Raw genomic sequence first — 144,179 nt, 5'->3', positions numbered from 1 at the left:
AGGTTGCTTAATTTGCAATCAGTAGCAGTTTAAGCATTCAGTGAGTTCTTACTGTATTTGAAATTCTTTGCAAAACCCTTATGAATGCACAGATTTTCAAAATTGCTTAACTAATTTTAAATAGATGTAATTTACTTTGCAATCTTCCTTTGGAAACATCATGCCCTCACTCTCTCTCAGACTTACCATATAATATTTTTCAATAGAAAAGTGTACTCAGGGTTTATGATGCTATCTGTAAACTTCAGCATAACTATTTATATCCAAAAATTATCTCTGTAGATGCAGTTTTTGTTATTAAATTATGAATTTGCCCATCAAAATACTTTAGAATTCTACAATATGTACAATATAGGACCTCCAGTGATATTAAAGTCTCTAGAAAAAAAAAATTCCCACATGTGAATTTTTACTTATTTTACTTTTCAGAATAAGTATAAATTGTGCAATACTTTAGGAAAGCTGGGGTTATGGGAAAAAAATACCCTATACACAAGTAGACCTTGAGATTTAAAAAAGTACTAAAAGGAAACATTTATGAACCATTGTTACACGAAAGAGAATTTAGGTAATGTGTATATAATAAGATAATTACTAGAAGGAATTAAACAAGTATAACATTTTTTTCCAATTTCATAATATTCACAGTTAAATGAGAGGCAATATTTGCTATTTTATCACTTAGAGAAGTAAAATTAATTGTGCATTATACCAGGCACACCACAATTAATACTAATTATTAATAAATAAGAATAGAAAACTGTATTTGGTGATGGAATTTTAAAGCATGATTTGCCTGAATTCACTATAGTTAAAAAATAATTAGGATATTAGAAAGATGTAAATCTAAACTTGACTTCCTGATACTTTTGAAGCTTCGGCAAATCATATTTTTACTATGTTAATTTTATCACAAAACAAGTTAGATATATTTATTTTTCTCATACATCAATGTTTTCCAGATTTACCTACATGCTTATCATTTATATTGCTAATGATTCCAATAAATGTTTCCTTATTAGCAAGTTCTGATTTCACCACTTATAGTATGCTATATGATATACTTATAAATTCAGTATTAGTCTCTTTTATTTTATAAGCTACTCTTTATTATGATTTTTTTACATCCCTCCTTGGATCTAGCAGGTTAAAGACAATCAAGGACTGCTGTTTTTCCTATATTCTGGAATTATCTTGGCACACTCTATATATTTATGATCATAAGAAATTAATTTTACAAGCCGTTGTTATATGTGAAGACAATTTAGAAAAATGTGTAAAAAATAATTAATAGTTCTATTTTGAAACATTCTCAAACTTATAAAATAGTAGCAAATATAGCACAAAGATTTTTTTCTGAACTGTTTGAGAGTGTCATTTATCTAATACTATCATGAAAAGTTACCAGTACATATTTAGTACAAAAAGATTATTCTACTACTTGATCTTAATACAATCATCAAATTCCGCAATAAAATTTTATACACAACTACTGTCTAATATTCAAACCCCATTACACTTTTCGAGTAATGTCCTTTTTATCCAAAGAATTCAGTTCAGAGTCTTCTGTTGCATTTAATTTTGAAATCACTTTAGTTACCTCAAACTACAAACAAGTCTTTAGTTAGTTATTCCCTAAGTTTGACCAGTAGGGATATTCAGTCTTTATCTTTTGACATGTTTGTGTCTTTGAACAGTATTTTGCTATCTGGCAAAAGAGGATCATTGTACACTTTTATTTGCCTGTATCCTGTATCAGCCATTCTCCAATCTTGGTATGTTTTAGAAGAGGATGGTATTTGGAAGCCAAAATTTGAATATTCAATATGCTATTGCTATTGCTGCTGCTTCTAGCTCTCTCAGTGAGTTAGAAAATTTCTATCTAGTTACATTTCCATCTATAGTTATGCTTCTATTTATCTATCTATCTGTCTAGCTATCATCTTTCTATCTATCTATCTATCTATCTATCTATCTATCTATCTATCTATCTATCTAATCTATCAATCGTCTATCATCAAAAATTTTGAGTGCACATAAATATATCCAAATCTAATCCAACACCATAGAATCCATTTTGGTTTTTTCCTTTCCATATTCATAATTACCTTCCCTAATTAAGTGACCAACTGACTCCAATCATATTTAATGCATCTATTTGTTTGTTTAATAAATATTCCTCTGTATCTCCACTCCCTATGTGGATGCTGTCCTCACACCAGTCAGGCTCCAATATGCTGTGTTGTATCCTCCCCACACTCCTAATGTAGGTATCCTTTCTATGCCAGTCAGCTTTAGATTACTACTTCATCTGTCCCCACTTATTTACTTTATTACTGAAGATGAACGAGTTGAAGGGAACAGGTATATAGAATACAGAAGGGAAAAAGCACCAATGTAATTTTGAATATTTCCCTTTCTCCATTCTCATTATCAGCACCTATGCCAATCCGTTTGTAATATAATTGCTCTTGCTCCCTCTATCAATAATGACTCAGCCACATATCCATGTTTACTATCTTGTTGTCCATGTTATGTTCTCTGCGGTTTATCTGTGTTTTGCTGCATATAATATACTCTTTATTAATGTACTGGATTTCTGATTTCAAATATTTAACATATATATGGTACGACTTTGTAATTATGAGGTAGAATTGTAGTTTCTTGTTTCTCATAACTTCCATTTACAATGGATTATTTCTTCATGTATTTTTGTGTGATCTTTAATGTTGCATCTATGACACTTGCACTTTATCTGTGGGAATTTGTTGAAAATTTTACTGCATTTCTCCAGAAAGTATTTATAGTTGCTTCTGATACATCCTTCATGACCATAGAAATCTAGGACAGTCATTACTTTTATCTTTGCTTGTGAATGTTTATGTGGACACAAATGTTATAAATATCAGTTCTAATGCTGTGTGATACTCAGCTCGTGGTTAGGAATTATTAGGACAGAATCTTCGTATTTTATCTCCCTCTATCAAATGTTCCTTCTTATTGAGTTTAGTTTGTTCATTGATGGTACTGTCTTTTAGGAGACCAAGATTTGTTTGGAAAGCCGCTGCTTCACCATTTCACAGTGGAGTCCTTAAATTATCTCTTATGCAAGACCCGTTACAAACTAAATTCTGGGCTTGTTTCTTTGGCAGAAGTTTCTACACCATACACTACTTCAGGGCTGACATTCCTTGTCAGGATTACCAATTTTATTTTATTTATAGCATTCTAATATTTCTCTTACATTTTCACTAACACACTGTCATGTTTTTGTTTTGTGTTCTAAATTTTATCTAGAATTTTGGTTGATTTCTTCTGGATAATTCCTGAAGAGTTCTTCCCAACTAGTTTCTCTAGTCACTCTGTCACACTGCCAGAACCAGAAATAATAGATTAGAAATTTAATTAATCTTGAAATAATTTAATAAATAGAATGTATACATATACATATATATACACATATATATGTATATATATGTGTATATATATATATATACATATATATATATCTTATGATGGAAATTAACACATATTTTGTAAGATTAATAATATAGCATCTTTTTGTTTCACCATCTTTTGTTTCCAATCAAAATAAATAATTATTTTAAGAAATAAAAGCAAGGTTGTCTTCCTCTATATCATTTTTCAAAATAAATCTAAAGGATTAAATGACTCCTGAATCTTAACAAAAAAAACATAGCTTACATTTTTTAAAGAACATATTATTTTAATCAATTAAATTTTCATGCCATAATTTAGGAATTTAATATTTTGCTTTTGTATATTTTTTATAGGATGCAAAATATCTTCTTTAGGCTAAAATTCCATAGAAATAGCTCCATAACTAGAATGAACAGTTGGAAAAATAATGTTAATTTTTGTTCATACAATTTTGAATTTTCAGAGGCTAAGAAAATCATACATTTTTGAGCTTGGAAATGAGCCAATTTTTCTTTAACTCTTTTCTTGACAAAAATTTTACTTTGATGATGTGCTGGTGTTTTCTAAAATGTATTATTAATAACTACTTAGAAATATGTACTTGAGCAAAGTATAGATCCTATTTTTTTACTAAGTGACTGCAAATCACTGTAGATTTACGCTTAAGAGACAGATAATAAGGAAGTAAAATACTTTAATTTTTTGTTGTTGTTGTTCCAGAAATGATTTCCTGTATATGTTAGTTTATTGCTAAGTAACATAGCAGCTGTGTTTTTTAGCAACTTAGGTCAGTGACTGTTTAAATCAGCTGATAAGTGAATTGTGCTAATGGAGTCAGAGAATAGTTTTAAATTCTCAATTGGGTCAATTAACATTCCTTGACCCAAGGTCACTAATGGCATCCCTGCATCAGTCCATTTGAATTTCTTATTATTGGCAAGAAGAAAAAACAACAACAAAAAAAAACTGTTTTACACAATTCAAAGCATTTTCACTATATTAATTTACTTTATTTTTATCACATCTCTAAATATAGATGATATACCATCTCACAAGTGAAATAATGGGATTTGGGTAAAACATTTTATGACTTACTTTAAGATAGTGCCAGAATGAAGAGTAGTAATGCATTTTTTAAAAAAGAATAGGGAGAAAGAGAGAAAGAGAGCGAGAGCGAGAGCGAGAGCGAGAGAGCGAGAGAGAGAGAAAGAACCAAATTCACATCATAATTTGTGAGTTGGTTGAGTTGGGATTGAAATCCAGTAAGTCAGAACCTAGATACTACACTAATAATTTAGATTCTTCACTCTTAACTGCAGAAATGCACATCCTCCTATACTTTCTGTAGTTTAAGAGCTATACACTATTAATGCATGCATGTAAATCCAAATTAAACTGTTTTATTTTCACCAAGTTTTATTGTCTTATAAAACTCAGGAACTCGTGTTGATGAATTTAATAAAATTCTTTTATTTTTCCTCAAACACTAAGGATTAGGACGCAAAAGAATGACCTTCATGTCTATAACATTTTATTCCATGCATGGAAATTATCAAATCCTTATTTTAACTTTTACCTACATAGTGTTTTTGTACAGTGCATCAGGGTACGTTGACTTATAAGTCACATATCTATAATCTATGGGAAAGAGAGTTTATTAAAGGTTCTATCAGTGAATTGTGAACTTGGGGAATGGACTCTGAGCCCCAAGGATTAAAGGTCATTTGAAAACTCGCAGAGCTTGAAATTGACAACTATAACACTCTAAACAATTAGAAAGTACCAAGGTAACCTGTGTGCTCCTCTGTATAATATGAAAAATTAATTATTTTATAGACTGTAACAACCATAAGTGATAGAATTTATTTATAACATATTCACAGGATGCTTGTGTCATGGAAACCATAAAGTCACATAATGTATTTTAATTATTTAATTATGTTTTATAGAATAATACTCTAGAATCAAAAGTTACTTTCAGTGTTCAGTCTGAATATCTGCATCTATGCCACAACTCAGCAAACTGCAAAATTAGACAATAAAAAAAATGAGATATTTTTATGGAAGATATTACTTGTGAAAACATTAACTTTGAATGGTCAAACAATCCTTTAAAAATACAGTTATAAACTTTACATATGATATATATTTATACATCCAAAAAATATATATTTTTACAAGATAAAATTAATTGTTTTTGTTTATCTAAATGGATGACATGGATTTTCTCTTAAGAACAGCAAAGATTTATGTAACCCTTCCTGTGAAAAAAGTCATATGACAATGTTATGTGTTCTCTTACATTCTAAATGAAGATTGCAAGTTTGCATCCTATAATTCTGTGTAGGGACTAAAATACCTGTTTTAAAGAAACATTAATCATAGGAATTATTACTGATTTACCCAAATATCAAAGATTAAATTTCTTAGGAAAGCCTTCACAATAAGTTGAATTGATCTAAAAGCAACCTTTATCAAATTCATATATGTTAACTATTTTAGATACAATTTTATATTTCTAATTACCCATGAGGTGATTTTATGAATAAGGTTGGACATAAAATTAATTCTCACCCACAATAAGTGGGTGGTAAAGAGTATCTGGTAATTTGGCTATGAATATTGCAATATCATTTTCCCCTGCTAATTTTCTCTTCCTTGTGGTTGATATAAATAATACATTAACAGTGGATTAGACTCTCTTGTAAAAGACACTTCATTTATCTTAATCATCGTGCTTCCTTTTTTAATCTATATGCCCTTGCCTAGATCCCCTCCTGACCCTCTCCTTCAATGACAAATTCTATTCCCCATACACTTTGTGCCATGTCTTCACTATTTTCAGCCCTTACTGAGTAAGCTCACTCTTTGTACTGCTGATACAAAGTATTACAAGTAATGGATACAATAAATTGTATCTTAGGTTAGACAGATAGAACCAAATGCTTTTGGATTTTCCAGAATCGTTTCAGAAATTAACACTCCTCTGCCACTACTGCAGATAAATAGTGCTTCAGCTATTGTCAAATTAATCAAATGATTTCTGCCTACACAAGGTCTGACAAGATGCCCTCAATAAATGCTTTCTAGGAAGGAAATTCACTGTCTTTTGTTGTGTGTTTGTTTTATTTCTTACCAGCTAATTAACTCTTATCTTCTGTTTCTTCTCAACTTAAACATACTAATTAATATTAGTTCTTTAGTCAATACTAAAGGCTAATGTGATCATTAGCCTTTCCCCAGAATGTGGCCCTGGAAATATCCAATAATATCTAGCGTATTACTATGCACAAAATTATATGATAATATATATGACTGAACTGACTTTTAGAGTACATAGAAAAATTTTAAAAATCTTGTGTGTACATATAAATGTTCATGTACATATATATTAGAACATAAAAATTTCAGAAGCTACCTGTTTTTCATTAAATTCATTCCATGCTTTTAAATAATTACTGAATCCAACACTACGAGTATGTTTCATGAAATTTCTTAGGTACCTTGTGCTGTTTACATATATATTAATAACTTCTCAATTGTAAATTAAATTAGTTACCAATTGCTGAAACCTCTTTGCAAATCTAAGAACTTAAAATAAATATAACTAACTTATTAATTCACCCCTGAAGCACTGCTAAATAAAGTAATCAAAATTATACATCACATTCTGTCAGTTCAGCAGAACCCAAGAGAGTCCTTTCTAGTTTTTACTGTTACAAGTGTAACCAAATTGCTAGCATATCATACTTCAAAATATTTTTTTGAAATCATATTAAGAGTTTCAATTACTTAATTAGTATGTTATATTACAGGTTTTATCCTAAAGGGACAAATTTTGAAGGGGAGCAATCATAACTGTTGTGGGCATTTCTCAAGCTAATTAGGCAAAGTGCTTCATGGTGAATATTATTTTCATTGGCGTATGTATTCAGATTGTTTAGGAGGAAGATGGTACACATTTAGTGTAAGCCTCTATTCAGCTGTTGAAAGAGTAAAGGCTTAGCTTTTCAATGCTCTTGCTGCATTAAATGATAATTTGGTCACACACACACACACACACACAGAAAAGTAGACAGAGATACATAATAAAATAAAAATTGGCTTTGGGAAGACAACAAAGCAATGGCAAAAGTTGGGACAAATCATTTTGTATGGAAAGAAAAGGGGAAAATGTGATCACTTAGTATAACAGTTGTATTCCTTATGGTTGAGAAAGATGAGTTTTAAACATATTTTAGTGTTATACCCAAAATAATGCAGCAATTGTTAACCTTGGAATCAATTCTGTCCTTCTGAATTAGTCCAATCCCCCTTCAAGTAATCAGTATGGAAAAGATGGATGGCTAAGGTCATTCCTTGCATGAATTTAAAATCTCAAATATAGGATGTACATTCATAAAACTTCCTAATAAAAGCTGTTTTAAAAATATGTCATTTTCCAATCATAAAAAAGATTGCAAGAGAAAAAAAGACCCAGACAGATCCACACATGCTAGTGTTTCAAAATTTCCTATCCTTAACAATCTTAATCTTATCTGGGTCCTCATATTTGTAGCCCTCCTCTTTTGATGTAATTCACCTTGCCCTTTAATATCACCCAAGTTTTAGATAAATGAGGAGTTAGGGGAAGAGAGGAAAGGAAACTTAAATCCACCTTTAAAAATATGATAATCCATCTACCTCTTAGCTATGAGAGCTTAAACAAAACCTTAGCTTCATCCGTTAAACATTGAAGAATCTACTCTATACTCTCTGTCATTGCATAAGTGACAAAATTAATAATGTCTGATAAAAATGTGGGTCCTAATGCCTATGTTAACTCTAAGTCAACAGTTTTTTCTTAATGTTACCCTTTCTACATGTTTCAAATATGAGATCAGACTCTAGAGTGGTGGCCAGTATGTACCACTGCCTACATTTTGAAAGACAAAGACTACGTGACTAACGAGGATCAACTGTATATATCTATATTTATATAGATATATGTATAGAGTAGTCTATATGTCTAGAAAGAGAGGGAGACAGAGACAGAGAGAGAGAAAGAGATTCCAGATATGCAAATTCACCTACTCACTAAAATTTTGTTGTAAATCAGTACTTCCACTGCTCTTGAGATCATTTGCAGACATACCCAGAGCAGCAGGAAAAAAAATAAAATAAAATGTGTCATCTCAGGATGTTCTTAAATGTCCATTCAGGAAAAGCTCTGCCTGCTTACTTGCCGTTGAATAAGTGATAAAATTAATAATGTCTGATGACCAGGGGATGGAAAAGGTAGGAGGTACTGCTGTGTCATGCAAGAAGCTCTCTGGCTTTCAGGCCAGTTGGTTGGGGTTGAATTTCAGCTATGACACAATTAAGGGTGCAGCCTTAGGGAAGTCACTCAACACTTCTGGACTGTTTTCTCTTTTTAAATATAAAGAAAATAGAATCAGCCAGATGAGTTATTTTGAGATTTAATATTGTAATTTATGTGGCATTTAAGAGGTATGATCAAAAGATATGGTGAATGTTGAAAAAAAATACAGTAAGAGACACATTGCCATTAATCCCCCTCAAAACACACCCCCTCCCTTTGAACACATTTATCCCACTTGCCACTTTCTGAAGCAGTTCTGGAAGTCGTCTTTTGTAAATGTCTTTATTTCATTCTCCATCATGACAACGCTCCATGTCACACATTGCTTCTGATACCTTAAAAACATCACGGTGTGCCCTTATCCATCTCATTCATCGAATCTGGCACTGTGTGACTTCTGCCTCTTCCTCAAGTCAAAATGACCATAAAAGGTAAACATTGTGAATCCAGTCAGGACATCGAGGCAGCCACAACAGTGCAACTAAAGACACTCATGAGAGAGGACATCCAGAACTGCTTCAGAAAGTGGCAAGAACGACAGGATAAGTGTGTTCGAAGTGAGGGGGAGTAGTTTGTGGGGGATTAATGGAAATGTGTCTTTAACTGTATTAATTGTTTTAATTTAAAGATTCATTATATTTTATCATACCTCATACATGTGTGTATGTATATACATATGTAGTACATATATACATATGTGTATATATATAATGAGTAATACAGATACTTTATATGTATATATTTCATAAAATATATAAAAATATCATAGAAACTGCCACTTACCAGATCCTCACTATGTGTGACAAAATATACATACAGTTTATATTATTGTAAAAATGTGCAAGCTATGAGTTATTTTTATAGTGATTTGTGAGGGTAAGACTGTTATTTCAAAGACATTGAATACTTTGACCAAGATGTCTTCCAATTAGTTTGAAGAGTTTCTGTTCATTAAACTGCAAAGGTCATAATTTTCCAATAAACTTTTGGACTTGGCTAATTCACTGACTTGCTCTATGGAGCAAGTAATTGGAAAGACCAAGCTTTAAACTCAAATATTTCATTATGGATTTAGTATTTCACATAGTCAAGAGTTTAAGTAAGAGTAATTTTTTTTTTCCATATTTAAACAGGATTGATTTGGTAGATGGCTACATCTATACATATGAGTGTCCCCAAATGTAACTCCTAAGTTTTATACATATATATACATATATACATATATACATATACATATATATATATATATATATATATATATATATATATATAACTCACTGTGTGTAATTTACGTGTGTGTGTGTGTGTATGTATGTGCAGTGTTCTAATAGCATCAAACTATATTTCTTTTTAAAACTTGTTTATCATTGCATAGGAAAACCTCCCTGGAGAAAATGAATGTGAGCTCTGTGTGTGGGTAGATAAAGCAGGCAAAATAAAAATCAATGTTGTCTACTCCTGAAATCTGTCTCAATTTCAACTTCCATTTGCTGGCAGAATGAAGGATGTCACTAAGCTTGAGTATCCATTCATTCCCTCTATCAGATTGGATTAACTTGTGCAGTGTAAAGTAGCTACATATTCTACTGTTTCTGAATTTATAATCGACTAATTACAAAACTAAGAGAGTGCTAAGTGATATGATCTGTCTGATACAATTTCTGGGCATCAGAAGTCTTTTAGTAACATAGACAATCATGAAAAGTGGATATGTCTTGTCATGTTTTTTGAGTATTGGAAAAATCACACAAACTTTACCAAAGGTATACACAAAGTTAAATAACTTATTAAAGTTTAAATGAGGTAAAATAATTAGCCAGTTGTTTGTTTATTTTTTAATGGACTTTCATTTTCGGAGCTGTTTTAGGTTTATAGTAAAATTGAGCTGTGAATGTGCAGAAATATCCCACATAAACTTTGCCCCCACACGTGCACAATCTCCTCCACTATGGGCATCTTACACTACAGTGGTACCTAAATTAACACATCATTATCCTTGAAGGCCCATAGTTTACATTAGGGTTCAGTCTTGGTGTTTTATATTTTCTGGGTTTTGACAGATGTATAATGACATGTATCCACTCATCATTGTAGGATCACTGCCCTAAAAATGCTGTATTTATTCATCCCTCACTCTCCCTAACCCCTGGAAACCACTGATCTTTTTACTGTCTCTATAGTTTTGCCTTTTCCAGAATGTCATATAGTTGGAATTATATAGTATGTTTTTTCATGTCTTGATAGCTCATTTCTTTTTAGTGTTGAATAATATTCCATTGCTTGAATGTATCACATTTTACTTATCCATTCACGTTTGAAGGACATCTCTGTTGAGTCCAAGCTGATGGCAATTATGAGTAAAGCTTCTGTGAACATCCATGTGCAATTCTGTGTATACATATGTTTTCAGTTCATTTGGGTAAAATATTAAGGAGTGTGATTGCTGGATGATATGATAAGAATATGTTTAGTTTTGGGAGAAATCAACAAATTGTGTTCCAAAGTGGATGTACTGTTTTCCAGCTAGCAATGAATGAAAATTTCTGTTGCTTCATTTCCCAATCAATATTTGGTGTCATTAGTGGTTTGAAATTTGACCATTCTAATAGGTAGATAGTGGGAATCATTGTTATTTTAATTTGTAATCCCCTAATGACATATGATATTGAGTATCCTTTCATATGTTTATTTACCATCTACATGTATATCTCCTTTGGTGAGGTGTCTGTTAAGATCTTTTGTCCACTTTTTAATGGGGTTGTTCATTTATATATTGTTGAATTTTAAGACTTCTTTGCATGTTTTGGATAATAGTCTTTTATCAGACAGGTCTTTTACAAATGTTTTTTTTCAGTCTGTGATATGATTGTATGCCAAAAAATTGTGATTTAATACAAAATTTTTAGAACCATAAAAAGGTAAGTGATGAAACCAAGTCCTTGGGGAATGGGCAACAGATACAGGTTCATATGTAGGTAGGGAGATGGAAAAGCAAAGACAAGGTAAAATGATACACTTTGAAATGAGAAATGAAAAGGATAGGGAGAGAAATAGCTTTATATTTTTTTTTAGAATCTATTACTTGAAAAATGTTTCTTCTTGAATGCAGAATGACTTATAAGTATGTAAAAGAATTGCAATATATAAAAATAGTTAAGTTAAATATCTTGCCAGCTGGTGTATGTCAGATTTGAAACTCAGGTCTTTCTTGTACTACATTACACTGGCTCTAATATATAATAAGTCACTATGAATGAGTTTATGTGTATGTCTATATGAACATATGTACACAAATATATGGCATATGTATAAAATATATTTGTACATACATTCATCCTCCAACTCTTTGATTCAACATTTATCTCACCTTCATTTTGGCATTATCCTTAAAAAATTTTTACAAATTCATATTTAGTTATTACTAAACAATTTAGAACCTATTTTCCATTAATTGATTATGTCTGATGATAAATGCAACCTCAGTATGGCATATGTTAAAAGTGTAATAAAATACATTGTCTTTAAATGTAGGAAGTGATTAGGATATGCAGAATTTATAAATGTCATAATGAAAACGGATTACTTTGAATACTGTTTAAATAGCAGGTGGAATTAATCAAATTTTACATCCCTTTTAATTTTCTGAGTCATCCCTTTGAAAGCTAATAGGTCATTAAAATGTGTATACTTTTGAGGTATAGTAATATGCATTATGTAATTATACTATATAGAAGGAGTACTGTGATATAGCAAGAAAGCTATTATACAACATGATGTGGAACCTGCCTAAGAAAATCCAAAAATAAGCCTTCGTTAGTCTAAAATTTAAAACTAACAAACAAAAAAAGACCACTGATGATATTAAGCTATAATAAAGTTCAGAATATGTTCCTTTATTAATCACTGTACATTGAATACAGTAGACCAAATCAAATGCATAATATAGCTGTTATATGCCCAATTATTCCTCAATAGAATAGGCTAATCCTAATAGGCTAAATAATTAATCCTCAATAGAATAGATACTCCCAAAGAGTAGTGAGAAGTGACAGCTGGACTAGGAGATTGTTTCTCTGAGACTGATTCCCTATCAATCAAGAGATATTTCATAACATTTAAAATATGAGAATCAGTAAATCACAGAACTTCAAGAATAGGTGTTGAACAGTGAATATTACTTACTTTTTAAGTTAAGATTTTAAGTATTAATTTTATTAAATTTATTGGGATGACTTTGGTTAGTAAAATAATATAGGTTTCAAGTGTACAATTCTGTAATACATCACCTATGTATTGTATAGATGGACCCAAAGTCCATTCTCTTTCCACTTCCATATATTTGACCCTCTTTACTGTCTTTTACCAACCTCCGCTTTCCCTCTGGTAACCATTAAACTATTGTCTATGTCTATGAATTTTGTTTGTTTGTCTTGTTTTTTGTTGCTTTCAGTTTTACATTCCACATATGAATGAAATCATAGTTCTCGACATTTCTGACATATTTTGCTTAGCATGATAATCTCAAGATCCATCCATGCTGTCACAAATGGCAGTATTTCATCTTTTCTTATGATCAAGTAATAGTTGTGTATATGTACTATTGGGTATATGTACCACTACTTCTTTATTCAATCATCTATCAAAGGACACTTTGGTTGTTTCCATGTCTTGGCCACCGTGAATAATGCTGCAATGAACAGAGGGGTACATATATCTTGACAAATTTTTCAGATTTCACATTTTTGGGGTAGATACCCAGAAGAGGAATTGCTGGGTCACATGGTAATTCTGTTCTTAATTTTTTGAGGAACCTCCATTCTTTTTCCATTATACTTGTACTAGTTTACATTCCCACTAGCAGTTTCCTTTTTGAGGTTTCCTTTTTCTCCATAGCCTCTCCAATACTTGTTATTATTTGTCTGGTTGATAATAGCCATTCTAATAGGTGTTAGGTGGTATCTCATGCACAGAGTTCACATACCCAAAGATGCACTTGAACTCTACCAGTACTTTTTTTTTTTTAATTAGTTTCAGGTGTACAAAACAATGTAATAGTTTCTACTAATACTTTTTCGTTTTAATAATTGTTTCATTTTTCAATTAGAGTTGGCAGGCGATATTATATTAGTTTCAGGTGTATAACATTGTGATTAGACATTTATGTGACTTATGAAGTGATCACCCCAATAAGTCTAGTAACCATCTGACAGCATACATAGTTATTACAATATTGTTGACTATATTCCTTATGCTATACTTTACATCCCCATGACTATTTTGTAACTACCAATGTATACTTCTTAATCCCTTCTCCTTTTTTCACCCAATCCCCGCAACCCCCCTCCAGCCTGGTAGCCATCAAAATGTTCTCTTTATCTATGAGTTTGTTTCTATTTTGTTTGTTTATTTTATTCTTTAGATTCCACACATAAGTGAAATCATATGGTATTTGTCTTTGTCTGACTTAACTCCACTCAGCACAATACCCTCTAGGTCCATCCATATTGTCGCAGATGGCAAGATTTCATTCTTTTCATGGCTGAGTAATATTTTGTTGTATATATGTACCACCACTTATTTATCCATTCATCCATTGATGGACACCCAGGTTGCCTCCACGTCTTGGCTAACAATGCTGCAATTAACATATGGATGCACATGTCCCTTGAAAGCAGTGTTTGGGTTTCTTCCAAGAAATACTAAGAAGTGTGATTACTGGGTCCTTCTTTGCCTCTTGTTATAGCCTTTGTTTTAAAGTCTATATTGTCTTGTTTGAGTATTGCTACAGTACCTTTTTTTGTTTGTCTCCATTTTCATAAAATGCTTTTTTCCATCTCTTTACTTTCAGTCTGTATGTGTCTTTTAATCTGAAGTAAGTCTCGCAGGCAGCATATGTAAGGGTCTTGTTTTCTTATCCATTCAGCTACCCAGTGTCTTTTGATTGGATCATTTAATCCATTTACATTTAAATCTATTAATACTTTTGATTGCTTGCTACTTTTTATATTAAATTAATATTTCTCAAACAAATATCAATCACATATTTGCTATTTCTTTATGCCATCAGTATCACTATTTACTTATATGTTTAATTGGTTTACTTTTTAATTTTAAATATTTTTAATGTGTGATCTTATTTCATTTTTGAAGTTTAAAGCTAGTGTTTCTGACAAAAAAAAATAGACATATTCCTAAAACTAAATATGACGAAATCAAAATGCTATCCTTTTTATCCAGGTAGAATACGTTTCCTGTGAACATCCGATCCTGTGGCTGCTGTAATTGTGTTTAAAAAAAGATATGGTATAAGAAAATTGCAAGTAACAGACTGACACCATACTTTCTCCCCAATTTTTCTAAGAGATTTGAAAGAGAATAAACAGAAATAAATTTCTGATAATGTGACAGTGTTAACAAATGTCACCTCTGTTACAACTCTCACATTTTGGAATCACCAATATCATGTAATGTGTGTATATCATATTATATAGATGACTTTAATTTTTATAATTACTGTTCCTTTTTATATATTTTGAGTTCTGTAATTACCAATTATTATATGTATCATTAGAAAAAATAGAAATACTCCCACCTCAAAGAGGTGGGAGCATAACTTTCATCCCTTAAATGTGGGCTACACATGTACAACATGAAAAGTGGAAACATATTACCTTTAATTGGAGAAACCTGCAACAAACTACCTCATCAAGGTGATCAACATCAAAAGTGATGTCATGTTAATAATATGTACTCTTAATATGATTGGATGAACATTACACTTCCTCTTCACGGTCTACCTTCTTCCCCAAATCACTCCAATCTAATCATAACAAAAACACTAGATGAATCCAAACTGAGGAGACATTCTGCAAAATACTTATTTCTACTCCTGATCACCAGAAATACTTAAAAACTGTCAGGATCACCAAAAACAAAGACACTATGAGAAACTCCCATGGTAACAGAAATCTAGACAGATGTGACAACTAGATGTAATGCTGTATCCTAGGTGGGATCCTGGAATGGAAAAAGAATATTATGTAAAAACTAAGTAAATCTGAAGAAAATATGCTTTAGTTAATAATATTAAGTCAATATCAGTTCATTAATTTTAACAAGTGTACCATAGTAATAGTAAGTGATGGTTAATTTCATATGTCAACTTGACTGGGTCAAATGGTGCTGATTCAACATCATTTCTGGGTATGTCTATGAGGATGATTCTGGAGGAGATAAGTCTTTGAATTGGTAGACTGAGTCAGGCTGGCCTTCCTCTCTAATGTGAGTGGGTATGAGCTAATCTGTTGAGGGCCTAAATAGAACAAAAAGGTAGAGTAAAAGAGAATTTGCTCTTTCAAGCTGACTACTTGAACTACTATATTAGTCTTCTCCTGCATTCCAACTAGGACTTCTAGACTATCTGTCCAGAAGTTCTCAGTCTTGATACCTGGACTACAACTGTACCACTGGGTCTCCAGCTTGTAAATAGCACATCTTAGGAATTCTTAGCTTCCATAATTGTGTGAACCAATTCCTATGATAAATATTGATAGGCAGATAGATAGATAGATCTATATATTGCTGTCTCCTATCAGTTCTCTTTCTCTGAAGAACCCTGACTAAAATATTAATGTAAGATGTTAACAATAGGAAAAACTGATTGAAGAACATATAGGAACAATTTATGCCATCTTCATAAATTTTCTGTAAATTGAAAATTATTATAATACAAAAAGATTATTTTTAAAAAGGATTTACAAATAAAAAATAAAATAAAACTATATAAATTGAAGAAAGTGAACATCACATCTGCTTCTTGGTTTCTTTGAATAGGAATGTAGGATGATATCACTTCTCTGCATATGAAATGACTTTTGTGGTTTATTAAAAGAATGCTACGCACAATAGGAAAACCATAAAGCATCATTTACATGTTAGATGTTATATGAGGAATCTGTTATGGTATGTGGGAAAATCAGGGATGATAGACTCAGATAAAAATTAGGATTTAAATTACAACTCTCCTATGAATTCTTGGACCAACTTCTTTTCTCTCTCAACTTCATTTTTTCCAGCTTGTACAATGGGGCTGATTCCATCTTTCTCAGGGATGATATGTGGAAGATATTGAACACAAAATACATGTTCAGTAAATGTTACCCCGAGTCTTTATTTTGTGATAGGCCAACACAACATATGAAGTCCCAAGATAATTTAGTTAGTAATCTATAAGAATCCTTTACTCAGTATCCGATCATTTTCTAAAAGTTCTCAGTACACAGCTGTTTGAATACTGCAGATTTTCGGTATCTCTTGAATTAATGTATGAATGCATTGATATGATTTGGGGATGCTAAAGACATGCAGAAGTTGTCCTTGTTTTCCTTTTTTTTTCTTTTTGGATCTTCTATTTTTATAACTATGCAGTAACTTAAGTGGAAGTAATATATGGACCTATAGCAGTCAGCGTATATAGATTATAACAAAGATAACTCAGAATTCCTCTAGAAACATGCTGTAGTGCCCCCCTGTTTTTTAAGTTCTTACTATTTTGATTCTGGTTCTCATACTAACACTTTATATTAGCAAATGTTGAAAAAAATTAAAAACTACAATGTTACCCAGTATAAAGTAGTGGTTTCGACTTGATGTTTAATTTTAGATTCAGGTTATTAAAATTGTTCCTTAGTAAATGAATCTCTTTGTCACCATATTCCACATTTAATTAACATTTAACTAACCTAGCAAAACTATTTGTTCATTTGTATCACCCCATTGATATTCTCCCACATGGCTGCACTTAAAATTCTACACAATGTGTCCATTTGAACAATAATTACAATTTGAGATCCATTGAACATCTTTCCTGAAATTTCAAACCAACTGCCCACTCAAACTGGAAGTAAAATGAAATTTGGTGAAATTAAAAAGAAATATCTCTAAATCACTTATAGAGCTTTATTTTCTGTAACATTCATAGACACTGGGTCATAAAATGTATACAGCATTTAGAATTCATACACTATAAAATTGGGTAATACAAATTATAAATAATTATATATATATATATAAATTAAAGAATATTATATATGTATTGTGTATATATTATATGTATATGATATTATTTTAATCCTCAAGTCGAAATCCCTTTCAAGCCCTAGCTTTGTTGTCTGCTGGGAAGTTTACATTCTTAAATATCATCTCTACTTTGATTTGACTGGGGGAGAGTGCACAGCAAAATAACAGCTGTGGGCCCCTTTCGGGTTATCTTTTCAGTGACACCAAATGTTTTTGCACTTATTAGTAGTAAAAAGATGAACCTCATTCATCTGTGTTCCTTTCTTCATGAAACTCAATTCCATCATAGCCTCACAATTAATTTGATCATACTCAATCTTATTTCTGGATGACACTAAATTATTAAATTTCAAAACCATAAGTTCTTCACCATAAGATATTTGATTAACCATGATGTTTATACTGCATATCTATGTTGCATTTTATTCCATAGGAATTCCATATTCTTTCAGCATTTTCTTTGATTTTTGTCTTCCAAATATTTTGACTACTCCAAAGATTGTGTGTGTGTGTACACACACACAATATAGCAATATAATGGATGATATATATATATATATATATATATATATACACACACATATATATATGTATATATATATATACATATATATCTATAAATATCTATATCTATATCCCATATGTATATATATATATATATATATATATATATATGTGTGTGTGTGTGTGTGTGTATGTATGTGTGTATATATACACACACATATATATGTGTGTGTATATCACACACTCACACACACACACATATATATGAGAGATATATGTGTCTCATCCATTATATTGCTATTTCAGTACAATTGAACTATTTTTTAAATAAATTTTTCTATTCCTCTTATTTGTCTTCTCTGTGGACTTGGTCAAACTCATCTTTCCCAGTACAGATCTATTGTACTTAGTTTACTGTTCTCAATTTGGTATTGATCTAGGATAAAATTTCTTCAATGTGATGATGAGAAACCATGATCTACATTTCCCAAAATCCATTTCCTTATGTTTCTGTTTTGATTCTATCAATGAAAACTGCTTTTTGAGATCTGGAAATCTAATGCAAAGGAGAAATTATTATGTCAATATTCATCCTAGGTAGTTGCTGGGAGACACATGAGCATACATGAAATATATATGTTCTTGTTAAATTTCTGCTTATTTTATTCTTTGCTATATAATTCAATAATCTTGTTTTATGACACTTTGGAAAATAACTTTATAGAATCTTTCTACAATTTATTTGGCTGTTTTCTCTGATTTTATATGAACAATAATATCATTTAGTAAGAAACCCAACCTTTTCATTTTCTCCTTTTTTCGATATCTTCTACTGGTGCTATTCATTGTTTTATTAAGATATGCTCTACCAACATTTCCTGAATGTCTCCTATAGTTCCAGAGAGAGAGAGAGAGAGAGAGAGGAATTATATTAAAAAAAATAATTCAATACTCAAATATATGATAGTAGGAAGTGAGATATAATGAGTGGTTTTCCGGACATGCGTGGGGTTTCCGTGGGGTGGGAAGTGGAGGGTGCCTGTGAGTGACAGTGATTATCCCTGGTGTAGAGTAGTATTTTATCACTTTCATAGCACTGAATTGCTGGTGTGTGATAGTAAAAAGAAGGCTGAATTTTAGATCAGGTTAATAATATTTTTAAATTCTCTACAGTCAATGCACTTCCTTATGATTTGCACCCATGGTGAATAGTCCTCGGCCCATCTTGTTATACCATTGGATAGGATATATAAATCTATCAGATCTGTATGTTATAATGACGTGAACCAGTAATGAAAATAGAGTAGAAAATTAATTGGAGATTCTGTTCATAGGGCCAAAGAGGACTTCACAGAGAAACTGATAATTCAAGGCTTTGTGAATAGCAATTAGGTGATTACAAATGCTCGTGTTGCTTTCTCAAGAAGGAAGCAGTATTTTCTCATTAGAAGTAAGTCAATCCATATATATTTTTTTCCAACTTATATGTGCTCAATACACTGAAATATATAGTCATAGCTGTCTCTCCCATTTATTCATGGATACATGCTTGGAGCTTCAAAGCAACTTTAAATAAAACACAAAAGTAACGAATTAACAAAAACCTATGGGGTGATTACTCACCACTCCAAAATGGAAGAACTCATAATTTCATACATTAATACTTTAAAAGACAGTACAGTTGGGTTTACTCAAGCTAGTCTTCCACTTATTTCCCTTTTGCTCTTTTTTTTTCTGTAACTATGCCATACAACTCATATTTTTGATACTGTTATTTGCGGTCATAATAGTACTTGTATTAAAGACACAATGGAAGCTTTATCACTATAGATTTAAAAAAAAATGGTTCTTTAAGTCAATTTGCTAAAGTGTGAACCTATCTCCAAGGTAAATAGAGTAATTTTCCATTTAATTTGGCATTTTCTGGAAGATTTACTCCAAAATTGAAAGCTTTTCCAATTAAATTTGGTTGTGTTTATGTCCCACATTTTCATATGAGATTGGTTTCCTCCTGTGGAGCTGAGTTTTAAAGCTACTTGAACTAAATTACAGATCCAGGCCAACACCTATGCTAAGCACATTGTAGTCCTCTCAGGATTCTCTCCATTCAGTATTCTGATTCTCACGTAAGTAGATTAATTCACATCATGCCTTCACACTTAGAAAATGGTAATATGAAAGGATCTCAATGTAGTAGAATATGAAAAAACATTTCTTAAAGGGTTTAATCCATTTCAGGATATAGAAAATATACACATCACAGAGGAGACTAGCTATAATATATTCTGACAATATTAAAACATCTGTTCTTTTTTGTCAGGATTTTATTCAGTTTTTCTTTTGTTTTAATTTGGCATAATTATTTTGTCTGTTGAAAGTATAAACATTGAATATTTTCGTGAATTCAAAAAATTTTACTTCATCGAAGGCTTACTACTACTTTCAAATTAAGCATTTGTACTCACAGTGTTTTTCTATTTCTGATATTACAAGACACAGTAAATCATAGATTGAGAAGATAAGTGTATTTTCTTCTCCCAGATATTAAATAAGTTTTACAAAGAATTAATTTTATCTTGTTCTTCTATTTGTTGGTTTACTAGGCCACAAAAAGACAGGATTCTAAGAATTATTAAGAAGATGACTGTTTTTAAATTAATATAAGTAAAGTGACTAAACATACATAAAATATGATATCTGTGTAAAATTGGATATAATTATTTTTACATAATTGAAAATGATATGAACAGAATTCATACTATATGAAGTATTAAAATAAAAAAGTGGAACATGTTCAGTATTGGTAAAAGTTTGTGAAATATTTTTTTTAAACTACTGGTGTAAATATAAATTGGTATGATCATCTAAACAGCATTTTTTTCTTTTAGCTATATTTTGTTAGCTTTTTAAATAGTTGCCTCCTTTATCCTATAATGCTAGTTTTTGGAAATTATACTAATCACAGGTGCATAAAGACATTTATTGTCTTCACCAAATCATTATTTATAATAGTGAAATACTGGAAACAATTTATGTAAGTTAAAGGGAGTATTTTGCAAACTATTTTAGTCCAAAGAACAATATACAGTAGTTAAAATTAATCTGTAAAATACTTAAAATGTATAATAACATGGAAAGTGTTCATGGCATTTTGTTAAATGAAAGTAAACATGCAAAATGCATATATGAATATGCATTTATATGCATTGTATACATATAGGGGAAAAGACAAAAAGCAAGTTACATATATATGTATATGTATAATGTGTATATGTGTGTGTGTCTATATATATATATATATATATATATATATAGACACACACACATACACATTCACTACTGCTATATATTCAGGTTATTGTGAGGTTTAGGTAAAATAATTGATATAAAAAGAATAGATATATACATATATAGTGTTCCTTTTACACTACTTTCTTAATGTAATTCATCTTTCACTTGTTTTTCTTTCATTAGAAAATTCATCACAAACAATTGCCCATCACAAGCAATTAGGGCAAAACAATTACCAAATTAAAGATGAAATAATATATATAAATAACAGTATTTCAATCCCTCATTGTTCAAAATACAAGAACCCATCACTTTGGGATTTATATTTCTTAAACTATATCTTTCCACTTTGTGAACTTTACAATACTATCCCATGTTCCAAAATGAAGGTAGAAAACCACTTGGAATATGGTTTAAAATTCCTCTAACCCTGTGTGTGTGTGTGTGTGTGTGTGTGTGTGTGTGTGTGTGTGTGTGTGTTTCCACACATGCGCACTCATGCATGTGTTTATGTGTGTGCATATGTGTTTATGCATGCGTGTATCTGTATGATCTGTATGGTGGGGTGTTATTTGTGTGTGAATCCAAGTTTTATTAGAAAAAGAAGAAATAGCATTGCTCATACAAGTTATGGGACCCTCAATTAAGTATAATTTGCCATGAAATGTTATATATTCAGCACATACTTTTTACTGAAAAGACTTGACTTTGTAATGCTCCTTTGCTTCTTAATTCTGCTAGCAAATACAATACACTGCTTCACTTTAAAACTGAATTGTTTGCAAATTCCTGAAATTTTAAATCAGCTCTATTTTGTTAGATTACAGCACCACTGTCTAATAGAAAGTTCAATTGAGCCACACTTACATTTAAGATGTATAGTATTCACTAAAAAATGAAAAATGTTGTCATTTCAACATATAGTCAACCTAAAAATTATTAATGAGACATTATACATTATTTTTTTATCAGTCTTCAAATTCTGGCATGTATTGTCACAATATGTCTCACTTTAAATACTGTATTTTCAAAGTTATGGTAAAATGTAGTCCTAGCAAAATAATAAAAATGTTTAACCACAAAAAAAATAGTTTACTCTGCTTTAGTTTATAGTTTAAATTTAATTTCATTAAAATAATTCAAATTCAAAATTTAAGTACTTATTTCAGTTAGCCATGCATCGAGTTCTTAATAGCCATATGTAGCAACCCTATTTGACACTGTTGCTGTGAAAATTAGAGCAGTATTAAGCTCATAGACCAAAAAATATAAAGACATCTACCAGCTTTAAACTTTTTCAAGAAATTACTTGAAATATCCCAGTGGCTTTGATTAAAATGTCATTATTCAGCATAAAACAAAGCAGTAACATTTGGTTTCAAATTAAGTATCTGTTTTTTTTTTTCTTTTACAAACAGAGGGTGCCCAAAAAAATGTATACACATTTAAGAAAGGAAAAAACTGTGTTAAAATTGAAATACAATGAATGATGCTGGCGTTCGTTTGATTAACGCTATGTTTTGAGGGAACGTCATAGTACACATTGCTACCATAATTCAACTTCAAAAAGTAATGCATAGATAACATCTCTTAAAATGTGTACATTTTTTGGCACCACCAGTATTTTCCTCATCATATGTTTGCAGTGAGACATATATTGTTAGTCAGATATTTTTCGCCATTTATTTTCTTATGCTAATGTTTAGATGAAGTTTTGAAGCTAAAATCTATATTCTAACCAGGAAGCCTCAAACCAATTAGCTAACTGCCCTACTTAAGGAAATTCACTTAGTTCCTACAGCTGAAACCACAATTGAAATAATATTAGGAGAAAATGAAGCAGAGAGACATAGTTTATATGACCATACCTAAACCACATAGTTTTTCTAATGATTTCTAATGAGAATTCATAACAGCAGGAATATACATGATTAGGCTAAATAGGAATAGTACCCAGTGTGTTATGAATACATTACTGGAAGTATTACCTAAACTTGTTTAAATTCTAAGATTTTAGTTTTATATCAAAATTGTATTCACTGTGCATTATGTGAAAGGAAACACTGTAAATCTGGCATTTCATTATATGCAAGACAATACACTGTTTGGTGACATGCTACAAGGTGTAAGTATAAAGTGAATATGAAGGTCAAGGCAAATACCAAACATCCAAGTCTATTTCATTATCAAGAGTGGTTCTGCACAGTGTTTACTAGGTAATTTTTTCATTCTGAGTTTATCTTTCCTATAATCACACGCTCTGATATTATTCCTTCCACAATGGTATAGTCTTAATGTCATTGATCACAACATTTTAAAACATACATTCATCTACTTTTGTCCTATGGTATTATTAGGGGTTAAATTCTATTCCCCTCAAAAGCATGTCGGAATCCTAACCTCGAGTACCTCAGAATGTGAACTGATTTGGGAATAGGGTCATTGCAGGTGTAATTAGTTATAATGAGGTCATACAGAAGTAGGATTCATCCTTAATCCAGTATAACTGGTGTCCTTGAAAGAAAAGACACAGAGATAGAGACAAGAAGGAAAGACCGATATGTGAAGACAAAAGCAGAGATTGAGTTATGCAGTCATCAGCCAAGTTAATACCTGGTATCACATTAGAAGCTGAAGAGGCAAAAAAAGGATTATCTCCTACGTAGTGGCTCTGCTGGGAGTCCTGCCAAAACCTTGATTTCAAATTCCCAGGACTATGAGGGAATAAATTTAAGCCATTTAGTTTGTGGTTCATTGTTATGCAGGTAATGAAATTAACAATAAAATTTTTCTGGAAATTTTCATCTCCAATTAAAAAAAAATAATTCACTTCATTATTGTTGTACTAATTTCATAAGTTTCTAGTGACCACCAAGTATGTCACATACAGAACAGGCAAAGTTCATTAATTCATGTTCCCTACCTTACATCTAGTAAGTTGCTGAATAAAAAATCAAGTTTTATAATCAAATAGCCAAATATTGCACTCATACTCCTTAGGGGAAGATATTTTCACAATGTAAGTGTTTAAACCTAGGTAACTAGTTTTCTTTTACAACAAAGTTCACAACAATCAAATAAAGATCTTAATTACAACACATGCAAATTTAAAGTGTAAGAATTGATTTACATGTGTTCTTCATAGTTGTTTTTGTAGAACAAATCAATAAAACTTGAAAATCTTAAAATTATAAGATTTGGAAAGAGCTTTGAAAATGTAGGGAGTTGGGAGACATGAACTGCCCTTTCTTTTTTTATTTTATTTAACCATCAAAATATGATAACTACTGACAAACTAGAACTCAAGTCTCTACATCCACATGCAGAGCTCTGTCCAAAAGATGGCAACTCTGTTGTCAAATATCTTAATCAAATCTATCTTCAGTTTCAAGATATCCCAGAGAAATTAAATCTAATATGTTATATTGATATAGTCTTAGTATTATTTCATTCTTAAAGCAAAGTATATATCAAATAATTAATGATTAAAGTCTCCTTCATCAAAAATTCACATCAAGTTTTAGGCTGGCTCCATTTTGTCCACCTTTTAAGGCCCTGTTGAAAGAACATATCATTAGAAACATGGCAACAGAGATGTTGTAATAGCTCTTTACTAATAAGAAATTAGTGGCAAAAGCTTTTTTTAAAATTTACTAATTCTTCTATCATTTCTTTCATGAAATTATAAGGTGAGAACTGTTAAATGCTACCAAAATATTCAGTTGTATGTGATTGCTTCGTTAAACAATAACCACATTTAAATTCTAAGACCAAAGTTTATACTTCATCATGAAGGAAAATATGACTCTACAATTTCAGATAGTTACTAGAGGAAAATAATCGTAATCTTTTTGTCATAAAGATCTGCCCTGTTGGATTGTCTATGCTGGAAATCTTAGCTATGCTATTAATTCACTTCTTCAGAACATGACTGGTGTAAAAAAATAGTGCACTTAAAGTTTATTGTTACAAATACATCTGTTGACAAATACATTTAAAATGCATTTTGAATTAATATCTATTTTTATTGGGTGAAGGTCTGTCCTCTGGATATCTAACTTTAACAGCCTCAGGGGCCAACATTTTTTGAGAACGAACCTGGGATTTAGACAGACATGATATTTCCACTCCACAGTCATTCAAACTTAGTGCCTTCCCAAACCAACTTGGTCTGATTTGTTCAAAATTGTTTAGTCAAAAATGCTTGTTGCTAAAGTATTGTCTGTGTCTATGAGTTTCTGTTGTCACAAATGGTTACCAGAGGGTAAGGGGGGTGGGGGGTGGGAGATGAGGGTAAGGGGGATCAAATATATGGTGATGGAAGGAGAACTGACTCTGGGTGATGAATACACAATGGGATTTATAGATGATGTAATACAGAATTGTACACCTGAAATCTATGTAATTTTACTAACAATTGTCACCCCAATAAATTTAAAAAATAAATTAAAAAAAAAGAAAAGAAAAAGCTTGTTGCCAATAATAATCGTCTTCCAGCCATATCTATGTAGTTCTTCCAACCAACAATTTGTAAAATTTATAGAGATTTTAAAAGTAGGAGACCTCTCTTTTCAGTCCCTAATTATGTCTAATCAAACATTTTGTATTCTAAAGATCATGTGTTAAGAATGATTATATTTATACTGCTCCTGTGATTTCACTATCCCAGCAGAGAGAATCAAAATCAGAAGCCCTAGAATACAGAATCTTTAGAAGACAAGCTCAGCATTTTGAAAGATAATGTAATAGGCTTCTTCTGTGGACTACTGATAAATTGTTTTTCAAAGAATCCAATTAGTTAATAATCTCTGATGAGCAATACAGCAATAATAAACCTTTTTTTTTTTTTTTTAAATTCTATAGTTTATGATAGTCTCAGTAAGGAAATTGAACATACTTTCCACGTTGTCAAGTCCTCTGTAAGCCATTAAAATGTATACATTTATTATGTCCTTAAGACAATTCTGTAGCGGTTTCCCAAGAGAGTCTTCCAAAAGGAAAACAATTGCTTTGATCTGAGTGTTTCATGTGTAAGGTTTTGATTCAGTTAATAAGGATTTAATGAAAAAATAATACATGATTTTGTGGCAGTGCATTCTATGTAGCACTCCCCCTCAATCCCTTATGCAGCAACTGTGAGAACTTCCTGCAGCTGCAGAAATTTCTGTTGGTGTAGTTATATATATTTGAGGATATCTCAAAAGAAAGTTGCTGTTCTATAGAATCCAAGGAATAATTCTTTATAATAAAGCTATGGCAAATTTTAAAAGCTTAAAGGAAACTATGGAAGTAAAGATATTAATAAGTTTTTTAGAATTTTTGGACTCACTATTTTGTGGGAATAAGCATTTGCAGTAAACATGGTGCTTATTATGTATTTCTTTCACAATGAAAGCAAATGTTCTTAAAGCTTTTAACTCTTAGCCAGAGAAGAAAGTACATTATAGAAGTGCTAAAGGCCTTAAAAAAAACAGTTGCGTAAACAACATATGTAATTATTCTGTAGGAAAATGCTGCTTAATTAAAATATAGAGTCATTCTATTAGCATATGCACCTGCTATTCATATGGTTCATTTATTTCTAAAATAACTTAATTTCTGAAACAGGTTTTCTCTCCATTTTGTTTCCTTAGGAAACATCACTTTGAATTTCTACTTTAGATTTGTCTATTTTGGCTCCAATTATTACATATACTGGGGGCGCCAAAAAATGTATACACATGACTTGTATTCATCTTGTTATCAGTATATATTGAGTATTACAATTTTAATAATTTTAATGCAGTTTTTTCCTTTCTTAAAATGTGTATATGTGTTTTTGGCACCTTCTGTATATGTATGTGTATGTGTATATACAGAGTGTGCCAAAAATATATTTATACATTTTAAGAAAGGAAAAAAACTGTATTAAAATTACACTGATGGTAACTACTTTGAGCACCTCTTTTAATTGTAGAAGTCAAACGTAACTTGTATTCATCTTATGTTATCGGTATATATTGCGCATTACAATGTTAATACAGTGTTTCCATTTCTTGAAATGTGTATACATTTTCTGGCACCCTCTGTATTTTGAGAAGAGAAATCTGCCACTTGGCAGCATCAATAAGAGGCCCTGACAGCAAAGTCCTTGAGGTGCTTGCATACAGCTTCATAAACCAAATATCGTTTGAGGGGAAGCAGGAAACAAGGGACAGAAAGCTTCTCTTTTCAGCCCCGATGAGGGTCACTGGATCAATCTCAGCAAACGAAGCAAAAATACTTCAAAAATCATCACATGTAAAGCACCTCCCTCAAAATTATCTGCTGAGCTTGAATACATGACAGAAATTGACCCCCAGGTACCACAGAACACAGTTACTAGCTAATGTAAATTTCTGCTTATCAAATTTTTGAACAACTTGAAAACTTACCAAGTCTATTTGTATAGATTTTGAACTTTTTTCATCAGAAAATAATAGAATCAGTATGAAAACCCATCTTAAAAAAGTAGAAAGTGTGTTACTTCTCTAGGCAAAATCAGGACAATTATAATGCTTAGCCAGTACTCTCACGACAAACAGCACTGTGCATATTTATCCAGCCTGCTTTCAGCTTAAAATAAATAAAAGAGATGGAAAAAAATAAAAAAAAAATAAAACAAGTTTATAACAACTCCTTTACTCTTTTAGCACAATTTTCACTCAAATTCAGAAAAATGTGAATCATTCATAAGCTCATCCGTGTTACCCATTTCAGTTAATAACACCTCATTAGGGTTGCTGCTCTTTGGGAACTGAAAATTACTAATAATAATCTCCTGGACCCTTGGTCCTTTCACTTTTCTCAAATATGTAAATTATCACCCTTTTTTAAGACCCACATATGAAGGTCTATGTCATGTTTATTTTAATACACTACATTTATGAAAATATTCTAAAAATTCTCGAATTTCTCACATTGGCATTTTTCAAATTGAGTAATCATGAGCATTATTTCCAGATCCTCCCTTTTACAGTTGCAAGCATTTATTAGAACATTTCCTGTGCTTGAAACTGTGCGAGTAACCTAACAATCAGTATTTCATTAATCCTCACAATGAGGTATTAGGGGTTTCTGCTATTCATTTACAAATGAGGAAACAGTTTTAGGGAGTTTCGTTAGTTATGCTAAGGTTACAGAGCAGGAATGTGACGAAACTGGGAATTTAGGCCAATCCAGGAAATCTGACATCAGGGCTCATATAATAAAATTGACACTGCTGTATCTCTCACTAGTTGTTGTCAGATGGTAATGATGTTAAACATAGGATTATTTTTGACTGACTGGTCCAAACACGGATAGCATAATATTGGATTACGAAAACTTAACCTGTTCCCTTATAAAAAATAAATAATATTTACATTGGTGATGAAGAGGGGTGATTTCTACATAGTGTATTCCAATAGTTCTCCAAGTGCTGTGCACAGACCAATATCATCAGCGTCATATGCAAACTTCTTATAATAGAAATGAAAATCCTTGAGTCCCACCCTGGAACTAATATTGAATCAGAAATTCTGGGGAAACTCTTTCAATACAATATATGCCTTATATGATAGTTCCAGTTGATAAAGAAGATCCTCTAACTTTGATGGGGCTCCCCAACTCCTCTGTGCCCCATTCTGAGTCCATTATGTACTTCACCTTGTTATCAGACATGCTAACCTACATTGTAACTGCCCACTTACTTGATGGAGTTCCCTAATTAGAAACTGTGATTCTTGAAGGCAGTCAGTAGTTTTTGAATACAATGTTTCTCAATTACCTTTGCTTATTGTCTAGCACATAGCAGTCCCTCTACAAATACCTGTTCAGGAAAGAATGTAAAATGTATCACTCATTCCATTATGAAACACACTCAGATAGATAGATAGATAGATAGATAGATAGATAGATAGATAGATAGATAGATAGATAGATAAATTAATGAAGGTTAATGGCTGGTTGCAGGTTTAAAACAGAATCAAAGTGTTTGTTTTTGTTGTTGATTTTTTAAAAAAATCTACTGGCATGAGTGATCTTATTGATGCATCTAAACATCTGATATCATTAGCCCTGACATGTTAACTAGTTGTTTTTATGGTTGTCTCCCATCACTACTTCCCACGTCAGTGATCTATTTACTCACCAAAATCAAGTGATTTCCCCAAAATAAGTCTATTATGAATTTGTATAAGATGGTTTTTCCAGAAGATAACTTCAAATGTCATTGAACTTATTTAAAGATAGCTTTTCATCAGAAACCTTTGGTTATAGTCTTAGTGTACAACCAAATGGACCTAATGAGGCAAGGAGAATCAGGCTTTCAAATATAATCATAGTCCTAGCTTATCTCCTAAAATAAGGTTGCACTTCATATATTGCAGACAGGTATTTTTTTATATTAGATGTAGTGTACTGTCAGTCATTCTTCTGGTTTACAGTTGTTATGTTTTTCGCCTTTGGTCATGTAGATGGCTCTATATGTGATAAAGCAGCTCTATGCTTGGCTCTGTCTCCTTCCCTGTGGTGGAATGTATCACGTCCTTCGGCAGCATTTCCCTTCCAGGCAGACTGTTCAAGTACTCCTATCTGTATATGAATGCTTCGTGGTAATTTCCTCTTTTTCCTCTAAAGCTAAGTCCTGTTGCTTCCTCGACCTAGTTTTATACATTTAAGAGGTGGCACAGATTTTCCTGCCAAGTGAGAGAGGGCAGGAAAAGGTAACAAAGTTCCCATACTTTTTCTAGCCATGAACTAGTGATATTTATTTTCTTCTAAAACACAATGTATGATTACTACAGCACTTCTTCTAAGGCCTACTTTCTTCTTTACAAAAACAAAACAAAACAAAACAACAACAACAACAACTATAAATTGAAGTGTATAGGCACTTTCAAGTAAGTAACAATAAAAAAATAATGTATTGACCTTAAAGTCTGTGGTTTCTGAATTCTAATCTCTAAATTATCTAGATTGTAGTGTTTGTGAGGTAGTGCATGTAAAGACTTCACATGTAAAGGCTTCACACCTAATTTATACCAGTTCCATAGTTTAGCATAGCATGTGCTGTTGAATAGCACTAAGAGTACCTTGTCTGGATGTAAATACACAGATAGATAGATGATAGACAGACAGACAGACAGACAGACAGACAGATAGATAGATAGATAGATAGATAGATAGATTATAGAAAGGGACTCTACAAAGCAGTTTTTATAATTCAGCTCTTCTATCACAATATGCTCCATTAGCTATACAACCCCTTCAGGAAGAGATATAGGCATTATAAACTTTTTTTGTTTTGTTTTTTGTTTGTTTGTTTTTTGTACAGGATGGATGCTAGAGAAATTCTGTTCCTCAGAAATAGTAATTATAAACAATTTTTTTTTAAAATTAGACAAACCAAAAAATAGTACACTATGGAATAACTTTGTTTTGTTTTGCTTTCAATCAGGGAGCATAGATTGCCACCTCATTCAGTCAATGAGTCTTTCTAAACAGTGTTAATATAAAAATTATTATAGAGTTTGATTTATTTAAAGCTTTGTTCCCACAAAAATCAATGCTCAAATCCTGACAATTTTGAGGAAATTTTAGTATCAAATGAGCACTCTCTTCCTCCATTTGCAAAACACCTTTGATTTATAGAAAAATAAAATGTGAAAGTTTATAAATCAAATGTTTCATGATCATTTCTACAATAGAAAGGTCTTCTTGTGACCTCCAGAATTAAATATCACAAATCTAAAATAACTAAATAACTGTCAGGCCAAAATAAATTTGTTTTCTCTTTTTTCTTTTTTACAGTAGGGAAGAAAATAGTAAGAACTAGCATCATTGAATAGCAGAATACTCATTGAAATAATATTTTATAAAATGAAATATTGGTTTAAAATAAAACAAAGAGATATATTTTTTAGATGTGTATGTATAAAAGATGGATAACGTGGATGCCTTGATTAAGGCATTAGTTTCCTTGATTAAGCCACAGCTGGTGGGCCTGGCAAGCGTGGTATATGTAATTCTAACATGTGAATGGTTGGGACTCATTGCTGAGCTCATGTTATTGATGGGTTTCATTTCACATCCTGTTGTTCAGGGAACTGTAGAATGGATGTAAGTGTGCAGTGTATCTTTACCTAGTTTATGTCAGCTTGTTTGAACTACCACATGTAAATAATAGAGACAGTAAGCAGGCTGGCATTCTATCTACAGCTGACTGGCAGGAAATGTCTAGGAGGTAGACAGTGGCATATGAACACCTGCTCAGGAGCATGGTTCTCCAATAGTCCAGTAAGTATTGTTGAATTCGTTTTACTCCTGATTAATCAAGCATCATTTTAGTTACCTAATTCAATGACAATCACTTCTCTTCTTTGAGCAGTTGAATCAATTTACATAAATTAACATATAATAAAATTCGGTCCTGTATTATTCCCATTTTATAAATGAGAAAACTAAAGCCTATGTTATTTAAGTAACCAAACTCACAGTCAGTCAATGGCAGAGTTCAAGATTAAAAGTTCTCTCTGGTCTCAAGAACTGTGTGTGCTCTTCAGATAATGATATTTTTGCATAGTTTTAATCTGAAGAGGTAAAGTTTACAGTAAATCCTTTGCTGACTTCAGAAGGTTCCTTGAAATCAAAGCTTTATCTGTAGTTTTAGTTTTCTATCACTCTACATTAATATAAATCAAACTATGAGATACAGTAAAAAATATACTGAGGTACAAAAAAAAAAAAAAAAACATATACAAGTGGACACTGGTTAACGTTGCTCAAGCAATAGTTCACCAAAAATCAGAAGTGTCTGGGTGCTCATGGTAACCACTTTGAGCACCTCTTGTAACTGCAGAAGTTAAGTATGACTTGTATTCATCTTTTGTTATCAATTTTAATATAGTTTTCCTTTCTTAAAATGTGTATACATTTTTGGCACCCTCTGTTTATATAGAAATTTAAAAATAATGGATGGATGGATGAATAATGCAGATAAATACTGATATGCGGAGGTTAAAAAAATCAGTCAGGTTAACAAAAGTATAATTTCCCATGTAGAAGAAACTTTGTTTTTTTAAAGTAAGACTTCTGTAATGCAAACACAATTATCTAAAACAAAAAGACTAAATTTATTTCTTAAGATACATTTCTGCTGCTGGCTACTTACAGATCTAAATTGGATCTACGTCTAGAAAACATGGGAACTATTATTAATGGAGACATATAACAAGAAATAGGTCCAATATGGAAGCTTTTATGTCTTTGTATTGTTGACCTTAAAAACGTTAGCCAGATATTTCTCCAACAAAACGGGTTTATTAAGGAACAACAAAGAATTGTAATCGGAAACATGCAGTTATATTGGGCCACAGGCAAATTCCCTAAAACAAAGGAGAGGAAACTTTTATGGAGGGGAAAAGAGTTGGGAGAGCTATTGCAGACAGTTCTTCCTCTTGTACTTCACGTTGGGCATGAGAGCTCCCCCTTGTAGCCTCCATACGTCATTGTAAATGAGGTTTATGTTTGCTGATTTTTAGCAGTATACAAAAGTGAATAAATTCAGATGCACAAGATAGCAGTGTTCAAGGATATATTCTGTTAATGGAGCAATATCCAATTCAACTTTAGTGGTGCACTTTACATCCTTATAAGACCTAAAAGTAATTTCTTCTGTTTAATTACTTTTACTGTACTGTAAGGTACTTGGCCATTGTCAGTCTAAGTAAAATTCTCTGCATTTATTTTCAACATTCCTATCAAGGTTATTTGAATCTCCAGTTGTTTCTGTAATATAGGTGATGCCATTATCTTACTGTTTATTTGAATATTCTGAAAAAGCTGAATATCAATTCCCAATACACAGGAGAACATGCACACACACATAAAAACACACTATCCCTTTTAACCAATTTGTTCATTTGTTCACTTAAATTGACTCACAACTGTACACTTACATACACACGTGAATGAATAACTTTTGTAAAACGTTATTTCTCATTTGTATTTCTTTTATCTGTACTTGACTTTTTAGCTTGTTTTCTACCTCTAACACTTTTATTTTAAGAAGAAAAAGAAAGGTAATTTGGACAAGAGATATGTTCCAAAGGCATATTATGTTACTTGGAATGATTTTCCTCATTCAAAATATGCACTATTTCAATTCTTATTTTTATAATTGTTGGAGTTTGTCAAATTATTCTACAAATTTCCAGGAAAGAGTAGACACCATATACTTTATTTCCGAGATATATTTATAAAGATCATTAGGAAATGTAGAAATGTTTCTGAGTGAGTTTATGTAAGTTAGAACTCTTCTGTTAAGTCAGTTTTAATCTTTAATTACCACATGAGCAGTGCAGTCCCCAAGTAAGACTCATACTGAAACCCACTGATGAAGTTAGTGAATGTCTGGCTGTTCTCTATCTTTAAAATCACCAAGATCAATGATATATGTCATTGTCATTTAAATTATCCATTCACTGCTCTCACCTCTCCACCTCCTCCTCCTCTTCCCGCGCACACACACACACACACACACACACACACACACACAGATGCACAAATACACTTTCATAGGTTTATCAAGGGTAATCCCACCGCTTCCACTCATTAAATCATGGAGAAAGAACAAGAAAAATGGTTGTGTAGTAATAATATTATTGGCAGTTAACTGATAGATTTGGAAGTGGTCTGTCTGCATCTTATCAATCTTTGATTTTAGAAAATTTATCCACCAAAAATGGGGATAACAATAATATCTTACTCATAGGATGGCCATGAAGATTAATGGTATAATAAATCTAAAAAGTCTTGTACAATAATGGATATATAATAAGGAATCAATTCATGCTGAATATTTCCTCCCTTTTCCGTATAAAAAAATAAGTGATATACTCTGATAGAGCTCTTTTTACAACTTCCCACAATAATTCATACTTTATAAGTAATAACTTATGACACTTATTACCAAAAGTGATCCCCAGTTTGTTCAGTCTTACTTTACATTTCAAAGCTTTTCTTAGATTTATGGGGCAATTTTCTTCCATAGAAGATCTAGTATTCTGCATCAAAACACTGCTGTTTGGAACTGAAAAATGGAATTAGTTGATTAAATGTAAAAGCTTGTTTGGGACTTACATACTAAGTATATAATATTTGGCTGTTTAGCAGTTTACTCCCATTATTAAAATGGATTAATCAGGTTAACTAATTACACTTCCTAACAGCAGTAGACCATAAGTCAAGGATCAAGCATTTTATTTTCAGATCTGTCACTCATTAGTTCTTGGTTTTGGTAGAATTCATTTATTCTCTTCACTCTTTCTTAGTTATTTATTAGGTTGGTGCAAAAGTAATTGCGGTTTTTGCAATTATTTTTAACCCTTTAACCGCAATTACTTTTGCACCAACATAATAGCATTGCTTTCCTAGATGTGATCAGACTTAAATGCACTCTTTGGATCTTCTATTCTCAAAGGGTTCTATTCTCAAATTATAGGAAATAATTTAGACACACACACACACACACACACACACACACGAAAGCTCTAGTTCAAAAGGGATCTATTGTCATCTCAGAGCAATCATAGAAAACTGAAATACCTATTACACATTGGATATAAGAAATTAAAATGGGGGAAGCAGTCATGTGTGAAAAATAATAGCTGAAGCATGACAATAAATGATAAATATCACTATAGTCAAAATTAAGGACACTGTTGGATGGTGGGCATTATAGATAATCATAGAAAACACCCTGCCTAACTAACCACGGAGACAGCTAAGACTCATGACTATCTATGAAGAATATGAGTAGATATTCTGATTTTTCAAGATACCAGAAATTAAGATGTTCAATTTTTATATTTTGGTAGGAAATTTTATTGTTGAAAAATGTAGTGATGTTTTTCAGTCAAACAAATACAAAGGGTGCCAAAACATGTATATACATTTTATGAAAGGGAAAAAACTGTATTAAGATTATAATACTTGATATTATACCGATAACAAAAGATGAATACTAGTCGTGCATATATTTTTTATCTCCTCTCCCACCCCACCCCCTTTATCTTCTCAGCCTAAAGACCACCAGTTTGTCATAGGGTGACAAAAGTATGCCTTTTGGGATATTTATTTTAAACTGGTTATTAAGAAACAAAAGACTCAGAATGAACATTTGACTCTCCCCCTTTACCTGTCTAAAGAAATTCAAGTAGAAAAACCTGCTTACAGGAAGGGAATATGACCTTAGCAATATATTATGAAATAAATGTGACCAACAGGGAGAAATCTAGCAAAGCCTGTTTGTTGAACTTCCTTCTGTGTCTCATTGTTTCTGGGTGGGGCAGCAAGAATTTGTTTACCACTGTTTTTCTCTTTCTCATCTACCTGTAAATTGCCTACTACCCCTTTGAAATCCCAGACACTTGCCCCCTCCTCCTTTATCCAAAATAGTATATAAAGGTCAACTGCCCAATGTGTCTTTAGGTCTCATATCTTATGGCACCCCTGAATGTACATCCATTGAAAATTTTGGACATTTTCCTCTTGTTACTATGTCTCCTATTAATTTGACTATTAGCCCAGCTAGAACCTAGAAGGTGAGGGGAAAATATTTTTTTTTGCACCCCCAGCAGGCAATCTGTCAAAATCCAGATTTCCACTTGATACTTGAATTTTATTTGTAACACCACAAAGAAGTGATTGTTTATGCTTCCAAAATGTATACTTGGCATTATTAACTTCTTTGGCAAATGCTTCCACATTTTTAAAATTTCCATCTTAAAAATTTATTTTATATATTTTTCTTGAATTACCATCCCTGCCATTATTACATATATTTGTTAGTTCCGTCTCTTAAAGTGAGCACTGCAGACACTTGATAATTTTCCTGCTTTTCTGTGTGGAAGTATAATGTTACATCCCCATCCCCTCAAAATACCCAAGACTTTTATTTATTTATTTAATATGTATTGTGGGATTTTCTTCATCATGTTTATAAACCTCCTCTGATGTGATGGACTCTTTCTGTGCTCTTAGAATTATAGAGTCAGAGCATACTGCAGGAGGACTATTAATTTACCACAATGGGTATTAATTTACCACATACTACAACCAGCATGGCATGTAAATCAACCTTTATGTTTCCAGAAATATATGATTGTTCAGATTAAATCCCGCATCTGTTATGTTAACATTTTTCTGAAGTTTTCTGAAAACTATTTATTAAAAAGGAAATAAAACATACCACAATCATTGCAAATATACCATTAACGTTTTTAAAGGCATGATCCATTTCTCTTCTTACAGTTTCTCAGACTCATTCTGAGCCACGGCTCCATTCTTCTCTCCCAAATAGAATAAACATATTTCAAAGTGATGGTAATTATTTCTTATGTCTACAACTCCATCCACAATAAGCAACTTGTTAGACAATTATCTGAATGAACTGAATGTCCTTTCGATCAGCTAGCTACACTCCTGTATCACCATTGGTGCTTCGGATCATTATTCTGAGGTTAACATTCTAGTCACCTTTCCTATTGTCCATTCTAAATACGCTTGCTGAAACATGTCATCTCAGATTTGATCCTGTTGCCTATTTGACTTCCATTTCCCTACCCAGGCTATTTAGATACATATTTCCTATTAGACTGTCTGCTTTAGCATTTAACAGCTAGTTGATGTAAATTACAGATTTTGAGAGATGAAATTTTGTGTGAGAGATTACCATTTTCTCCTAGGAAATTTCCACCTCATGACTGTCAAGCACGGTGTATTTCAGGGCAGTGATAACAGCTTCTCCTTTAGGGACATACGGTAGCTAATTGAGGTCATAGTCCATGTTAATTTAAACAAGTTATTTAACCTCCTTAAGTTAGCCTTCCTATTTTATAAAATGATAAAGAAAATCTACATTCAAAATTGCTATGAAGATTTTTAAGAAATAGTGTACCTATGATGCTCAGTACAGTGTTTGCCATATAATAAATGTTGCTTACATTTTAGCACTTGCTGTCATTGTTACTGTCATCATCAGCTTTCCATATTACACTTGGAAACTGGCTCGTCCACTGTGGAAATGTAGTATACCACCTCTGTCCCAAAACTAGCATCTAGTATAGTTACCTTTGCATGATTCCTGTACCTTAGATCCCACAAATAAAGGAGGGGAAAAATTTGCAGTACTGTTCAGAAGATCTGGAATCAAAGTGCTCTTCATTTAGTTTATGGTTTAGGGCTTGACTGAATCTGGCCTTTTGTTTGCTTAAAATATTAAACATGCGTACTCTCAAAATCTGTATTGTAAATATTTACTCCGGTAAAGTCAAAATGTTCATCCCATGTTCTAATTAAACAAACTGTTATTACCAGAAATGTAATCTTGTTAAATATAATTTCTCTAAGGAAAGAACAACAACAACAACAACTAGGAAATGGATTGCAAAGGACCGAAACTGAGAAATATCAAGCTAGAAAAATGTATGTCCTCAACATTATGCTAAATGATAGGGAATGGAGAGAATAAAACATTGCCTCACTGGTGATTCTTCTTACCCTTTGTAGTTTGCTGCCTCTTTGTCTCCCTTAGTTGTGTTGCTCAATAATATTGGTATGAAACCACAAGATCTGTGGTCTTCCCTTCTACTTTTAAAGATAAATTAAAATCATGGAATAAAAGCCTGCTGGAAACCATCTTTTTTCCTCATTCTTTACATAGGACAGCTATCAGCCACAACTGAGTGCTCCACAGGCCACATTTTGGGCCACCTGATGTACTGTACTGATGACTTATTATTTTCGCTTGTAACAACTGTTATTACCATGCTTCAAACAGCAAGTGTTGAATCTAGAGACAAGCCTACAGTGGCCTCATCAGTCACACTCTGTGCTTGACAGTCTTTAGACGGAAGTTCCCAAAGAGAAAACAGGTATTTGTCATGCAATATTTTATTTCATACCTTTAGTAACTCACGCCTTTCACAGTTGATAATATATGAGTCAGAGATGACCTGAACTCATGCTAATGGATTTTTTTTTTTTTTTACTTCAAATGATCCAACCATGTTTTTTCTCTGTATTAAGTACTGAGCAGGTGGTGTTTTCTAAACATTTATGTTCAGTTTTTTTTTTTTTTGTTTTTTTCCCCTCCTGTTGTGAGGGAGAGAGCTCTGAGATATGCACAGTGACATTATAGTTATATGATGATGAATTAAAGATTGTTGTTTATGCTTTGTTTAGAAAAGCATTTAATTTGGGACTATGGCAACAGATGTATGTGAGGTGAGGCTGAGCCCTGCCCTTAGTAAATCAAGTCATTCAACATCATCTAGAGGTGCTTTTCCTTTGTTCTTGTCACTAGTTAAGAAATGATGAATTGGAGCATGCAGTCAGTAGAAGAGTTCATGACACTATCTGCATTTAACAGAATCAAGTATCAATTGGTAAACATTTTGAGAGGGAGACCTCTGAGGGATATGCAAAGAATGACTGCAGCATCCATAATACAATTACAGGGTATCTATCAGTGGCAAAGGATTTATGCATAATCAAGGTTACCAGCATTCTCATCCAATGATGTCAGTTGAAGACATCTTTTACACTTCTTTTATTCCACTCTCATTATAAATAAAGAAAATAAAATATACATCAAAAGCAGTAAGGTTTCTGTATACCAGCTCACTAGCTCATGTAGGCCTTTTTTTTTTCTTTCGATCTCCTTCTCTTTTCCTTTCCTTTTCTTTCCTTTTCTTGTCTTGTCTTTCCTTGTCTCTTCTTTTATTTTCATGAATGTAAACACATGCATCATTTTGAATTTGCCTCTTACTTGTGAATGTCAATGTATAGGGAAGAGTGAAAAGTGACTATAAGTGGATCTAAGGAAGAATGAGCAAATTTATGAAACAGTGAGTTTACTGCCTGTCCTTTGCATTTTCTTTACTTTCTTTTTCTTACACCCTACCAAACTACACGGACCATAAAATGGAGAAAAAGAAAGTTTCAATAAATGGAGTTTGGAAAATTGGAAAGCCATGTGCAAAAGAATGAAACTAGACTGATACCTGTCACTGTTTACCAAAATTAACTCAAAATGGATCAAAGACCTAGACATAAGGCATGAAACAATAAATTGCATAGAAGAAAGCATAGGTACAAACTTATGGACGTTGGGTTCAGAGAGAATTTTATGAATTTGACCTCAAATGCAAGGGACGTAAAAGCAAAAATAAATAAATGGGACTATATCAAACTAAAAAGCTTCAGCACAGCAAAAGAAACTGTCAACAAAACAAAGAGGCAACCAATTGAATGGGAGAAAATATTTTCAAACAGCACCTCTGGTAAGGGGCTAATATCCAAAATATATTAAGAAATCATACAATTCAACAACAACAAAACAAATAATTAAAAAACCAGTATGGAGTTTCCTCAAAAAAATTACAAAGAGAATTACTGTATGACCCAGCAATCGCACTTCAGAGTATCTACCTAAAAACATCTGAAAACGTCTGTAGAGATATATGTATCCCTATGTTCTTTGCAGCATTATTCAAGATGTCCAAGGCATGGGAGCAACCAAAGTGTCCTTTGATAGATGATTGGATAAAGAAGATATGGTGTATATACAAAATGGAATACTACTCTGCCCTAAGAAAAGATGAAATACTTCCATTTGTGTCAACATGGATGGAACTTGAGAGTGTATCATGCTTGAAAAGTAAGTGGTACATAATAAGTTTAAAACCATATGACTTCACTCATATATGGGATATAAAACTGAAAACAACAAATGAATAAGACAAGCATACATAGAAACAAAAACTCATAGACACAGACAATTTAGTGGTTACCAGAGGATAAGGAGGGGAGGAAGGCATTTTAGAAGAAGGTAAAGGGGATCAAATATATGGTGATAGAAGGAGAACTGACTCTGTGTGGTGAACACACAATGTGATATATAGATGTTGTATTATGGAAATGTACAATTGAAACATCTCTAATTTTACTAACCTATGTCACCCCATTAAATTTAGTAAAGATTAAAAAACATAAAGTAGCAAGCCAGGGCAGTTGTTATTGTTTCTTCTTGTTTTTATGTTTGTTTTAGAAAGAGTTACTGGCTATGTGTTTAGAGAATGAGGCATCAGATTAAAGGAAGTAAACATGATTGGGCAATGTTGAAAAAAGACATGAATAGAATTTTGTTTGTTCAGTTTTTCATGGATGCATTCATTTATCAAAAGACTATGTGTATTGATGTTTCAGAATTCTAAAACCTCATTGGATTAATTGCAACCAAATAGAAGCTTAATATTAAAATGGAATCAGAATGCATTTTGCTGATGGGAGGTTTTAAATAAAAATCTTCTCTCTATTTTTCACTCTTTGTATCAGGAATCCGTTTGATGTCCTACTTTTGCCCTAAAGATTGACAGCTTTATATACATACTCTCCCTTCTCAGTTTTCCTAATAGTTAAATATTTATAAGTTGCTAAAATGCCTTCTTTCACACTCAATATTTTCAATATCTCAAATAGAAAAGATTTTACCATTTTTTCCTTGGGTCTGTTAATGGCCCATCTAGGGAAAACTGGAAACTGATAATTGTATAAATCTTCTGTTATATGAATTTCAGACTTTTAAATGAGGGGCCATACAGCCAAGTATTGAAGACCTTGAACTCAAGCAAATAAAAGGCTTTGGTTTCAATCTTCTCCCAGCTACTTATGAGCAAGTTTCCAATCCTTCCCAATATATATGCACACGTGTGTGTGTGTGTGTGTGTGTGTGTGTGTATGTGTGTGTGTTTATATATACATATATGTGCATATATATATTTAATTTCTAACACTGACTCAGTAATACTATGTAATTCATGTATTTGTTGTAATGATTAACTGAATATCTAATAGGGTTTACTGTATCGTGTCTGCACCACAGGGAGTACTTGATTATAGTTGAATATCATGATTTCTACTGTTAACATAATAGCTAGACAATGAAAGGGAATGAAATAATTCTCATTAACATTAATAAGTATGATGTGGTTTGAAGAGTCTGGAATTTTATTATTTAAGCAGCGTTTTTCATTCATATTGGTAATACAATTTTGATAAAATAATATATAAATATGTATATTCTTAAATTTATACATAAATATGATCATACTGAAATATACTGTACATAAAAATATACAACATGGACATTTTCTAAATGAGATAAAATAAGAGATATAGAAGCTACAAGTCACCCTAATTGATCATCTTGCAGGGAAATGAGGATGTACAGATTCCCTATTGGAAGCCATAGTAAATAAGATTACCTAAAAGATATTCTTGTCTTCCTGCCTCTTTTATAAATGACTTTAGTTTTACATGTACATTGTGTACTCATGTGTCATAGGAGGTGTTAGAAGTAGAGAAAAATGGAAAATTATCATTATAGAAGTTTATGAAGTTTATGTCATTATAGGAGTTATTAAAATGACTGATTCCATTGTTAACACATTTACACACAGCGTCTCACACCTATCTGTAAAACAGTCCATCCCACATCAAGAGTATTAATAAGATAAAGTGACTACACTCCCAAAGCAGAAATCACCTTTGTTAATGTAAATACACTAAGATTTGTGCATTTTACTGAATGTACATTCAGTCTTAGTAATGCACTACTGGAATCTTCTATTATGCCTGCAAATTATATTTATTAAAATATGAGTGATACATTACTTCAGGCTTGCATATTTTTCTAAGAGATGACCTTGTGATTTAAAATTAAGTGTTCCATTGAATACATATTGTGCATTTATAATTCAGTAACTGATTATAATTGAGTAATAACATTACATGTAATTCTTTATTACTATGTATAATTTAGGTAGTATTGACTTCGTTTTAAATTAAAGTAGTACAGTGATTTTACATGACTTGCCTGAAGCCACTCAATTATTAAGTGGTATAATTGGGACTCTAATCCAGGTCTGCATCTCAGTAATATGTTCATTTTTCTTCAACTCAACAACTTTAAAATATTTGAAATAGTTATTTAATTCATTAGTTAGCATACTCTCTTAATATACTGAAATTATGTGGGCTGTGTAACACTAGATCAGTTGAAGTTGTAGCTCTGCCTTCTAATACTCATCTGAAGTTGACTACTCAGCTTCTTCTTGGAAAAAGGGAATGATAGATAGCATCTACCATTCTCAAGGCTATTACATGGTTTAAATGGAATTAACTATGTTAAAAGATTCTATCAGTACCCAAAGTATACTGAAGATTCTCAATTTTCAGAAGTCTCAGAATTTTTCCTTTATCTTCTCATTCTTAATGTCACCTGACTCTCCTCAATGCTGCTGCTTCCCATGCAGCCCTCTCTAAGTGGTAGATTATCTCTCACCCTCAGCTCCCTACCCACTGCCTCAAGAAATGGATAAGTGTCCTCTCCTGCTCTTTGCCACTTCCAGAACTTTCTCACTGTCTTCTCCTCAAGCCTCTCTACTTTGCAACCTCATGCTGTTAGACTCTATTAACCCCTCTCTTCCACTTTTACAGGCATTTTCCATCATTCTTTAAAGTTTGTATTCTTATTTATTTTCATTATTTACAATTTGGCTACTATCAAAATTTTTGCTGTCCCATACAATTATTTATCTTCTTAGATATTTGACCTACTTATTTTCAGGACTCTTGCCATTTTCAATACCTTAACCACTCATACCCATGATCTCAGCTCAAACCATGTTATTACTCATAATTAAACATTTTTACAATCTAACTTTTAAGCCTGTTACTCTCTCTAAATACTACCTATCTTTCCAGTTCACTCCCTTTACTACTACAGCACCAAAAATTTCTTGATTCATTCTCTTGTGCTTGATTTAATATCATGTTGTTTTATTCATCATGGCCCCTTAACATACAAAATCCACTCCTAATGTTGCCAATAGAGGCCAGGTGAAATGACTGACCTGGAAACAAAATTAAAATTGATTAAGACTTCCAAGGTGGAAAATCAGTGATAGTTATTGCTTGCTAGTCAGGCATGTCCTGTTCCACCATAGGTACAGTCTTGAAGAACAAGAACAAAGTAATGGAAGCTGTTAAATTATCTGCTTCACTGAAGGCAACCAGACTAACAAAAACTCATGAAGGGCCTATATCAGACATGGAGAAACTTCTAATGACATAGATTGAAAATCATAGATAGAAGCGAATGTCTCTCAGTATGTCAGTCCCAGCCAGAGCAAAAAGTTTGTTTGTGATGTTGAAAAGAAAAGTCTGGACCCAACTACAATGTTGAATTTAATGCTTAATCTGAGTGTTTAAATGATTCAAGAATCATTATTCATTACATAATGTAAAAATGAGTGGTAAATCTGCAGGTGCTAATGTGAAAGAACTGAAAATCTTTTGGAAATTTTAGATGCGCTGATTGTGGAGGAAAGTTACTTGCCAGAACAAATAGTCAACCCGGATGAAAACTCCGTATTCTGGAAATGGATGCCTGAAAGGACTTTTATCCACAAGGAGGTCAAGTCAATGCTAGGTTTCAAGGCTTTTAGGGACATGGTAACAGTCATGCTTGGAGGCAATGTTTCAGGCTATGAATTCAAACCCTTTGTTATCTGGCATAGTGAGAACCCCAAGGCCTACAAGCACGTCACTAAGCACACACTGCCAGTGTACTACAGGTACAATAAGAAGTCATGGATGACCTGGCTCTTCTTCCAAGATGCCCTCCTGAATTTCTCTGCCAGGAAACTGGAGAAGTACTATTTGGAGAATAACACACTTTTGAAGATTTTGCTTGTAATTGATAATGCTCCATGACATTCTCCTTTTATTGATGATCTTCATCCAAATATCAAAGTAGATTTTCTCCCCTCAACACCGCCTGTTTGATCCAACCATGGATCAAGATGATATAACAGCTTTTGAGATCTACTACCTGAGGAGGACCTTTGCCCCGGCAATGGGTGCAACTGAGGAAAACACTGAAAATACGCTGGTGCAAACCTGGAAGGATTCCAGCACCTATAGGTGCATCAGGTACCTTGCCTGAGCCTTGGGCAATGTCAACAAGAAGTATATAAATGGCATCTGGAAGAAGACACTCAAGTGTTTCATCCATGTCTTCAAAGGATGAGGAGGTTGCAAAAATCAATTAGGCTGTGCCTGAGATGACAAATAACGTCAACCTGTGTATGGATGAAGTCCACATTGAGGACCTCCTAAAGGTGGTTTCTGAAGAATTAACTAATGAGGAGCTGTTGAAACTGGAACAGGATCAGCTGAAGAAAAGGCAAGAGAAAATGAAACTGCAGGGGGAGAGAAAGAAGAAAACCCCACAAGAAAATTCACAGTGAAGGCCTTAGCAAAAGCTTTTTTAGACTTCAACAAACTCCTTAAAAAGTTTGAAAACGTGGATGCCAACATTGAAAGATTTTCATTAATAAAGAGGAATGTGTATGATGCACTATCTGCTTAGAAGCAAATATATGATCAAGAAAAGAAATAAACCAAGCAAACCACACCATGGACATATTTCTGTAAAGAGTGACATTTCCTCAAGAAGAGCCTCAGGCAGATCCTTCAGGAGTTATTTCAAAAAAAGCCATTGTTATCATAGGAGATGACATCTCCATGTGTGTTATTGCCCCTTAAGACCTTCCAGTGGGACAAGATACGGAGCTGGAAGACAGTGATATTGCTGATCCACACCCTGTGCAGGCCTAAGCTAATGTGTGTGTTTGTATTTAACAAAAAGTTAAACAAACTAATAACAGTTTTAAAACAGAAAAAAAAGCTTATAGAATAAGGATTCAAAGGAAGAGTATTTTTGTAAAGCAAGTGTTTATGTTTCAAGCTAAGTATTATAACAGAGACTAAAAGTTAAAAAAAAAAGTTTATGAAGAAAAAGTATTACAGCAAGCTAAGGTTAATTTATTATTGAAGAAATAAAAACATTTTTATAAACTTAGTATGTACAATATTTATAAAGTCTGCAGGACTCTACAGTGATATCCTTGGCCTTCACATTCGCTCGCCACTCACTCACTGACTCACTAGAGTAATGTCTAGTCCTGCCAGCACCATTCATGGCAAGTGCCTAATACAGGTGTATCACTTTTTTAATCTTTTATACCATATTTTTACTGTACGTTTTCTATCTTTAGATGCACAAATATCATTCTGTTACAATTGCCTGCAGTATTCCGACGATAACATGCTTTATAGATCTGTACCCTAGGAGCAATAGGCTATGCCGTATAGCCCAGGTTTGTAAAAGGCTGCACCATCTAGGTTTGTGTGATTGCCCTCTATGATATTTGCACAATGACAGAATCACCTAACAGTGCATTTCTCAGAATTTATCTCCGTCATTAAGTGGCACATGACTGTATTTTATCTGAAGCAAGTAAATACCTTGAATAGTTAGAATGTTATGAGCTGTAATTGAGAGAAGCTTCAGCTCAATGTGACTTAAACAGTTAAGAAAGGTATTATTACACATAGAGGAATTGGAAACCACATAATTGATTGGGCCAGAAATTTAATGATATCATCAGTGCCCTAAGGTTTGGTCTGTCACTCCACTGTTTTACTCAGCATTGTCTTCATTCTAAAGTTGGTTTCACTCATGGATGTAACCTGGTTGATAGCAGTTTGCTTGGGTAACACTTTGTTCACAGAGTGGAGGAGAGAGACATGCTACCCATTCCTAGAAACTCTGAGGAAAGTTCATCTACTAAGATGAACTTAGCCTCGTTCTTCTATGAACAAACAACTTGTGGTGTAGAACGAGGTACTATTATCAATGGCTCCCTAAATATAAGAGGAAGAATTAGTTTGAGGATGTCCTCTCTCTACCATTCTCAGTCTTCTAAGTTCAATACAATTTAGCTATAGTGGAATATTTTTGATCCAAGTTTAAAATTACAAGCAGTAGTTATTACAGAAATGATTTGATAAAGTTCATGGAGTAGAGATCAAGAGAATAAAAGTCATTCTCTTTAAAGACTGGATAAGTTGAGCAGGGTAGAACTCACTCTGCAGAAAGTTTCACTACATGTTTGACTAATGATCAATTCCATTCTCAGGACTGATATGCTTTACAAGATTGAATCCCAACCTTGACAAAGCTACATCTCTAAGATCCATATTTTTAGTCCTTAGTTCAGTAAGTGACACCTCAAATGGAAGATGATTCATCAATTTCAAACCTTTCCTGCAATATAAAGCAGGATGAAAATTAACCTGGCATATATAATTAACATCCATGGGTTATTAATTACTTCTGTAAAGAGAGTGTGCTCATTTTAAAAAGGCTTGATTAAAACACAAATTTTCTTAATTTGGTAGTGTAAATGGAGTAGGTGGTAATACTTAAACGATTTTTGCATCAGATTCTTAGAACTTAAAATGGTTTCCTAGAACTTGATTTTGCGCCACTCTCTCCACTTTATTCAGCTCGGGCTGCTATAACAAAATACCATATGCTGGGTGGCTTAAACAGCAAACATTTATTTCTCACAGTTCTAGAGGCTACAAAGTTGAAGATTAAGGTACCTGCAGATTCTGATCCTGGTGAGAGCCCTGGCTTACAGATGGATGCCCTCTTGCTCTGTCCTCACATGGCAGGGAGAGTGCTAGCTCCGGTCTCTTCTTCTCTTTTTATAGGGACACTGATCACATCATGGGGGCCCTACCTTCATGACATCATCCAAATTTAATTACATGTCAAAGACATGCAAATACAAATTATGTTGAGGGCTTCAAGATAATACAAATTTTCAGGAGTCACAAACCTCCAATCCATAACAAAGTCCCAAAAATTCAAAAAGGTCTGAGGTCAGAGGAAATTATATTCAGTGGTGGCACATCCAAGCAAGATTTGTATCGAGCAAAACATAACCAAAATAAAAATAATAATATGCATTTTAGTATAAAAATGTCTGAAAATATACTGTGCTTGTCATAATCAACATTGATAACGATTGTTTTAAAATGGCACTCTGTTTCAACGAATACTAAAGTCATGTATTAGTTTTCTAGGGCTACTAGAACAAATTACAACAAAATCTGTGGCTTAAAACTTTGTTTTTGTTTTTGTTTTTCCTCTCGTGGAATTCAGAAGACTAAAATCAAGGTGTTCGTAGGTCCATACTTCCTCAGAAGTCTCTAGGGGAGAATGCTTTCTTCTCTCTTCCAGCTTCTAGAGTCTCCTGGCACTCCTTGGGTTCTGTCAGCATAACTCCAGTTTCTGCCTCTGTTTTCACATGACTTCTTGCCTATGTCACTCTGTGTCTCAAATTTCTCTTTTTTCTTAAAAGGACACTAGTCATTGGATTTAAGGACCACCCTAAATCCAGGATGGTTTCATCCTGAGATCCCTACCTTAATTATATCTGTAAAGATCTTGTTTCCAATTAAGGTTACATTAACAGGTACTGGTGCATGTGTAGGGGGGGAAAGGGGGACTTGGGAACTAGACCTTGGGCATACATTTTATGGGATACTATTCAACGCATTTCAATGCACAAAATAATTGCCATAGACTAACTGTTAGTATATTTTGTCTTTCTTTTTTTCCTATCATGGAAACTCTCAGTAGTGCTCTCTTCATAAATATAGTGAGGATTTGGATAAATTTATCAAATCTTCAATTAAATAGGAATGCTATGAAATATTATAGAAAATAGTCTGAATACTATGCTATACCAATTTTGCGGAGGCTTACATGTGTCATAATTATTTATGTCAATAGAGTTAAAGAACTAACAAAATCATATTTAAATACCGAAATCCATTAATAACTTTAAAATGGTATTATTATTTGCAAAAATTTAAGTATGATTTCAATTGACTATCAACATCTTATTTATCAATAACAGAAGTATATGCATTATCCAGAACAGATGTTCCAATACTTTCAAGGAACAAAACACTGAATAAAATCATCTATCTCTAAAGTGGGCTTTTATTTCAGTTATAAAGTTCAATGTACATACTTAAAATTTGTTTTAACCCTTTATTTTATAGTTTATTTGATCTGAAATTTTACTATGTAATTTTTATTTTTAATTTACTTTTGTTGCCAAGCAACATTATTATCTGAAGAGACAACCAAAAAATGCTGCTTTTATGAATTATTAATCCATTGAAATTATAATTAAGTGATACTGTTCAAGATGTTAGAGTATACATTATAGCAAATGGCACTTGCAGTTGAATAACTGTAGAGTACAACCTAGAAAATAAATAATACATAAAAGCAGCTTAAAACAAATGATAGCAATTTCCTGCCAAATGGTTTTCTTAAAATTGGTATTTTCGGCTCTTGTGCTGATATTGGATTTAGGGTTTTATTTTTAATATTTTTTTAATTTCTCAATTACAGTTGGCATACAATATTATATTAGTTTCAGGTGTAAAACATAGTGATTAGACATTTATATAACTTATGAGGTGATCAGCCTGATAAATCTAGTACCTATCTGACACCATGCATAATTATTACAATATTATTGCCTATATTCCTTTAGCTGTACTTTACATCCCCATGACTGTTTTGGAACTCCCAATTGGTGCTTCTTAATCCCTTCCTCTTTTTCACTCATCCTCCCAAGTCCCCTTCCATTTGACAATCATCAAAATGTTCTCTGTATCTATGAGTTTATTTCTAGTTTTAGGTTTAGGTGTTTGACAAAACATTTATATCTGACCTTTCACTTTCCTTTTCCATGCCCAAGAATCAAATTCTCCTATGAAAGAACATTTGTAGCAAGTATTCTTTGGGCGGGGGGTAGGAGGGTAGATCAGTATGATTATCCACTGCAAAGGCAATTTCATGTGACTTGTAAGTAGTTTTTAGTAAAGAATTTTGCTAGCTAAAGTTTCTTAATTTGTTCATTGTAAAACAAAAACAAAATATGTGCTTTTGTGTTGTTAAGCACCAAACACTAAATATGGAAGTGTTCAGAGAGGTTGAAAACTCATGCGGTATTAATATTTTATTAAGGCCAAGGAAACCTACTAAATCTCTATGCTAATGTGAAATTGATTCCCCTAGAGAAACTGAGGTCCATAGGGAGATACAACTCAGTTCCTAGACAACAGTAGCTCTTTCATAAATTCCTCCCACTAGCCACTATGAGACACAAAAAACTGAATTAGTAAGTCCACAGCAGGAGTCTGTATTGCAGAAATCTTTGTTTAGCAAAACATGTGGAGATGTGCTATTTGAATCTAGTGGAGATTGCCATGATACCCAGAAAAAATAGTATATAACTTAAACTTTGTGTTAATTTTAATATTCTTATATGCTGCCCTTTAGGGAATTCTAAGTAATATAGCAACAGACAGCTGTCATCCTTAGAAATGAAATAGCCAGTTGTTTACCAGCAAAATGAGTTTATTTGGGACTACCATAGAATTGCCATTCAGGAAAAGCAAGCTATGTTTAGAGAACAAAGGAGAAGGGCTTTCTTTTATAGAAAAATAAAAAGGGAGTTGGGAGATGTGGTCTTAAAGGAAAGTCCATTGGGGGCAAGTGGAAGTTCAGGTTGTTGAGACCAGATTCTTGCAGAGCAAGGAGTCTCCTTCCTCCTGCTGGGGTAAGTAAAGCAAGCTTTTTCCAGTTCAGGTCTGTGAATAGCAATGAGTGGTATGGCTTGAGAGCTCTGCCTTCAGGGCTTCCCACCATTTTAAATGAAATTCCTTTACTTATTTCCCACAGGAAACACTTGTTAAGAAGGTGTGCTCTGAGAATCAAAGATTTGTATCCACACTCCTGTTAACTATTTTAACATACCATGTTTCCCCGAAAATAAGACCTAGCCAGACCATCAGCTCTTATGTGTCTTTTGGAGCAAAAATCAATATAAGAAACGGCATTATATTATATTATATTATATTATATTATATTATATTATATTATATTATATTATATTATAGACCCGTTATATTATAGACCCATTCTTATAGTAAAATAAGACCAGGTCTTATATTAATTTTTGTTCCAAAAGATGCATTAGAGTCGATTGTCTGGCTAGGTCTTATTTTCAGGGAAACACAGTATAAACAACTATTTTGTTATCTTTTGTTTTAGACACTTTCACAAATATTTCCGTTTCTTCATATATTTTTAAAATTAATCTGTGTCAAATAACTTTGCCCAAAAGAGACAATGGCTGTCAAATAAGTAATAGCTAACAATAGAAGAAAATTTAAAACGTTTGTAACTTTTTAAAGGTAAATGAAATAAAGGAATGATACATTGTGATGCCATTTATACTAAAATAATATGAACTTGTACTATTTCCTATGATAGCATTTCATGCCAAGTACTTAAGCTTTAATTTAAAATGTTATGTTGCAGTTGTACCTGTCAATCTTAGTAAAATTACAAGAATTCTCCTATGTTTTTTGATATTGTGATTTATAACAAGAAATATACATTTGGTTTTTGTTCCCTTTTCTGGCACAGAGCTCCTAAAACACTTGAGATTTTGTAAGTGAGAAGAGTGATAAAAAGTGTCTTTTGTTATGTTAATAAAGTGACTTGAAAAGTAACTAGGTAGCCTAAGGATAAGGAACTGGTTGTCAGGGGAGCCAATCCTGTAATTAGGTAATTCTTGACCTTCAGAAAGGGTAGAGGGGCTGGCCATTGAATCAGTTGCTTAATCAATCATGCCTGTGTAATACAGCCTCCTTGAAAACCAAAAAGGACTGAGTTCCAATAGCTTTCTGCTTGGTGAACACGTGGAAACTGCATGCCCTTTCCGGATTCCTTGGCCTAGGCGTTTCTTCTGTCTGGCTGTTCTGAGTTTCATCCTTTTATAATAAACTGGTAACCTAGTAAGTAAAATGTTTCTCTTAGTTCTGTGTACTGCTCTAGCAAATCAATCAAACTCAAGGAGGAAGTTCTGTGAATCTCCTATTTATAGCCATTTGGTCAGAAGTACAGGTAATCTGGACTTGCTGCTGGCATCCTGAATTCTAGGGAGTCTTTGTAAACTCCAAGGTGCAGCTGGCCTGTCAGAAGCACTGGTTACAATCTGGAGTGGAGTTGGGGCTGCAGTCTTATAGGACTGAACCCTTAATCTGTGGAATCTGATGTGATTTTGGGGTAGACAGTGTCAGAACTGAATTAAATTCTAAGACTCCCCACTGATGTCAGAGCATTGTTTGTTGAGTCCCCAGCCTGTATATGTATATGTATATGTATATGTATATGTATATGTATATGTATATGTATATGTATATGTATATGTATATGTATATGTATATATACATACATATATGTATATCATATATATATATATATATATATATATATATATATATATATATATATATATATATACACACACACATTTCATAGCTCTTGATAGCTGCCTGACCTTGGGCAAAATCCTTAACCTATCTGTGTCTGATTTTCAATAGCTATGATTTGAGGATGACTATAGTATATTCTCCACAGGGCTGTTATGTGGATAAATACAATAATCCTCAAAAGAAAACACTTACACAGTTTCTGGAATATAATTAGTAAATCTTAGTAACTATTATTGTTTTCATTTGCTATCTCATATAATGGACTTTTTCTTATGATCTTCAGGAGACTTTCTGCTGCTCTTAGAATCATATATGGATATTTATCTCCAGAGAGCCATGTGTCTTTTATCTTACAGTCTGTGGGTTACATAAATGATTAGCTCTACTGGCTGCTAGAAATCTTAGAGTCAGGTTTAGAATCTTCTCATAAACATATTTGTATTATTCAAGATAGGCTAATTTATTTAGCAGTAACAAATAACCAAAACATTCAGTGATTTAACACACACACACAAAAAAAAGTTTAGTGTTTCTCTCACAATGTACTAGAAATTCAAAAAAAACCTCCAGGGAAGATGTAACTCTTATGTCAAGCCCAATAGGCTAGATGACTTTGATTTTGCGACACCTTTAACTAACTCTTCTCTGATCATTCTGGCAAGGTAAAACAGAAAATGTAGAAACATGAACCAGCTTTGAAATTCTTCTACCTGTGAAGGAAAGACTTTCTCTGTCCTCATGCTGCATTGGTCAAAGCCAATCCCTTGGCCTCATCTCTCTTTTCCCGGCAAATAAGGGCTACCCTCCTATGTGTGTGGCAGTAAAGAGAACAGGCTCTTGGTAAATGACCATGTCTATCACAATGCTGGAAGTTTCGTATTTCTTGTTTTATTGTATATCTGTACACTTTTTTCCTCTTTCTTAATCATCAGACTTAATTTGTAACATCTGGTTTTGTATATGATTTATAAGTCATCTTAAATCCTTTTAGAATAAGGTTGTGTAAAATGGAAATGTTCTTAAAAGAGAGACTTAGAGCTATTACCCCTATGTCCACAGCACATGTGCAATGGCTGTCAAATTAAATAAACCTTAGACTCATGTATATAACTGTATTCTACTGACATAATCATGGAATAAGATTTAAACTGGTTTTACTACTTATTCTATATTTTTATTATTTTCTTGACATTATTTGTTTCCTTGTGACCAACATTGTATTTTAATGAAACCTGAAATGTTTAAAGGTTTTGTTCATTGTTATGGATATATTTTGTAAAATTAGTTCATTTGACTTACCAAGGGTTACATAAAACCTTGGTCATCTTAATGTGCTGAGTAAATTACCCTCAGATTCAAAAAAAAAAAAAAAGGGAAGAAATAAATAACATTAAGAAATTAAGACTCATGATTGAATCTCGAACACGTAAGATATTCTAACCTCTTTACTGATTGTATTACTTTGAACCAGAGAGAACCCATAGCATGCATACTAATCAGTAACAGCCAATCAGAGAGGTTTGGTTAGTGAGCCTATTTGATTAATTTACTGATTGATTGAACAAAGTGTTAATACAAAAATTAAAATATCATGGCCAATGTCAGTTGACACCACTGTAACCTCTGATGAAATTTGATTTCTATGTTTGTGCTATGACTAGGAAGGTTGATATTATCTATTCGGACTGAGTATTTCTGGTATATAAAGAAATTGAAGCAGAAAACGCTAAGATTTTGTTGTAAGTATGTGTATTTGAATACTTTAAAAAAGATGTAATTGCAAGTATATAGAGAATGAAAATATACCTTAGCATATAAGGCTTGCATTCATTAAGTTACTCATTTCATGTTCTGGGAACATTTGCAGATGAAATGCTTGTCAAAGAGTAGATCTAAGCTGATTGCAAGAAAATATTAAATGAAATCACACCGGCCATGTCAAGACCCAAAACACAATTTATGTGTCATAAATCACACACTGTCAAGCGACAACAGGAGAGGCAGGGAACGGTGGGACTAAATGATGGATCTGATCTTTCCTGCCTTTGATTTATTAATAGCTAGTTGGGATATGGAATGGCCTGAAAGACTTATGTCAAGGGTGGGACCTCATTAGCAGAAATCTGTGTCTTCTTTTTTATATCAGTGTCAATAATATTTGACATTCCAATCAAAAAGAGGGTTGAACTACTTTTTGACTTCTTGTGCCAACTATTAATATTCCCCCTTTCATCTAGGAAAAAATCATTTTTTATCTTTCTGCAAATTGATATTGTCAGTGTTACTTTGTTTCTGCTAACTTCCAAGACTACCTTTGATTTCTAACAAAGGATTCACAGATTGCTGTGATAGACTTGTCTGCAACAAATCTTATAAACCTGAATTGAATTATTCAAAGGATCTTTTGAGATATTCTGTTAGGTTTCTTTAAAAACAGTAGCATCATTATGTATATTCAATGGACTTTAATTTACAGTTTTTCTTTTTACTACATTTAACTATATTTAACTGAGTTTTAATAGTCTTAGACATTTTTCAAAGCATCTATTAATTTACTTGATTTATTAATTTATTCAACAAATATATATTGAGAATCTATCCCTGTGCCAGGCAGCGGGCTAGGCAATGGTGACACATTTTGGTGAGCAAAGTCAGGTTCTGCCTGTTTCCTTGAAGTTTATAGTCTGGCTGTGAAAGCAAGGTCATAGAGTATTAGAATATCAGAGAGATCTAAAGAAAAGGGCTCATGATCTGCCTAGGCTGTTTTTATGGAAGACGTCTTCAGGGGGTGCTACTTGGGCTTCAATTGGAAACACAGGACTAGTTAACTAGGTAACTGAGGTAATAAGGTACCCTTTTGGCAGAGGGGACACAGGCACATTATGAATGGTTTCTGGACTGGGAAAGAGCGTTTTCAAAACACAAGGAAGGCATGAGTGGCTGGACTGAAGAGAACCAGAGAAGAGGCTGGCAGGAGAGGTTTTATTACCATCCAGGAATTTGGAATATTTTCTAAGAAAATGCAAACAAAACAAACAAACAAAAAGCATTGAAGAGATTTAAGAAGGAAATTGATAGGATAAGATTTATCTTTTGAAATGGTTTTGATTTGTGTAATGCTTATTCTTATTGGAGGCTGGAAAAGAAGAGATGCAGGAAGGAGTAGGGGGGTTCCTGCTGTGGCTCAGGTGACATAATAGTAGTTTGTATCAGATTAATACTGATCCTGTCTTCAAACACAGTCTTAAAATTGTATTCGAATGTAGTTTTGCATTAATTTTAATTTTGAAAATAACATTAAAAAATTTACCTGATTACTGATTTTGGCACGCTCTTAAATTTTGTGCCCAAGGTGGGTACCTCACTCTCCTCACCCAACTCCCAGCCCTGTGTGGTTCTTAGAGTGGTTTTTAGAACAAGAACATAGGTTTTACTTCGCGCAATTTTCTTCTATCCAGCAAAGTTTTGGAATTTATGTTCACGGCCAGGCCTCAGTTTGCACCTCATGTTTCATACATAGCAACTGTCTATTTCTACTTTAACATTTAAGTAAGATAAGAAAGGAAAATTATTTTTTTCCATCAAAGACATAATGGCAAGATACTTAGAGCTACATTTCTTACTTTAACATGGTCAAAAATAGTGCTGCATCTTGTGAAACAATTTTTTGACTCTTTCACCTTTTTTTAATTTATTTTTTCTTGCGTAACATTGTTAAAGAAGTAGCCAACTAGTACTAATCAATTCATGTATGAATGCACCATAGTAGAGTTTATATTCTAAACTTATTTCCCCCAAGAAATAATTTATGTAGTAAAATACACACCGAAGGAAATTTATTTTGAACTAATCAATAGTCTTTAAAAATTTTAGTTTTATTCAAGCAGTAACAAATGCTCTAAAATATATCCAGTGGATAAAATAAGATAAAAATGAATATTTAAACAGGAAATTCATTACCTTTCTGAATGCCAAATAAATTCTGATGATAGCATCTCAATTAAGTTTTTTCATATTCAAGGAAACATTTAAACACAGACATCTGATCATATGGCCTTCTATCAACCTTCTATTTTCCATTTGTGATCTATCTTTTGTTTAAACTCTTCACAGTTTCTCTGTTATTTTGAAACTGGCCATTATACCTTACTTTTTTTTTTTTTTTTTTTTTTTTTTTATCAATAGCAACCCCCTCTCTTGTAGGATATTACCTTCCCCTAATACTTGTAGTTTTGATGGGACCACAGATCATAGCATTTCTCTGCAACACAAGGATGGGTGCATAATCCAAAACATGTCAGCCATTTGTTCCAATGTGTAAGAAGGGTGGAAGTCATCACTCCCACCCTTACAACAAGAAAAAAGCTGTACAAACTATCAATGAAATTTCTTAGATCCAACAGAAAATTGAGGTTACAGAGCACACTGCTGCTCCTAAAATTAGAGAGATGGGAAGATGCAAAGAATCAGAACTTAGTGCAGCAGAAAGAAATCCAGAAACAAAAACTGTCATGGTAGTCAGGAGGCAGGAATCCTTAAACCATAATGGATGAATTGCTGGAGACTCAGTGTGGAAAAGCTTGCAATTTAGCTTATAGAAATATATACCATGGTGATAAAAAAAAAAAGCTGAAGTATATTAAATTCAAACAAAGCCAATGTCAGTGCAAGGAAAATTGTAATGGATAAAAAACATTACCTAATAATAAAGGGTTCAATTCTCTGAGAAGACAGAACAATCATCAATGTATATGAACCTAACAACAGGTTGTCAAAACACATGAGGTGAAAATGATAGAATCTCAAGAGGAAATAGATGAATCCACTGTTACAAGTTGAAGGCTTCAACACCTCTCTATTAGTAACGGACAGCTCCAGCACCAACAGGTGGGAAAGAGTTCATAAATTCAGTGTTCTATAATTGTTCAAGTAGTATCTGGGCAGTATATGGAAAAAAGAAGGACATCTGTTTACATACTTTGTCATGTCCCTTGGGCTACTGTCTGTTGAGTAGTATATTATGATAAGAATACAAAATCTAAGAAAATGTTGCAAAATTGGGCAAGCGATACCATTTGTATGCACCTTCAGAGAAAAGAAAAGAGATTGAAACCAGTGAGCACGGCATCTCACTGGCTCTGAGATCATTCATTCTGGAAAACAGACTATTTTAGAAATATCACTAGAAAAATATGAAGAATGATTTATCCTGCTAAAGATTTCATTGGTGCCTTATGTTCCATTTTGATTCTGACTGGTATGCTTTTCTTGCACATTCTCAAGGAATGTCTTATTGCAATTTCCTTTAAAGTATCATTATCTTGATATATTTCCTCAAATATCCATTCCATTTATGAGTTTTGTTATTTATTTGATAATTACTAAACCTGGTGTATGGTTCAATTTTCCATTCAGTCTAATACTAAGCATGGTATTAACAACTCATTAAGATAGATAGATATTAATAGATAATTAGATAGCAATTTTCTAGGACTCCCGAGATTTTTCAGAATTAGTTTCCAAACATGATTTATTTGTTATCTTAACTTTAATGTATAGTTTTCATATTTTAGCCATTCTGTTTCACTTTATTTTCAAATACCTAATGCTTTTGATAACCAATTATTCATTATTGACAAACTGTTACCTCTGAACATTAATTTACAGTTGTTATAATAAAAAACACACTGTTGAACAAAATATCTAATTTATGACTATACATGTTTTAAGAATAAATTATTTTATTGCCATGTTATTTATTTTCATGCTCATAACAGATTTAGTCAGTAATTTCATATCAGTTTTATTTATATATATAGAAAATTCATAAATAATTCCAAGTTGTATAATAGCATTGTCACTAAATTTATCACAAACTCCAACATGACAGTGTAGTAGGATGGATCGCCATTCCACTTTACCTTTGCATGTCTTTTCTAATGAGTCACCTCTGAGATTAGAACAAGTTGAATTCCTGAGGTAGATACATACATTGTCTAGAAGGAATAGAAGGAATAGAAGGAACTCGTAAGATTCTTTAACTCATTTGTTGAAGAATATTAACCTTCAACATAGAAAAAAGAGGTAAGCTTGGGTAATTTTACAATAAAATTCCAAGCATGTTTCTCCATTAAGAAGAAAATTTCAAAACAAACTTTCAAATTGAATACTAGTCCAATAGCAATCATTTAACAGTACAACACAAATATTTTGGTCACGGTGAACTCAAATTGACTGTTAGAAATGCTCAATCAGTTTAGAAATCTGACAACTTAATTTTTAAAGCTCCAGAGCTATTAGTGAGTTTTTATCTCATATTATGTATCTCAGAACCTACTCTGAAAAGCTTCATTGCCTTTATTTTGAGAGAAATGTCTTTATTTCTCTCAAAATATTTCATAAATGACATACCAGTGGCATTTTTCTTTTGCTCTATTCAAAGTCCTTTGTTTATTAAACTTTACTAAAGTGAATTATGTAAATATATTGTATGTTGCTTGAAAATGGATGATGTAGAACCCAAGGACAGGGAAAGAAAGCTGAACAGAGAACTGAGAAGCTGTGCAGGATCGAGGCAGTGCCTTTTTATCAATTTCCCTCACTCCAGGGCAGCCATTTTTTCTCTCCTCTTTGCTTTTTTGTATCTACAGTTTTGCAGGCAGCATCCACTGTTCACATGTGGCCCAATAATGTTATCCTATCCCTCCTGAAGCTACATGACTTTGTTGGTCCAGTATGTGTCACAACTATATTCTCCATCACACTTTGGATTCTTAAGTGAAAGAGGCTGATTGATTTCTGGTAACTTAACGGATAGCTTCCAGTTAAATCAGTTGTCCATGGATAGTAAAAGCCATGGGGCCAATGTGGGTTTGAATGACACATGCAAACAAACCTCCAATTAGGATGTATGGATTATATCTCAGAGAAGAGGTCTTTGAGTGGACAGTTTACCTTCAAGAACATAATACTCTAAAATAGCGGTGTTCAAATAGCTCCATTGATCATAAGGTCATTGTGTACGTGAATTAGGGGGTGACATGGATTATCAGGTGTTGCAGACCAGGTGAGCTATGGGACACTTAATTTCACATTAGCTAGTTACCCTCTACTTTCATTTGCTTTGTATATCAAGCTTTATTTATTACATGAAAGAGGTTTGGAAAAACAGGTTTAAAATTCCTTCTCTAAGAAATCGGTATTTTTTGTAAACCATGTAGCTTAGCTTGACTCCCTCCTGTGAAATGTATAAATCCTTTTGATAGATTAACAAATACTTGGAAAATTATTTAACTTATTAAGTAGATTCCTCTAATATGAGGGTTATAAGTAAAGCCTTAATTACTCATGGTTACTGAATTCAATATACCTGCCACTTTAGTTTGCCCGAGGAAATAAATACATTTCCTGTTATATAGATGGCCAACAAAACACTGCCTTATTTCATTTTTATTGTACATAAAATACATTCTAATGCGTTTTTAGATGAATACAACAATGTATGTACGCTACTACCTGCCATTAGAGAAAAGAAAAACAATGTGTTATTTCTTTAGCCCAGGGCTTTATTTCTGTGTAACAGAAAGTATAAAACATACTTAAAGTGAAATAAAACTTTTTTAAAGGTAATAAGATCCTATAGAATTTTATTTTTGAAAGATACTGTGAAGACAAATTTCAGATATCATTACGAAGAATTAAGACAAGAAAGAATAATGAAAAAAAGATAATGATATAAATACAGTTAACTTAGAGAACATTTTTATACGTCCCCCTGCCATTTTCCAGACTAGGAAGGTGTGGTACTATATTTATGTTTTATAAGATGTTGAAACATTTAAACATTACAGAAAACAACCTAGGGAAAAATGCAATATGTGTATTCCAGACATTGTATGATATTCTATTTCCATTAAAGCCTAGTATAAAGCTATATACATGAAAGTCACTAAAAGGAAATGTGTGTGTGTGTATGTGTGTGTGTGTATATGTATTATATATGTGTATATATATATATATATATATATATATATATACACACATATTATACATATATATAAAGCACACTTGTGTGGGTTACTTAAAAAACCAAATGCTATAATTATTCAATATATTTTAACTTACAATTTAGTGAGCATTAATATGATTCTCATCTTATGATTTTGCTTTACACAGTGCACTTAAATATATATTTTAATACTTTTGAATAAGTGCTTCATGCCATGAAAATGTTTTAATAAGAAAACTAAATCAATATAAAGCAACTTCACTTAGATTTTGTCATTATCCATTATTGAAATCGTATATTATACTAGAAATGATCCAATTTTAAGTACTTACTTTTATATGCAGTTTTCAGTGTTAATACCTGGAGGACATAGAATAAAAATAGAAGAAAACATTGAAAATTCAGTGAAAACTATACTTTGCATATGAATAAGAATGTTACAAATACCACGTTCATATACTATGCTAAAAGGCACATATATGGCAGATTTAGAAAATATAACCTCTCCCTATAAAAAATAAAAGCAAGATAAATAATTTTAAACTCTTTTTCCTTGAAGTATAATTGACATAAACTGAATCTCTAATGTATATAATTTGAAAAGTTTTGATACATTGACACCTGAGAAAATACTACGACAATCAAGGTAATGAAAACTTCCATCACCTCTAAAAGTTTATTTGTGCCCTTTGGAATACCCTTCTCCCCTCCTTTATCAATCAGTGTCCTTGCAACTACTGATTTATTTCTGATATAATAGAATAGTTTGCATTTGGTAGAATTTTCTGTATATAGAATCACATAATATGTGGTCATTCTTGCCTGTCTTTTTAATTCAACATAATTACTTTGATATTCATCCATGAAGATACATGTAGCAATAAATCATTAGTTTTTTTTCTTTTATAAATTAATAGATTTGTATTTTTAGAACAGTTTTAGGTTTACAGTATAATTGGACAAGTGCAGAGTGTTCCTACGCATCCCTTCCCTCCCCAACATTTTCCTCCATTATTCACGTCTTGCTTTAGTGTGTCACATTTGTTAAAATTGATGGATCATTTTACATAATATTGATACACTATCAATAACATATTGATATACATTTATGATGTTAATAGTATTGACAATAAAATACAATATAAATAATATTGACACACTGTTACTAACCGAAGTGCATAGTTTACATGCACTTGGTATTGTACTTTCTATGGGTTTGGACAAATGCATAATGTTGTGAATCTGCCATTAGAGTGTTATACAAACTAGGTTCACTTCCCTTAAGTATTTCACTTATTCATCCCTCCCCACTACTAACCTTAGTAACTACTCATCTTTTTACTGTCTTTATAGTTTTAGCTTTCTCAAAATGTCGTATTTCTGGAATCATACAGTATGTAGCCTTTTCAGACTGGCTTCTTTCACTTAGGAATATGCATTTCCAGTTCCTCCATGTCTTTTCGTGGCTTGCTCTTCTTTTTATTGCTGAATAATACCCCCTTTTATAAATGTACCACATTTGGTCTACTCATTCATCTATTGAAGGCCATCTTGATAGGCTTGAGTTTTGACAATTATGAGTATAACTGCTATAAACAATCACATGCAGGTTTTCATGTAGACATATTTTCAACTCATTTTCACTAAATACCTAGGAGCATGGTTGCTGGTTTATATGATGAATATTTAATCTTACAAGAAACTGCCAAACTGTCATCCAAAGTGATTGTATCATTGTGCATTTCCAAAAGCAATAAAATGAGAGTTCCCATTGCTCCATATCCTTGCAGACATTTGGTGTTTTCAGTGTTTTGGATTTTAGTCATTCTAATAAGCATGAAGTGTTATTTTGTTGTTCCAAGTTTCAATTTTCCAATAACATATGATGCTGAGCATCTTTTCACTTGTTCATTTACCTTCTGTTTATCTTCCTTGGTAAGGTATCTGTTTAGATTTTTTTCTCACTTTGTTTTTTTTGTTTTAGACTTTTAATGATTCCTTATATATTGTGTATACAAGTCCTTTATTAGATATGCATTTTTTAAATACTTGCTCTGAGTCTTTGGCTTGTCTTTTACGTCTTTCAAGAGTGTCATTTTTAGAGCAGTATAGTTTTACATTTTATGTTTAGGCCTATGATTCATTTTTGTGACTGATGTACAGTCAGTGTCTAGATTCATTTTCTGCATCTGGATGTCCAGTTGCTCGAGAACCATTTGTTGAAAAGACATTCCTTTTTTATTGCTGAGTTGTATTTTGCTTTTTAAGGTATGCTGTGTTTGGATTATCCATTTACCTGTTGATAAACTTTTGGATTGTTTCTAGTTTGGGACTATTACACATAAGTTTGCCATGATCATTTGTGTACACATTTTTGTAAGGATATATGCTATAATTTCTTCTGGGTAAACACCTACATTTAGAACAGGTGGGTGCATATGTATTTGGGTACTAATAATTTTTATTTTCAAAGTTGCTATACCATTTTACATTCCCACCACCAGTATATGAGTTTCCATTTTTTTGCCCTAATTGTCACCACACTCCATGACCAATCTTTTTCTTTGTATTTATTCTAATAAGTGTGAAATAGTGTTGAACATCTTTGGATGTGTTTATTTGCCATCTCTGTATCTTCTCCGGCAAAGTTTGTGTGCAAACCTCCTATTTTGCTTATTGTTTTTAAATTAAGTTATGATTTTTCGTATTATTGAGTTTGTACATTTTGGATACTTATTGTTTATCAGACATATGATTTAAAAATATTTCTCTTAGTGCTGCTTGTATAGTAGAAATGTAGAATATCTTATTTTTATAACATCTAATTTATCGTTTTGTTTTTCTTTTCCTTTCATGGGGTGTGCTTTGGGGACATACCTAAGTAATATTTCTCTAGTCAATACTCATAAAGAATTTCTATTTTGTTTACTTCTGGAAGGTTTATAGTTTAAGTTTAGGACTCTGATCTAATCTGATTAAATTTTTCTCTATGACATAACATTTGGATTGAAGAAAAATCAGAAAGTATTAACAAGTTTTTAGTTTTAGGGGTCAAATCCTATGATCCATATGTAAGGAAGAAGACTGGAAAATCCCTTATATTAATTTTCTCCATATTTCATAGCAATACAATTTTTATTTAGGAGTTTGGCTTCTCAGAACACATATTACACTCCCCCAATACCTAGCTACATTTGGGTATGTGACTACTTGATGAACACTGGAATGTGAATAGAAGTGATATATTAACATTCTTGTTAGTGTAGTTAATAGAATGGATGTTACCACCATCCCCCTTCTGTTTACTTTATTACAAAGAATATTGGCATGTTATTCTGCAGTCTTTGGGTTGGGCAATCAGATAATGACACAGTTCTTAGCATGATAATGTACACATATAGAAGCTGTCTGCATTTGTCAGCAGTCCTCTGGATGACAACCCTCATATCAGCCCTAGATTATTTAATGACCAACTGTTGTGTTAGGTATAAATCAAGCTTTTATTTCACTTTAAATTTATTGTTAGCTGATGCTTAAAATTTCCTACAACAAATAAATAATTTATACCAGAAGTGGGTTTCATATATATATATATATATATATATATATATATATATATATATATATAGAGAGAGAGAGAGAGAGAGAGAGAGAGAGAGAGAGCTAAAGAACAATAAGATCTTGTAATTTCAAGCCCATATTCTGCTCATCAGTCTCTGTTACTGAAAAAAAAAAAGCTATTTATTATTCTTACTTTTGAAGTAAGTGCATTGATAGAATTCTGTGTAAGTGGCATGCCAGCCTGTCAGTTATTCACATCATTCAAAGATAGCATTTTTCAAGATAAAAATATCAGATAATATAAATTTACTCCTCTCTTTAAACTCTCACATATCTTAGACAATGAATTGAGAATAAAGAGAAATTAAAGTGAGCGTGGAAACATCCCATACCAGGAAACATTCCTTCCATGTCTTTGGGATAATGGTTGTCATACATATATATATGATGTGGCATTGACTTTGCAATAGCTTCGCAGATTTGGAACTTATTGACATTTATTATGCTATAGCAAAATATGTGTTGAATTGTCAGTCTTAATGACTGCATATAAGCCTTTGGTTATAATACTAAGAAAGGTGAATAGACAAAGGCCTCCATGTGTTGGAGTATTGTCTTCTTCTTACCATTTTTCTTTTCAAAGTCTATAAGAGAAAAACTTCCTTCAATAGCCAGAACAATATTTTCCTGGTTTCTTCTATGTGCCTAAAAGTAACTAGATGCATGGTGAACAGAAATTACTAAATACTTATATATAATCCCCGACGTTTTCTGAAAATCTATTGATCATGAAACATTTACAGTAGATATATTCTGATACTAAATTTACATATAAAAACGGACTTGTTTGAAGTAATTTAAGAATCTCTTTTAATTCTTTATACTGAAAACATTGCAGAACAGAAAAAAACACATTATGCAGTTATTATGGTTTAGGGTGTTTTGGTTTGCAGTATATGACGAGAAGATAATGGAAATAAATTCAAACAGTGTATTTAATTGGACTCAGTTGCATTGTTACATACCAAATGTTTTAAACCATCTGTTTGCACATAATGTTCATTTAATTTAAGTGAAATGCGTTATTATAAAAACTGTACAAATTTAATTTATGCAATGTTATTCTTCATTTATTGTTAGACCATTTCTTTTAAAATAATATTTCTTTGCACCAGGTATTTGACATTCTTTGAATCAATCATCTTATAGTAGAATGTATTAAATGTTATCACTCTTTTCAAAATGTGAATAACATAAAATAAATTGGACCAAGACTCCAGAAAAGATATTGGATCAAAACAATGTGAATTTTTCTTAAACTACCTGTTTCTTTTTCTATACAAAAATTGCATGATATGGAATGAATTTTATTAAAATGCTGGCTTATTTTGTTTCCAGGATGAAGCAAATGGTATTAAATGAACCACTTAGCATATTTTATCAATTTATGCTCATGATACAGAAGATATATGAACTTCTCAATTATACAAATAACTTAAATTTTGTAATTTATTTTGAGCTAAATAGCAATAAGATCTTGTAATTTCAAGCCCATATTCTGCTCACCAGTCTCTGCTACTGAAAAAAAAAAAGCTATTTATTATTCTTACCTTTGAAGTAAGTGCATTGATAGAATTCTGTGTAAGTGGCATGGCAGCCTGTCAGTTATTCACATCATTCAAAGATAGCATTTTTCAAGATAAAAATATCAGAGAACATAAATTTACTCCTCTCTTTAAACTCTCATATATCTTAGACAATGAATTGAGAATAAATGGAGAAATTAAAGTGAGCGTGGAAACATCCCATACCAGGAAAACATTCCTTCCATGCCTTTGGGATAATGGTTGTGATATACCAGGTTATCATCAATACCTAGCTTATGAAATGTTTGTACCTTAAGATTTTTAAGAGAGGATGACGTGCTTGCCACAGATGATTTTAAGTATTTTTACTTGAAGATTGAGTCATACATTTGCTTTCTATAAGTCCTCTCATCTGTAAAATTTTATTTGAGAAAGACATAGAATATTCTGTGGAAATAAAAATCAATTTGTAAGATTTGAATGTACTTTTCTTTACAATTGGCAACAAAGCTATAAAACATTATAGGTAATACTGATATTCAGAGCGATGTAATTAACTGACTTGATATAAATAAACTGTACTCCAAAATGCATAACTTATTATTGGTGCACTTGGCAAAAAATAAGCATCAACAAATATCAAAGGATTGAACTCCTTTATAGCACTTTTTTTAAATTAAAGTTTATTGTGGTATGTTTTTGTATAGAAATAGTATTAAGCTAGAAATTAATAGCAAAATAATATTTAAAAATGATTACAGACGACCAAATGTTTGGAAAATAAAAATCACACTTTTAAATGACTCAGATCAAAAAAGAAATTACAATTAGAATGTGTTTTGAATTCAATGAAAATGAAAATAAAAATACAGCCTATGAAATCGGAAACTGTCAAATCTGTTTTTGGAGTAAAATTTATAGGCTGAAACATGTTAAGAAAGATAAAAGTCTGAAAGTTGATCAAAGTATCTGAAAAAGTTTAAAAAATATATTTAAAAAGAATGTCAAATTTAATCTAAATTATTACAAAGAAAAAAATGATTCAGAAGAGCAGAAACAAAAAAAGAAAATAAGATAGGGACAATCAACTAAAACTTTGATGAAAGACTATTATTATTAATAGAACTACACCAGGACTGTTTATGAATTTTAAAAGAACAAACAAGGAAACCATGAGTTCTAAATTTCACGAATTATAAAGGAAAAGATCAAGATACTGCAGACATGGGAGAGAAAGAGACAGAAAGAAAAGAATGAGTATATAATGAACACATTTATGTCAAAAATTGAATATTTTGATATAACTATTTCTAGAAAAACACAAATTGTTAAAACTGACACAGAATAAATACAAATCTGAGTGCACTATGTATATTAAAAAAGATGATTACATAATTATAAACCGATCAAATGAAGTGAACCTAAATCAAAGAAAATATAAAAACTTAGAAATACTTTTCTTGCTAGTAGACTTAAGAAACTTCTAAATTCTAAGATAAAATCTAACAAATATAATGCAATAATTTTACGGTAACTTACAACATATTATTGAGAGAAATTAAAGGCATTCAACAGAAATTGAGAGATGGGCCACATGCCGATATCATGCTCATGGAGAAGAAAGACTCAGTATTTTAAAGATAGTATTTTCCCAACAGTGCACAAAGGTTCCCTTTTATATACCCCCTTGTCAACACTTAATAACTCTTGTCTCTTTTATGATAATCATTCTAACAGGTGTGAGGTGATGTCTTGTGGTTTTGATTTGTACTTTTCTGGTAATTATGGCTGTTGAACATCTTTTCATGTGCTAGTTGGTCATGTGTTTGTCTTCTTTGGAAAAATGTTGAGCTTCTCTACCAATTTTTAATCAGATTACTGTTTTTTATTTTTGTGATTGATTTGTATGAGTCCTTATATATTTTGGATATTAACCCCTTCTCAGATATATTTTTTAAACATTTTATCCAATTTATTTGGGTCACCATTGGTTAATAAAATTATATAGGTTTCAAGTGTACAATTCTGTAATACATCATCTATATATCACATTGTGTGTTCACCACTGAGAGTCAGTTCTCCTTCCATCATCATATATTTGACCCTCTATTCCCTCTTCTACCATCCCTCCTCACCTTTACACCCTGGTAACCACTGAACTGCTGTCTGTGTCTGTGAGTTTTTGTTTCCTTGTTTATTTATCTTGTTCATTTGTTGCTTTCAGTTTGATGTCCCACATATGAATGAAGTCATATGGTTCTCAACTTTTTCTGTCTGACTTATTTTGCTTAGCATGAGGATTTCAAGATCCATCCATGTTATCACAAATGGCAGTATTTCAACTTTTCTTATGGCCAAGTAATATTCCATTGTATATATGTACCACATCTTCTTTATTCAATCATCTATTGTAGGACACTGGTTGTTTCTGTGTCTTGGCCACTATGAATAATGCTGCAATGAATATATGGGTACATATATCTTGATGGATTTTTCAAATTTGTTGGGGTAAATGCTCAGAATAGGGATTGCTTGGTCATATGGTAGCTCTGTTCTTAATTTTTTTGAGGAACCTTCATACTGTTTTCCATACTGGCTGTATCAGTTTACATTCCCACTGGCAGTGTCTGAGGGTTCCCTTTTTTCCACAACTTCTCCAACACTTAACATTCCTTTTCTTGTTGGTAATGTGGCCATTTTAACTACCTATGTTGATTCTTCCAATTTATGAACATGGAATACCTTTCCATTTCTTTGTATCTTCTTCAATTTATTTTAATAATGTTGTATAGTTTTCAGTGTACAGGTCCTTCACATCCTCTGTGAAGTTTACCTAGTTATTTTCTTCTTTTTGTTGCAATTACAAAAGGAATTGATTTTATTTTTTCAATATCTTTTCTGAAATTTTCTTGTTAGTATATAGGAACACAATGGATTTTTGTACCTTGATTTTGTATCTTACGACTTCCCTATATTTGTTTATTGTTTCTAATAGTTTTTGTTGTTTTTTTTTTGGTGGAGGTTTTAGGGTTTTCTATATAAAAACTCATTTCATCTGCAAAGAGTTGCAATTTAAATTCTTCGTTCCCAATTTGGATGCCTTTTATTTCATTCTCTTGCCTGCTTGCTCTGGCTAAGGCTTCTAATAGTATGTGGAATAACAGGGGTGACCAGGGCATCCCTGTCTTGTCCCTGTTAGCTGAGGGTTTGTCATATATGGCCTTTATTATGTTAAGGTACTTTCCTTCTATACCCATTTTATTAAGTGTTTTAATCATAAATGGATGTCACGTCTTGTCAAATGTTTTTTCTGCCTTTATTGATATGATCGTATGATTTTTATTCTTTATTTTGTTTATATGGTTTATTACATTGATCAATTCACATATGTTGAACAATCCTTGTGCCCCTGGAAGAAACTCCACTTGATTATGATGTATATTCTTTTAAATATATTATTGTATTCAATTTGCAAGTATTTTGTCTAGGATTTTTGCATCTTTATTCTTCAGAGATATTGGTCTGTGGTATTCTTTTTTTGTGTTATTTTTACCAGGTTTTGCTGTCAGGGTTAAGTTGGCCTAATAAAATAAGTTAGAAAGTATTGTCTCTTCTTGAATTTTTTGGAAAAATATGTACATAGAAACAAATGAGAATGAAAGTACATAATATCGAAATCATTTGGATACTGCAAAAGCAGTAACAAGAGGGACATTTATATCAACACAGGCCTATCTGAAGAAACAAGCAAAATCTCAAGTTAACAACCTAAAATTAAATCTTAAAGAACTAGAAAAAGAAAAACAAATGACACCCAAAATCAGCCGAAGGAAGAACATAATAAAAATTAGAACAGAATTAAGTAGAGAACAAAAAGACAATAGAAAAAAAAAATAGTGCAACAAAGAGCTGGTTCTTTGAAAATTTTAGTAAAATTGCCAACCACCTGGCTAGACTCACTGAGGAAAAAAGAAAAAGATACAAATAAAATCATAAATGAAAGAAGTCATGAGAGATACCACAGAAATACCACAGAAATACAAAGGATCATACAAAAATACTACTATGAAGGACTATATGCCAAAAAATTCAATAACCTAGAGGAAATGGACAAGTTCTAGAAATATAAAATGTTCCTAGACTGAATCACAAAGGACTGGAAAATCTAATAGGCCAATTCACAGTAAGGAAATTGAAACTGTCATCCAAAACCTCTCCAAAAACAAAAGTCCAGGACCCAATGACTTCACTAGTATATTATTCCAAACATTCAAAGATTATTTAATATCTGTCCTCCTCAGATAAATTGTTCTGAAAACACTATTGATTTCCATTCTTTAGATTGACTTTTTATTTGTTGGTTGTTTATTTTGCTCTGCAGAAGAGAGTAGAATGATGGTTGCCAGGAATGGGTATTGGGGGTATTGGGTGGTTGCTGGCAAAGGGTATAAACTTCCAGTTATAAGATGAATAAGCCTTGGGGATCTAATGCACACCATGGTGACTATAGTTAACTCTACTGCATTATTTTCGTGGAAGTTGCTATGGCAGTAAATCTTAAATGTTCCAACCACAAACAAAAAAAATGTAATTATGTGAGGTGAGGGATGTGTTAACTAATCTTATTGTGGTAATCATTTCTCAATATGTATGTGTATCAAACCATCAGGTTGTATATCTTAAACTTCCACAATGTTATATTGCAATTATATCGCAATACTACTGGAAAAATGAATATTTTTCTGAACAAATCTGGGATTAGGGCTAGAAGATGTTCATATTTTAAAGATTATAAAAAATATATTAAAAAAAAATCAACACTAAAGTTGAAGAACTGAGGCTTTACAGATTTGAAAAAAAAAAAAAAAAAAAGCAGCAGAAATCGCAGGTCTACTTGAGAAGGTCACAGAAGCTCCAAAAGTATGAAGATTCTGTATTTGGGTTTCAAAAATGAATAGACGTTGTCCTGATGGCCAAGCTCGGGAAGATTATTACAGAAAACTGAAATCATGTGAACCAAGGCTCAGAAAATTAATATAATATTTAAAAGATTTAAAATAATATTTTCTTATCATTTGTTAATATTATTGTAAAAATATTATAATGGCAATAATATTGAAATTATATTTTAAAATATTTCAAAGACATACAAAATTTTATACAGCTAGAATCTCAGTACTTATGGGAGGCATTTAGAGATAAAACCAAAACCAGAATATATATATCCTCAATTCGAAATTAAGCTTATAGTAAATTATCAATGAACATAAAATTTTGTTTTTTAAATATATATTAATGATGAGGTTTTTATCATCACATATATACAATATTCAATAATGTCATTTTAGTAATGATCATATAATTTGTTTTTAATGTTTTGATTTTTGATTTTATTTCCAGTCCTCTTTTATATAAAAGTCCAAGGAAGTTCTTCAGTTCTCTCTTGACTTTATTATTTTGTGAACTGGTGTCTTAATAAAGCAAAAGATTCATGAACTTGGGGGCAAAGATGTATCAGCCATCATCCAGTTGGATTGATTTGTTCTTGTCATAATTGAGATCTCTCTTAAACTAATTTTAATGTAATTGGGGCACAGTTGCCAGGGCATTAATTCTTTAGGGACTTCTCTTTCACTAAATATTTTTTTCACTAAATATTTTCAATAATATTTTTTCACTAAATATTTTAAGTAGTTTTCACAAACTTTTGATGCTTTTCTTTCTCCCATTTCCCAATTAATATACATTTAATTCATTCTTGCAATTGTGCTTTCCTGATATAATAGGAAATGCTCAGAAAGTTTGAAAAAATAAGTACTTTTATTTTAAAATGTAATAACATTTTCAATAGTCTCTGTATCCTAAACCAGTAGACGTTAGCACTGCTGTCAGAAAATCAGTTTTACAAATAAGCATGCTCAGTGAAGTTGAAGGTAGAAACTAAGACAGTGGCAAAAGAGGTGAAAAAATTGTGGCTAACTACAAAAGTTTTTAGTGAATTGGGATTGATGGATTTTATAACCAAATAGAGAAGAAAGAAAAGGCAAGATTTAAAATTACTCTACCATATGTCTTGCATGCATTCATCTGAGAAGGTGATATTGAAAGAAAAGTTAGTTTAAGAGAAAAGGTAATTAAATATTTTCAGTGCCTTTTGAAAGTTCATTCTCAGTAGAAATTCTCAGAAAAACAGATGGAACTATAAAAATATTAAATAAATAAGTAATATCAGAACTATAGAAAATTAACCGGAGATGAGAAGAGGACCAAAGTTAGGACACTGGTAACAATGATATTTGATGCGTGAATCAAACAACATATATATATATATACACACATACATATATATGTGTTTTTACATATATACACACATGTACATATATGTATATGTATGTATGTATGTATGTTGTGTATGCACACACACACACGTGTGTGTGTGTGTATTATGTTCTCCAAAGACTTGCACAATAATGTTCATAATAGTTCTGGTTACAATAAGGAAACATCAGGGAAATAACCCTAATATCAATCAGTATTAGAATGGATGAATTATTTGTGTTTATTCATACCAAGAAGGTAAGAGAATGAATAGACTATAACTACACGCAAGAATATTGAAGTAACTCCAAAAACCATTAGTTTTATCATTCTGATAAATATAAGCTATATATAAAAGAATATCATATGATATATTATTACTAAATTCAAAAACAAGCAAAACTAATTGACGGTGTTGAAAGTTCAAGATAGCCACTCCCCAGAATTAATAACTGGGAAGAAGAAATCTGATGAGTTGCTGGTAATGCCCTATTTATTGATCTGTGCACTGATTATATGAAGAAATTCTGTTTGGGAAATTCATGGAGCTACACTGTTATGATTAATAACCCTTTCTGGGTCTATATTTTGCTCCAATAATAAAATGTGTTACCTAGAAAGAGACAGGGGGTAAAAAAAGGAGAAAAGGTAGCCAAAACAGAGGTGGAATCAAGAGAGAACATGTCACGATTCCAACTGAAACATGCATTCCGAGAAGGGTTTGGCTGGTAGTGCCAGCCTGTGGAATCCATGAATACAGGTATAAGATTAGGTATATCTCTTGGGTGCCAGAGAAAGCTATGCACAGGGCAATGTCATTTGGGGAAGGCTTAGATAAAGATTACCATGTCAATGGTACAGAGTCCCCCCTGTCCTCCCTTAAACCAAGGGGCTCCAATTATGTGAATTAACATAGATCTGAGACCTGGATGGAAAGCCGCGCCTCTCCACTGTGGTAACTTGAATCAAGTTTTTGGCTCCCAAACCTGGAGGTTTTCTTGTTACATAAATTAAACAATATCCTAGCATGCTCTCCATCTAGTTTGTTCTTAGGGATGTTATGATCAATTAGCTACTGCCAAAGATCTTTGTAGTCCAAGGCATTTATTTATTTTATTTTATTTTATTTTATTTGATGTCGAGGTATAATTGACATATAACCAAGACACTCTGATTACCTGTAAAAACTGCTACCCTTGACAGTAGAAGTGCCCATCTTTTCTTTGATGGTTAGGTACTGCATCTTGGCGTCTGATATTCTGAGATCGCATCATCACTCCTATTGAAATCTGTGAACATGCCGCAATGGTGGCGTCCTCTTTAAATTGTTAACTGGCTAATAGACGGGAGTAACCACCAAGCTTTTCGCTGATGCAGACTCTGCACTCACTAACATATTTATCAATGACTCAAAAGAGGTTATCTTTTAGATCTTAACATGGAACTTAATTAGGGAGTGAGTGTGCAGGTGTGGAGCACATGAAAATCCATTCTATTGTTAGATTGGTAAAACTGTGGGGATGCTTACCATTAATTGTCCCTGAGACAAAGTCACTACTGAATAATTCAATCCTGTTGGTTGGTTGAATAAATTCTGGGAAACTCCCACAAAACAATAGCTGCAGAAGTGTATTTCCTTTTACATGGCTAGGTAATATTGAGGAATTCTTGAAGTACAAATGTTGCACTTAACGTGTGCACCTGTAGAAATAGCTATTTTTGTTTTAGAAGAAGAAAGGCAATTAATAAACTGAAAAGCTCTGCCCTTTCCAACTTATTAGTATTTTCAAGCATTTCTGCTGAGAATCTCAGTCATTTGCAAAACACACACGGTGCGATTTTTTCTGATTTCTCTGCTGTCTGATGGCTTGCCAGCACTCGTGCATCACAGCCTCTTTTACAATTGTCTCAATTTCATAATAGTCACACAGTACCATTACATGTTAAAATATTCCTCAGTATAATTCTTGCCTCTGAACTGAAACATTTTACCAAATCAATAAATTCTGTGGCCAAAAGACAGATTACAGTGATGACACAAGAGTTTCACAGCATTTCATGTATAACCAACTTAATTGAGATTCGGCGGCAAGAAGCTGGAGAAAAACTGAAACAGAGCTATTGAACAGCAGAGGCATTCACTGCTGTATTCCCAGAGTAATAGGAAGAAGGCGTATACTGAATTAATTGCTTAATAACTAATATTTTAATAGCTTAACGATAGATGGGTAAATGTCAAATGCCTGGGAGAGGCTAGTCCAATTAGCACTAGCTTTGAATGCGGTGGTGTGTTACTATTGAAGGAAATAATAAGTGAAGCTCGGCTGTAGGGAAAGCACATCAACAAAGTTGCTAGAGGCAAGGTCATGGAGGTTTGTTTATTTGTTTGTTTGTTTGTTTGAAGATTCACTTATACATCAGCTGTGTACAATATTTCACTCTACATTGAAACTGGTAAAACTATTAAAACATTTCTACTTCATTTTAATGCATACATTTTAACTGATGTGGATATAGATGTAAAGTAACAAAATTGAAATTTTTAAGGTTAAAATGATAAAGACAAAATAGTAAGCATCATCATTATTTAGTGACTATGTATCTTTCTTTGACAGCACCTTGTTTTTTATTTTCCCCAGAAGTTTGCTAAAGCAGGTTTATTAGCCCAGTTAAAATACGATGGTTCTGAGGGTCGGGGTGTTTTGTAATATGTTTACTGCTGCTCAGCTCCTAAGGAGCAGTACTAATTCCTGTTATAGTACGCATGGCATACAGTGGATGCTCAATAATTTTTAATGAATAAGCAATGGTGGGGATTCCAATTCATGAAACTGGAATCAGATATCTGACATCTTTCAAGTTCAATTTTTTCTCTTAGGGCAGAGTTCTGATATGATTAGCTTTTCTTTGTGAGCAAAGTTACCTCTTACCCTTCAATCACATATATTAAAATAATTGAAATAAAGTACTAAAATAACATTGTCTCCTAAATCACACCTGTATGAAAAACGTGTTAATATGTTGCACAGAATTTGCAAAATCTGTTTTAATTGTAGTTAGATTTTCTTGTAACATTGGTTAATCTACAAGATAAATTTCTCACCATAGCTTCAATTAATATACAAAACACTGACTCTTTTACTCTGAGACCAGCAGTCAATCAACTAGAATCTAGGTTTATAATAGGATAAACAGCTTTAAGAAAAGATAGAAACTGGGATTATGGCAGCTCAACATTAGTCATTAAATATTACAAGCATATGCTGCCTGTTTCTACTAAAGAGATAGTGATAAGAGATAAGTTTATGCTCCTACATATTATTTTATCATCTTCTATCTTCTGTAATTCACACAGTTGTGTGATAGCAGTTTCCAGTTTGTACTCTTATAATTATTGTGTATTTTAATGGAAAATAATTGGGTCATCTCATTTAAACTCTTATTATGTTGACATTTTGTAAATAAATAGAATTTTTTGAGATTATCTAAATTTTCTAGATGATCATCAGACATAATTTGACACCATTAAAATAGTATAAAAACCAATATCTTTGAGATTCTCTTTAATAAAAGGTTAAATAGTTTAGTGGTTAATAAAACTGCTAAAGCTAAAAACAATTAGTTATACTTTTTGTCTTACTTTTTCAGTTAGTAACATAGATGTAATACATTGAGCCTAAGGGATAATTATATCTATTAACCCAGAATTAAATATATCAAATGAGAAAAGAGGAGTTGTCTCTATATATTTAAATAGCAAATGAATGATAAAAATCTCAATTTTGAGATATATTTGTTATTTGATATCTGTTAAGTCCATGCCCTACAAGTACAAATGTAAACTACCTACCACATTTTTTTTTCTTTCCTTAGAAATTGGTGGACAGCATTTTGAGAAGAGAATGTTTTCACAGGTGACTCATGAGGGTGTGCATAATTAGAAGCAGAATCCTGCTATTGTTCTGGTTCTTTATGCTGAAATGCAGTCCCAAATGCCTTTCTTCAGTGACTGACCATTGATTGTGTCAGATAAACAATCCTGCTCTCTTGTTTATCCACATTGATGAACTATGGAATACCCTTCTTGCAGGGTTATCATTGCATCATTGCAATTGGTTAATAAGGACATTTTATTTTGCCAGGCCTCACTATGTATATTTTTCTTATATAAAGTTAAAAAAAGAAAGAAATTCTTTTCAGAGTGAGGATGAAACTGAAATTTGTGGTGACAATGAATCATCCCGCTAAAGACCTTAAAGTGCCTTTTTAATGGCTCTCATATATTGAAATGAGTCCTTAGAGTTCACTGTTTTATATGGTTCTCATATTGTAAAATAAAATGTTTCAGTCTACTGGCCTTAGACATATAATGTGATTCAAGTGAGTGTCCCTCCTCATTTTATATTTTTTCATTTCTATTTTTGCTACCGATGTTATTATAATTGTATGTCACTTAAAATTTATTGTAGTACACGCTCTCGATTTGCTTCCTACTGAACTTTCTTCTTGTTGAAAGAGCCCTTCTTATGTATCCTTACATTTCTAAACTTTTAAATTTGTTAAATCATTTTTATCATGATTTTTCATTCTACCAATTTAACCCAGTTTCCAATTTAGAAGGTGCATTGTCCATAGTATATCTTGCTGAGTTTTATTTCCATGACCCTGATATGTTACCAACTGAGTGTTATGATTATTCTGCCTGACATATTTCCTTTTTAATAATTGTCAGCTCTGTTGGTGACTTGATCTTCCTCTTGAAACATATATATATATATATATATATATATATATATATATATATATATGTATGTGTGTGTGTATATCTAATTCACATGCTTACTAACTAGAGGTGGATAGCGCCATATTTTCTGAAGTGTTTTTTTTTTTACTCAGTTTATTATAGATGCTCAAAATAAATTTAAATCAACCAGCTAGATTTACTTTTTTTTTTTTTTTTAGTATAAATGTTTTCTTGGGCAGCCTGAAACTTCCACTATATTTTGTAACAAAGGTATATCTCTAGCTCAGTATTTATATTTTATCCTTTAAGGTAAAAGCATCCTCCATCATAGATATAATTATTCCCTAAATAAAGACTTAGGATTCCCTAAGAAGAGCTACATTGTGCACTAGCCTTACATAGAGTCCAGCCATATTCAAAACAATGAGTAAAAAAGGTGTAGAGAAAAAAAAATTCTCCAACAATTTGATAGTGTTGAGATTTTTATCACATGTTTTATGAGGTTAACATAATTTTGATAATAGAATTAAACAAACAGGGTAGAAACATAATACTGTAGGCTAAATAAATCAGTTGTTAGCTGTGATGCTTAATTTTATGTGTCAACTTGACTTACCGTGGGATGTCCAGATTAAACATTATTTCTGGGTGTGTCTGTGCAGGCATTTCCAGATTAGACTATCATATGAATTGTTGGATTTAGCAAAGTAGATTGCCCTCTCCAATATGTTTGGGCAGCATCCAATCTGTGGCAGGGCAAGAGACTTCTCAGACTTCATAAACATGTAAAGCATTTCCTCATAACAAATTAGACAGATGGATGGATGGATGGATGGATGGATGGATAGATAGATAGATAGATAGATAGATAGATAGATAGATAGATAGATCCTGCCAGTTCTGTTTCTCTAGAACAGGATGTATTTCTAATAATATAGTAGCCAAAACTTAGAGTATATTTATGAAATTATGACATGATAATGGCCAGTTTACTTCAGAGATGTAAAATGTATCAGAGGGCTATACATTATAAAATCTATTATTGTGCTGCAGAAAAATGGCAAGGACGGAGAAACTCAAGCAGTACGTGGCGATCAGGGAGAACACAGCTTTATTATGCTGGAAGGCTCAGAGGGATCCTTCCCAAAAGACTGAGCCCCTAGCAGGGTTTTGAGCAGGTTTTTATGGGTTGGGGGCTTCCTTGAGTCAGGGAAGGGGTAGGTTTCATCTGGAGATTGGCTCAAGGTGTGTCTTGGAGGAGGTTATGCGGAAGTGGGCTGGGGCTTAGGCTGGGGACTTCTCTCTCCACTGGGGCCACCATTTTAGCTCAGTTCCACATGACAGGGAGCCATTTTAAGGTCAGTTTCCCCATCAATTGCAATGCACCAAATTGGTTGACTAAAGAAGTAAACACATATAGCCAATATAATAAATAAAATGATATCCAAAGTTCATACTTAGTTTTGATAAAAGTCTTAAAACATTAAAATATTATGGTAAGCCCTTAAACACTAATAAAAATAATCTTTAATAGTAGGGAAAATACAGAGATCCCCACTATTAATACTGCTATTCAGTAAATTGCCAGATAATCAGGCCGATATAATGAGGAAAGGACAAAAAAAATAGTGGTTTATTATTTGGAAGAGAAGACACATGGTATTGTTTTATGAGTATATTATTTTAATTTACATAAAAATCCAAGATGAGTAAAAGGTTATTGGATCTAATAAGAAAACTCAGCAAGGTTGTCGTGTCCTGCACCCTGAGGGTTGTGGGGAGCGAAGAGGCCTGTGCAGGGTTAAGAAAAGACAGTAGCCGTGAATAGAGTGTAAGTGGGGCCAAGGGGCTGCAGACTCAAGGACTGGGCCCCTAATAGGGCCTACGCATTAGCTTGTATTAGTTAGGTGGGTAAGTAAAGGAGATAAATGTTGTCAATCTCCTGATCTGTGAATTCCATACATTATAATAAGAAACTGGTTCAAACCAGTCGCCCTTGCCTGCAGGCAGCTGAACCATAAGTCTCAGGATGTATGTACTTCTCCAAGGGGCAAAACCTTTATGCATATGAATAGATGGAAAACACACCATTGAATCTCTTCCCTTGCAGGTTGTGGGAAGGAATGCAGCCACAGAGGCAGAGGCTCTCCTTAGCTAGGGGAAGTTGGGGGGCTGTCCTCACCTCTTTGAACCCTGTAGGTTCTCCTGTTGGTCCCCACTCGCCTGTGCCTGGCTTTATTTGCCCCCCCTGACACCCCCGTGGGGAACCTTACTCATCATTGGCTGACCAGCCATCTTTCTGGGGCCAAACAGGGAGACATGAGGTGTAAGCACAAAGGTCAAGCAATGTCCCTGAAAGGATCCGTCTCACAGACTCTCCTTTATTTAGGGACAGGTACAAGGAGACAGATGGGTAGGCTGCTGCGTGGCAACAGAAGGTAGCTAAATACAAAATCAACATATTAAAATCATTGTTCTCTGCAATGATCATAAAATAATAAAATAATTTCAAAAAGTGGCATTTTTTATGGCAACAAAATGTAAAGTATATATAATTGAACTTAACTGTAAATGGAAATATATTTATAAAAATATTTTTAAATATTAAATGTGTAGAAGATTATCTCATTAAATGGAGAGATATGATTTACTGTTGGATTGAGAGCCTTAATATTATAAAGTTATCAAATCTTCTCAAATAAATCTACAGTCAATCAAAATTAATTATTAACATCAGTACTATTTTTCAGGGAAAAGGTGATTTTATAATATACATGGAAGTGAATATTTGCACAGAGCAAAGCTATTCTAAAAAGAAAATGGAGAATGTGATATGCTTTAGCCGATATTAGGACATTTGAAAACCAATAAAGTACCATGTGAATTTAGCTACATAAAAATAAGATTTGTTCATCAATAAAGGATACCAATTGAAAAAAAAGGTAAATTAAAAACTGTGAGATGTTTTCAATTTATGTAAACACATAATAAGAAAGACGTTAATTCATCAAGAGGATAAAACAGTTTTAAATATTTATGTACCCAACATTGGAATACCTAAATGTATAAAACAAATATTAACAGAGCTGAAGAAAGAAATAGACAGCTATACAATAATGGTAAGAGACATCAATACTCTACTTTCAATAATGGATAGATCCCCTAGACAGAATATCAATAAGGAAACATTGGACTTAAGCTACACATTAGAGTAAACAAACATTTACAAAACATTCCACCCAACATCAGCAGAATACACATTCTTCTCAAGTGCACATGGAACATTACTCAGATTGATCATATGTTAGGCCACAAAACAAGTCTTAACAAATTTAAGAATATGGAAGTTATATTAAACACTCTTTCCCACCACCGAGGTATGAAACTAGAAATCATTTATAAGAAGAAAGCTAGAAAATTCACAAACACATGGAGATTAAACAGCATGTTCCTATTAAAAAAAAAAAAAAAAAAAAAGGTCAAAAAAGAAATAAAAAGAAATCACACACTATCTTGAGACAAATTAAAATGGAAATCCAACATACCAAAACTTATGGGATACAGCAAAAGCAGTTCTAAGAAGGAAGTTCATGGAAATAAATACAGTGAAAAAAAAAAGAAAGCTCTCAAATAAGCAATCTAACTTTATGCCTCAAGGAGATAGAAAAAGAAGAACAAACTAAGCCCAAAATTAGTAGAAGGAAGAAATTTGCAAATATCAGAGTAGAAATAGAGAGTAGAAAGGCAATAGAAAAGATTGATGAAATTAAGTTTTTTTTTTGTTTGTTTTTTTTTTTAAGGAAAAAAAAAAGACAAATCTTTTGCTGGACTTAAAAAAAAAACAGAAGGAAGACCCAAATGAATAAAATTAGAAATTAATGACAGACGAAGAGACATTAAAACTGATACCACAGAAATACTAAGGATTCTAAGTGACTACTATATGAACAACTCCTTGTATATACCAACAAATTGGATAACCTGGCAGAAATGGATAAAGAGTGAAGTATATACTGAACTCCTGAAAAATTATTAAGAAAAAAAAACCTAACCCATTGATTATATGGGGCAATAAGCATAAGATGAGAGCTAAAACTAATTAATAGCCTGAATAAATCCAAATAAAACAATAAGATATCAATTCATATCCTCTGGATCAGCAGGAATTTTAACATTAGGTAGTACTGAGTGATGGAAAGAATGTACAGGATGAAAGGAGTAATGATATTTGCTTAAATAACTACTTGCAAATATACATGCTAGCTCAGTAGTGATGGTGTGCCAAAATGTGGCAAAGATTGGTCATAATGTTTCAATTTCAGTCATACTGGTTGTAGTTTGTAACAGAAGGCAAACAATAAAGCTGATTATAGGTATAAGTTAGTGGAAACAAAAATTGATTTGAAAACTTCGAAATGCAAACTGTCCATTTGGGGCAAGAGAATAACCATTATTATTCATAATTATTTCTTATAAGTTGCTTCTTGAATGTGACAGTGTTCAGACTAGGAAAGTTCCTCATTCAAGAAAAAAACAGAAAGTAGATAGAAACTCAACTGATATTTCAGTGACCATGGAGGGAAGAAGTTTTATATTGACCAGCATCCAATAGTTTACTATATATTGTTTTATTATTTATTTCATCAAATTCTCCATATTGACTTTAGAATACAAAGCAAAGGTAGCTGAGACTGTTTACCTTGGTTGGGACATAAAAGCTACCCCTCTTTGGTAATATTGAAGCAAAGGAAGACATAAAAGGCATAGAACTTGATGGGTGCTGTGTAGTCTGAACACCTTGGTCAGCAAATGGGGGAAGAGATGATGCAAAATTGGCCTAAGATTGAGATTTGCACTGGAATTCAGCACCAGTAAGTCACAAGTGACATATATTTTTATCTATGTCATCTATCTATTTATCTATATCTATATATCTGTATCTATATCTATCCCTCCATCTGTCCCTCCATCTATCCATCCATCTATCCATTTATCTGTCTATCATTTATCTTTAGCAAAGTAGCAGTGATTATTTTATCGTAGGGATATATTGATACCCATTCAATTGACAAAGTATGGTGAATTTATTACAATTGTTCCCTTAATAGGGAGAGACAACCAAGTTAGGAACATGCACCACTGCCCAAGGTCAGAGAGGTATGAAAACCTGAGGGGGCAACAGTGTGAGGATAGAGATCACAAAAAAAAAGCACTTTCTATTGCCTAGGCTAGTGATAATAAACATTCACTAGAAAATTGTATTCTTGAAGTTGTGTGACAGCACGTTTGAGATTCTGTTAGTTCTTGTTACAGTAGTAAAAGCAATAGGCATCCAAGATGGACGTTAGCCAGAGAGCTCTCCTTTCTCATCCTGATTTTTTTTCCACTGACCTTGCTTCTGACTACACTACGGAAAAAAATAACATGTCCACAGTCTCCAATCACCATGTCTACTGTCTGTCTTTCATTTCTACCCATATGCTCTGCTTCTCACCTGTTGCTATAAATGAATTATATTTTCCTCTCTCTAAAGCCAACTCCTTCATTAGTGCCTTAGCTCTCACTCCCATCTACTACAGAATATCGCTCCCTTAGTTTTCCTTCTATATACTTCATTACCAATTATTCTCCACCCTACTCCCTTGAAACAACTTTTCCAGTCAGCTACTGACTGATTTCTCTGCCTTCCCTTCCACCAAAATCCTTTGATATACTTATCAAATGCCACTATCTTTAATTATTTTCTCATTATCTTTTAAGCCCACAGCAATTAGGCTTTCATTTGCAGGACTCTAAAATTACTTTTGTTAAGGTTACCATATCTTCAGGTTGCTAAAACAATTAATCAGTTCTCAACACTTATCAGCCTTAACCTACTGTGAGCATTTGACATACTTCTTCCACTTTGACCCACTTTCTCCACTGTTTACAGCTTGGCACTCACAGACATTTATTTTAGGGCCATAGTTTATGAATATAGTTTTTACAAATTTCTTGCAGCAGATGGCAGTACTGAGCCATGAGGAAACAACGTATTTTGATAAGCACAGGATTGCCATTTGTGCTTCTTGGAGCTGGATATCAAACACTTTTGATTTTACCTGTGCTTTACTGGTCACTCCTCAATATCCTTTGGTAGTTCATCTGTTTCTCCCTAAGTGGTTTATGTTGGAATATTCCCTGTTTAAGGCCTTGAACTTCTCTTCTGTATCCATGCTACTCATTTTGATGATCTCATTCATTACTGTGCCTTTAAGCACCATTTCAAGGCTAGTCATTCACACATTCACATCTCTGCCTCAGACCACGTTCTTGAATTCCTGACTCCGGTTTGCATTTTCACTTAAATACACAGTATACATTTCAAAATTAAAAGTTCCCAAACCTGAATTGTTAACTTCCCTCTGCCCACATACATCTAAACCTCCCCGTAGTTTCACCTTTCCCAATTGATAAGTCAGCCTGCCATTGCTCAGGCCAAAAATATGAAGTTATCTTTGATTCATGTTTCTTTCCTTCCACCCATATTTAACCCATTTAGGAATAATATTGGCTCTACCTTCTACTTATAGCCACATTCCCACCATTTCTCACAAGGTCCATGGTAAATACTCTAATCTATGCTACAACACTCACTTGACTTACTTCACCAGTCTTCTGCTTCATCTACCTCCTGTTTTACCTTCCACATTGGCCCCTTCAGTCTATTTTTAACACAAGAGTCAGAATGAACATTTCAAAATGTAAGTCAGTTAGTGTCACTTCTTTGCTCAGAGTCTTCCATGACTCCACATGTTGTTTAGAGAAAATCCGAAGTCCCTACTGTGGTTTGCTAAGCCCTATCTGACCTCTACTCCATTCCCGATCCTTTGCTTACCCTCCTCATTGCCCATCTCAGCCTGCGCTCTCACAAACATGCCAGGCTTGCTCTTACCTTAAAGTCCTCACCCTGGTAGTTTCTTCTGTCTGAAATGTTCTTTCCCAGCTACTTCATATGCTCCTATTTGGGGGATTGTAGGAACTAGAAATGTTCTATACTTGCTTTTCAACTTTCTTGTAGCTATCGCACAAACATGTGGCCTAAGTTCTCCAGCCAATACACCCAAACTTAATTTTCAAACTGTACCTGTGAAGGCAGTCAGTCATGCAATGTGCAAGGAACAGGTAGCTGTCTTTCCCCTCCCTTACCCCACCCTCCAGTAGCTTCCTTACCAGTTAAAATTCTGTGAAATGATTTAGGGCATTTTTTTTTTTTTCCTCACTGCTTACCTGCTTACCCTCCCAATGATTGGCTGAGTTATCTAGTATTCTCGAATAAATTATTTTTTATTTTTCTTAACTCAGCCTAAGACAGCTTGTGTTGCTTATACTAAGAATTTCAAAACATAAAAACAACCATGATAACCAAAGCACTCCTACATATTTATAGGAAAGAACAAAACAATCCAGTAGAAAAATATATATACATATCTGGGAAGATTTATTAATATTTAAAATACAGCTATCATTTGACCCCAAATTATTTTTCTGAGAAGGCACTGGAGGAGAAGTTCCAGTTTGTAAAAATAGAATACCAGGAAAATTATTTAATTACTTTTTGTGGAGAAGAGCCAAAAATATCCACAAGTTGGGCAAAGAATAATACCTTTAACACAATAACACTACAAACTATTATACATCTGTTAAAAAAGAATTTTAATTCATAACTTCTTTCCCAAAGATAGCTATAACCCTAAAGTGAGAAAAGAACTTGTAAAGAAAAATTAATAGTGTGAGAGCATTTTATTAAAAATATCTGTATATATGTTGCTTTTAAATATGTGTTAAAAGACCACTTTATAATTTTAAATACCCTTTGATAATGTAAACTAGTAAAGAATAATTATCATTTGTGAGCATAAGGAATTTATGAAAACGATTGCTGACACATGACTTGAAATCATCAGTGGATAAAACAAATATTCTATATTATGAAGATTCATTAGTCAACAAAAATTATTAGTAAGTCCTAACATCAGAAAGATAATTTGCCATTTGCCTCTGCCAGAAATAGTATTTTGTTTTCCACGTTCTCAGTATTCTTTGTCAATTAAACTACTGCTGAACAAAGATGTAAGCAAATGTCCTAGGTCTGTGAATTCAAATGAGGTTTTAGAAACATCCAACCCTTCAGCAAAATGCTCTCTGATGATTTGGGGAAATTTCCAAGGCACATCCCATATTTCTTACAAACTATATATGTGTGTGGTATCACCCAGTGGCTTCTTTCTTTTATTTTCCTCTGCTTCATCTCATCCTTGTCACATCTATGTGGCTAACTGCTTAAATGAGTCTTATAGTAGCCATTGCTAACAGTACTTCAAGATGTCAGTGTCTATGCTTCTTGATGCTTGCCCAAGTCCCAGTCCACCATGAAATTGCCAGGCCTGTGAGTGATGGCCATCTCCCCAAATTATATTTCACACTTTCCCACCAGACCCTGAAGCGGTACTTCTTATATCTAAGTCCTATGAAGTCTTTAAATAAATTAACTCCTTGCCTCTTCTTAGGTCAAAAACAGCCCATGGACTGTTTTGGTAATTTAGATGCCTTTATAATCATCAGTTTTTCAGATGAAAAATACAGAGGGTGCCAAAAAATGTATACATTTTAATAATTATAAAAAAAGTAAAAACTGTACTAAAAAATTAATATTCAATATATACCAATAACAAAAGATGAATGCAAGTCATGTGTACACATTTTTGGCAATATATATACACACACACACACGTTTATATATGATATATATGATACATATCTATGATGTTTATGTATGATATTTATGATACATATATATGATACATATATATCATATATATGTATCATATATAAACAGGCTATTTAAAAAAATAACAATAAAACCCCTTTTCTTTCGATATAAATTATTTTAAAAAGTACTATTTGTGACAAAAACATTAGGCATCCAGCTCTGAATGTTGGGCTCTCTTAGAACAACCTATTTTCCAATAGAAAAAGACAAATTAATAAATTCATCAACAGTAGTTTATATATCTATTTTCATTTGGTAATTTTAAATCAAGTGCATTTTTTTTCCAAGTCACTCATAAAAAGCATAAATATGTAACTTTCCTGAAGTTCATTTAAATGTTATTGAATTTTTGTTGAATGTTAGTAAACTTTTATTGCATTGCGATATATAATAGCTGTTCGGGATAATTTTTTTACGCCAGGTATTGTTTTAAGGTTTTCACCTACATTTATGTCGTCAATCATTAAACTCTCTTTGCAAGGCATTGTTATTGTCCTCATTCAGCGTGAGGAAACTCAGAGAGCTTCCCCACAGGTGGAGCCAGGATCTTCACAAGTTCAGTCCGGATGAAAGTCTTTGTTCTTAAAGGATACCCCATAGTTGTCGGCCTGCCATGGTCCCCACATTTCTCTGGCTTAGTATATGAAAAAGAGGAAGACATAAAAATAGATAACCTGTTTTTATTCTGCTCTGCCAGGTAGGCTAGGCACTACACTGACATAAGGCAGTGATGTTTAAGAAAGATAAGAAATATGGATAAGACCCATGTAAGGTAATCTTACTTTAAGCAAGAAAAGAAAAAGCTTTCAATCTTTATTCAAAAATGGCACTATATATTTTGTATTGCCTTTGAGGATCATTTCCATTGAATCAATAGAAAAATCATAAGATTTTCTGATTTATTAGAGACAACTGATACAAAGTAAAATCTCTTCTCACAGAGTATTGGCTACGATATACCATTTACCTGGCACCCAAAGGTGTAGACGTTGAGCTGAAAATGTGTTAAGGGTTTAACCTCATCACATCTTTGGCATCAGCTTAGATACCTTATTTCATGTGATCTATGGGTACTAACAATTATGCATTATTAGTCTTATTTTTCAAAGAGTGTTATCTGGTCCAAGGTCACACAGAAAGCAGAAATAAAGCACTGAAGATATTCTTGATGATTCCTTTCTTTTCCTCTGACTACAGTATCCCACAGAGCATAGGTAAGTTAAGAAGCAATGCATACCTAATGAAGACAAACTTTTCAGCATAACTGAGTCAAAAGTATCTGACTGAGTAGAGTAAACCACAACAACAACTGCATCATTTTATAGAAATGTCTGCACAATTTACAATGTAATTATAGAGAATGCCCAGTAAAGGTGAAAACTTAAAAATTATGTTCATTTTTAAAGTTCCATAAACATGGAAACTATGACTTTGGAAACAAATGGTACTTTGTCACAAAGCATATATTAATGCTGTTCTTTATTTCTCCAGATGACTTTAATGCTTTAAGTAAAGTTCACTGGATTAAGGGGAAATTTGTATTAAACACCAGAGCACAGAGGCAAAAAAGCCAGAATATTATCTGTGAGTTCCATGCCAGAGCCACTAGGGAATTTACTCACTGAAATGGAGCTTGTCTTTCTGGTATACTACTTCCTTTATGATCAACATGCTGAATAGGAGCAGGAAGTCTGGTGACTGTTAATATAATTGCCGGGTTTTCACTGAGTTATGATTTCAAATTTTTGTTATGTTTTCTGCTACAATCACCATCAATAGGTAAAAGGTTCAAACCAACAAGATCTATGCTTTTAAAATGCAAAAAATATATGGTTCAATTGAGTTTTCTTTAATACGTCTATGTATTTGGGGGCATCTATCTAATTGGAGGACATAGTGTATATAAAAATATAATTTACTGATGTAAAAAGATGTCCTGGTAAAAGGTGAATGTGGAATTTAGAAGTTGTGCAGTATTTCTAATTTAGTTATCTGGACTCAGTGTAAACAAGTCTTGACAATTATTTCATGGATCGAGGTGCTGGATGCATATGTTCAGAGAAAGACAAAAATCTCTATTTTTTTTATGTAACGTAAACCAGGTTTCATGTTAAAAAGACAGTTTGGCATTCTGATATTATTTTTCTAATTGTTTTTTCTGGTAGGTGGGCTGATTGCTTCATACTGGTATTTGTCAGAGATTTGGCTCAATTGTTGGTTTTTTATAATTGGGGTTATTCATCGTGATATCTTGATGGCTGTGAATTCCTATTTGTGACTTACAACCACTTGTTTTATAATACCTCAGCTGTCAATGGATGTACTTAAAAATCCAGAGGGATACGACCACTGATTTTTTAAAGCTTTATGAGCTTAATCTCATTTGACATTAATGTGTAAAAGTAACATTTTTCAAATAAGAATTGTCAAAAATATACACTTGTCTGGTTATGAGCCAACTTTTAATTTCATAAACTATTTCATTCTGAGAACAGTAATGTGTGAGGCAAAAAAAAAAAAAAAAAAGTATAAATAGAACAAGAAAGCGAAAGTGGCCACATGATGAATTAAACGTACATAAATTCTCTCATCTCACTACTGACTTTGTAACTGTAGGTTTGAATAATTTCCAAAAGTATTCAGTCTTAAAACAAAATCAATATCAAGTCTCTTTGGCAAGATGGGCAGTGGCAACAGGGACGCTGAGGAAGACAAAGGAAGGAAGATACAGAGGGAGAAGTTATTGTAAAAGTAGAGAGAAAAGGCAATGTCTAACATCCAGACTTCTACTTCCTGATGCTAAATCATAGCAAAGATGCCCTAAGGTTCGTCTCAGCTCAGTGTTAAGATAAATTATTCCTATTAGTTTCAGTTTCCTTTATTTCTGGAATTTTAATTTTAGTATCTGGCTCTTCCAATTTATGATGTTTCTTCATTTCTTCACAGACAAAACATGTTGGAAAGTTGGATTTTCAAGTAGTTAGTTTCATCTGGTTAGGCAATGTATTCAGTATCAGAGATTGCCTCCGATGCTCTATTGGCCTAAACAGCGTGATGAATTATATCAATTATCCACTTCACATTCTTCACCCCGTCATCTCCTTTCTTGTTCTTACCAGAAAAAAAAAAAGTAAAATATAAATCATTTATGCAATGCTTCTGATCATTTGTTCAGCTTGTCCTGCTGAAAATGGTGTTAACTAGTTCATGTCTTTCTTTATTATTTTTAAATTTTCAGTGGATTTTTTGGATGTGTTTTAGTTTTCTTATACAAAGTTGATAATTTTTAAAAAATAAGGTGGGGCCAAGGATAAATTTGCTCTCTTGCATTGTTACTGACCTCAAGGGGTTTGTTTTGCCTATACACACAAAGCCAAGGAAGACAGTAACAGGAGTTTGCAGCAAAGAAAATAGAGGTTTATTTAAGGAAATGGCATGAAGCCCAGAGACACAGGTGAGTTCAAAGACCTGAATCCTTGATGGCATGTAGGGTACAGATCACATTGGGCAACATCACAAAACGTCGTGGGTTGGGGTATGGGATCATGTTGGGAGCTGATTGCTTGGAAGTGAGGTAATGGTAATGGATAATTTCTTCAGGTCTTGAGGACAGTCCCAAGGACTTTTCCAGAGCTCCTCTGTCTGTTCTCATGGGAAAGTAATCGGGGGTTATTCCACCTTAGGACTCAGGCACTGAAACGTAACTTGTTTCTAGATGTTATCTGTATCCTGCCAGAAGTCCAGACCATGTCACTATTAATCATATACCAGTTACTGCCTTCTGCTGGCTCTGCGGTTGCTGATTATTCAGGGAAAAGAATAGGTCTCTGAGGGGAATAGAAAGTGAGAAAGAGATATGATTTCTAGAACTAGAATTTAAAACTAAATTTAATCAAAGTCATAAGGATCCTGGTTTCAATATATGTCTTGCCTGCTTCCCCAAATATATCTTTTTTTCTAATATACTGTCTTATAAGCTATACTTTTATTTCTATCATATACCATAATGAAAAGCAATCACATGCTTATGTATAATATTAAGCAGAGCTCTTTAATTATTAAAAGCTAAACACAACTCAAAAAACAGTTAAGAGGGTCTTAGCTGCTTCATATCACTATGATGTCCATAGACAGTACTAGTTTGAATGGTTGCTTGCAGGTGTTCAAATGCTGAAATAAAGCACACACACACACACACACACACTCACACACACACACACACACACACACGGTGTGACAATTAAGTTCACAAACTTATTGCAATGATATTGCTAACCTTTTTGGATATCAGAGGGATTATTCATTATGGATTTGTACCAACTGGACAAAGTTAACCAACTTTACTATTTTGAAGTGCTGAAAAGCCTGCATGAAAACGTTAGATAAGAAGAAACTGAACTTTTCACCAACAATTCATGACTCTTGCATCATGACAATGCACCAGCTCACATCGCACTGTCTGTGAGGGAGGTATAGCCAGTAAATAAATAACTGTATTGCAACACCCTCCCTACCTCCCTGATCTGGCCCCCAATGACTTCTTTCTTTACCTGAAGATAAAGGAAATGTAGAAAGGAAGACATTTTGATGACATTCAGGACATCAAGGGTAATATAGGACATCAAGGGATGACAGCTCTGATGGCCATTCTATAAAAAAGAATTCCAAAATTGCTTTGAAAGGTGGACTAGGCACTGGCATCAGTGCATACATAGATTCCCAAGGGGAGTATGTTGAAGGTGACCATAGTGACATTCAGCAATGAGGGATGTAGCACTTTCTCTAGGATGAGTTCGCGAACTTAATTGTCAGACACCTTTATGACACGCACCCCCCCTCACCCCCCCACACACATATAAATAACATCTTTAATTACATCAGAATTTAATCCTTTTTTTTGTTGTTATTGCGTTGGTGAGAGTACCCTAGAGAAATACAACCAGTAGGATGGTTTACTTTAGCTTCATCTTATGTAACTTTTAAAATTTTTTCTTTCAATTTTAAAGTTTTTAATATTTCTCTTTGGTCTATTGTTTTTTTAGATATGTTTTCAATGTCTGAACAGTTGGGTTGTTTTTCAGTTTTGTTGTTTATCTTTCTGTGATTGAGTGTTGTTTAATCATGTTCCAATAAATATACTTCTTGCAGTTTGAATTTTTTAAACTTGCTCCTTTTATGTTATTACCGAGAATAGGGTCTACCTTGGTAAGTGGCACATGTGCACTGAAAAAGATTGTATACTCTTCTCTAGTTGCATAAAAAGTCTGTAAATGTTGAGTTGATCAAATTGGTTAAGAGTGTTGTTTATTTCCTTTTTTATCCTTATTGGTATCCTTTCTACTCCATCTATAGATTCCTTGCAAAACTGCAGTATAAGTCTTGAAGTACCCAACTATATTTGTGGACTTTTCTATTTCTCCTTCCAATTCTATCAGTTTTTAGTTTTTTGTTTGCTTATTTGCTTGTTTTGTTTTGCTTTTTCCCCCCAGATATTTTGAACCTCTACTTTTTAAGATGCATAGGCACGTAGCATTGTTACATGACTTGACCCTATTATCTTTGTATAATGCAACTGTCCTGAGACAATATTATTTGCTACCCTTTGTCCAAAGGCTAAGACATTTTTTTTTTATTTTTACCTAGGCAATACAAAAGAATATCATCTACATGGGTCTTTGTGTCTTTCTTACAGAACTATGTTCTCTTCCCCCAGGCATGTGTCATGGGCTATGCACAGCTTTCTCAGCTCTTTTACCCTGTCTTCAGTCTTTCTCACGAGCACTCAATGGTATCTGCATCCTACATGGAAGCTGGGAGTCTAACTTAGTTTACTTTTAAATTTCATTCACAAAATATTTAACCCACAACCGCATCATCATCTAATTTTATACATGGAATATATGAAGCTTAAAAGTTTATAAATTGATCAAAATCACACAGGTAAGCAGTGCAAGAGCTATATTAACTTCTTTGTTTTTTACTTCATTTATTTATTCACTAAATGGGGAAAAAAAGCAAGATTGTATTCATTCATTAGATGTATTTAAAACTTTAAATACTTTTTAATATCAGTAAATAAATGAAGGTCATTAATATTTAGTCTTTTTCTTCTGCATATGTTTTATATTTGTGTAAAGGGCTTGAAAATGAACAAACATGTTTGTGTGTGTGTGTGTGTGTGTGTGTTTTGATAGTGTCGTATTGCTAGGAAAAGGACAGTGAAATGTCAATGCTTATATTCTTCATTTTCTTACATAAATGCATTCAACTGTATTATTTTCAAAAGGCTCTTATATTGGTATATACTTGCAATATTTGAAAAGTATATTTTATAAAATGGACTGTAATACCATTAACATTATTTGAATATCCACAGGCAACAGAAAAGCCTATGTTTAGGAAACTGAAAGCATTTTAACAAGGCTAAACATATTGGTGAGACTTAGGAACAGTGTGAGCTAAAGCTGGAAATGGAAGCGAAGACTAAATTATATAAGAAAAAAATAGCATAGAATTCTAAGTCATGATGATAAGTTTGGATTTTACCCACAGGAGCAACTGAAGGGCTATAAGAAGAGAAGGAATATGAGTAGTTTTCATTGATTAGACAATTTCAAGTTATTTGTGACAAATTTTTAATTTCAATTAGTTAAGTAAAATATTTAATAAAGTCCACTGTCACCCAGCACTTATTTAAAATCAAAGCTTCTAACTGAATTCCCAAACCAAAAAAGACATGAACAATATAAAACATTTCAAGCCAATACTTTTAAAATATATCAGCAATTTTCATGGAAAATAAAATGGAGGAGAATTTAACATAAGGTATTTAGTGCTTCAAAATAGGACTTCACCACTAGATACGTCTATAGCTAATATTCTTTGAATGCATATTATATGACCTTAGTTACCGTTTAATAAACTGAGGACCACAGAAAGTTATTAAACAGTACAGTAAGTTGTGTTGGTTACCATGACATCCTGGTAAAAATGTTAATCTTACTGTAGATTTCTAGGTCTAAATTCCACTTCTATAGTGCAGAGAATATAATCAGGGAGTTTTATTATGAAATGGTATCAAAGTAGGAAAAAAAAAGACATTTAACAGTCATTGAGTCCTTCTGATTGTTCAAAATGACAGCTCTATGAATATAAGTCTCTTCACATATATTTTTTTTTCCAGAGTAGAATGAGATAGGGTAAGGGAAGGGTTGTGCCTATATTACACATTAGTAAAATATAAAATTTAATAAAATGTAGAATCGGTAAAATTTCCAAACTTACACCTTTTTTAAGTAGTATCAGTAATAGAATTCCAAGAGCTTTGATACTATCTTTGGCTACTCCCTAGTTCATAGACCCTCAGAATAATAGAGGATTTCAGGATTCACCTAGTTTAAAATTTGGAAACAAATATCAAGGTATAACGGAGGGTTATTTAAGAGAAGAGACAGTATAAGAGACCAGTCCTGTGCTCCTCCTTCTCTACCTAAGGCTTGTCCCCAATCTCCTCTAGCCAAAGAAAATGTATCTGTCAGTGTGTGTGCTTGTCTTTATGTTTTATTGAAGTACAACATATTAACTGTAAGTGCATAAACTGCGCTGCTCTTAAGTATACAGCTTAAATACATTTTCTATACGTATACACCCTTGCAACCATGATCTATGTTAATATGTAGAAAATTTCCAGGTCCCCAGAATGTGTCTCATGCGTCTTTCCAGTCAATAGGTCTCAGAAAAAACCATCCATGCAGACATCTATCACTATTTTATCATGCGCGTGTATATCAAGAGTTCAGCCTATTTTGAACTTCCTATAAATCATCAGGACTTGCTCTTTTCTGTCTGGCCTCATCCACTTAGGATAACAATTTTTAGATTCCCAACTGTTGTTCATATCAGCAGTTTGTTCTTTTTAATTGTAGTGTATTGTCCCGTTGTATGTATAGACCACAATGTATATTTTCATTTGCCTCTTGATATTCATTTAATTTATCTCCAGTTTGGCACTATTATTAATAAAATTGTAAAAAGCACTGTTCTACTTATCTTTTAGTAGATCTCTCTCCTCCCTCTCCCTCTCTTTCTCCCTCCCCCTTCTTCCCTCCCTCCCCCACTCTCTCTGTATCTCTCTCTCTCTAGATGGATTTTGATAGATATACAGATATAGATATAGATACATACTAATTTTTGGCACGATAACTAGTAGTATTGTGCATTATACAGTAAGCATATGTTTAGCCTAAGTTTATACACTAAAATATTCCAATGTAGTTTGATACAATGTGGTTTGATTTACACTCTCATTAGCAATGTAAGACAATTTCAGTTATTGAGTAGACTTCCAAGGCTTGCCATGATCAGTTTCTGTTGTTGTTTTTCTTCTTTATGTCAACCTTTCTAGTGGGTATATATGGTATTTCATTGTGGTTTATAATTTGCATTCATCTGATAGCTAACGGTGTCATACAATTTTTAATATTTCTATTGGCAATTTATATGTCTTTCAATTTTCTTTCAGACTCTTTTGATTAATGTAATATATGAATTTAATGATGTCCAATTTATTGTCCTTTGTAATGGATTCTGCTTTTCATGTCTTGATTAAGAAATTTTGACTACCATAAGGTCATGAAGACATTCTTTTATGTTTTCTTATAAAAATTTTATTATTTCCTCTTTTATATTTTTGTTGATATCTCAAATACTTTTCTGTATGGTATGTGGCAAGGGTAATGGTTACTTTTTTTGTTTTTTATTATTGTTTTGTCTCATGATGATTCACATGCATACTTGCATGCACACGCAAACTTGTTTATATAAACTCATTTACATAAAGTTTTTCTATAGTCTTAGAAGTTGGGATTGTGGTTGCCCTGAGCAGAGGAAACGTAGTTGGCAAAAAAAAAGTGGTTGGCAAATTCATCATTGTATACTTTTAATTTTTGAAATTTTCTGTAATTTGTATTTTATTTCAAATAAAATTTACATGAAGTAAAAAAAGAATACACTTAAGAGAATATCGACCAAATGCAATGTATGGAACTTATTTCCCAATTCACACAAACCCACTTGTCAAATCACATTTGTGGGCTCATTGGGCATATTTGAACACTGATTTGTAGCTAGATACTAAGAAATTATTGTTATTTATGTCATGATGGAGCCATTAAGGCTCATCTACATTTTTTTTTTTTATAGTAAGGTATTTATGGATTAAATTACTTAATGTTTTGAATTTTCTTTAAAATAATCCACTGGGGGAAAGTGTGTGTGAGGATATGTAAAGATGAAATAAAATGGGTCCTATCAACATTTAAATGTTGATAATATTTTAAAATAGATGATGAACACATGTTACCTTATTATTCTATTTTCTCTACTTTTCTAGATGTTTGAAAACTTTAATAATAAAATGTAAATATATTCTTACAAAGTTAAGTTTCCAGATGAGGACACAATTGGGCCGACAAATTGGTTGCAGCCTTGTGAGACCTTCAGCACAGCACTCAGTGAAGCCACACCTGAATTCCTGATCCACAGTAATTCTGAGATAAATGTGTGCTGTGTTAGAATGCTCTATGCAGTCATTTGTAAAATATAAATAAAGTATCTCTCAACCACAGTCCAGAAGATACCAAAAAAAAACAAAACAAAAGGGGGGTGCAATGGTTGGGGCAAAGTATGAAAATGAAAGCCTGGTGTAAGATGATGTGGGAGAGGTACTTATGGCTAGGATATGTAGATTCTGTAGTACTGTATTTTGTTCTTTTTATTGTTGTTTTTGTTTGTTTGCTTTTTTTAAATTTAACTTTATTTTTTTTTTTTTTACTTTCTCCTAAATGCAGATGAAAAGCTACTGAAGGAAAATATTTAAGAGGGAAGTATGAGGAAGAGGGGCAGGTGATGATGGGATTCAATTTGCATTTTAAAATGTTACCTGTATTATGAGTAATAGATTCCAAGGAAGAATGGGTGAGGTAGGAAGCTACCTGAGTTAGGAAGCTAAACCTGAAGTTTATCAAGGATAAAAGTATAGTTTAGACAAATGTGGTGGTAGTCAAAATGGAGAGGAGTAACTGGGTTTCGCAGGAGTTAAAATTGACAGGAATTTGTACATTCAAATTTCTTTGAAGTATACCATGCACAGGGGTAGATAGGATTGGTTGAAACTACAGGCAGGCAGATTGATACAGAAAAGGTTCATATGATAGTGCAAGCATGAATACAGGTGAATATGTACTTGGGTAGAACAGGGCAAATAAAGTACAAGGGGATGATATAAAACATTTCTAGCCCGTAAATATTTGAAGGTAGAGAATATCCCCTACTCGTCTTTGTGATACTTTAATAAATCATTCCCAGACCAGCCAAGTCAGAATCTTGAGGAAGGGAGTTAAGAAATTTGTATTTGAGTGAGTTCTAGAGATGCGTCTCAGGGACCCAGATTACCACTGAGCTACAGACAAGACTAATATTTATGCTTAATATCTGGGTCTTTAAAATTTAATGTTTATACATATTAAACCATTTCCTCAGTATTCTAATAATGCTTATATTCAAAGTAATGAAAAAAATGCTCCAAATTATAATATGATCCTACTCTAGCAGAGCTTCCACTCAGAGAACATCTGCATTTATCACCCTGCGGTGTATTCCTCATGACATAGCATCCAAAATACCATTCACAGAGGAAGTTGTTTAACACTAATTTGACCACCTGGAGCATAATGAGAAATATAAGTACAATTCAGAGGATTCTTTTTAGTGCCTATGAGATTGGTTTGGGAGGAATGCTTAATTTGTACACACTTGGGACGCATCCTATCAGCAAGCAAATCACCGCCTGGGAGTCTGCTCTTGGGGAAGCAGGAGAAAATCTCCAAAAGGAGATTTTGTGGTGTGTTTTGTTTTGTTTTGTTTTGTTTTGTTTTCCCCTTGGGGGATTTTAAAGAGGAGGAGGAATCATTTGAAGACATTTCATTGTATAGTCATAGTCATCTTTCTATAATAACATGTAAATCTGATCATATTTTCTTTTATAAAGTACCTTGAATTCTCCATTGCTTGCAGGATACATTCTAAAACTTTACAATTCACTAGACAGAGACTAAATTTACTAATTGCTAGATTAGACTAATGACTGGACGGAGACTCAGAAAGAGCAAATGTACAAAGAAGCACCTATTAGATCCAGTCCCTCTCAAGGCACACCTCCATTTTCTGAGTATTCTTCAGTTCTGTTAGGTTCTTCTGTATCCTTAAAATTATCATTTTGATCAAATATCTTGAGTGAGTTTACATTTTTTCTACCAGTTTTAATGTAACCATACGAAATGTTTGCTTACGAGAATCCCAATTTTAGCTACAGTCCTGCATCCCATTGAAATCATCACAGCATTTCCTAGATTTCTATTTATAAAGTAAATATTATTCTTAAAAATGTATGAAAATAACTCATGATGAGTTACCCAGGACTGCACACTATGCTCTCAGCTTCTGCTTTTGTCTAAGTAAGCATTCTCAGTGAACATGGTTGTCATTTAATATGCTTAAATATGAAAGATGGCTAAGAGCACAACTCTCTTCCCCTCAACTATGCTAGATGATTCAGGAGAACTGCTGAATGTTGTTGAGCCTAACGGATGTTTGCTGGATGTTTGACAATGCTGTTATGATTTACCCTGGTGCTTTCAAAATACCCTGCTGTTTTACAGCGCTGGTAGATAGGGCCAAGGAGAAATGTGGGAAATTATACTTTAGGCATACATGAAATATGCTCACAAAATGGCTGAACTGTTCTGCTATAGAACTTATACAAATCAGTATGAACATTTTTGTTACCAAGGTTTGATTTTAGTTTATAGGTATGCATTTTTATTTTGCAAGAACACTTTTTGAAATAGTAAGTTAAAAATAATAAGTTAAATAAGTTATTGCATTTAAATAAAAAGTGGTAATTAAAGTATAGTTTACATAAAATATTCATTCATGTTTCACATCTACCATTGGGGCTATGATGATAATAGTGATACTAAAGAAAACATGAAAATCAGAAGACATAAATATGTTAAAGAAGCATTAACACACACTCCAAAAATCAATAATAATTTAGAAGACTAGAATTGAAAACAATAGAAACAGACGCAGCTGCAAAATTGGGTTTACCTATCACTCTGAGAAGCTTGAGTTGTCATCGAGAAAAAAAATGACAGTTCTAGAGCTCAAATATAAGTGTAATGGCAGATTTAATGTGTTACCACTGTAGCAGAACTGTCTAAGCATTTAAATTATGCTTGATTTATTGACATCACTGTCAATAGATGTTTCACATGAGGTTATCTACAATTAAGGTTTCCATTTCTTAATATAAATCATGGCAACCGATAAACTTTTAAAAGTTGATTCTACAAAGTTAAACATCTGACATAATTAAGAATGCTACTGTAAATGTATTTAAAATTTTAAAACTTGGGAAAAATAGTTTTGTGACAAAATATTCAGTGTTGGGTAGAGTGCAATATTGTGGTTAAAATTATTCATAGAAAAATAAGACATTTGTGAGCACTAGTGTACTTGCAATTTATGGAGACACAAAATTATATCAAATAAACTATGATATTACATAAATACAAATAGAAGTTATAGTCTAAGTTATAAAATATTTTCATTTTATAGTTTCAAGTTATAAAATCAATATACAAAGATTGATTTTAGTGCATTTGATAAGTTTTATGTTAAAATAAAAACGTACATCATGAAAGTATAGACACATTGATTCTTTACTGATCATCCACCATCAGTTGAACTTCAAAATTATTTTCACCTTTGTAGACCTACTTTGTATATCAACATCATTGTCCTATGATGATGAACTTTTGTTTTTGTAAACCATTTTTCTTTTAGTTACATTTTGCTCAAAAAGTTAGCTAAAAATTTAAATCAAATATTCAGTGAATACATTTTGAAGTCTTTTTTAAATCCAAAATCTGGCCCCTCTCAAAGTCAATTTCTGTTGTATGTTTGTTTTAATTTGTTTGACTGTCTCTTTCCTGACTATGTCCAGCTGTTAAACTCAAAGGTTTAATAGCTTTATGGTTTTCAGCAATGCCATACAGAATAAATTACTTTAAAGACTGATCCAGTTATATTCTGGTCCCTTTAAAGGGGTTGTTTTTGAGGTTTCTTCTGACTCCACAGTGTTTGAGGTTTGTTCTTAGCTGTCTCTTTTTCTCTTTCTCTCTGGAAAAATGTCTGCCCTGTGGTTTCACTTACATCTCTAATCACACCACCAGCCTTCACTTAACTGCTTTCCATGAAAACCATTGATTGTGAGGGTGTCCTTAGGCATGAACTTTCTCACACTCTGTTTCGAACTGAGGAGAGCTACAGAACTCTCTGATGTCCTATCTCTCCCCATGGACAAAATCTCTGGGCTACAAATATGGAGGTAGTGCTGAGGATAGTGTCTTGTTTCTAAGTGACAGTGCTGTTTATAAGTAGAGCTCTGGGTAGGGGTTGAGATCTCTGGTCTTTTTGGTTTCCCTTTCCCTTTACATAGAGAAAAAAAATGTAACCTGTGGGCTAAGAATTTTAAAATTTGGGGGAAAAATGGCAAAGGCAATTGGGCATCAGTATTCTTAGCACGCTGCACCTGTGGTAGAGCCACCAAATCTGAGTGGGGTCTGGATGGAAAAATGGAGACTCCAGCCTCTTGGCCAAACTCTCTTGCTTGCTATTTGCAACAGGTAACTGAGGGGGGAGGGAGGGGATGAAAAATACTGATTTCCCACTGCTATCTATAAGATGCCATAGTTTTCATCTGGGGGGTAGAAGAGCAAGTCCTATGTTCTGGTTGCACCCATCCAGAGTTGAGTTCTCATCTTATTAGGATCAAAGTGGTGTATAGGATGGAGAGAGTAGTTCATGGTTCAAATGCCACAAGCTCTCATTGCCTTACTGAGTGTTAGTAGGTTCTTTTGAATAAATGCTTCTTCATGTGCAGCCTGTTCTTAAGACCATTTTATAAGACTTTAATTGTTCTTTTTTTTTTTTATTTTTTTCACCAGTTGCTATTATCTGAATGTCTGTGGCCCTCCCTCACCCCAAATCCTTATGTTGAAATCCTAATGCTATTATGATGATATTAGGAGGTGAGGCCTTTGGGAGGTGCATAGGTCATGAGGGTGGAGCTCTCAGGAATGGAGTCAATGCTATTATAAAAGAGAGCTCACAGAGCTCTCTTTCCACTTCCACCATGTGAGGACACAAGGAGAAAACACCAGCTATGAACCAATGAGAGGGCCCTCACCGAACACAACCATGCTGGTGCCTTGATCTTAGGCTTTCAGTATTCATAACTATGAGAGATAAATTTCTGTATTTTGTAAGTTACACAGTACGTGATATTGTATTGTAGCAGCCTGAACTTTCTAAGACTAGCTATATCTGCTTCAGTGGAGAAAACAGACCAAAAATGCTGGGTTAGCAAAATTAGGTAATCATTAAGATGGCAATGTTTTCCATTTAAGGGAATACTAATTAGTAATTAAGTGAATACTGAAGATGTCTTAAAATTACATCTTTAAAATATTCTGGTGAAAATTTCCTTTATATATAATAATAGAGATATTTTATTGAATCTGACAAAACCTATCATTAATTCTTAACAAATTTTAACATTTGCTATATTTACTTTTGTTCTTAATTTACTGGAGTATTTAAATCAAGTACTGCAATCATGAAATGTTAGTATACATCTCTTTTAAAAAAGGTTGTTTTTACGTACCAGAGTTAAAAAGTCTCTTAATTTTATCTAATATTCAGTCCACCTTCAAATTTTTTGATAGCTAAAGCAAAATTGTGTTTTTATCATTGGCTTGATTGAACCAATATCTAAACAATTTTCTTAGAGTACATTTACCATTTATGAATCTTTTTGTAACCCAAGACATTGGCTTGTTGGAGAGAGAACATCAGTTTTCCTTTACAGAATTCTGGATGTCTAATTGCTTCTGTGTATTATGATTTAACTTGTTTTTCTATTTCTTGTATTTCTTCTGAATTGGAAATTAGATACAAAGGCTTCCGTAAATTTTGTTTAGTATTTTTGCCATAATATGAAATAGGTGGTTCTATCTATTTCATTTTACATTTTGTCATAAAGCAAAGGATGCTGGAAGCTCTAACTTTAGCAACTGCTCAGCTGGTTCAGATGGTGACAGCCTGATCCCTCCAGGGTAAATTTATCTTTTTCCCCTTATAATGAGCAGATAGTTAGGATACTAATAGTTTGGTGAATGTCCAATCCACAAACAAGTTTTCAAGTAGTGTTTTTAGCATCTGTTAATAATTGTTGACTGCATCAAGTACATCTTTAGGGGGTTGTAAAAAGGCAATTTTCTGATATAATTATTTGCCTACATTTTAAAATGAGAATTATCATGTAGTAAAGCATATTTACTCAATCATGACCTTCTAGTTATCCTTATAGACAATTTGATCAGGCACATCAGAATGAATGCTTAATTATTTTCCTTTAATTTAGTAATATTCAAGGTAGGTAATTAATGAAGTAGCTGTTTTTAAGTGTCATGTTTTGTTCGTTTTCTTTATTTGAAAATTATTATGAAATAATAGACTTTCAGGTAACCTATAGGTCTCAATCTGTTGCAGACATTATTGTTTTTGTTGATGAAATTATCACATATTTCCCTATGGGATACTTTTCAGATCTGCCACCATACCTTTTTGTCACAAACCATCAGTCTTTGATATTTGCTTTGTATTTGTCCCAATAATTCATGTTCCAGGCCAATCTTATATGTTTCCTGTCTCAGACATAAATTCAGCCATTTTTCCAAGGTACATTATTAGTTCCTTTCATTTGAAAATGAAACTTAATAGACATTTCTCCAAAGAGGACATGCAAATGTCAGTAGACATATGAAATAATGCTCAATGTCACTAATCATCAGACAAATGCAACCAAAAATCACAATGAGATATCACCTTACACTTGTCAGAATGGCTATCATCAATAAATGAACAAACGACAAGTGTTGGCGAGGATATGGAGAAAAAGGAACCCTTGTGCACTGTTGGTGAGATTGCAAATTGGTGCAATCACTATGGAAAACAGTATGGAGGTTCCTCAAAAAATTAAAAATAGAATTACCTTATGACCCAGCAATTCTCCTAGGGATTTATCCAAAGAATTCCAAACACTAACTTGAAAAGATATATTTACCCCTATATTCACTGCAGCACTATTTACAATAGCCAAGATATGGAAACACCCAAAATGCCCATCAATATAAATTGTGGTACTTTTATACAGAATGAAATAGTGTGATTTGCAACAACATGAATACACCTAGAGGCTATTATGGTAAGTGAAATAAGTGAGAATGAGAAAGACAAATATCATATGGTCTCATATGTAAAATCTAAAGAACAAAATAAATGAACAAAAGAGAAACAGACTCATTGATACAGAGAACAAACTGATGGTTACCAGATGGGAGTGTGCTTGGGGGCTGCATAAGAACAGTGAAGGGATTAAGAAGTACAGATTGGTAGTTACAAAATAGTCACAGGGATATAAAGTACAGTATAGGGAATATAGTCAATAGTATTATAATAACTATATATGGTGTTAGGTGGGTCCTAGACTTATCGGGGGGATGACTTCATAAGTTATATAGACATCTAGCCATGGCACTGTACACTTGAAAATAATATAAAATGATATTGAATGTAAACTATCATAAAATAATCATGGGATGTAAATTATAGCATACGGAATATAGTCAGTAGTCTTGTAATAACTATGTACAGTGTCAGATGGGTAATAGAATTATCGGGATGATCACTTTGTGGGTATGTAGATGTCTAATTACTATGCTGTTTTGTACACAGGACACTAATTAAAAAAAATAATGAAACTTAAAGACAGAAACATATATGATTATAGCACCCATCATTACTTGTAATTGCTTCCCAGTAATTATTTTTGGTGGCCAGAATTACAAAATATCTATCTAAAAATAAATAACAACACCATGAGTTTGTACTGCTATTCCTAACTCCTGTTTAACATCCTAGAGTTGTACTCATTTCTTTCAGGTTTTACTTGTGTGTGTGTGTGTGTGTGTGTGTGTGTGTGTGTGTGTATACACATATATACACATATATATGTATATATATATATATGTTTTTATATATACATATATATGCATACATATATATGTGTGTATATATATATATATATATGTTTTTTTCATATACCAAGGTATTTTTGCTAACATTTCTATAATTTTTAATTCAGCATAGTTCCTTATACATACAATTGCTTAAAAGTTACTTTTATAATTATTTTTTATCTAAAGCATTAGTATCTATATAGAAAGCATGTGGGAATTTTAACAGACTGCAGAGGTCAGGGTAGGAGATATTTGTAGTGTTCAAAATTGATGTTCAGTAAGTAAATATCACAGCACAATCTAAACACAGAAATAAGCTGAAGTTAAATCAGATTTATTTCCCCTAATGAGTAGTTGTTAGCAACTTCATGTACAATAGAAATAGTAGATAATGTGTATAGAATTAACATTTCCTTGTCTCTGCCCATAGATTTTTTATCAGCAGTTCTAAAGTGGGTTCTAGGAATCAAAATTATAAGAAGCTTCTCAGGTAATTTTCAGGTATACAGTGTACCAGATCAAGCTTTGACGTCTTTGAAAATCATGCTTCTCTGAATGCTTTTTGGTGCTTCTTCTTACAAAAATTAATTGACCAATGTAGCTAGTGATGGGTAATTTTCATGTAAGCTCCAAATTGTTGCTTGGAGAGCTACAAGTATGCTTGAGCCAAGAACAGAGGCCATAAAAGGAAGATAAGAACCAGAGAAAGATTCTTATATTGAACTTCTAAATGATACAAGGCATTCTAATTCTCCAAAACATTGCATGTTTTCAGTAGGCTTCTTTTATTCTTTTTTTTTTTTTTTTTTACAATTTTCAGTTTGGTTAAATAAATTAGGGTTTGTTATAGCATACTTTATCTTGCCAACATTTGAAGATTTAAATCAAAACTATGTTCATTGAAAACAAAGTTTTTACATTTCCAAGGAAATAAAACCCTATCATCTTGTGACAGTGGGAACCAAAATTCATTTGCATAAATTGCAGGGATACATTAAATATAAGGATAATGAAATGACCAGAGCGAGAGTCACAGTTAGTTACTTGGCCTAGAGTTTGGGGATCCAATTTTAAAATCAACTATGTCCAAGAACTGCTATTTGGCCCTACCTGCTAATACATATTCTACTTAAATATCAGTAAAGACAATTATAAGTCTCATGGCTTGCTGGGACTTCTAGAATCTCCCAATTAGTTGGTTCCTATTGCATACTCCTGTTCGGAAGAGATTGAGCCAGAAGAATGAGGGAAAGTGGAGGTAGCATTTGACGCCTGCCCTCACTTTCCCCTTCCAACAACCCATGCCTTACTCTAGGAAAAGCCTCTATTTGACAACAGCTGCTGGGCAGAAGCTGGGAGTCGATCCCAGTGATATTTCTGTAATGCACATCAAAGAGTTTGTATAATTATGGTCTTCTGACTTTTTGTAAGTAAAGGGAGTCAGACACTAGAGATTGTTTTCATTCCAGCTTACCTTCAGAGAATACTTGCTTTCTTACAATCTTGAACACTTTTTCCCCCCAAGCTTTGAAGCACTTTGAAACGCATTCATTCACCTGTTTATGGATTAAATGTGTATATTGCATCAATTGCTAGAGTGATTAAGTGACTTACCCTAAGCTAATTAATAACAGGTAGAACTGGATCCCAAATATTTGTAATTCAGAACAAATGTTAGGGATGCACATTTTAATACAGCTGCTTTGCAATGCAATAGGTCAGCTCAGTTTGTAACACTGAATATGTTTTTTCTTTCTGGTAGAGGTAGGATTTACAGCTCATATGTTTTGCGCTGCTACTTTAGCTCTAAAGGCAAAGAAACAAACGACAAAGCAATACAACTTATGGTAAATCATATAGCAGAATTTCAGATTAACAAATGTTTGCCCCCTGATATACAAAGATCTGTCTCTCCTGGGTGGAAAGGAGAGAAATTATTAGGAAGTAATTGATGGTGATCAAATGGGACTATCTTAGTTCAGTAGCAGACTCATTGCTTCATTATTATAATTGCATTATTTTTTTGGTAACATTACAAACTGATTAAAATATTGTGGAGTTGTTTTGTTAATTATGTAACAAGACAACTATGTTTATAGTTGTTTTTAATATATAGTTATTTTATATAATTAAATTTTTAAACTCAGTTTTTTACATAAAATTTTTAGATAAACAAAGACATCAAACAGAGCTAATGCCAGTTTGCTGGTGATCAACCAATCAAGTGAGAACTGAACACATTAAAGGGGGAGAAAACTGGAACAATCAGAAGTATCAGTACTGAGAAGCCAGGTCCATGGAGTACTGTGAATCGTGCCAGCAAAACATTTAAGGCCAAGAGTCATAGATGAGGGTGACTGGTTAGGGACAGAAGGCAGTAGGGGGCAGAGGGGAGTAGGGGCAGAAGTCTTGTTTAAATATTTATTTAAAAAAAAAAAAAAAACATTATGGAAGGTACAGTAATACAGATATAGTTTCTTGAACTGAAGAGACTCATTGGAAATGAAACAGAAAATTACCTCAAGTCTCCTATACTTTCACAGTGCTAAGATATTTTTTTAAATGTTATTTTGTTTTTTCCCCTTTCAGCTCATCTTAATTAAAACAAATTTTTAAATAATCTCTAGATAATGAAAGTATAAACCTCCGTCATCCTCTTCAGTCAAGCAGAAAATTTTACTTTTGCTTGACTTTTATTTAGCGACTTATTTAGCATTTCAAATTATGCAAAACTATGCAGACATACTATTAACAAGCCCACTGTCTCCAAATGTCAAACTGACCTCAGTTACTGAAATCTGAAAGCTGGTTTTGTGTTGCATTTTTTTAAACAATTTGTGATTGCCACTCAAAAAAGCATTCATGCATATTGCACTACCAAAGAAGTAGAGGCCACAAACCAGTCTGTCTATTACTGTCCAAATCACTACAGAGTAAAAGTAAGAAGTGAACACAACCATAGACCATTCAGAATGTTGAAAAATGCTTTACAGATAAAACTTCTGATATATAGACAGACCTAAATTACTCAGTTGAGAGTATTTTGTACAGAATTTTTTGGTAGTTTTTGGTAGCCCTGTAGCCCAAATTGATGTATGTCAAAATGCCTGCATCTGTTTTATTTTTGATCTGTGAGACGATAGCTAGGGCATAATGCAGTTCCTTAAGCATATTTTTCATGAGTTGAAAGTAGACTCTCAGTTTTTTTTTGTTTTGTTTTGATAATTAATACAGTAAGTAAATTAAGTTGGAAATCTTGAGTCTGTCTTTTAATCTTGGCCAGTAGTTTATGAGCCAAGTAGCTAGCTCCATGCTCTTACCAGTACCCAAACGTCTAGCATTAAAAAGATGAATTAGCTTTGTAAAGAAGCAAAATAAAATGGATAAATTAAATAATAATCCCTCATAGTTTACATGGATCATAGTCTTCAAAATGCTTTCACACATTTTGTTCATTTGAATCCTATAGTCACTCCATAGGGTAGAAAGTGTGAGTATAATTGTTTTGCCACAGAAGCACAGTTTGAGTCTAACTTGTTTTTACATCAAAACATCAGTATGTCTAGATGTGTCTGGTGCACTAGTAAAGCAGGCTCATTAGGAGTTTGTTCATCTGAAGGATTAAAGAATCGCCTGGGAAAAAGTTGCCAAGTTTATTTCAAGGACAATAGATCAGGATCAGTGGGGTAGCATATTTACAAGTATGGAATTGCATCTATATCTTAGATTTCCCTGGGAGTAAAGAACCTATAAAAATGTGTACAAATCATAGGGCAAGGGTGTTACAACTACAGTTCCTGTTTATTAAGAGTTTCCATGAAGAGCTGAACATTGAAAGATAAACAGAAGCTTCAGTTGCACTGGCAGTGGAGTGAGCCAGCAACCTCGGTGTAGATCATAATGGCAGGCACTATTAACTAGCTTTTGCAAAGCTGACTCCTGCTTATAGTAGATTGCATCATGTGCTTCTTACTTTGTTTTTCCAATCTGAAATTACCTATAAAGGGACTCCCTTGTTCCTGTAAGACTACCATGTACGCATGGCCTTCTTAATAAGTTTTTCTCCACACCAGCGAAGTTTTCTTTCTGCTTTTGTCAAGTGCACTGGGGTATCACTAACCCAGATAATTCTTAAATTACTTCCTAAGTTTCTTTAGTTCTGAACCACTAGGATAATTTTAAAGCTTGAAGCCCAAATCCACTCTCAGTGCAACCATTAATTATGAGTCTTCTGGGCTTCTCCTTTTGTTTAACCAGAGTCTCCAGAATAGAAGCTTGGTCATCTTTGTGGGCTAATAAGTGAAATTTTTCTAAAGTCTTTGTACGTTGATGGCTTTGCTCTTCTAGGGATCAGTTCATACATAATCCCTGTAATGTTCTCCTTCCTTTACCATATATATATATATATATATATATATATATATATATATATATACATATACATACACACACACATACACACACATATATGTATGTATGTGTATATGTGTGCCAAAAAGTGTATACAGTGGACACTTTGGTCAACGTTGCTCAAGCAGTAGTTTGCTGTAATCAGAAGTGTCTTGACGCTGATGGTAACCACTTTGACCACCTCCTGCAATTGCAGAAGTCAAATGTGACTTGTGTTCATCTTTCATTATCAGTATATATTATTATAATTTTAAGACTGTTTTCCTTTCTTGAAATATATATATATATATATATATATATATATATATATATATGCCATCCTCTGTACACACACACACACACACACACGCACGTGCACACACACACATCCTACACTTTTGTTGGAACCAACAAAGAACTCCCAATCTAACTCCTAGAGCAAATATAGTGTCTTTTTTGGAGGTATTTTTTCAGAGCCCATTTCATTAATGAAATGGAACCTAAGCACTTCTCTTGTATTTGACAAATGCAGATATGTATTAGGTTTTTGTCACTGCTGTAAATATGTGTTATGCAAAGTATATTACATAGTGTTTGTAACCAGAGACTTTCTGTTAGTGTAGCTGTCCTCCACCTTTGGGAAATGGAACAGTTTGTATTTGCCTTCCCCTGTCTATTCTCCACTATTCAGCCAGTAGCTATTTCAAGATATCACACACTGAACTACTTCAATATTTCTCCGTACAGTTTTGGTTAAAGACCTGTTAGGCAAAATGGTTTCTGGTGCTTGTCATGACCAATGCCATTTTGAGGAGTTGCTCTCAGTGACTGCCTGTTCACCCCAGGAGGGGTGGGTCTATATCACCTGAAACAAATGTTCTCGCATTGGTAAGTAGGCCCATTAAGTTGTTTACTGCTTTAGAATATACAGTTCTTACCAAGCACATGCACCTTGGCTACAAGCCACCTATGTTCCTGGAGGCTATCTATATCAAGCCCCTAGTCTCTTTCTGATGGGGAGAACCACCATTTTGCTGCAGCTCAAGAATCTGCTTTGTCCATTATATTCCCTTAATAAATTCTGTTTAATTCTGGAGTTGTCAACCTCTTTTTTTGGTCTCTTGGCCTCTTCCTTCTCCGGAGGTTAGTTCTAGTACATCTCAGGAAATTTTCCCAACAGACAAAAATCCTTAATATGAACTAAAAATTCCAATGATATTTTGTCCTTTTTCTACTTCTTCAGACTGATCTTATATCACACTCTTACTCTTTGTACTTCTTCAGTACTGGCCATATTTAAGTTGTTCTGCCAAGTTATGCTGTCTCCAGCCATAGACATCTATTATTTCTGTCGTAGAATGCTCTAGTCATCCTTCTTAGCCTACTTCATGCTCTAAAATTGTTCAGGTTTTGCAATGAATTTACTTCTCAAGGAAACTTTTTTGATTTCCTTTCTATGTCAAGTTTTGCAATCCTATGCTTTTATCACCATTTTTCAGTTTGTATCATTTTGTTTATTTTGGTTGTTTGTTACGTGTAAGCATTATCCTCCCACAGCACCAGATTGTAAGTTCCAAGATGGCAAGGGTTTTTGCTTACACTTTTATCCCCATCATCCAGCAAAGAGATTGGCACACAGTAGACATTCTGTAACTGTTTTAATCAGTTAAATAATATATTTGTTCATTCTTCTCCAGATTTCACTGTTTTGTCAAAATAACTCATGTAACGGTTGTGTCTCAGTGTCTTAACATTTGTTTATAATATCACTCAAATTTCCGGAGTTTGCAGCCCTTTTATATCTAATTCTGACATAGTACTTAAGGAATCCTACTCACAAAATCTTTGCATATAAAAAGTAGGAGCTAGAAAAGGAGATGCTGATACAGAACTATCCTAGAATGACACACTAGAAGTAAAACTTAAAATGGAATGAATTTATGAAACTACAATATGTTGTGGAAAATTCAGACTCAGGAAGAAATAATGAGCAAAAATTATTTTATAAAATCTTCTATGCTTCAATAGGGAAAATATGCTTCTAACTGAACATTTTTTGGAATCTCACTTCTAATATACTTTACCTCTCCAATTCTTTCATCAAATCTTTAGCGAGTTATGTCAATTCTTCCTTCACAATTTCTTACATATGTCTCTAAAGTTTTATTTTCAAAGTCAGTTATCCTCGTTAGGCATGTATATATTCACCTCTAGATCCCTGCAGCAGCCCCTGACTCAAATGCCTTCACTTGCTTCTTGTTGAAATTTATTCTGCTTCCTCTGCTAAATCAACCTTATATTATACAGTTTTCGTAGCATCACTATTTTATTTCAAACACAGCAGCCAGGCAAACAGAAACAAAACTTCATTAATTATGATATTGTGGGGACAGAGCCCCAGAGAGTAGTTTACAGGCTCTCGGCCTCACGTGAAAGGGTGCTGGCTCGGGTGGTGAATGGCCGTCGTCTGTGACCGGTTAGCCAATTGTCCGCTGGTATAACTGCTGTGGCTACGAAGGATTGCCGAGGATTGCCGAGCAGAGCCGAGCAGAGCTGAAGAGAGCGGAAGAGGAGAGCCGAGAGAGAGGAACAGAGGAGAGAGTGGAGAAGAGTCGTTGGTCGGTCGGTTGGCGGAAAAGCGGACGGCAGGTCGGCGTCCGGTGGGCCCAGCCTCCAGTGAGACCGTGGTGGTATGACTCCCCTACCTATGACTCCGTGGGTGTTCCTTTTCGGCCTCACCATATCCTGCGTTCTTGTGTGGGGAGCGGGAGCAGAGACCCTGCAGGCCGCCCCGCCTGAAAGATGGCGCGGCGAGAAGGCCTCCCTGCACGACAAATGGCGCAGTGAGCAGGGTATGGTATCGGCCAAAACTCACCGAAGGATGGTCGAGCAGTCTATGCATACAAAAGTCGAGCTTTGGGAGGCCCGCAAGGAGCTACGCCAGGAGCGGGAGGCACGGTCTGCCTGGGAGACTCGAGCCTCCAGATGGCACAGCTTCCTCTTGGCCATGGAGGGCGTTGTCCTCCTTTTCTTGATCTGATTCGGCTGTTGGCTCCGAGGATTGTGGATATTATACACGGAGGCCACCACCCACTCATACACCTGGCACGGTGAGCAAGATTCCGACCAGGTAGGAATGGCGTCTGACTCTGGGCAGGAGGACGTGTGGCCCCCACACAATATATGGTGTTCGGTGGCCACTGTTCTCAGGAGTTGGACCCCCAAGGAGGGGTGGGAGGACATGGATGGCTCTCCGGCCAGTGTGGAGAGGGCCCTGCAGGCTCTGGCTGAGCGGTTGCCGGAGTTGGAGAAGGCTACAGCCAGCCGCGTTGGCTGGATGTTCCTCAAGGCCTTGAGTCTCAACACGGAAAATGGGCTTAATGAAGTGGCCCGGGTGCCGAACCAGGTGTCCCGGTTGGACGCGCTGGAAGCCCGGGTCCGCCTGTTAGAACAGGGGCCCCAAGGTGGAGACTCTGAGGCAGAGGTGGAGGAAGCGAGTGGAGACAATGTAGCTCCCAACCCCCAAGCCCGGCCAATCTTTAAGCAAAGGGTAAAACGTGAGCAACCTTTGGGCCCTGGGGGCATTGCTGCTGGCAACCCAGCTGTGACTGAGTTCACAACCTACACCCCATACACTCCCACTGAGTTGCAGGAGCTAGGGAGGCAGTACAGATAGCGCCCTGGAGAGCCAGTCTCGGCTTGGCTATTACGTTTATAGGATGAGGGAGCAGACAGCATTCTCTGTTCCCCAGGTGAGATGGAAAAGCTAGCCTTCATGACAGTGCATCCGTCCCTGCGTCAAAGGTTACAAAACTGCCATAGGTTGGCCAACAACCAGGGCAACCATTCTCTAATGCAGTGGCTCACTGCTGCGGTACGCACAGTATGGGGACAGGCTGGCGAGCTGCCAGACACTGTGAGTCAATGGCAGTCATATACAGAACTTACGCAAATAATCCGTGAAATGGGTATAAGACATGCTATTTTTAACCTCAACATGCAGGGCCCAGATGACGAGCTTTTTACTGCCAGCATGAGAGATCTGGTTTTGGATACTGCACCTGCGAGTGCTTTTGGATCCTTGGTTGCTATTCTTACACCGTATGTAGGGCAACGGATCCATGAAGTTACAACTGCCATGGCCACCTTAGGGGATGTTGAAAGCTGGAGGCGAAGGAAGTTAAGACAGGAGGTCCGCACAGTTGAAAGCTGGAAGCCCAAACCAAAGGTAAAGGGGCGAGGTTGCGGGCCTCAGAGAGTAACACGCGCACAGATGGGGTGTGATCTCGTGGCAGCAGGGGTCGATAGGAAGAAAATAGACCGACCCCAATGCACTCCTGCTTGAACTTTGGAAACAGTTGCGTCCGGAACAACAATTCAGGAGAAGCATAAAGGAGGAGTCTGGGAAAGCACGACCCGTGTCCCTCCAGGATTTCATGCAGCCGCTTGAGGCTGACCCCTTGCAGCTTGATTAGGGGTGGGGCCAAGGTACCCGGTCAGAGGGGACGAGCAGGGACCGGAGGCCTCACGTGGAACTGTCCATACATTGGTCCCCTTCGAATGTACAGAGGGTTTTGGCTCTAGTTGACACTGGCGCTGACTGCAGTCTCGTTTATGGGAACCCAGAACTGTTCCCTGGACCAGCAATCTGCATTGATGGCTACGGGGGAAAAACTGTGACTGTGAAAGCCGTTTCCTTACCACTGGGTATAGGAAGGCTTTCTCCTCGTACCTACAAGGTTTATGTCTCCCCCGTTCCGGAATATATTCTAGTGGTGAATGTGCTACATGGCCTCAGCTTACAGACGTCGGTAGGAGAGTTCCATCTCCGGATCCGGGTGGTGAAAGCGGTGACACGCGGGCATGCTCACCACCCTTCTCAAGTGTTGCCACAGCCCTGGCGCGTGGTTACAGTGCGACAGTACCGCCTGCCAGGAGGACAGGAGGAGATTGGTCGTACAATATTGGAATTGGAAAAGGCACATATTGTGAGGCCAACGCACAGTCCCTTTAACTCCCCAGTATGGCCTGTCAAGAAGCCAGATGGGACCTGGCGAATGACTGTGGACTATAGGGAGTTAAATAAGGTGACGCCACCCTTGCACGCTGCAGTGCCTTCAATTCATGATTTAATGGATCGTCTGACTGTCCGGCTGGGGACATATCACTATGTAGTGGACTTGGCCAATGCTCTTTTCTCCATTGACATTGCACCCGAGTGTCAAGAGCAGTTTGCTTTTACGTGGGATGGGCGGCAGTGGACTTTTCAAGTCCTTCCGCAAGGAAACTTGCACAGCCCCACTATCTGCCATGGGCTTGTGGCCCAGGATTTGGCACAGTGGGATCACCCATCCTCTGTGGCCTTGTTTCATTATGTTGATGACATTCTGTTAACCTCAGATTCTCTTTCTGATTTGGAGCAAGCAGCTCCCTCTCTTCTTCGCCACCTCCGTAGGTGTCAGTAGGCTAATACGGCACAGGGACCCTCGTGGAAGACGCTTGTCGCGTAGATTGTGAGGCGAGACTCTGTAGGGGTGGAGTGTGGGGACAGAACCCCAGAGAGTAGTTTACACGCGCTCTCGGCCTAACGTGAAAGGGTGCTGGCTCGGGTGGTGAATGGCCGTCGGCTGTGGCTGGTTAGCCAATTGGCCGCTGGTATAACTGCTGCGGCTACGAAGGATTGCCGAGGATTGCCGAGCAGAGCTGAGCAGAGCCGAAGAGAGCGGAAGAGGAGAGCCGAGAGAGAGGAACAGAGGAGAGAGTGGAGAAGAGTCGTTGGTCGGTTGGCAGAAAAGCGGACGGCAGGTCGGCGTCCGGTGGGCCCAGCCTCCAGTGAGACCATGGTGGTATGACTCCCCTACCTATGGCTCCGTGGGTGTTCCTTTTCGGCCTCACCATAACCTGCGTTCTTATGTGGGGAGCAGGAGCAGAGACCCCGCAGGCCGCCCCGCCTGAAAGATGGCGCGGCGAGAAGGCCTCCCTGCATGACAAATGGCGCAGCGAGCAGGGTCTCCCGCACGACAGATATAAAGTAAAAATATCAAGATCATCACCACACAAATTTCCTCTCTAATTGCCCAGGTTTCCTGGAAACAAACCTCAGCAAGACAGTCCATGCATGCAGTGACCCATGAACTAAATATTAGCTGTTTTTGCCTCTCCAGGAATCCTTTTCCTCTTCTGGTAAAATCAGCTGTCTTTTTGATGAAGAACCTATTCCATGTGATGTGTGTAGATCTCTCCCCATTCATGACATGAAGAATAAACTCATGATCCGCTCCTTGGAAGACTATTTTATCTTTTAGATTACAATGACTGTTTCAATGATTGTGTTAGGCAATCTCTATAATCATCCCCAATGATCCCCACCTCCAGCCTCTATATTTTTAATGTAGAAAGAGACAACTAATACATGTGTTTTCAAGGAAGTAAATTGGCCTTTTCTAAGTTTCTATATACTGGAGATAGTCTACTAGGGAAATCTAGGCCTGGGACAGACAGCAGTCATATTTTCTGCTGTTTAGAAAGAGTCTATCTGAGAATTAAGTCAGAAAGAATCAGAGCCCAGAAATAGAAATATAGATAGACCCCTGAGCATATTTGAGTCTTGGATTCAGCAGTACTTCAGAATTTTTAATTATGTGAAGCAATTTTCTGTTTCGCTTCTGTTAGTTTAAGTTTATTGTTTGTCTTTTTAACTGAAATAATAACACATCCTGTAGAATAATATATCCTCTATACTTGCTTAAAGCCTCACAGAGCTTCCTTTTTACTGAAATTTTATTTCTCATCTAAGACACACACATCTGTTCACTCTGCTAAACCAATCACGAGCTGTTATGTTTAATTTTGTATGTGAACTTGACTGACTATGGGCTTCCCAGATTAAACATTATTTCTGGGTGTGTCTGTAAGAGTATTTACAAAGGAGATGAGCATTTGAATCTGTGAGTTCAGTAAAGCAGATTGCCTTCCCCAAAGTGCGTGGGTATCATCCAATCCACTGAGGACCTGAGTGAAACAAAAGGCAGAGGAAGAAGGAGTTTGACCCTCACTGCTTGATTCCTTGAGCTGAGATATAAGTCTTCTCCTGCCCTTGCTGCTTCAGATTCACAGTCCTTTGGATTCAGAGAGAATACCACCAGCTTTCATGGGTTTCTAGATTCCAGACAGCAGATTGTGGGGATTCTCTGCCTCCATAATCAAATAAGTTAGTTCCTTATAATAAATCTCTTTCAATATATAAATCCTATCAGTTCTGTTTCCATAGAGAACCCTGACTAATATTATAGTTATTCTTTGAAACTCAGTTAAGATATTTTTATCATTATTAGCTGAAGGATTTTCTTTTTTTTTTTTTTTAATTTTATTTTATTAAATTTATTGGGGTGACAATTGTTAGTAAAATTACATAGATTTCAGGTGTACAATTCTGTATTACATCATCTATAAATCCCATTGTGTGTTCATCACCCAGAGTCAGTTCTCCTTCCATCACCATATATTCGATCCCCCTTACCCTCATCTCCCACCAAGGATTTTCTAATCATTACATTACATCCAGTAATATATCCCCATTCCTTGGACAAACCATTTGATGATTTTGGCTTTTAGAATTCCTCATTAGTTTAACTGTGTTGGTTTTTTTTTTGTTGTTGTTGTTTGTTTATTTTTTGCTGTAAATGGCATATATTTGTATCCCTATTGGCAGGATTTGAGGAAACAAATGGTTTTACATATTTTTCTGTATTTGCCCTGGGGTCTAAAATAGTGTCTTGACAGTACCAGTCACTCTTCCACTAGATAATAGTTTATAATTCTATATTCAAAAGAATGAAGCTCATATTTGATTAATTTTTTCAGTGAAATGACTATTCTTTTATATTGATATACCTTTTGTCACTATTAACTCAGTCACTGTAACCTTAAAGTCATTAGTGCCTGTCAGACAGAGATAATGTGCTCGATGTGTGGGATAGGTGATGTGTATACAACTATCAACTGTCTGTTCCAATTTTTAGAATAGCATCATAATTAGTAATTTTTGTTGTTGCTTTACCAGACTTCTCTTTGAAAAGTTCAAAATTATGGCTAGCAGGGTATTTATCTTCTTATGAACACATTAAAAATAAAGATAGAATACTTCCTTTTTTTATAAACATTATTGAAATGAACACTAATTTGAAGCTAGGAAAATACCTAACTTCTTCCCTGAAATAAAATGCATCGCTGCACGTGATATGCACATAGAAGCAATAAACAGATCACTTAACTTCATATTTAAAATTCTATATTTTAAATACAGAGGATACCCCCCAAAAATGTATATACATTTTAAGAAAGGGAAACTGTATTAAAATTGTAGTATTCAATATATACCCATAACAAGGATGAATACAAGTCATCTGTATACATTTTTTTGGCACCCCCGCTATGTGTCAAATGTTGACAGTAGTAAAGAGGAATATGGCTCAATGATCCCAAAATAAAGCAAACTTTCTACAGACAGAGAGATTGTGAAAGCCAGCATGTAGCTAAAACAGTATAGAAGCTAGCTATCTTCATACCACACATCACTGGGAAACTAAAGAAAAAAGTGCACGATTTTTAATCTCCAAAACCATAATCATTTCCTTCATTCTTCCAATTCACTTGAAACACAAATGCAATCTAACAAATTTAACTAAGTAAGTAGAGTATTTAAAACTTCAGGAAATCCTAGGTCTCTCTTCCAACTAAATAGATGCCCCTATCCTACTTTTTTTTTTTTTTTTTTTATGTAGATTGATCTTTTTCTTTTTCTTTTTTAATTTATTAGGGTGACAATTGTTAGTAAAATTACATAGATTTCAGGTGTACAATTCCGTATTACATCATCTATAAATCCCATTGTGTGTTCATCACCCAGAGTCAGTTCTCCTTCCATCACCATATATTCGATCCCCCTTACCCTCATCTCCCACCCCCCACCCCCCGCCCCCCTTACCTATCCTTCTTACGTAGAAATTGTGGGGCTGCCACCGGGAGTAATTTTATGGCAAGATATTTGTTAATTGTCTCAATGAATAAAATAATTAAAAGAAAAAAATATATATATAGAGAGAGCCAAAGGACTGGGAAGGGAAGTAGAAAAGTTTGGAAGATAAGAAATCAGGCAAAATTATGCAGAGAGTAAAATATATCAGAATCAAGTGTTAAAAAACAAACAAACAATACACAAAACATGCATTCTTTGCTGATTGACTAACTCTTTTACAAGATAATTTGGTTTTCTTCCATAAAATACTGCAGAGCTTTGATGTTAGCTACAACTATATGTCTAAATTCTAGCCAACGGAATGTGAACAGAAATATTGTACCTAATCCCAACTGGGAGACTGGGCTTACTAAAAAATCATATACCTAATTCCCCATGTTCTTTTCCTGACTTCATAGTGATGAACATGGCCTTTGCAGAAGCTTTAGATAAAATAAAACCGTGTTTCTGAATCCTCACTTACAGAATGGCTTACAACAGAGCAGAAATAATATTTTTGGACGTTTGGTGAACAAATACTAATTCTCTATTTTGAGACATTTGGAGGTTAGTTTGTTGAAGTATCCAATATTGTGTTAACAAACATGATTATTCTTGTGAAGAAGACACTTTTTTATGTGCCATATACAAATAAAAAGTCTGAATAACTTAAGACTTAAAGAGAAGAAACAGTCAAAATAGAAATTTAAAAATTACACAGACCCCTCTTAAATGTAAATTAGATCACACCTCTGCTTCTATGAATTTTTTTTTTTTTTTCAGTATTCTTGGTTACCTTAATAATGTATTTTCTCCAGAACCATCTAAAACTGATCTAGGAATATAACCTACTAGCATATTAAAGAAAACAATTACTTATTTAAGCCTGAAATCACAGCCAATCAGATTGAAATAGTAATCAGCAAAACTCATTATTTATCCAGTTTTCTTAGTTCTTCAGTATAGATATCATATGGAAGAGCCTCCTCTTGAACCCATAGGTTTGATTCGGGCAAGTAGAGCCTTTTCTGACATTAGCAACTGTGTGTATACTTTCAAAGCTGACCAGGAATGCAGTAAAGCGCTGAATCCTACTGTGGTTGTTTTGGGAAATGGATATGTCATTATCCATCTGTTATTAAGAAGGTTTAGGAATGTCAGGTTTATAAGGAAGGACCTGTAACAGAAGCTTCTGTAGGGCATCTCACTTGTTGGTTTATAGTACTTTTTTAAAATGGAGAAATAAATATGGAATTGAGGGCTGTTGAAATACATATATTCATTCATTCAACACAAATCTATTAAGCAGCTGCTCTATAGTAAGCACTGTTCTAGGCACTAATGATTGGTGATATAGCGGTGAATAAAAGGAACAGTTCTCCTGGAACTGGTATCTGCAAGTATTTACAGGGTTAAATCAACCATGAAAGTCTGAGCTCTCATGCTGTGATTTCAGGTTTACATCATAAATGTATTACAGCCTCTCTCACTGGACCAACTTGGTATTCCAATCATTCTAGTCTATTGTAAGTGCTCGGAGGAAAAGATGTCTATTAGAATAGATATGTTTTTTTATTATGAATTGAAAAGAACTTATTTGTTTCCTACTAAAATAGAAACTCTAGCCTGTGAGAAAACCTGGCTTCAAAGCTCGCTTCGTTAATGGAACAGAGGTAGGCAGGCATACTTGAAAGTAGTTTGTAGTTGAAAGTATCCAGCTTGTGAAGAGCATCAGCCAGTATGTTAGGCAGAAGGGATGGAGAATATTTGTGGATTATTAAGTGGCATCTGAAATCCCTCCCTTTTAAATTTTTTTAGAGCTATGACAAAGACAAATATGGTACACTAGCAATAGCAATGGTCTTTGAATCAGAAGAAGACCAATCCTAGCCCCAACAGAAATGTTCTGTGTGATCCCCAGACTTCTGAGTCTCCGTTGCCTCAACTGTAAATAGTGCTATAAAATTCTGTAGTAACATGAATTATAGCTCACATTGACCTGTATTATTTCATACAAATCACTGTCTTCCTGCAAGCAATGTAATATGGTTGCTAAGCACACAGCAAAGGTGGGTTTCATTCTTGGCTCTGCCTCCTACTAATTGCATCACCCTGAACAAGGGATTTAACTCTTCAACATCTGTTTTCCTCACCAGTTAAACAATTATAATATTGTTACCCTCACTATACATTTCATGACTATGATATGAAATAAGCATGTCTAGAAACTAAAACATCTTAGCTGCTCAAGTAATGTGGGTTACTGTAATTTTCACCACTTTGAATCATGAAAAGCAAATGAACTAAGATTATATGAATGAAAGACTTTTAAAATCTGTAAATACTTTATAAATTCTAGGTATAATCATTTGGTCTGGTCCAAGAAAACCAGAGCACCACATAAATAAAACACATGTGAAAACCATGTTTCAGTATAGTATTTAAAGGGCTTCTGAAGTACTGGGGACTTCCTCTTATTCTCTGGCTTCTGAGTCATAATGCTTCCTCGGAGCATTTGATTGTTGCGTATTTATACAGTATTTATCAATGTATTAATTGAAATATGTATTCTTTTCTTTGCACTTGCATGTGGCATTAGAGCCTATTAACTAAGTTTGCTGATTAAAGAAAGGGATGAGAGTTTCAGTTTTCTACAAGTGAATCTTAAAAACTTCAATGATTATACATTTTAAATTATAATTGCTTTATTATAATGCTAAAAGGGAAGATTATTGAAGATTAAATTTGATGAAACTCCTTGTGAATCCATAATGATATACAGTACAGTAGGACAACGAATGCTTAATACTGGAATACTAACAGTCAAATTAGATTTCCTTAAAATTATGGAAGTTTAGTTAAAAAAAAAACACACAAAACTGTAAGTATCATTGATTTTTGTCCCTAAGTTTAAGAAACTAGAAAGTTGACGTAATGGAAAGGAGTAGCTTTGGATCAGGACCTGATACTGAAACTAAGTTCAGTTCTGTTTCCAACTAAACTACATGACCCCTCTTAGACCATATATTTTTTTAAAAATCATAATATGGGCAAATTTCTGTAAGGTTAGTGAAGAGGAATAATTCACATAAATATATACAATCCTAAGTAGGATAGAGGAATACAATGTGAGTGGGTAAATAATTAATGATTGGTCCGGTTTTATTGACACAAATATAATTTTGTCTGCATTCGATTAATATTAGTCACTTCCTAGTTGGATTTCCTCCCAAATTCCAATATACTAAGATGACTGTTAAGATAAAACCTAACATAATTCTCTAATAGGAAGTATTAAGGATGTACAATTAAGAATGTTTGGGAAACATATTTAAACTATTTTGTGAGTGACTGATTGCTATTCATGGAAATAGTGAAATAAATAGTGCCCTTCCACATAGCAGAGGTCTTGGAATATGGTAGACAATAAATGATTATTGAATGAAAGACTAAATGAATAAGTGAATTAATGGATGACCCACTGCAGTGATTTGTTGAATAATTCTTTCTTAATCTGATATCTTTAAAGCACTTTTCAAAATTAATAGGAAATCTCCAAGGAATCACTAAGTGCTCAGGATATTAATTTCCCATGCATCCTTCAAAAGCAACTACCAATAAGATTATCTTACAATTTAGAGAAATGAATATGAGAGAAAAAGAAAAGGGAAATAGAAATGGTAAGAGAGAGAGGCCAAAAAGCTGTCCTGTCTGTACATTCCATTTCTCAGGATGCTCATTTAGTTTGATGGCAATATGTAAAAACCTGCTCACTAAGAAGAACTGAGAACAGTAGAACATCTGAACAGATAGATAAGTTCTCTCAATATTATGGATAGAGTCATTCCCAAAGGACAAATGATAATAGCTACCAGAAATTATATAATAGTTATATGAAAATAGCTACATTAATGTCTCATGATAGTTGTCAACATGTAATAAAGTGACAGAAATTTCATGAAATAAATTAATAGAGAAAATTATGTAGACACGATGCATACCTTAATTCATTTTTTCCAAATTTAAATTCACCATAGTGATCTTAAATTCAATGATTGAATGGCCCCCATATGTGCATTTGAACTTTTACTTCACCTTCTAACCCAGGTAATCATTCAAGCTATAATTGCTAGTCTGACTGCTCCTTTGTCCTACCTACCTACTTCTCTTCTCCAGCTATTTGTTACTGTCACGGAGAATTAGATTCCTGCTGAACCGAGCCTGTTCAAGTCTGAACAATTGAAATCTTCCTTAGCATTTTATAGAGAATATAGGACTTAGAAAAGATCTACCTAAATCCTCACTTCCTCATATACCTTGTGGAGAACTGCTTTCTGTGTTTTACACATATTGTGCCAAGGGTGCAGTTTTGAGATGAGTTTGAAAGGTCAAATTACTCTCCTGTGTGGAGTCTCCTGATTTCAGGAATATAAAAGAATTTTCTCAATGACTATAAACCTGTTTTGTTTTTATCTTTTATTTTCTAGGTCACTCTCAGACAATTGGAGTGCTGGATAAAGGGTCTTGGACTATGTTGGTAAGTGATCAATCATTGTGACCTCTACCTTTTCATTGCAGAGTTTACAAAAATGGAAACACACCAGTCTGAGCCACCTCAAATTTAAATTTTGAAATGGCAAAGGTGATGTGGTATCTGTCTATGATATCTGTGACTTTCAAAGTCCCATGGATTTTGCTGCCAATCCAGTTGCTGACTGGCTTAGTTCAGAAACATCTTAAAGATTCCCCAGCACAACTGAGCTCAGTCCCTACTATATTTTAGTTCTACTGATAATATCTTTTTAGATTCATGAACATGAAAAGAGTTAAAATTGAAGGATAACAATACATTGAAAAATTGATATTCTGCATTTCTTGACATTGATATTCTCATTTTAAAATGATAATTCTATTTATAATCATTTTCACTCTTTTTGTATTCTAAAGATGTATTTCTAGAATAGTTCTCATAAGAATTTGATTTTTGCCTCTCCCTAATGATTATAGGATCCATGAGAATAGGAATCATATCTATTTTAGTTACTGCTTTTTTCCTAGTGCTGGATAAATATCTGACACATAATAGAGGCTCAATAAACACTTATAGTATGAAAACTTATAGCAAATATTATAAACATTTATGCCACATGTTTGAGAATAAAACTATTAAATTGCACTTGCTTAGAAGGAGATGTAGATGCAAATATGTTAAGACTAGTTCCTAATCTGACAGTTTTCACATGTAGTGAGGGAGATTTACATATTTCTATAGTACCAGGCAGCCAGTACTCAATAAAATTTAGCTACAAAGTTATTATTAGACAAAAGTTCCATTACTGTTTAAACAGCACTGTTACTTTTGGCAATTTATTTAATTTCTTCAACCCAGTTTTAGATCTGTAAAATCTAGTTACTCCTGTTTATAGTGCATGAGTAGTAAATTGGATAATAAAGATAAAACCTCTATTTCAGTGTTTGACTCAGAGTAGGCAATCAATACAAATTTCATATATAAGTAAACAATAAAATTATTTATTCAACAGATATATTTTAAAAACCTCATAAGGACAGCATACTGATAACTGTCTCCAAGATCAAAAAGAAAAAAAAAAGACATGTTTTATGCAATTGAACACGTCACATCTCTATGCTGTTATAAATGTTGCATATTGTAAATGTCTTTCATTCAGTCATTACATAGAAAAAACAGAAGGAAGGGAGGAAGGAAGGAGGGAGGGAGGGAGGGATGGAGGGAGGGAGGGAGGGAAGGAAGGAGAAAGAAGGAAGGAAGGAAGAAAAAAAAGAGAAAGAAAGAAAGAAAGAGAGAGAGAGAGAGAGAGAGAGAGAGAGAAAGAAAGAAAGAAAGAAAGAAAGAAAGAAAGAAAGAAAGAAAGAAAGAAAGAAAGAAAGAAAGAAAGAAAGAAAGAGATTCCAGGAAGGTGAGGACCATCACTTCCAAAAGCCGTGAGTCATGGATGAATGAAGAAATAAAGATCATAGAGGCCATATTATTGAAAGTAAGGGAGAATAGTCTAAAAGAGATGGTACAGTTAAATCAATTCACACAAAGCCTTTGAAAATTTTTGTCTGTATCTCAGAATAAGTAACCATCAAAGAGTTTTAAATAAGATTGGGTGATGTGCCTGGTAAATGCTATGCTAAATATTTAATTTAAAAATTTCATTTTACTAACCATTGTTACCCCAATAAACTTTAATTATAAATAAAGAAATAAATATGTGAAATTATAACCAAAAACAAAACAAAACAAAACAAAAAAAAACTCATTTGAGATTTCCAGCATCAGCTCCAACATGGAAAGGACTTGGAAGTGATTGATCCTACCCTTACAGCAAGAAAAAAGCTGAAAATTAGAAAATCAATGCCTTTTCTTGGATCCATTAGAGAATTAAGGTTACAGGGCAAACAGCTACACTGAAATCTGGTGAGACAAGTGATCATAGAGAATCAGAACTGATATCTGCATAGTAGGAGCAGAAGTCACTTGAACCATAAACTGGTAGGAAGAAATAATTAGTAATTGTGAGGACTTGTTGGAGACTGGGTTATGGACACTCTCACAGTGAGAGTGAGAAATCCCTAGGGACCAAGGACAGCATTAGGGGTGCCCACACTTCAATGAGTTTACTCCAAGATCTTCACAATAGTATCACGATGAAGAGTCAAGAAAAATCTCTTCGGGGCCTTGGCAGGTGAGGGGAAAATTACCAATTTATACATATTCCCAGAGTTTTTTCCAAAACAAAGGCACACTCCCCAGGAGAAATGCTTTATCAAGCCTTAGCTTACTAAGGGGAAGAACATTTACACAACTCTAACTCTAGCTTTTCTTTATCACCTAATGGGAGGGGGAGAGCTAAAAAATACTTGTGAATTTCATAGCCCACATACAAACTTCAACTAAATGACTAATATTTAATCATCAGATTATAGAATGCTTCCACTCCACCATAGTTCACCACCACATTAATAGGACATCATTATAAAAACTGTTTATCAGTTGAAAGAACTGGGAAGTATAGACTTTATTTAAGGAAAAGTTCTTAGAAAAACCTAAAGATAGCAGGAGAGACAAAACAAGAACAAAACCACTTGAAATCTCTGGCAACTATACCTGCAGCAAACATTAAACAAAGCAAAACTTCTAGCCAGATTAACATAAAACCTTACAATGCAGGTTTTATACCCCGGTTCCTATTTCTCAATACATTGTGCTGCCTGGCTTTCAACAACAAAATACTCAAAGCATGGAGAACAAAAAAGTTTGAAGAGACAAAGTGTTGCTGATAAATGTGTTCTTGGTGTACACCACAGGAAAGAATTCAAGCATGCACCAAATAAGCCAAGCAAGTAGCAGTTTTATTAAAAGGACAGTACACTCTGAAGATGCCAAGAGTAGGCCAGCCCAGAGAAGAGCAGCTGCCCTGAAGAACAATGAGACTTGGAAATTTATTTCACTAAAAATGAAGGTACCAAAATATTCAAGACTTAATGGTGATGTTATAGGCATCCCTAGGGGCGGTCCTCATTGAATACTCCTTTCCATTGGGAGGAGGGAATTTTGTCATTATTTGGCTCTGTCTGAACTGTGATAGCAGCACAGGGGTGGAGATTTTTCCTAACCACAATGCTAACAATATTATAATCTATTATAATTAGCTAAAGTTCACCTTGAATGGCAAAATGGCATCCTGGATCTGCTCTCAGCCACCAAAATCTGGGTCTTGCTGGTCTGGTAGCTGAATTTTTTCTTAAGGATAATCTCCTTTCCTCTCTCTGTCTTCTCTTACCTACTCCTTGCTTTCCTCACCCTCTCCCTTCATGGCCTTATTTTTTCTGCCTACGGTAACAAAAACAAGCATCAGACCGAGACTCAGATGTAGTTCTAATGGGAGAAGTAGACAGCATGCAAAAATGGTTGTAATATCAACATAGAAATGAATACTCTGATAGAATCAAAAGGAAATGCTAGAAATCAAAGCCATTATAACAGAAATGGAATATGTGTTTGATGGACATATCACTAGACTGGAAATAGCTGAGGAAAGAATCAATGATCTGGAAGATATGTCAATAAAAACCTTCCAGTAAAGTTAAATGAGAAATAAGTTTGGAGAAAAAGGGAGAAATAAAGGAAGGAAGGAAGGGAGAGGGGAGGGAGGGAGGGAGGGAAAGAGAGAGGGAGGAAAGAAGGAGTAAAGAGAAAAAGAAAGAGAGAGAGAGAGAGAAAGAAAAGTATCCAAGAAATATGGGAAAATTTCAAAAGGTGTAACATGCATAACAGAAATACCCAAAGGAGAAGAAAGAGATGGGGGACAAAATAAACATTTGAAGTAATAAAGGTTAAGAATTTTCCAAAACTGTTGAAATGCATAAAAAAATAGGTCCAGGAATATCAGAGAACAGCAAGCAGTATATATACTGAAAAACAATTGCACATCGTCATATCATTTTTGGATTGCAGACAACCAGAGACAAACTAGCCTTACCTATAGAGTAATAAGAAAAATAATTACATCAGTCTTCTCATCAGAAACGATGAAAGCAAGAAAACAGTAGAGCAAAATATTTAGTGAGTTGAAAGAACAAAACCTTACAATTCTATACCCATTGAGAATATCCTTCAAAATTGAAGAATAAATATTTGATAACAAAATATGTACAGGATTTATATATAGAAATTCATAAACTCTGATGAAAGAAATAAAGATCTAAATAAATGCAATGATATTCTATGTTTATAGATTGGGAGATTCAATACTTTTAAAATGTCAATTCTACCCAACTTGAGGTATTGATTCATCATAATTTCAATTAAAACACCAGCAAATTATCATGTAGCTAGCAATAAACATATTCAAAATTTAAATGGAAAGCAAAAGACCTAGGATTATCAACACACTACTGAAAAATAACAAAATTGGAGGAATAAATAATTTAATTAAGAATGGCCAAAAGATCTGAATAGTCATTTAACCACAGATGATATAGAAATGGAAAATAAGCATAATACAAGATACAGATGCTTAACATCATTTTCATTTAGAAACTGCAAATTAAAATAGCAATGAGATACCACTCTATAACTATTAGAAAGCCTAAAAAAAAAGAAAGAAGTACAAACAAAATGCTGGTGAGGATACAACGGAAACCCTATGTTTGTGGTAATACAAAATAGTAAAGCCATTTTTGGGGGTAATTTGATAGTTTACTACAGGGCTAAATATAGACTTACCATAAGATCCACATACTCACCCTCCTAGATATTTTCCCTGTTGATCTGAAAATCTATGTTTGTACAAAAACCTGCATGTGAATATTTATAGCAGCTGTATTCATAATTATCAAAACCAGGAAGCAACTAAGATGCATTTCAATAGGTGAATGGATAACAAGCTGTGATACATTCATACACAGGAATATTAGTGAGTGGTTAAAAAGATATCAGAAGACATTTGCTATTTAAAAGACATGGAAATATTAAATGCATATGGATAAGTGAGAAAAATCAGTCTGAAAAGGCTAGAAACTATATGATTCCAATTTTATGACAGTCTGAAAAAGGCAAAGCTATAGAAACATTAAAAATATCAGTGTTGGGCTGGGCTGGTGGCTCAGGCGGTTAGAGCTCCGTCCTGCTAATTCCGAAGGCTGCCGGTTTGATTCCCACATGGGCCAGTGGGCTCTCAACCACAAGGTTGCCAGTTCGATTCCTCAAGTCCCACAAGGGATGGTGGGCTCCGCCCCCTGCAACTAAGATTGAACACAGCTCCTTGAGCTGAGCTGCCGCTGAGCTCCCGGATGGCTCAGTTGGTTGGAGTGCCTCCTCTCAACCACAGGGTTGCCAGTTTGACTCCCGCAAGGGATGGTGGGATGCAACTAGCAACGGCAACTGGACTTGGAGCTGAGCTGTGCCCTCCACAACTAATACTGAAAAAACAACAACTTGAAGCTGAATGGCACCCTCCACAACTAGAATTGAAAGGACAACAACTTGACTTGGAAAAAAAAAAAATCCTGGAAGTACACATTGTTCCCCAATAAAGTCCTGTTCCCCTTTTCAAATTAAAAAAAAAAAAAAAAAAAAAATCAGTGTTATCAGGATTTTAAGAAGGGGGGAGGAAGGAAGAGTTGAGTAGGTGAATCCCAGGGAACTTTTAGGGCAGTGAAATTATTGTGTGATACTTTAATTAGAGATTTATTTGTCAAAATCCACAGAATTTATAGCACTAAAAATAAAACTTAATGAATATAAAAGTTTAAAATCATTTAGTAGTTTGGGGGATCCCATTAAGGAATGCAGACTGTGACAAGAGTATCTAAATATATTACAAATATATAAAACAACCATACTGAAGGGGATGTGGAGAAAAGTGCTAAACTAAGTGCCTTGGAAATGAGTGGAATTGGGAAGATTCAAGGCATAAAGAACAGCACCTAGTCTATACAGTTGATTTCCATGGGGTATGACTTCATAATCCTGATACTGCCATACATGTTTACTGGAACTGAATAGTTAATTAAATGGATGGCTAATGGGGGCACGGTTGCTTACCATTAGAGTTTGAATTTACAGAAAAGCAAAGGGAGGAAGCTAGAATGTTCCATTTGGTATGAATTAGGGTTGGAGAGATCAGTATTAACTCATTTTAATATAAATACAGATACTTACATATGTAAACATTTATAAATATGTGTATATACTGATGTAGTACTATGTATTTTCTTTATCTATCAGCTGAGAAGACCGAGAAACAACCATATCCCATTAGCAACAAGCACAGCTAGTGTCAGATCTTGGGTTCCAATATTATTCTTCAATGACAGGAACCAGGGCTCTTCAGAAAAAAAAAAAAAAAAGTCTCATTCAAGGACTCTGTATCTATACCTATATCTATATCTATATCTGTATCTGTATCTGTATCTATATCTCTATATCTCTATATCTATATCTATATCTGATAAGTAGGTAATAAATTAAGAAAGTCCTTTAAAAATTGATAGGTATATACCAAAAAGATACAGGAGTCCTTCGTTTCCAAAGGAGCTCTTAGTTGCCAAAGCTGAGACAATTAGAGCAATAAAATAAAGTACTATTGGATTATAACCCAAAAAGGAGAGGTTTCCATGGTGTAATGGTGAACACTCTGGATTCTGAGTTATAACCAAAAAAATAAAATAAATACTCATCAGTCCATACTGATATAAATCAATTATTGAATATAAATAGGGAGAAGAGATAAATCTCCCATGCAGAAGAATTTCAAATAATTTTTGTAAATATTCCACCCTCAAAGAGGGTGCATATCACTCCTGATTCCTTAAGATTGGGTTGCACATAGTTACTTCTTACTAATTAAAACAGTATGAAAAGGGAGAGAAGAAGTAACTTTAAAGTGATAAATATTATCTTAGCCAGGTGATCAAGGTCAACATCAACAGTGATAAGACGTGTCCTATGTATGTGCAGTTGATATGATGTGATGAAAATGGCACTTCCTCTCTGTCATCTCCATCCCCAAAGCCCATAATTACAGTTTAATCATAGCCAAAACACCAGACAAATTCCAATATAAGGACATTGTACAATCACCTGACAAGCACTATTCAAAACTATCAAGGCCACCAAAAGCAAGGAAAGTTTGAAAAAATCACAGCCAAGAGGAGCCTCGGGAGACATGATGACTTAACGGAATGGTATCCTGAATGGGATCCAGGAACAGAACATGGACATTAGGCAAATATTAAGGAAATCTGAATAGAGGATCAACTTTAATTCATAATAATGTGTCACTATTGGAGCATTGATTTTAACAAATACCAGACTAATGCAAGATGTTAAGAATAGGGCAAATGGTTAAGGCATATGTGGTACTACTACTTTATCATGTTCACGATTTTCTGTGAATTCGAAACTTTTCTAACATATAAAATCTATTTAAAAGATATCCATTCAGACTTCTTAGGTCATCTTGTCTCTCCTTACATTTTTGAGACTTCTGTGTTACCCATAAACATCAAAGTGGAGTGTCCATTATATTTGTAATTGCTTCTCTGTTATACTCTGCCCTGACCCCTGTCACTGGAGGGGACCACCTTCTCTGATCATAGTTTTTCCTCTACTCTTTGTTCCTTTTGCGTCTAGCAAACCTTGAAATGTTTACGGTCAGAATTGTAAAATGATTTCTATCATTTTAATAGCCACGTTGGTTCAGCATTCTGGATACAAGAGGTCATGACAAAAATAATCAGTCACTTAGAAAATATGGGGATATGCCAATAATGATTCTGACCAAGTTGGAAATGCATGTGTTCTTGCCTGCAAACATAAAGCTCACAGACCAGTTTGGATTCTTGGCCTGAGAAATTTACATTGGCTACACTCAATAAGCTGAAAAGCAGCTACATACAAAGAAAATCAGACATAGAACCTGAGGAGTTAAGAGAGTCAATCTCAGATGGAATCTCTGCCATAAACTGAGAGTAGGAAATTCTGTGAGCAGTTTTAATATTTTGGGCCTATTAATCTCTCATTTTGTCATTTGGGAAGGCAGGTTTAGATGTACCCTATGTTGTTCTCCCATTTCTAGTATTCTGTAAATTTTATAAACAAATAATAGTAGTGATTTTTTAAAAGTTATAAGAAAAGAGAAAGGAAAGGAAAGAGATTACGGAAAGATTTGGTTTTCTGTTTGTTTTACTGCTTGTATGCTTTACCCACTCCCAACTATTGTTCCCACAGAAAAACAAAACGAAAAAGTCTTGATTTAAAAACTTTTAATGATTTAATACTGAATTTATAATATAAAGTCAGGCCTTTAAAGTATCTTAAAAAGTCCTGCATGATCTGGCTCTAGCATAATTTTATTCTGTTAATGCCGTTACTTGCCAGTCTCCTGTGAATTCCTGCCACACTGGACTTCACTTTACTGGAAAACTCTTTTTTCCAAATTTTTGCTTTTCTAATTCCTGTTCATAATTAAGAACTGTTTTAGACTACCTTCTGTGAAAATAATTTTTTGACCCTGAATCTACACTAGGTCTCACTGTTATACTAGCTCATTGTACCTTGTACATTTCCTCCAGAGCACTTAGCCCATTTTTTAATTGATATGTAGGAAGTGGTTTTAAAATGTGTGTCCAAAATCTTTGACATTCTTTCCATTGAGAAATGGGTTATCTGTTTCCTTTTCTTGAATCTGGGTTGACCTTAGTGATTCACTTATAACGAATAGAAGGGATCTGAAGTGATGCAAGATAAATTTGAGGTCAGGAAAACCCATAAAAGGTCATTCAGATTCCATTGCCTCTCTGTGGATGCTAGCTATACAGAAGCTAAGTACCATGTGAGATATCCTACCACCCTGAGAAAATCATGCTACATCAGCAACCTGTAGAGACCCCAGACAATAGCTGAGCTGAGGTCCCAGCTGTCAGCCATGTGGATAAGTCATCTTGGAGGTCCAGCCCAGAAGAACCATCAGATGACTGCAACCCAGACAACATCTGACTACAAAAGCATAAGAGACCCCATGAAGGAGCTGCTCGTTTAAACCGTTCCTAAACTATGACCCCAAAAAACAAAATGGATACACTAAACTTGGGGGTAAAGTGTTATATAGCAATAGTAACCAAAACAATAAGTATGTATGTGACTAGGTGCTTGATATTTTGTTTTATATATATATATATATATATATATATATATATATATATAGAGAGAGAGAGAGAGAGAGAGAGAGAGAGAGAGATTGTGTCATTTGTTTACTGCTTTATACCCACATAGGATGGCGAACATAATATATTAATATTGAAAGAATTATGTGGATATTTCACAAAACATTTAAAATGCTAATTATAAAATGTTCATATAATACCTTCAGTATCAGTTCTTTTATGAACACACTGAAAACATGTCAGAGGGTTTTAATATAGAATGCCCTTTAGAAACACACGTTTTATTTTCAGAATATATTTAAAGTACATCACTGTGAATTTTATTTTTTCAAATACTTCAACTATATTCCAATTTCATTCATTGTAGTTGGATTATACAATGATGCAGCCACTTTGGAAAACAGTTTAGCAGTTTTATAAAATTTCAAACATAATTTAATTTTTAAATTTACCCTATGACCCAGCCATTTTACTCCAAGATATCCAGAGAAATGAAAACATGTCTATATGAAGTACAAATGTCCACATGAAGACTTGTATATAATTGTATATGAATGTTCATATATGAATATTCATAGCAGCATTCTTCATAATAACAAAAAGCAGAAACAAGCCAAAACCCATCAACTTGTGAATAAACGAAATGTGGTATATTCATACAATGGAATAGTGTTTGAACAGAAAAAAAAAAAGGAAATGGAGTACTGATGTATACTACAAATTGGGTGAATTTCCAAATATCCAGATAAGTGAAAGGTCCCAGAGACAAAACACCATATGAAATACCCATACAAAGCAAGTGTATCCAGACAGAACTTGGGAGAGGGAAAAGGAGTGACTACAAATGGGCAACAGCATATTTTTGGAGTCACAGAAATGTTTTAAAATTTGACTGTCCGGATGCTTGTACAACTTTGTATTATTACAAAAAAAAAAAAGTTAAATTGAACCCATAAAATGAGTGAATTTTATGGTGTATAAATTATCCCTGACAGCAAAGAAAATGTACCACTCTACAGCACTGAACCATTGTTTCAGTTTTGAACACATTGCAGAGATCAGATGTCATTAGTTTTGAATTGTTAGAATTGTCTGAGAAGTCTCCGAAACATGTTTTGGAATGTGATTTACCTAGGAGCAAACTCATTATAAACTCTTTTATCGGTGAGTATACACAATGATGTAAAACAGCAAGCTAAAGACAAAAGTTGGAACTAAAGCAAAAGGAGAAAAGCAAAATGTAATGAGTTAACTGAGAAAAATGAAAGCAATTTGTAGCAAATGGAGAGGAAAGGAAACTTAGAAAAAATCAACAATATATCAAATGGGGCACAAACTAGAGGAGTAGCCTGAGTTTATTGTCTTATAACTGTATTACCCTTTCAAAAGTCCTGTGGTGAAGGAAACGTGTTAAGAAAGTACGATCCACCAAAGTAGAAAAACAGATACCTTGAGTATATCTTGAAACAAGTGAAAATAAGAAAGTTGATCAACAGAATGAAGCCTTGTCTTTGTGATAAATCAGAGATACTGACATTACTTTCCAATAACTGAAAATTAAAAATATTAACAAATACAACTGATAAAGTTAATCCTCTTTTCTAAAACATGCTTGTTTTACAAGTGATTATAAACATTTTATGATTATGGACATTTTATGAATTCTCAGAAATTTATTTCTGAATATAATCTAACTCATGAGTAATTTTATCAGCCTTCTTTAAAGATAAATTTCACACTAGTAAATAATGACTTGAACAGAAAAAAAAATTACCTGAGCTGTTTTTGTTTTATAATATTACAAGAATGGTCACATTAAAAAGAAAAAAAAAATGTTGTATTTGAAGTGATGAAACAACTCTTTAAGTGGGAACATCATTGATATGTGATTTTTTATGAATAGTCATCTTTCTGTATGTGGTGAGATCTTTAAAACTTAAAATTCATTTGGATGGAAATAGGGCCTTTCTTTATTAAACTTTATATTGGTCTGAAGTTAAAGCTTATTGATGCCTCTGGATCACCATTCAATCACTTATAATTTTTCATCCCAGGGATACAAGATTATATTAATGGATAGATAATTCAGAGTTTTGGAGTTATACTAAACGGACTTGTATCATTTAATTTTCCAGAAATTGCTGAATAATTCTTCCTTCAATATTGGTCTTTACTTCTTGTTTCTGTCATGTGGCTTATTCGAAGGTAGCCACTCACTCCCTGCTTCTAAACTACCTTTTAATACGAGTTAGCACTAAACAGAATACCAGAATGATAGAAAGAGGAACAAGGCTTATTTAATAATTAAATGGAACTTAGCATATGGAACAAAATCAAGAAGGTCTGGACCAAGGATTTCAGAGTCGACACTCCTCTTGCAAATGCAATAAAATGCATAAGTTTTAACCCAATACTGAGGAATTTTGTGTCAACTTGCTTTTAATAGATAGATAGATAGATAGATAGATAGATAGATAGATAGATAGATAGAGATATATTATTGACATAATTGTTTTAGTGAGATGCTATTATAAGTAAGTCTTCTAAAGTCACTTAAAAGGCAGTTTGGTTATGTTGTGATAATCAGGCATATAAACCAATTCCAATGACAACATAAACGGAGTTTTAAAAAATATATTAATTTTATTGTGGTGACATTGGTTAGTAAAATGATATAGGTTTCAAGTATATATTTCTATAATACGTCATCTATATATTGCATTGTGTATTCAACAGACACTTCTCCCAAAAAGACAAACAAATGGCCAACAAATATATGGAAAAATGCTCAACTTCACTAGCTATTAGGGAAATGCAAATCAAAACCACAATGAGATACCACCTCACACCTATTAGAATGGCTATTATGAACAAAAAAGGAGTAACAAGTGTGGGAGAAGCTGTGAAGAAAAACGAACCCTCATACACTGCTGGTGGAAATGTAAATTTGTACAGCCACTATGGAAAACAGTATGGAGCTTCCTCAAAAAATTAAGAATAGAATTGCTATACAACCCAGCAACCCCTCTTGTGGACATCTACCCAAAAAACAAATCTCAAAACATTTATCTGTAAAGATATATGTGCCCCTGTGTTCGTTGCAGCATTATTCACGGTGGCTGAGACATGGAAACAACCAAAGTGTCCTTCAGTGGATGATTTGTAAAGAAGATGTGGTACATATATATGATGGAATATTACTGGACCATAAGAAACGATGAAATACTGCCATTTGTAACAACATGTATGAATCTTGAGATTATCATGCTAGGAGAAATAAGTCAGACATAAACTTATTGACTTCACTCATATGCGGCATATAAAAAAAGCAAGAATGAACAAGACAAACAAAGAAACACAAACTCATAGACACAGAGGACAGTTTAGTGGTCACCAGAGGGTAAGGGGGTAGGGGATTGGTAGAAGAAGGCAAAGAGGGTCAAATGTATCTATAGTTTTATAGGTTGAGTTTGGTAGAGTCTGAATAGTTAATAAGAAAAGTGTTACTTGATCAATGCCCTAAAGTTTTCAAAGGTATAACCAATTTTCCATTCAATCATTCTGAAGTATTTTTCTCAAATCAGATTCATGTGAAAATGTACTATAATTCCAATTACTTTCAAATGTTTGCCTAATTTGTATATTTTCATGTATTAAGTTTCTAAGCCTTCAATTTGCATTATACTGTGTAATTTCCCCTTTCTGTTGCTTTTTTTCTTCTTAAACACAATTTTCTGAAGTTAGCAATGATCAAACAAGGACCTAATTAATGAGAGGATCATTCCCTTCCTTTTACTGGTGTAGCTCATGTAGACTATAACAGTGACCTGGTTTATCTCCATAGATTTTGGTGTTTGTATGCTTTAACCTGAATTGTCTTTCTAGCATTTGGGAAGTTGTTTGTTTTTTGTCTTTTTTTTTGGTTTATTTGTTTTTTCTTTATAAGAACTGTACAATATAGTTCCTCACAAATCTTGATGATTTTAGGGCATGGGGAATCCCTGAACCAGGGTCCCTGGCTGAGAGTTGCCCACTGTGTGCATTTCATGACCAGTAACACTCATAGTATCAATGACAGAGAAAAGATGCTACTCTTTACTAATTCACATAAAAGAACTACAGTAAAAAATATACATCAGTGAATCAATTTATTGTTCTTTCAGTTCCTCCATTTACCAACCAACTTCTTTTTAAGTGTCTTCTTAAAAACCAAGGATTAGACTATTTTATACCATCTAATCTAAACAAAAGGAACAATTTTGAAGCATGGTAAGATGAAATTATGAGTGTATAAGTAAGATCATAAAGAAAAGTTATTAAATCAATGTATTTAGGACTCTCTAAATTTTAAATATGTATTATTTTAGGCAGCCTTCAATTTAATTTAGAAAATAATAAATATTTAAAGAATATCTTATTTCTGTGTTGTGAGAAAGTAGTCTAGAAAAAAACCTCCTGAAACATTAATTATATATGCCGATTTAAAAAATAAACCCAGATACAAGAGCTACCATTGTTTCCTCTTCTCACTAATAAATCTACAGTTGTTATATAAATGAGAAGAGCTTGCATAGTTTGTGCCAAGTTTTTACATCCAGATTGTTCAGAGCTCTTACTTATAGTTGAAACCAAGGTATCTACCTTAACTCCAGGAATTGGAGTTGAAATCATATCTCCATAATGCATAGAAAAAATAACTGTGCATTGTAGAAATTCTGGTACATAAGCTTTTTTTTCCCTTCCCCTCTTCTCAAAATCTGTACAAAGTGTTAATGTCTGTGAATAAATGCTTTGAACTAGCTGGTTGATATTAGAGAACATTTAAAATGAGAACTTACATGCAAATTGAAGCACGACAATTGTTCTTTTTAATTTTTATGAGTCCTATAACAAATGACAGTTCTTTAATTGAAGTTAGAAAGAACAAAATGATAGTTCAGAAAATAAATGTCATTGGATTTGATTCCCCTAAGTCTATTTCTATTCATTTGCTATAGAGGATTTGGAAAGCTATAAATGACAACGATATCAGTATTAAAAAAAAAATTAAATGCTTGAAATTCTTGTGGCAGAGATGGTGATATATTCATGAAAACCTATTTCATTTTCCTATCACATACTCTGGTTAGAGCATATTTTACAATGTCCCTTGCACTTAAATGAAGTAATTTCCTGATTCCTGGCCAATAAAGTATAAGAATAGTTCTCTATATCAATTTCAGGCTGAGTGGTCAATATTAGGAGTGTTCTGTCCCCACAGCCTTTCTCCCTGTCTTCTGGGAGAGTGGAGAGAATGCTCAACACCTAGAGAATCGTGGCATCACAAGGAAGGGATCTGAGACCCTGAGTGGGCAGATGTAAGGCTGTTCACCTACAATACTTATGACTAGTCCAATAATTGCATTGGACTGTGAGATGAGTGAATAAGGAGCTCATATTTTCTGAAGCCATTGATAAATCAAGATGTGTTTATAGCAGTAAGTGATAACTAAACTAACAGAGAAATGAGTTCTTTAACGTGGGATGTTGCAATAAAAAGCCATCAAATGTTTGACATTGGCTTAGAAATTGGGCTCCTGGCAGTGAGGTAGTAATAGGCTGCTGGTTAGCTAGAGATCCATATTATCCAATGGAAAATATTCAGTAAAATATCATCTATAATTTCCTGGAAGGCAGGACTTTACACGATGCCCTCTTCCCTGGCAATATCAGGCACATGGTAGCTCCTTCCCTAAGGAGCAAGAACACTATTAGTTTCTCAATTGTTGTCAAGCACACAGAACAGTGTCCACTATGTAACAGTCACTGAGAAAGATGTCTGTTGAATGTATTTACATGTTTAAAATATTAATTTAAAACAGCTTAGTTAAGGAGAAATGAGAGTTTAAGTTCCTATTCTCATAGTCTCATGTATGCACAAATCTAAAAGAGAAAAGAGGGTTATTTGTACAAAGGAATTGTGGGATTTGAAAGGAGTCATACATGTTTACAGAGTGCCATATATGTACAGTAGCCTACATGTACAAAACCACTACTGTGCAAGTCATGCTACTACCCTTGAGGAACATTATTAGGAACTTGTGTTGGCAAATGAGGTTGAGTTTTTCAGCACCGTGCAACAAGGAAGACAGCTCACCGTGGAGAAAAAAGGGGCATCTCAGTGAGAGGGTATGAAGAAGAAGTTGTTATACAATTTCGGCCCCCATTAGGTGATTTTGGAGAGGCTTCAGGAAGGAAGTTTTGCTCTGCATTGAGTGATATTGGAAAGCAAACGTAATTCTATAATTGGGTGTCTTACAATATTTTATGTAGATGGTGGGAGAATTGGAGCAGGTTGGTTCAAAGCTGTAACTGATATCAAAAAAAAAAAAAAAAAAGGAAAGCGTTAGGAACTCATGTTCCTCATGCTTCAGGTTGTAATGAAAAGGGGAATGCTTGGCCATTACTGTGGTATGGACAGAGTTCTTATATTTGTCTATGCTTAGACATGGTTAAAGAGTTGCATTATTTGGTTGTCTCCATCATGATTTAGACTAACTGTATCTGATGTTGGAGATCTCTGAAATACTTTACATTCAATAGGAGAAAACCATAGCTTACCTGTCAAAAGCCATGGCTTACCTGTCAGGGAATGCTTTTTCCTTTCTTAGTCACATATTTGCAAATGAAAATGATGATTTGTTGTCTAAACTGCAAATACAGAACATTGTAAAATATTATCACTTTCAAATAAGATAGAAATTATCCATTTGTTTTGCTCGGAAGAGGCGATAGGAATTCTGATACCATAAATTTAAAATCTCAATACATTCTAGTTCATATCTTTTCTCAAGGTACCCCCTCCTCTCAAAAATAAATAAGAAAATAGTAAGGCTATAAAATGGGCTTTGTGATTCTGTCTTTCCTTCCAAAACGATTCTGTATGTTCAGAACATTTTTTTTTTGCAGTAAGTGAACAAAGCCGGTGGAAATTCCCAGTAGAAAAAATATATTTATCTTCTCTATCTTTTCGTTATGAAATTTCATTCTAATCAATGTAATTTTTGTAACAAAGTAACCAGAATGAGAAATATATATATATATATATATATATATATATATATATATATATATATATATATACATACATACATATGGCTTCCTTTTCTTACAATTTAAAATAGTGCTTCAAATTAAAAAAAAAAAAAAAAAGACTAGGAAATGTGGACTCCTATGAATCAAGATAGACATAGTTAAAATAAGCAGGCAAAATTTCATTAAAAACCTAATATATATAAACCAGTATTTTCAAATCAATGATGCATTTCATCTTGAGTCCATATCAAAAATTAGGGTAATACCTTACTGGCTTTTTGAAGAATTAGACAATTTCTCTTGTGAGTTCTCTACTGATATGCACTAGGGGAAGACTATTAAAAAACAACGCAAATTGATCCTATGGAGGCCAAGAATGAGATTCAAAATTAGATCAAAATACATGATCTAAAATTTCCCTGTGTCTCCTAAAACCACAAAAGTAATTTGGCTTCTCTGAAATTGTGTAGAGATAAAAAGGATAAAAGCCTCCCTGCCATTTATACTTTTATAACAGATACCACACATTACTGGATCTAGGTTTTATAATTCCTTCTGACCGAGGAGTCCTAATGACTTAGTAGCAATTTTTATAGAAAGTCAGGATCAGTTTGGGTGATAATCAGTTCAAAAGAGTGAATTCTGATACCTGAGTAGTAAAACATATACTTATAGAGTGTTGTGATCCTTGGCCTTCTTTCCTGTAAATGCAAGCAAAAATTGAAGTAAAAAAGTATCGCCCATGTTTTTCTTTTGTATGAAAAAGAGATTGATTCTCTCTTTTTCTTTAGCATGCATTAATGTGGTAAAATCTTTATTTTTTTTCATTTTTAATAGAACTGATAGAGACCATTTTCCTGTGTACATGGAGTGCATTTTTATTAATATTTATTCCTATATTTGATATTTGGAAGTATTTTCCTGACTTAGAGGAAAACACAGTAGTAGAAATGATAGCTTTGATAACTTTCTTGTACATTTAAATTTGGGGATTTCATGCCTAACTATTGAATTTTTAATAGGCTTTTAGATGGTGTCACAAGGTAATAATTCCAATTTAAGGTATATAATATATTTATTTAAAATTGTTTTATTTATATAGAGAGTGTCCTAAGTCAAGTTTATGTTTAACATGTTGGGGTTTATCTAAAGCGAATAAATATAAAGGGAAATTTTAAATCTAGAACTTTACTTCACAAATGTTTTTATTTGTGGAAAAATAAAATCTTGACTATTAAGATCTGCATGAATTAGAAATCCTACCTAATTTTCTTCCCTGGTGAAAATGAGATTGTGTGAAATAAAACATCACCAAATTGTAACTTATATGAGTTGTTTAAGGCACTATAGAAGACCTAAGAACGAGTAAAATTTTATTGAAGATTAAATTTTCAAGAGATTATCCTCCATTCTTTCTGAGTAAACTGTAAATAGTCATATATCTTATATGGAGTAGCAAGGGAAGTAAGTCATTTAAGAGAAATTTGACTCCAAATTTGTTAAGACCCTGACAAGCTAAAGCCAGAGATGGCGTTGTACATGGAAGGAATTTTTACTCAATTGAAGTTCACTGTAGGTTCTGTTTAGAGTTGAGTGAAAGAAAATACCTAATTTTTGTAGTTGGTGTGTGTTTGTGTGTATGTGTGTGTGTATTCAAAACTAGATTTTCTTTTTAAATGTCATATTAGCATAAATTAATTTATGCCCAGTTTAAGAATACATGAGTACAAAAGTATACTAAACGAAGCATTGCAGTATTAGTCATACCTAGCCTCCTAGTGATACCTTAACCGTATTAAATAGGCTCATGACAGCTGTCACCATGTACATTCAAACATATAAAGAAATAAATCAGTCAAATATAAATGTCAGTTTTGATTTTTCAAAGCAGTTATTTTTAACACAGTAAAAAATGAAACTTTTAAGTAGAAACAATGACTTTATTGAGGTTATAATTAAAGTTAGCTTATTTGCTACCTCTCTGGAATATGGATTTATAAATGTTTAGGAGGAATAAAAATGGAAGTCTTGGGCCTAGATAAGTAAAATTATCATATGATCTTCTACCTGCATTCTTTGCATTACTCACTGGGCAAACTCAATGTGGTAACAAATAATAATTCCTTAGGATTATTGCTTAGATATTACCTTTATAATTCTATAGCAATTTAAGGTTTTATAATTATACATGAAACCTGGAAATTCCTAAGTACTTGTATACTTTCCATTCTCTTTCAAGTAATTGTGATTCCTTATCTTGAACAACTTAATAAAACTCCTCCTAATCTTTGAAATACATTAATCCATTTCCTTGAGGATTATGTTCCTTTAATTATTTACAAAATATTTCTTTTGATAAAAATAAAGCTATATCAGTTGGATTTATGGTCTTTAAAAAGAAGTCAGGGAAGGTTAATTGAACAATTATTTATGAGGAGATTATAAGCAACAAATGTTAACTTCAGATCTGAATTCATAAAATGGAAATATTTTCCATTTGAATTGTAACAGTGGAAAGATTACAGTTCAGTAGAGATATGGATCATTAATACTTTGAGGACCTGAATTTATTTGTAGGCAATAAAAATTTGTAAGAATAGTCACCTAGAAAAGAGCAAAAAGAGATGTGTCAACAAAGTCATAGAATATCGTAACTATGGAATAGATATTTAAAAACTGAAAATAATCTAGATTTATTGTAATTTACTGTTTGACGATGAATAATGCCAAGTAATTTAGGGAAAAAATCCTATTCCATAGTACGGAGAGGATAGAATACTGGGATTAGAAGTTAAGAGGCTGAGTGATTGTCACAGAGAACATTAAAATTCAGAATTACTATTAGGTGAGCTGTTGTTTGCTAGTATAATTACTGTGGCTCTTACTGCTTCTTTTGAAGAGCAAAGCTGGACTAGGAAAATCTGGAGCATAGTAGTACTATGGTATTCTAGAATGTGAATGAGTTTCTGAAACATGGTGATTGCAGCTTGATTTAAAGGAGAGTGAAACGATTGATAGAATTGTAAAAAATCAAATGCTAGTCAAATATAAAAGATGACAGGAAGAACTAGAATGAATTTGTATATTTCTTTGTACATGCAGTACAGATAAAATCTTAAAATAAATATGAAAGTTGGGATTAATAGAATAAAAGAAGATAAATTTGGTTTCGAAAATTTAAATTTGAATTTTTGCAACATCTCTGGGTAAAGCTGTCCATGAGGAATTTTATAATATGTCTCTGAACTTCAAGACGAAAGCACGAGAATGATCATTAGGATTTGGAGTAAAATTGTAAGGAGATAATAGTTTTAGATGGTAGAGCTATGTGGGAGTACCACGAGCTCTACATGGACTACATTGCCAGAAATACTGATAGTTGGAGCTTCTGGTATATGATTCAGGAGTAGGATTAACCATCTGAAAACTAGGAGAATGTTTATAAATATGTTGATAATGAGAGATGAATGTGACCTCCCCATCAAAATATATATATAATTATTTACATTAGAGTTTTCTGACCATATGTATGTATGTGTATATATATACATGCATATATATATATATATACACACATACATACATATGGTCAGAGATCTCTAATGTAAATAATTTATATAATTTTAGAAAATAGATTGTCAATAAGTTATAAAAGGTGAAGTGCCATTTTTATGGAGTTTAGAGGGATATTGAAGAAGGGGTCTGGGATATTGAAAATACATCTGTAGCATTGTTTAACTGATGTTCTTTAAAGGAGAGGTTCTTTGGAAAAGACATGATTATTCATTTCTCTTTAATAGTATTATTTTTAGTGGATCAGTTGTCCTTTCATGGCCTGAATAAAGTCTGGCATGCTTTACTGTTAGTGTACAAGAAGGCTGGTAGTGTAACCTACCAACTCTTAATCTTGTTTTAAAGAGAGAAAAATGTGGCATAATGGAGTATGCAATGTTTTGAAGATCAGAAAAACTTTGATTAAAATCTCATTGTCCAACACATTAGCTCTAATGAATTTTCTCTGCTGGTCAAACAAATTTTAGATGCTGTAATCAGACTCCAAGTTTTACTGAATCTTGTCCTAGAAGGTTGAATTCTAGACTAAGTTTTCAAATTTCCATAATCCCATTATAAAGTATAAACTATGTTTCTATATATGAAACTACTCTATGATGAGTTAGTTAGTGAGCATGAATCTATACCCAGAATGGAACCCCAGCTGAAATATTTAAATAAATTTGAGATCCCCACACTGTAGAATGAAAGGCATGTAGTCATTCTTAGAGACTCTATCTGAAAACTCCAGGATTTTTTTTCTTTTCTTTTCTTTTTTACTCATTTTCCTCAATCATTTGTATGGTGTTACCTCATGGATTGGATGCAAACCTGGAGGCCTCTGGTGTCAGGAAAATAATAAAAATGGTTAAGGAGTAGATGCTTTATAATGTAGTAGCCATCACTCATTCCTGTGGGTAATAAGGCAGGACCTGGAAATCATTTACATAATGATAGGCCTTTCTACCATAAGACAGCATCAGCCATGTGTGACAATAAACCTAATAATTAATATAATCAAATAGAGGGGAAAATAGTGGAGGGAATTCAGGTAACAACAAAGGTTACTCATTTCATGGGGAAAATATTAAAAAAAGCAAAAATAAAAATTCATTGGGTGGCACAATGACTCAAACAGTAAAGAAAATTAACAATTGAATATCTTCAATGTTTAATAGAGATGTTACATAAACGAAAAGACTGGCCCAATGATGTCTTTTCTTTGTGGTAAAAGTAAGATGTTATAAAAGAAATGAATTTAAAAAAAAAAAGTTTCATCTACACTCAATTTCAATTTTAATTTTAAAATGTATAAATACCATTTTTTTTTCCACTACATATTTGTAAGATAGGTTTAACTAATTTAACTGTTTAATTTAGACAAACTTATTTCTGGAAGTACTTAATGGTTTCATTTTTAGATAAAAATATAAATGTTCACATGATATACAAAACTAGGAAAATCATTTTAATGCTTTAGAAAATTTGGAATTAATCCTACTCTTCTTTGAGTTAGGCAGCTATGATGAAAATAACTTAATACTTAAAGTTGATTAAAACAGGGTGAAATGTCTGCTACATGTCATTGAGCAACATTTTGCCTGGAAGTTAGATTTTTTTTTCTTTTTCCAATTTTTCCCAGTAGGCAAAAGTCGTGTTGTCATGACAATTGGATGATAAATTTAGACTGAATAAGTTTATAATACATCAGGATATAACTTTTTTTTCTTAGTATCCATGGTATTTAAACCATGACCTTTTTTCCTATCCCTTGTTCATCAAAACATTGCATACTTCTAATCTATGTCAAAATAAGGTACCTAAACTATATTTGCCTCTCTGGCCCTCAGAGATATGCTTTCACATGTTTAAATCAGTAATAATGTTTGAATTTATAAAAATATGTAAATATGACAGATATTTGAAAAAAATTAAACATTTGTGTCAGCATATACTTTTTTCTAGATGCTATTTTGCAAAGACATTACTACAATGTTAGAGTATAATATTTGTATAGTGTGGAAATCCAAAATTTTGCAGACAGTACTTATATTAAAATAATTTATTGATGCATTTAACCTAAATAATTGATAGTCATCCAATTATAACATTTGCACAATGTGATAATACAGAAACAAAAGTTTATACTGCAACCAAACAACCTTCTTTTTAAGTATTTACTATAAAGTCTCTAAAATTGTGAAACAAGTACTTTAACATATTATAATAAACCAAGCTACCTGGAAAATAATATTGTAAAATATATACTCATTTGGGGAAGCATTTTTTATTTAAATGAGAAAGCGTTACTTAATAAACACTGATATTATTAAAGGAATTATTCAGCATTTCTCAGTTAACCTTAATTTTCTTTAATGTGATTAGAATAATAAGACTAAGAACTTTGTAGGAATTTTGACTCCAGATCAGCACTCAGCCTCTCCTCAGATTGCCTTTGAATTAACAAGATGAAAACATTGCAATTAATCTTCAGCTATGCTGAAGGGGATATTTTCTTTTGACCTGAATCAAAGAATAGGAACAAAATTAAAACTATCCTCTAAATAACTAGTTTTCTTCTATGATTGATTGCATGCAAAGATAAATTTAACACCTGAAACAAAATTAAAGTGTTGTTGCCAGTAGGAGACACACTGCTGATTATACAGAGGATTCCCTCAGAATCCCCAGGTTAAGCCCTCTAATATAGAGCAAAATTAGAGAATCTAGAGTGACATGACATGAAACTAAAATTCACCATGCAGGGGAAGCATTTAAAAAATATGAGCATATTTCCTTCCCCTTAAAAAATTAAAAAAAAAGAAAATTAAAAAATATCAACATGAGCGTGTGTGTGCAAAAGAGAGTTGCTTTAATATTGACAAAATGAATCGACTGTTTTTAGAATTTACTATTGCATTATGACCATTTCCATATTCCATTAAATATTCATTTAAAAGATGGTTTTAATAAACCAAAGATAATCTTGCTGTTTTATTGAGAGCATTTTTGAGAGTAAATCATTCATACAAGAAAGCACTATTGAAATAATAAGGTGCTTTTTTGTTAATTACTATTTGGTTCTGTATCCAGTGGAGTTTAAAATTATTTTTCTGGTATGTAATTTTTTCTGGAATATTCAAGAATTGTTTTCATTGGTCTGTAAAAATCAGTGCAGAAAACATGAACCATGCAGAATTTCAAAAATTCCTTCCTAATGTTAGGAACATTCATAATAATATTAGCAGATCTTCGATTTTAACTGGAGACTATAGATACATTACCATTATTGGAAAAGACTACCTTTTCTTTGTTGAATTGCCTCAGATCCTTTGTCAAATATACGTTTATTCATATAGCCTGTTTGTAGGCTCTTTGTTCTGTTTTATTGATCTAATTGTCTATTATTTCACCAATACCACGCTTTCTTGATTACTTTATAGTAGCTTTATAGTGAGTCTTGAAGTTGAATAGTGTCAGTCAGCCAACTTTGTCCTTCAGAATTGTGTGTGTTATTCTGGGTCTTTTGCCTTTCCATATAAAATTTAGAATCGGTATGTTACTGTCCACAAAGACATCTACATGCAGAAAAATGAATCCAGATGCAGATATTACACTTTTCTACTTTGAAATTATTTCTACTCAATCCCCAAAACACAGAATTGTCCTAGATTCTTCATTTCTCACAACCCCCACATCCAAATATGTTTTTCATCCGTCACCCAAAATCATTTTCCACATAACAGCCAGAGTGAGTCTTTTAAAAATATAAACGACACCATGTTGCTCCCTAGCTTGAAATGCCTCAAAGACATCGGAGTGCATTTATAATAATATTGATATTCTAGGCCTTTGAGTTTCTGTGTAATCTGATTATTTCTTCAACCTAAACTAAAACCACTCTTCACTGCACTAATTACAGACCACTAGTTTGTTTGAACAAGTTTTCCCAACTCAGAAACTGCACATACTATATTATTATATATATATTTTTCTGATTAGAATGGTTACTCAGAAAATTCTTCACTGACCAATTTACTTAAAATAGCTACCCTCTATCATTCTCCATCTCAATCCCTTGTTTATTTCACACATGATATCTATGACTATTCATAGTTTTTGTATTTGTTTGTTAACCTGTAATGCAGCTATGTCCACACTGAATTGTACATTATTTGAGGGCAAAGAAGCTG

The sequence above is a fragment of the Rhinolophus sinicus genome, linkage group LG07 (assembly GCF_036562045.2).
Source record: "Rhinolophus sinicus isolate RSC01 linkage group LG07, ASM3656204v1, whole genome shotgun sequence".
NCBI classification, from domain to species: domain Eukaryota; kingdom Metazoa; phylum Chordata; class Mammalia; order Chiroptera; family Rhinolophidae; genus Rhinolophus; species Rhinolophus sinicus.
Note: the sequence above shows the minus strand (reverse complement) of the source record.